Here is a 144,179-nt window from a genome sequence, read left to right on the forward strand (position 1 = left end):
CAATTTTAGCAAGTCTGAAAAGATGTGCACATGAATTACAGCAATGCACTTCTGAGAGACAGCCACCTGAAAAAGCTAATTAAAGGTTCAGTTCCCTGCATCTTCAGCTACATGTGCCTCTAGTAGCAGGGCTTCCCTACCTGAGACTCTGAAGAGCCTCTGCTAATCCTTGTACATAATACTGGGCAAGATTGACCTGTGCTCTGACTTGGTTTAGCATTAGGCCGTTTCATACATTCATGTGATGAGTAAGCATTGCCCCAGATCAATTAGATGAGTTGGCGTGTGGCTATTAGCTTTTTAAGGATAGCATATTGCTGTTTAACTTTCCATTCTTGCAAGGGAGAAAGTAAGAACCCTACACTTTGTTTCCACAATACTTTTAAGCTCAAAGGAAAAAAACAAATTCTAAGGCTTGAATGGTACTGTTCACTTTTCCAGCTTTAGTTCATGAGCTTTCATTCTAGAAGGGGGAATCCTATCTGCAGTCTGATACAGCCAAGTGTAGGGCAATATTAGTGCTGTGCTATCATCTTTAGATTGAGGGCACAAGGAGAAGGGAACTATAGAGGACGAGATGTTTGGACAATGTTCTCGAAGCTACTACTGGTAACATGAGTTTGACCAAACTGCGGGAGGCAGTGGAAGACAGGAGTGTCTGGCGTGCTCTGGTTCATGGGGTCACAAAGAGTTGGACATGACTAAACAACAAATGTTCTCTAGAGGCTGGAGAGGGACCGGGGGCACAGAAAAGGAATTTGGGAAGTTCAGTTATGAATAATAGCAAACTTAAAGGTAAAGGGACCCTTGACCATTAGGTCCAGTCACGGACGACTCTGGGGTTGTGGCGCTCATCTCACTTTACTGGCTGAGGGAGCCGGCGTATAACTTCCGGGTCATGTGGCCAGCATGACTAAGCTGCTTCTGGCGAACCAGAGCAGCGCACGGAAATGCTGTTTACCCTCCCACCGGAGCAGTACCTATTTATCTACTTGCACTTTGACATGCTTTTGAACTGCTAGGTTGGCAGGAGCAGGGACAGAGCAATGGGAGCTCACTCCGTCGCGGGGATTCGAACCACCGACCTTCTGATCGGAAGCCCTAGGCTCTGTGGTTTAGACCACAGCGCCATCCGCAAATAGCAAACTCAGGTGCTAGCTAACCAGTAAAGTTTTATTTGTAGTGCTGCACTTAGACTTTCTGTTTGCTGCTGTTCTACAACTTAGTGTTTGGGGCATAGATTTTACATTTAATGAGAGCAATGGAAGGAATAGATCACCATGCAGATATGTAATTAATGCAATTAGATTGAAATACAATATTATGACTCAAGCTTTAGAGTAGTGAGGTGAGTTTTTTTTAAACTTCATGTCTTTGGTGTCTGAATCATACAATGTGTAATCTTATAAAGTAAAACTAGAACAGGCTTTGTGGTTATAATAAATAATAATGGATTGCATAGCTTGAGGTGGGAAGCAAAAGTGTAAGAGGAACAAGTCAAAGATTTACATCTTAGGGTGGGGATAAGGATATTTCACAGACATTGTCAGTGTCTTGCTCAGTGAGAAGTGTTCCTCCATTTCTGGTGATCTTTCAGTCGTACATTTTCTGGATTTTCCTTTTATGGGAGGTGCCGTAGAAAGAAGAAACATCTCTCTGACACTTTAAGGCACCTTGCATCCCCTGTATTGGGCATTGAAGAAGTCATAGGAGCAATTTTTGTGAGCTTGTTTGCAGCCTTGATAACCAGCGGTTTGGGTGTTTTTTGTGGTTGTTCAGAAGATTGCCTTCACTCTAAACTAGCTTTGTTCACTTTTGGTGAAGTTGGCTTATAGCCAAATCTCATTGGCTGCGAGGCATCACTGTTGCTTGAAAGAGGAGCTATTTTCATACACAAAATCTTGCCAGTGCTGCAGTTCATGAGGCTGTGAATGTTGGTGAACCAGCACAATGAAGTAAGCATTTGGCTGGGGGGGGGGGTTGGAAGCTATTTGGGGGACCTTGGAGGTCTCCTCACATTGAAAACGCTCACTGGGAAACATGCATTCCTACAAATATTTGGAGTGTCAACAGGAAGAATGGAAAAGAACTGTGCACCTAGGAGAGACAAGGATAACAAAGTGTGAAGGTAGGGAATTGCAGGAGGAATAGACCAGATTGTAAGAAAATATTCTATTTTTTAAAAAAAGCATCCAAGTCTATGAAGGCAGACTTTTGCAACCTTTTTACTGGAGTATAATATTTAGGATTCACACGGAATCATTTTTAAATTTCTTCTTCTTCTTTGACGATCACTCGTTGCCGAGTAAGATTGTCTTCCATAAACACGGTTTTAACAATGAGTCCCTAAGTGACTGTGGGGGCCAATTCTGTGGGGGCCAATTTCCAAAATCCATTTGGAAATTGTTTGAAATCTGTTTTATTTTCCTAAGGGTCTCGTATATCTGAAATACTCAATCTAGTGTATAAATACTTAAAAAGCTGTGCTAGGTCAGATGAAAAAGTCCAAATAGTCCTGCATCCTGTATGCCAGAGTTACCAACCAGAAGACTGGGAATCTTGCTTATAGGTCATCAAGGGAATAGCGCTCTCTCACTGCCTCCGCTAGCAACTGGCATTCAGATGCACACTGTGTCTGAACCTGGAGGTTCCATATAGCTAGGAGCAATTGAGATCTCTCTGTGAATTTAATCCCCTTTTAAAGCCATATTAGCTAGTGAACATGACCATATCTTGTGGCAGTTTTGTCTGTTCTGAATCTCCTGCCATTCAGTTATATTGGGTGACACTGAATTTCAGACTTACATGAGAGGGAGAAGAATCTATTACCGGTATGTTCTCTTCCCTTCCCTAGTCATCTTTTTTTTGTAAACGAAAAGCCCTCAAATGTGTTTGCCATTTCCTTGTAAGTCTTCTCTTTGTAGGGAAGTTGCTCCAGTTTCCTGCTAATTTTGGTTGCTTTTCCTTCAACTTTCCCAGTGCTACAAAGTCCTTCAGACAAGGGAACCAAAAACCCACAGTTACATGTCTGTGTCTAGGATGTGGAACACCTTGCCTATTCCTACTAAGCATCATTGGTACTTTCCCCCCCAGACACCTGCTGTTTACACCACTTAGAGTAGCTCAGCCATTGATTATTGTGCACTGCCTGATGTTAATGGTGCTCCAGTTGTGGAAAGGGATAAGAATATTGTCATACTGGCCTATTTATTTTAATTCCCAAGCACGGGATTTGCCTTCTCATAGATACCATATCCTGGGTCATTGTTTTGATTAAACTATCCATAACTTCAAGATCTGATTAGTTATACCCCAGCAGTTTCCTACTCAAATGTGCAACATTTTATACTTAATTTAGAATAAGCTCATTTGCCATTTTATTGCCCATTCTTTTTACCAATTTGGAGAGTTCCTCTTGGATCTCCTTGCTGTCTGCTTGAGTTTTCACCTTCCTGAATAAATTTGTCTTCTACAGACTTGACTATTTCACTGTCTACCTCAGCTCTAGATGATTTATGAACCAATTAAATAACACCTGTCCAAATACAGATCCTTAGGGACACCCCAGTACTTGCTTGCTTTCATTTGCAGAAGTTTCCATTTATTCCTACACACAGTACCAGAAAACCGTGCCAGAATGAGGTATTAAAACTTCATCAGGTGTTTAAAGCCCAAGATAATAGGAATCTATTCACCTGTGTCTATAGTCATCTGTAGCAGTGTTGCTGGTTGTCCACCGCGTTGGTGGGCTTCATTTGACAGCAGCACAAAACTAAGGCTCTTGTTTACTTTTTAAAAATCACACTTTTGTCTTGCCCTTCCTCTAAGGGTCACCCCCCTTTTACATTTTTACAACCTTAGGTTGTAGGTTTGGTTGGAAAAAACCAAGTAGGCCAAGATGGCACAGTGAGGTTCTTGGGTGAGTGGGAATTCGAACTCTCTGTTTGTACATGCCACTAAATCAAACCATGGCTTAGTGCAAATAAGGAAATGTGTGAATTCTTGTTGTGATGCTCATGACCTCTGTGCTCCTCTCCCAGTCCTGTTGCTGTTATGCCACCAAGGGCTAAATCATAATTTGGCACTGCTCTGGGAACCCAGTTGTTTGTGCTAAGCCATAGTTTGTCTTCATGTTACATACAAACCAGGTCACAGGCTCTTAACCATCTCAAGGTGGAAAGCATGATTTTTCTTCAAGGGTTGTCACTCATTCATGCAGTTGCAGCTGTGTTTCTGTAAAGAAGTATTGGGAATGGTGTTAAGTCTGCCCTGTCCTATTTATTGCATGCATTGCTACTACTGATGGTAGCATAGAACATTCAATCTTTCATAAATTTAAACAATTCTGCAAGTCTTTTGCCATTGAGTCTTCTCTACTTGTGAATTCATAACTGTGTTGCCAATGTGATGGTTGGTAGGGCTAGTTGACTAGGATGCTGATGTATTGGTCAAGTTTATTAATAGAAACTTAATTTTGTATCAAATTGCATATGGATTCCATAAGTGATGAAAACTAGTACAAGGTGCCAGATAGCCAGGACAGTTAAGTGACCAAGACTGCTTTTGAAATAGACAATGTAGGGATTGATGTAGGAAATGTCCCTTTGTTCTGTGCCTCTTGGTGGCCTTTGGCATGGTATCTTGCTATTTTGTAGGGCTGCCTATGGAATTTGATGAGAGTGATCTCCTAGATTGCTCTTTTTTGACACAACATTTCTGAATTATCAAGTTGGGGGATGGTTTATCAGATCCCAAGGAATTAATCTCTGTGTGTCACAAGGTACCGTACATCTTAATCCCCTCTGCTGCTGGAACCGTCGAGGGATATTGTTTGAAGGTTGAAAGTGAGATACCATCAACATGCTGAGGACACATACTGCTTTATTTTTTGTAGCGTTAGTCTAGGTGGAATACTTTCTTGTTTTGTCCAGTCTAGCTACAGAAGATTTATTTTTGCTTATTGGGAATACGTGGTACCTTGGGTTACAAACTTAATTCGTTCTGAGGGTCCGTTCTTAACCCAAAACCGTTCTTAACCTGAGGCACGCTTTCGGTAATGTGGCCTCCTGCTGCCGCGCAATTTCCGTTCTCATCCTGGGGCAAAGTTTGCAACCCGGAGCAACTACTTCCGGGTTAGCAGAGATTGTAACCCGAAGCATTGTAACCCGAAGCGTTTGTGACCCAAGGTACCACTGTAGTAATACGCTTCATATACTGTAACATGAGGACCTGAATTAATTTTGTTCTTCTGAAGAATCTGTTATATAGCTACTATATCAAGTGGATTCATAAACATTTCCCCAATTGCTTTTAATTATATAAATAATATTTCAAATAACAAACATCCTAAGATGTAGCTGATGTCAAAGCTTTTCTCAGGAGATTAATTTGACTCCTCACTAGTATTTGAAATGGAATCTCATTCATATGTTTGGCAAGCTTAGTGTGGTCCTAACTGATGGTTTATCACGTTCTTATGAAAAGAGTATATACCGGTATATGTGAATTTTGAACAAAAAGCCCTTTAGAGCTAGGGCAGTCTATATCAGCAGGTAACCGCGATATATCCTCTCATAGATTGTCATTAGTTAACATATTCATTTATTTTCAAACATTTGTCAGTTCCTGAAATCTGTGAGTTCAGTTCTGTGAGTATTGTATAGTAGTCATAGAACTGTAGAAGACTTAACCTTGGGAGGTGGGTAGTTTCTTCATGTTATGAAGAAACATACTTTGGGGAATCTACAGTCTTCGTGGTTGTGACACATCATCTTTGAACAGGAACAGAAAAAGCATTATGGTTATCTCCTGTTTTGACCAATACATCATAGGTTTTTAAATTTTCACAAGATGAAGATGAGAGGGGAAAGGTAAGACATAATTCCTGTAATCCAGCCAAGGAAAGTTGTGTGCAGAAGCAAGCTTACATGTGAACAACATGGATGCAGGTATCCATTTGTATTCATATAGGCAGTGCTCTTGTTCCAGTTGAAGTGGCTACTTGTATATTTTTATGATTGTGGGAATGTGCATCACAATCCAGAACAACTGCCCATTGGGCAAGACTTGTATGCAACAAGAGCTAGATTGTGACCATAGTTCTGTTAAATTCCTTTAGGTCAAGAAGTATGTATAGCCAGAATGATAGACAAACACCATTCTTTGTTAGTTTTTAAGGTTCTGGTTCATTCTTAATTTTTCTGTCCCTACAGGTGTATGTGTATTCTTAGGGTTCTGTCCATACCCATATCCCCCTCCGCCTCTGCTCCCCCAATTCTTAACCAGAAGTGGTTCCCATCAAATCCCCACACCATTCTTAAAAGTATATTGAGTTCCAAAAACAGTTCTGGTATTTGGACAGTTGCTGCCACATGCATGGTATTTTTCTCTGGATGTCTTTGACCAGCTGTTCATTCCCAGATACTCAAACTGCATTTTGAGCAGAGTTTTACAAGCAGTTTGAATGGTATCTCAGGCAGCAGATGAAATTTTACAAAAACAAAAAGTGTGTTTGTGTGTGAGTTTAACATACACAGGTTATCTCAATGTCTTATTGGATTGCCTATGCCTCCACCTTTCCTTTCCTCTAAGCTATCAGGTTTGCCCAATCAAAAGCAATAACTGGGTATTTTCTTGGATCCATTTCTTTTGCACATATTTTCCAGATAGGCAAATTGAGCTTTATAGCTATGGTATTAAGGAACACATCACATCTTCTTGGATGGGTTTGTTGCTTCTCTCATGGCAGAAATAATTATAATAAAAGAAAATTGTCATTTTAATCATAAAGCTTGTGTCTTAAATCCTTTTTCTGTCCCTTCCATGCTTTTTTGTATCCCAAACCAGGTCACTATCAGGAAAGAGATGCTCCCCACTGTTTAAGCATGGTGTACTAAATTCTATCATTCTGTTAATTGGCAGAAGATATCTCAGACTAGAATTGATTTGAGCAGTTGAAGAAGCTGCATTAATTAGTTCCACTTTAGTACAGAAGAGCACAAGCCATTTTGTTCAAATATATACTCAAATGGTTGCTGTTGAGAGAGAGGCAGGAAATGGAATTGAAAATGGGAAGAGAAAAGTAGGTCCCAATATGGGTGGGGAAGCATTGAAGAAGTGAAAGAACTGTGAACATTGTGAATAGGCGATTAATGCTTGATTGTCTGTTCAGGGTGTTGCCTTGATGAACTGTGTCATCTAAAGAAGGTTGGGTGTGATCAGTCAGTACCTGAAATAGGAAAGGGAAATAAATTGCTAACATTGCCTTTTGTATGCAAACTATGAAAATTATTCTGTAATAGAAATTGAATGGCAGAGTTTATTCTGTTAGTAAGGTAGAGTGATACATTTAGAAAGGTGTACACTACTATGTGCAATCTGTTGTAAATAGGCAAAATAATTATAAGATTATTAAGTGCTGCTTTTTTTTTAATTGCATGTGGTTAAATACCCTGACACCTATTTTTTCTGAGTGATTAGATGGTTCAGTATTTATGTATCATTTAGTATCAAAAGAGAAAATTTATGACATTCCTCTGTAGATTTTCTCCTATCTTTTTCAAACTTCAAACTGAAAGCCGGACCAAGTGCTCCGGTGTGCTTCGGTAGGTTTGCAAATTGTCACCTGCGTAGTTGCCATTGGTGAGTAAGAACCTCCTTCAAACAAACAGGCAACAAAGCTTTTGTAAACTGGAAAAGTTGTTTTTCCTTCTCTCTTTTAGGTCATTAGTATCACATTGCAAATGATTACCATAGATATATGAAGGAGTTCCATGGGCTTATTTGTAAGGCTGCCCTTATGGGCAGTGATCCAAAGGGAGGGAAATGTGTCTTCAGCCACAGTGTTCTTTGTAGTTTCACAGCTGCAATTTCTATAACTCAAGCCGCTTAAAAAACTGGTCAGCAGCTCCACTCATCACTTGTGGAAGTTACAGTGGTACCTTGATTCTCGAAAAGCTTACCGGTAGTTGTCAAACAAATCAGCTCCCGAACGCCACAAACCCGGAAGTAAGTGTTTCAGTTTGCGAACGTTTTTTGGAAGCCGAACGTCTGATGCGGCTTCCACTTGAGTGCAGGAAACTCCTGCAGACAATCGGAAGCTGCGCCTTGGTTTTCGAACGGTTTCGGGAGTCGAACACACGCCTGGAACGGATTGCGTTTGAGAACCAAGGTACCACTGTACAACAACATGCAATTGTGCGTCTTCCCTGAGATGCACATAAAACAGTTCTTTTATACCTGTTGACTTATCCATTGACTTTAGCATTTAGGGAGTCGTGCTTTTGTATACTCCTGATCTTTCCAGTATGGATTTAGGTCTGGTTTTGACATGAAAACTCATTTCTGGCGACATCCAACTCAGTCTCTCATTTTCATCTGCTGAACTGTTGTTTGATAGCTGTGAAGAACTGGATGGAGTGCAACAAGCTGAAATTTAATCCAGATAAAACAGAAGTAAAATGGGTATATGGACCACTTGACTTAGGGCTGAGTTTATATCCTGTTCCAGTTGGGATTGCACTCATCCTGAAAGATGTTCAGCTTTTGCAGGTGCGCTCTTGCCACAACCATTCATGCCCAAGTGACTTCTACATTAGACTGCTGTACCACATACTATATGGGACTGTCATTGAAAACCATTCAGAAATTCAATTAGCGTAGAACACTTTATCCAGAATGCTCATGGGAATAGGGTGATTCAGTTCTGTCATGTCTGTTCTGTTTGATCTGCACTGGTTGCCTATTAGTTTCTGGTCAGAATTCAGTATTTTGGTGTTAAAACTTTAAATACATTAATGCAGAGGTGGCTAACCTGTGGTCCTCCAGAGGTTGCTGGACTACGACTCCCAACATTGTTTATTTGCTTTTGGCTGTCTGGGGATGGAATTGGAGTCCAACACCATCTGGAGGATCACAGCATAACCACTGCTCCCTTAATGGCTTGCAACCTGAATACTTTCGGAACCAGTTTCTTCCACATGCTTAGATTGTCATCAGACACCTTACAGATCCCTCAACCTCAGGAGGTAAAGCTGATGTCAGCTAGGGTTTGGCTCTTTCTGTTGTGGTGCCTGTCCCATGAAATGCCCTGACAAATGAAACCTGCTAGGTCCCATCACTGGTCTGCCTCAACCAGTTGATGAAGACCTGGCTTTTTAACAAGACCTTCAATTAATTGAGTTATTTTGCACTGGCTTCGTTTTATGCTTATTTTGTCCTGCTGGAATTGTTAAATCTGTTGGGTATTGTTATGGTACTATTTTAACTGTGTGTGGGGAGATTAGTTGCCTTGAGTCTCTTCAGAGAATAAGTTGGGATATAACTTTTAAAAATTAATATTCACATAATTGTCTCTGGCATTGCTATGAAAACTCATTAATTGTGCATTTCTGTGCATATAGTGGAGTATATGGGTGTTGTTCTAGAGTAGCCAATGTGGTACCCCCAGTATGTTATTGGACTTCAGTTCCCATCAGCCCCAACCAACATGGTCGGTGGTCCAGGATGATGAAAGTCCAGCAACATCTCAAGGGCACCATGTTGCATACTCCTTCTGCAGCTTCTGATGTAAGTTCTGAGTGTCATTTGACATTCTGGGATTGATTGATAGCAGTGTTTGAGGAAAAATAAAGGGGAAAATAAGCCATATTGAATTTTTTTAAGAAAGTATTTTATTAGAAATTCAGTTCAGGCTGAAGGCCTGCATGCACTGACCAGGTAGTAAGTGTCACTGAAAACAATGGAATTACAGAGTAGACATGTGATTGCATATCAGTTTGCATATCATAGTGTGATGCATTTTTAAAAAATGAATTCCTTTGCAAATAAAATAATAGAGATAGAATAAAGCCATTTTGATGGAAATTCTATAAATTGTTGAAGGAGTACTTATACTTCCATTCCAGGCCGAATACATGAAGCTATGGTGACATCTTTAAATGAAGATAACGAAAGTGTTACTGTTGAGTGGATTGAAAATGGTGATACTAAAGGAAAAGAGGTACAATATAATTATATTGACTATCTAAAAAAAGTTATGTTTGTTCTCAGTTGATCTTGGTTCAAAATTGGCCTAACGTATAATATACCATAGACATTCAGAATGAAATATAAAGCTCTGTGACTGAGTGTTTTGAAGATGTACTGGTGAAATGAAGGCCAACAGAATAGGCTATATGATGACATATGAAAATAACTATTAAATGCTTGTTTCATATAGATCTGGTTCACACGTCACATTAAACCATAGTTAAAAGAAATGTGAAAGTGCAGTGTGCTAGTGCATGCTGCTGAAATCACAAGCACTTGTTCTTCCCTTGCTCATCCTGGCATCAAACAAACTATGAGTCTGGGTTCAGATGTAATGACAAGCAAGACTATAGCTTGTTCTCCACCAGGGTGGAGGCAGCAGGAGTGAGGGAGGAAAAAAGTGCCTATTATATAGTAGCTTCTCCCCCATTCAGCTGTGCTTTTTTCATGCAACACAAAGGAGGAATAGAGTTAAAATGCTGCCATCAGCATAAAACAGAAGTAGTATTTTTGGTATATAAACTAAACCAGTTGTTGCCATGGTTGCTTAAGATATGTGTCTACACAAATCTGAAACCTACTTTTCTATGTTCAGGGACTGACCCCTCTGGAACATGAAAAACTAATGTTTGGGGGGACCTCATCCCTCTGTGGCCCTGTGTTTTTCTGGAGAACAGGCTGCTGTCTAATAGAGCTAGCTCAGAAATTAGCACATTTCTTGGATAACTGGCAGAAGGAAAAGGCTGGAGTGGGGGGGGGAGAAAAAATTATACCCTTTCCTCTTTAAAATACAGGAAGGAGGAGGCTTCACCAGGCAAGGATTGGTGCGTAAGGTGGGATGCAAAGATGGCTACCCAAAACTGAAAGTTCTAGGTATAAGGCTGAGCTTACCCTAGCAAGGGCCTCTCTGGGAATTGCACTGCTTTTAGAGGTCTCAGTCACATCGTCTTTTTTTTTTTTAAACCTAATAAGAGTGGAGTGGAAGGTACACAAATAAGGGATGAATTAACTTTTCTTTTTGGCATAGGAGTTTGTGTGCTGAATTCTAGAGTGTGTTGCAGTACTCAGAAAATTCAGGACTGTTATCAGTCACTTGATAAATGGTTGTCTTGATTGAATAAAAATGTTCCCAGGCCAGAGTATAGAAGTGTGGGATACTCCCTTTTCCATTTCAAAGGGTGCTAGTGGGAACTGCAGGTTCATTTTGTGCTAAGTAATTGGACATTGCCACTAATCTTTCCAGGCAAAATAGAGACTTTTTACCCCATATAATGATGTGTGGACTTCAAATGGAAGTGAGCTGCTACTCTGTGGCAATGAAACCATGTGGCCTGTCTTGTGTTGTTGTTTTTAAAAAATTAAAATGCAGGATTTATTTGTTTGCTTTGAACAATCTATCTTTCTCATATGCAGATTGACTTGGAGAGTATTTTTTCGCTTAACCCAGACCTTGCTCCTGAAGAAGATGATCCCAGCCCAGAGACCCCACCACCTCCAACACCTTCCGCTAAAGTGAACAAATTGTGAAGGTTGGTAATATATAATGCAATGCCATTTGACTAAAATTACTCTTGTTCAGTTTGCCTGTTGCTACATGATGTTCTTTATTTCAGAATTCCAGGTTTAGCTATTAAATGGTTTTTATAGGCAGTGCACAGAGATGAATTCTTTATTGACCTTTGCCTTTCTCCATGCCAACAACACATTTTATATAGCACTGGTCTTCTCCATGGCCCAAGTTTTACCAGTGAGTGGGGCTGCTCACATGACATCAAGTGACCTATTTTACCCATGCAGTTTGAATCAAATTGTGCAGGCAAAGGCACAGCGCTCTGTAAGCCCTGACAATCAGCTGACCCCTTTTAGACCCAACCATATCTTTACCTGCCCCACACCTGATTACCAATAGCTTAACATAATTTGCTATTTTACAGCTCATTTACCCAGTTTGAAAAGATTCATTTGCAGGCAAGCTATATATCAATTGGAAATGTAGAGTAAGCTTGCTGATTTTCTTGGGGAAGGGTGTAAAGGATTTCTGAGAATTTTGTTGACTTGCTGTTCCTCCCTAATTGCTGAAAGGATATGAATCAGCCAACTACTTAGTTTAAAAAAAGAAAAAAACCTGCAGATTGGCTAACAAATTAATAATGTCTGTCTTTCTAGAATCGAAGGACAGTGGTACCTGCTAAAGTTGAAGCTCCTACTAGAGACAACAGAGGTAAGTTAGCAAATTATTTATATCCCATTTGAAAATGCAAAAAGTAAGGTGATAAATTCCAGTTTAATTGTCCAGATCTAATAGCAAAACATTTTGTCTGTGCCTTACTTCGCTGTAAGCTCACTGCCTGGTAATTTTGTTTTACATTTTACCTGCACTCAACCAGCTAGGATGTCCAGAAGTACAAAAGAAGTTACTTCTTTTGTTCTTGAGTTTATGCTGTAGTTGGCCCTGCTGTGAGAGTAAGGACCTTTCTTCTTTGTGTCTGAGTAATCTTGCAGTTGTATAGAAAATTTCCGGACCACTCAGAACACATCAGCTACTGATAAGCAACCTGTCCTTTCATATCTGAGTTATTTTTGCTTCTTATTTGCAGACTTGCTTTCTAGTTGGCTGATAGAGGGAGCTGCAGAAGAGAACTTAAGCATTTGTTATATTCAAGCCATTTGAGCATGACAGCAGAGGGGGCTTGAGGGAGAGAGGGAGAAAACTGCCTGGGATGAAAATCTCTGTGTGGTTCATTCCTGCCCTGTTCTCTTTCACTTCACTCCCACACCAACCAGAGGATTTGGTAAATACTCCTCTGCTCCACTTCCTTGATTTATCAGTTCCAGTAGCAGTATGAATATTTATACCTAAATAGGGTGTGGGACTCCTCCTACAATCTGCATGCATGTGTAATATCTGGGCTGATATACAGATAATAAGACCCAACTAGTTCCTCACAAATGTTCATGAAACATGTTATTAACTTACCACCAAGCCCTCTATTTTTTCCTCCCTGATGCAACTTGTTTTGAAAGATTGAACTGTCATAAAGAGAGACTTGCTTCAGTAGTTCTGCTGGCCTGGAAACAACATCTACCTAAACTGATGTGTCATATTGAGGGATAAATTTCACCCCCCCCAACAGCAATTGATAATAGTTCATGTATATTTGAGTCTAATACTGTATTGGTTTGTCTCATAGCATAGTCGCATAAAGTACCGGTTTATGTCCCAAAAATAGTTTTATAAAGTTTTTTCTTAATTATAAATTGTTTTGGTTTTACACATTATTCTGTTACTTAACTAATCGTTCTGTTTAGAAATTGGTGCAGTTCCTTCTTTTGTGTTTATGCACAGTCTCTTAGTAATATTTTTGTTTTTTTGTTTTTTGCAGTGGTTGGTTCTGCACGTGCGCGGCCTACTCAGCTTCCTGAACAGTCTTCCTCTACACAACAGAATGGTAGTGTTTCAGATATATCTCCAGTTCAAGCTGCAAAAAAGGAATTTGGACCCCCTTGTATGTAAATCATGTATCAAGGATTCATTCATTTTAGGCATTACATGTACATTCTCTTGGGCAATTATATAAATTCATAAGTGAGTTGTCTGCACAATGTTATGCCTACTTAGAGAAATCACAATGTGATTGTTCTTCCATCGTCCTGTTGGTAACAGTGCATCTGCAGAATGTTAGTTCTTCTAAAATAATGGCCCATTATTAAAAATTGACCAGACCTTTTATTAGGTCAAACCAAGAGAATAACATGTATGTAAGTTGGTGCCTGCTGTGTGTTGTTACATTTCCCTGTCCATATCCCTTAAACTGTGCCTGCAGAGTTGAGAGAACTACACTGAGGTAGTAGGGAGGTTAACATTGACCACAACTTCATTGGCTTACACAGAGTTTGACTTGGTATAGGGCAAAAATGTGACTTTTTGCAGCTCTGCTGCTGTCAGCTTTATTACTCAGCCCACATCCTGGAGAAAACATGAGGGGGTAGAAAACAGGCTCAAACCAGCTATGGTACAACTGCAGTGACCATTCCTGTCAACCTTGGGTGAGGCAGGCAGGACAGCCCCTCAGCAGGGATGGACCTTAAAGTGACCCTCCTTGCCCCCCCCCCCAGTTCCAGCCCTGTTAACCCTCATCCAAGGATCCTATAATATGCCTCCAATGCTAGTCATAAAGTTGTGGCAAAAACAGAAAACATAGAAACATAATAAGCAGCTAAAATATTGCTATGGTGAAGGCAGCCCCCCTGCTTTGCTAAGCCAATCATTATTGAGGGTAAAATTCCTTCCCAATCTTGTCAGACTAATGTATGTCCATAGCAAGGTAATTGATCAGCACTGTAAATGAGAGAGAATGGATGCAATGATGAAGTCATTGTGATTAAACTGGACCTCTTAACCTGTAACCTGGGATTGGACAAGAAGGATGAACTTCTGTCTCTGGTTCACAGCAAAGTACAGCCCAAGCAATCTGTCATCACAGCTAGGCATTGGGGGACCAGCCAGGTGGAACAGGAGCCACAGCATGGCTGAAAGGTAACCATACTGTGTTCCACTTAGCAATGCTAGCAAGACATCAGCAATGTCTTCAGCAGCCCCCACATCATCTTGTATCAGCACAAAATGAGCTGTGTAAGTGAAGACCCAGGACTGTTCTGAAAGTAATCAAATTGCCGAAATTAAGCCCTGTTTATGCTGAACAGCTTAGGAAGTTCATGAATGTAAGCACTTCTCAGTTCAGTGGTAAAATGATTTAAAATTTGAAGTAGTATGCATATAAAAGAAACTTGCTTTTCTTCCCCTTTAAGCACGCAGAAAATCAAATTGTGTGAAAGAAGTTGAAAAATTGCAGGAAAAACGTGAGAAACGAAGATTACAACAGCAGGAACTTAGAGAGAAACGCGCTCAGGTTTGTTTTTATATATTTCTTCACTTGCTAGTATTTATAATCTGTATTTAAGCAAGTTACTTCAACTAAAGTTGAATTTCCTGGCTCATTAGCTACTGCTTCCTAAGATGGAGTAGGCAAATCATTGCTGCATATTTGTTACAAGGATGCCATATTTGAGAAAGTGAGGTTTAGGAAGTGTTACTTAATAGCTCTGTAAGCATCTCAGTGAGTAGAAAGTGAACATGATGCTACAATCTTTATTTCAAAAAGTTGCTAATCTTAAGAAAATCCGTTAACATTAATGAGTCTTGTCACAAAGCAGGAGCTTTAGAAGAACCACTTGCATAATCCTGTTGGCAGCTTGCATGTTATGTCCCCATGTATTTTCAGTCTCTTATTGACGTAATAAGAAATATTGGTACTCAAGCAGCTTGATGTTGTACTGATGGTCCTAAGCTGCTGAAGATTTTTCTGTCGCTAGTCTGAAATTAGCAAGAAACAAACTTTTTTGTTCCTTTTCATGAAAAAGAACTTAATACGCAGATTGTAATTTTAAAGCCTGCATGTGTGCTCTGATGCTGATGAAGGATGGGAGTGGGCTTTCATGTCGGGAGCAGCTGTGCACCCGGAAATACCTTACCTTTGAAGTCAGTTGGACTGCCTTTACTTATTCAGGAAATCAGAAAAAGCCAGCTTATGTTAAAATGTGACATCCAGTTTGAGTCCTTTAAGGCGTCTGTGAATATTTTGCATCTAAATAAATCAAGCATAACATGAAAGGGTCTGGAGAACCCCTAGTGTGGTGCCTAGTTGGTGTGGGGAGAGGAGGGATTGTTCCTTTCTGGACAAGAAATGCTTGTGCTGATGGAATAATCAGAAGAGTGTAATGTTGAATCTCTCCCTTATATTTTTTGAAGGAGAAGAAAATGTAGTTGATATATTTTGGGTGTTGTTGAGCAACAGAAGTGCTCAACTTAATTAGCTAACTACAAATCCATATTAATGAGGAGCGGTTTTCAGTATATTTGTCCAAATGATTCAGGTATACACGGAATCAAATATATTTTACATAGGAAGGTCTGGAAAAGAGAGATGGAAGCTCATGCTTTGTTGCAAGATGAAATATTAGCAAGCATGATTTTTGCAATTCTTTTAAAAAAGTTTGGAAAAATGTCACGAAACTGGCAAAAATGTTGTTAAATTGCAAACAAAGGTATCGTATCAGAAGATAATGTCTGAGAAAGAACTACTCTATGTTATAAAGTTGACAGCCATTTCCCCCCCCCCCCCCTTTTAGGAAGTTGATGCTACAAATCCAAATTATGAAATTATGTGTATGATCAGAGATTTCAGGGGGAGTCTGGATTATAGACCACTGACAACTGCAGACGCAGTAAGTTTTGCTACAACTCTCACAGTGTGAGAATTTGGGAAAGTTTAAAATAAATTGTAAATGACATTGTGGTGGTGTGGCCAAATAATAAATACCACATTTATTTGAGTCTAATGCGCATCTTTTTTTTTTTTTTTGCCAAATTAAGCTGCAAAAAATTGGGTATGCATTAGATTCTATTGTGCATTAGACTTGAGTAAATACGCAGCTCACTGCCAGCGAGGTGTGTGTGCGGCTGTGCACTCCTCAATGGAGAGGTGGGACGGAGCCTGTACCCACCGCTGGCTAGCGGGACCGCCTTGCCCGGCTCCTCTCCCTGCCAAACCTGCAGCCACCTCAAAACTTTCAGCCTGTCTGTTGTAAAGAGTACACTTTTTGCCTATGCACATTACATTTCCCAGCAAGTGCTTTTTTGGTTTCAAGGTTCTGAAAATTGAGGTGCGCATTACATTTGATGGCACATTAGACTTGAGTAAATACAGTATGTGGTGAGGCTTATATTGCAACTGTTGTACTTCCGCAAGCTTTCTGGTTTTAATGTGCTTTGAACTGACAAAGATATGTGTGGGTGTCATATATTTTGCTGAGCTGGGAACTGGTAGATCTCAGTCATGGCAACCTGTAATCTCAGAGGCTCCTAAATGCACCTTTGAGATTATAGCAGTTATGGCTGGAGACTGTAAGATCTTAGCTCTTTTTCTAAACCTGTTCCTGTTTGTGATAAAAGTGGCCCAGCATAATATCTGATCAAACCTTAACATGAATAATTATGCAGTTATGGCTTTAACAAGTAATTCAAATAGCAACATGCAAACGTTTCCATCACTTTTCAGGTGTTTTCCAAATGGCCAGGAGAATCTGCCTAGACCACAATGATATTGAGCATAGTCCTGAAAAGCTGTAAGGAGTATGTCCTGCAGTTTGAGCTTTTTGCTCTGTGGAGGGCTGAACCACATGTGTCTACAGTATTTTAATTCAAGGTCACATGTGAGGCTTTATCTCGGTATAGATACTTTTGTAACAGAGTAAACTCATTGAAATTAATGAAGCTGTTAGCCATCTATTAATTTCAGTAGAACTAAGGTTGGGTATAACCTGCTGCTGAATCCTTTTGTTTTTGATCACGTACATCACTTTAATTATTGAAATAAACTGTCTTTTAAGTTTCTGTTTCAGAATTGGTTCAGAATTACTAATTTCATTGACTCTTTTTTTTTTTAAGATTGATGAGCACAGGATATGTGTGTGTGTAAGAAAACGACCACTAAATAAAAAAGGTAGGCCTCTTTTTAATATGCAGGCTTTTATCTAGTTTCTGGGAGGTGGGTAATAACTTTATTTTATATTTGTCTTGAGGCCACATGCTGAGTTGATTTTTTTTTTCCAGGCTGCCCCGAAAGGTTTCTATAAGGGAGGGTGAATAAGTTTTATCAAGTGGGTACTAGGATAACTCCAAGCATTTGGATTTCTCCTAGAGCACATTTGGAGCCGTTTCTGGTTTATTCACACACACACACACACACACACACACACACTCACTCACTATAATTTTGGTTTTCTGGAACCTCCTTATTGGTCATATCTAGAAGTGATGTCTCCTTTTAGCATTGTTCTGTACATATGGACATCACAATTTGTAAAGAGGGCCTGTCTTTTCAAAGATCAAGGCAACTTACACGAAAAGTACAATAAGCAATGAAAAAATGAACTCTCCCTTCCCTTCCTCCATCCCTTCCTCCCTCCCTTCCTTCCTTCCTCTCTGTAAGACCAAGTAGCAATACAGACTTTGGTAACTAGTCTTCACATTCCCTCTGAAATGCCAAGAGGAAGGCAGCCTAGACTATCTGAATTCTCTTAAGTTCAATATAGAACCCCCTCCAAAGATGAAGTGTTGTGGCATTATCTTACCAAAGTGAAGGTTATTTTATTCATCCAAATCTCAAATGCCTGGTTCTATGTAAGTAACACTTCTGTTCAAAAAAACACCTAGTTTATTTGGAAGCTTCTAATGTTCCCATAACTAAATTAGGTATTAGTGTAAATGTTGAAATTGTGATGGAATTTCTCTGGGGAGGGGATTACTTGGGAATTATGTAATGAGATGGTTACATAATGTTCCATTTGAGTGTCTTGTGAAGAGCAATGATGCATTAAATATTATGATGATGCTAGCAGCTCTGTAGAGCGTATTTAGCTGTAACTTAAGTTCTAGGCATATTTGGCTTTCTTCATGCAGGTCCTTAAGCATCAATTTGAATATCATGGTATTATGGTGTGGAGTGATGGTTCTCATGTTATCTCATATAATGATGAAAAAAATTACCACTGCAATAGCAATCAATTTAAAATTTGGGGGCTGGTTAATATTAGTCCATGATTAATCAGACACTCACTCCTCTCCCATCAGTCTGTCCAGGTCCTAACCTGCAGTCATTGCCAACATGCAGTTCTAGGGCCCAGAAGATGTCTGGAGTATCAAGAAAATAAGGATACTGTCCCACATAATTTTATAACCTGTTAATCATAGCAGTGCCAATGCCAAAGCCAACCAAATAATGTGGGAGAGGAATGCATCTTCCTGATTTCTCATAGGAGCCAGCAAGAGTAGGAGAAGAGTTTATGTATCTTCCCCCAACTGTAATGGGTGACTCATAAGGGCTTATCTATAGTTGCCTTTCCTCTGCGCTTTCTGAGTTACCCTTTTTTTCTTTTTGCTCCGGAGATTTACCTACAAGAAACTTGCTCTTTAAAGCTCAATCGGAGCAAATGGCAATATGTTGAAAACCCAAATTGCTGTTTTCTCAAATTCAGTTTTTAAGGGCGGGTTTTCGTGGGGAAAGCTCTGGAGCACAAAAAAGAAAGGGGGGCACTCTGACATGGAGCTTTAAAGCATTAACCTGTGTCTGAAAGAGCAGGGAAAACAGCAGGGCGAAAGGATAATAAGCCCATAAGAGATATGGGGGGGGGGGAGCACTTGCACAGGTTGCTGAACACTTCCAAGGCTAGGAAGGCAGGGCTGAACAGGAAACATTCTGTAGCTCAGCTTACTTACTATACTTACTTACTTACTTACTTACGTACTGCCCTACTGTCCTTCACTGTAAGGTCCTAGGGCAGGATACAACATTACAAACAATTTAAAACAACCTACAAGTATAAAAACAAGGTGGGTCAAAAAAACACACACCTCAGGTGTCAAAAGCTAAGGCCTTCAGATTTGCAGCTGGTCCCCAGATTAGATTCAATAGGATTTCATTTTCTCTATCCTCACCAGGTTTGATTGGGCGAACTATTGCAAGACAATATATTGAGGAGGTTTGGTGCTGTAATAAAAGTTTATTTAATCAACTTTTCCAGAATTTTCACCTGGGCATTCTAGTTTTTAAAGTGAAACATGAAATGTGAGAGTCTTTAACTCTCTGAACTTAAAAATATAATTCACTCAGTGTTTTAAAACCTGAAGTTCCAACTTTATCCTGAAGGTGTGAGTGACTAAGAATACCCTTAATGTTTTCATTTATAATATCATGAGATTCATTGTAATCTTCCTAGGAGACAGATCACAATCAGTTTATCCTGCTTGTATAACCAATACTAGCTAAATTAAACTACAGGGAGATGTGTGTCTCTGTTGAGTTTTGGCATGCTACTTAAGATGTTTAAAAGTTGTGAATACTGTATGTGTATTCAGATAATTTTTTTTTTTAAAAAAAGAACAAAATTGGGGTCTAATGGGCCTTGAAGTATAGTCAGGTCTGTAGTATAGTGTGCCCTATGAACCATCTATTGAACTTTTTCTTTCCAGTTATATTTTTCTGTTTCACTTGCAAATATAGGGCAGAAATTTCCATTTTATTTTCCTGCCACATGGTTACAACACTTCTCTCAAAGCTAAACTTTGGTTGCTTCCCAGTAACTGGGTGGTTAGGTGAAAGGTCAGAATCAAAACACTTACTTCAATGTAGAGCTCTTTGTATGAGAAACCTCAATGTATTCTGATTTCTATCCAGAGGGGTTTTTCCCCCCTCACAGAAATAGGACACATTAATGCATTTGACTGTACATACAAAGCACCTTTTGTTTGCATGTCTCTTGGAACATTGGGCTTTGTGTATGTTGTTGCTGACTCAGGCATTTCATACAATTAACAATAGCTAATATTAATGAATGTACAAACTGATGAAATCAAGTTGGCTATCTCATTTTCCCTTGAAGTTGGGTAATGATTTCTTTATGTACTGTTCTTGCAACAAGCTATTTATGCATGCAGATTAAAAAAACCAAATAGACTGAATATGATTCTAGTTTAAACTGAACGGCCTGAAAATACATGTACATATGTATTTTTTTGCTTCCAAAGATGCACTTTATAGTAATACCAGATTTACATAAATTGCTTTGAAAAGATTTAACTATTTTTGGATGTATGACTAATGTCTCAATTAATTGTGAAGTTTGTATATCCAAAAAATAATAATTCACATTTAATTGCTGTTTTAGAAACTGTAATGAAAGATCTTGATGTAATAACAATCCCTAGCAAAGATGTTGTGATGGTACATGAGCCCAAACAAAAGGTGGATTTAACACGGTACTTAGAAAACCAAACTTTCCGCTTTGACTATGCCTTTGATGACAGCGCTCCTAATGAAATGGTGTACAGGTATGTGTCCCCATTTTGAAGTTTGTTGCTGTTGTCTCTTGTCAGTAAGTTCGTGTTCTGTTTACCTTGTATTCCTGTGTGTTGTTACTGCTATTCCTATGTGTTTGTCTCTTTTTCTACTCCCCCTCCCAAAAGAACATATTTTCCTAGACACAGTTATATTTAAACTGTAATAGCTTTATCCAGTGTGAGTATTTTTGTGTCACTGTTCTGGCCTCCCCCCCCCCTTTTGGAGGCAGAAGATCATTACACAAAGGGGTTAAGACCTCATTTAGAACCGGAGAGGCAGGTTCTAAAGATCTGGGCAGAAGAAAAACAGACTCTGCTAGGGTTTCTTGAGAAGCTGCTAGTATTTTTCCAAAGTCATCTTAGAGAGGCAAGAATAAGTCTGGAAATATGCTCCTTTAATGTCACTTATCTTAAGCTAGTTTGGATGGAAGGAAAGGCCTGAAAAATGTGCGAATGGGAGGGAGTAGGTGGCAGAAAGAAAGAAAAGGTTAGTCCCGCCCACTTATGACTGCCGTCCTGCCTGCTGTTTGGTATGCAGCCCCTGACAGATTAGCCCCAAGTGAATGCAGCCCTTGGTGGAAAAGGTCGCCCATCTCTGCTCTTCATGGTACAGTTTGAATCTGAGTCTCCTCCTAGGTGGATCAGGAGGATCCACAATTCCATCAATCGTTACCACTTTCGCACTCCTGCAATTAGTACAAATAGAGAATACAGAAATGTTCAGAAGTTCCAGGCCAGCATTGCAAAGCAAAAGGGCTCTGTGTGCATCATTTTAGGTCAATAGGGAGTGCTTTTTTCTTTAGAACGGAGGTGGTGAAACTTTAGCCCAGGGGTCAGCAAACTTTTTCAGCAGGGGGCTGGTTCACTGTCCCTCAGACATTGTGGGGGGCCGGACTATATTGGGTGGGGTGGGGGAATGAACCAATTCCTATGCCCCACAAATAACCCAGAGATGCATTTTAAATAAAAGGACACATTCTACTCATGTAAAAACACGCTGATTCCCAGACCATCCGCGGGCCAGATTTAGAAGGTGATTGGGCCAGATCCGGCGCCCGGGCCTTAGTTTGCCTATCCATGCTTTAGCCTATAAGCCAGTCTTTGGCCCCCAACGGGGGAGGTCTGATTTGGCCCATGAGGCCATTTGGCCCACAAGGTCATACCTACCTATCAGTTATCTTCACTTGGGATGTCAGCTGATTGAAGGCAGGATTCAATACCTCATTGGCTGTGAGTGTCTGTTGCCAGGAGGGGACAGGTGTCTGCAGTCAACACAACAAGATTTATCTGTCTGTTCGCTGGCTGATAAGTGGGGGTTTAATTCTGCCAAAGAAAACCTGTAAAATGCAAGCAGCTTCTTTACAGTTTCTGTAGCAGTGGTGACTGGCGCGGGCAGCAAAGGGGGAAAAGACGAGTCTTTTTTGCTTTGGCCCACCCACCACTGTTGTAGGAAGTGTGAGAAAGAATCCTGCAGAAAACAACTTATGGGAATGGAGGAGGACTTGAAGACTTCCTTTGGACTTCTGAAAGCATTATTTAGAAGGCAGAAAATAAGATCTGACTGCTGCTGAATCCAAAGTTGAATGTAATTTGTGTCAAATTACTCTGCTACTCTCTTTTTTGGTCTAAATTGCAACAGACATTTTCAAAGATTGCTTTTGATATTTTTGCTTAGATGGGGTTATACAAGCTTTATTTCTTACGTAAAGTTTTAAAAAGTTATTATACTAGGCACTCTTGGAGGAAACTGATTTTCTAGATCCATTTCAGTCAAGGGTTTAGGCCTGGTTTTGGCACAGAAACTGTTTTGGCTAGTTAGCTTTTGTTCTTGTTTTTATTATGTATTTTGTGTTTTTATCATGTATTTTATGCTCTGAAACACCCTGAGATCTAAGGATGATGGGTGGTATGCATATTTTAAAAATAATATAATAGCTATGTTTTTATTTCTGTGCTAAAGGTTTACTGCAAGACCACTAGTAGAAACAATATTTGAAAGAGGAATGGCTACATGTTTTGCTTATGGACAAACAGGCAGTGGAAAGACCCATGTAAGTATTTCTGGTGAGCGATACATGCTATTGAAGTGCTTTTATTATAACCTGATAACTAGAAAAGCTTCTAATGTGTTAACAACATAATTGACTCTCTTAAGGGCAAATGCCTCTCAGGGACTGGTGATACACTGTAAAATTTTGTCCCAGGTCCCACTTGTGAACATACTTTATGGAACTTTAAAGGCTGCTTGCAGATAAACTTCATTAGAGTTAGAAACACACACATATATTCTTAGAGTGTCCACCGTTCCCATCACTACAAAATGCTAAAGTAATCTGTGTCTTAAGGGAGCAAATCCAGTTGTTGTTTTTACACAAAGCAGTGGGTCTTCTCAATGAAAATAGTTATTCATGCATGACCCTTGATAACGAGTATGTGGCGTTTGATAGTGCCATGTTCCCAAGATTTATGGCTTGTGGGCGCGGGGGTCTTCGCCTAACGGCCCCTCCACGAGATAAAAGATAGTTGCTGTTTTCATGCTGTTTATTTTATTGTATTATATTTGTCTTTAGACAATGGGTGGTGATTTTTCGGGAAAGAACCAAGACTGTTCAAAAGGAATTTATGCACTAGCAGGTATGTCCTTTGCCTTTGGGCTTGATACAAAAGAGTCTGTATCCTGAACGTATAGCTATACACTTTATGGTATTTGGGTACCACTTAACATCTGAGATTGAGAGATGTAATACTATTCACTAAATGCATAGTTAAGTTGGAATTTGGACATGTGTGAAACTGCAGGCAGAAGGAATCTGTCAGCAGGGGACTTGCCTGCTTCTTCACCCCACTGCAGCTTCCTGCATTCCCAAAAAAGTTGTTTCTGGGGGTCAGGGCAGCCTGTGGATTGGGGTGTGAAGGGATGTTGGGTAAAAGGAAGTCACTGAAAATGGGGCCAAAACACCTTGCAAGAGCAGTATCCCTCACGCAAGGTGCTTCTGTTCTATTTTGACAGTTCCTCTTGCTCCCTATCCCACTTTGTTTTGGAGGCTCCTCTAACCATCAGAAGTAGCTTTTCTGGAGTTACTATAGTAACAGAGGGTTACTATGGGAGAGGGGTTGTGGGGAAGCCTCCTTTCATGTACTTTCTTGGAAAGCTTATAGTCTAACATTCTAGCTTCCATCCTGTGAATCTCTGCATTTTGTCAGCTTCTCTCCAAAACAAATGCTGTGAATTTTACCTGTAAAATTATGGCCTATTGTACAGGGTACTTGCCTGCATTACAGAAAGCTAATGTATGTGAAGCATGTTAAACACATGAAAACGCTATACAAATGCTCCTTTTTTATTGACTGACTAACCACATGGAACAGTCCATGCTACTTTGTGAATGGATGCTTTAGTTGAAATTCTTGCATTATAGGGGGTTGAATAGATGACCCTCAAGGCCCCTTCCAACTCTACAGTTCTGTGATTTGAACATCTGTACATTTAACATTTTTTTCTGTCACTCAGTCAATATCTTTTTAATCTATTCACAGCTAGAGATGTCTTTTTAATGTTGAAGAAACCAAACTATAAGAAACTAGAACTTCAAGTATATGCAACATTTTTTGAAATTTATAGTGGAAAGGTATGTGATACATACACATATATCTATTTTAGAATAAAAGTCTTATCTAGCAAAGCTTATTTTGTTGGGAGTTCTGAGTTTTCGTCCCTGTATTTAGATCTCTTTGTTTTGCTTGGCTGAATTGTTTTGTCAGACAGGACTAAAGTAATGTTCTAAAGACCCCTAAATAAAACAACATCTCTTCTCCCTCTCTTTCCCCTGCTCCCTGCATAAGGTTTTTGACTTATTGAACAGGAAGACGAAATTGAGAGTTTTAGAAGATGGTAAACAGCAAGTCCAGGTGGTGGGATTACAGGAACGAGAGGTTAAATGTGTTGAAGATGTACTCAAGCTTATTGAAATAGGCAACAGTTGCAGGTAGGATTTTTTATTTTTTTATTTTTTTAAAAAAGCAACCTGGGAATTTACTTGCCAGAGGAAATTCTGTAATACCTACTGAGAGAAATAGAACATTTGTGTGTGTGTGTTTTAGGAGCAGTGTTGATTTGTGTTATCAGCTTACTGTCTTAATGTTTTGCTAATTTATTGACATATTGTTACATTATTACATCTGGGTTTCCAACTAAGACTGTAACAGGTTTAAAAGAAGTTATAACAAGCACTTGCATAGTTATAACTACACTCGCCCCTTCAGTCTGTGTTTAACATTAGAGTGAATTCTTTGAAGGCGGTCCAATGCTGATTTTTAACCCTGGTCTGACTAGCTCATATTGTAAGGTCCAATTTTCCCTTGTGCTGGTGTGGTTGTAAGGTTCAAGGAACATATTGACGCATGTAACTAAGTACACATGTTCTAGAAGGAGGTTGTAACAGAGATTCGTATTATTGTTGCCAAACAGGGGTCCCTGGATGCTAAGTTATGTCTCATACCTATTTTTGATTACACCAATATTAATCTTACTCATCAATACTTTTTTCTGTATCTGTTGGTTGCTGCTTGTCTAGTGATCTCTCAAGGATGGAAGGGCACATCTTGTTATTCAATGGATCTATGGTTTTAAAAAAGTAGTGTTCATTGCCTTTTTTTTTTTTTTTTAAAGTGACTCATAAAATATGTGCCACCATGAGTGATTTGGACTTCTACGACTTTGCTTCAGCTTGGGGGCTGTTTTTGACTAACATGTCCAAAAAAATCTCATGGTTGACACATTCCCACTAAATTTAAGTATTTGGCAATAATCATGATTATTTAATACTTTGGTATTAGTATGAACCCTGTATTCCACTATGGAATTTATTTCATGCCACTCATTCCTTTTCAAACTTTCCGTGATTATTATAATTATTATTTTATTATCTTGCAATTTTATTTTTTATGACTGTTTTTATTCTTTCTTTTATCTTGATGCTTCATTTTTGTTTACTGTAAAATAAAAATAACTAGTGCTTGCTTCTAAAATTTAAAAATATTATTAAGTGAATTGAAACAAACGTGGTTCAGTGAGTGGCATAAGAGGAAAATACAGATGCTCTTCTACCTCAGTTCATGTTATAGTTGAAGATAGAGGGTAATTGGCATATGTGAACTACAAATGAACCCCTTGTTTGTTTCGTATTAGAATAGAACCTAAAGTGTGCTTTAAACTATCAACAGATAGTGTAAGCCTGACAAGCCTTGTGGTGATTTGTAATTCAATTGCATTACATCCTGTTTCTCTCCTCCCTTTGCTACAGAACATCTGGTCAGACATCTGCAAATGCACACTCATCTCGAAGCCATGCAGTGTTTCAGATCATCCTCAGGAGGAAAGGGAAGCTGCATGGTAAATTTTCATTGATTGACTTGGCTGGAAACGAAAGAGGAGCTGACACTTCCAGTGCCGATAGGCAAACACGACTGGAAGGTGCTGAAATTAACAAGAGCCTTTTAGCACTTAAGGTAAAAAAATAAAATAAAAAATGCCTCTCATTGTATTTGTATCGAAGCCCCTCCAGTTTTCCATATTGCAGCAAATGCAGAAACGTCTGAAGGTGATATTTGCCTTCCATGTTTAATATGTGTGTTGTTACATTTGTACATTCAAAGAGCTCTGAGCACTTTAGATTTGTGGTTGATTTGTGAGCTAGGTTAAGCTGCAGGAGACTGCTTTACCCAAAGCCAAACACCCAGTTTGCTTCCTAGCTTAGCAGTGATTTACTCCTGGCCCTCCCACATTCAAGCTGCTGAAATGCACGGATGCTGAAATTTTTCATAACATCAGGTAGCTTTGTAGACCTCTGCCTATACTCATACATGGTTTGTGATTTATGATAAGAATCTTTGACTGTTCAAGAAATGCAATAGGTAGGAGTCAAGTCCTCTAGCAGCTGGTGGTCAGGCACAGAGTGAGACTGTGGAGTCGGACCACAATGCGGAGGGCTTGCTCAGCAATAGTAGGAAGCCAGAACTGTTAAGCAGATATAGGCCAGGGTCTGAACATAAAGCTTGGTACCACTCAAATGTTGTTGGACTACACTTTCCATTAGCTCCAGCCAGCATGGGCTATGGTCAGGAATGATGGAGGCTGTAGTTCACAACATTTGGAGGGTATCAGGTTTTGGAAGGGCTGTGCTTGGGTGCTAGCTGTAGGACTTTAGCTTGGGGCTTTTGATGCCATCTGTCCATTGTTTCTGGTAAAAGACTATGGTCTCTTTGGGTAGTTGACTCTACATGTGTATACACATGTCCACGTGTGTGTGTATGGAAGTGGTATGGGAATGCTCCCATACATACTACATCTCTTTCCTTCCCTTTAGTCTGCAAGTATTTATTGATAATATTTATTTCTGAAAAAAATTTATCCTGCCATTTCAGTGTTATACAAACTTACCTTTTTTTGTCAATGTACGTAGATTTTCTGTGTGCGGAAACCAACTGTTGCTTTCTCTCTCAAAGAACACCCTGTATTGGTCCTGTAGTTTTGGACACTAGATATGTATCAACCCTAGGGAAATGTCAAAATGTAGGATGAGCCGTCACTATAGCATGGAAGGAGGCAGGTAGAGCAAATAGGTGCAGCTCTGCTGTAAGTTTCCTAGGGAGTAATATATTCATAAAAATGTGGTTCTAAGTTTATGGTTGTGTAATTAACACAATTGTGCATGGGAGAGAGACAGACAAACAGTGTGGACTTTGCCTCCATTTTGGTTTATTGTGCATATTTGGTATGGTTACAGAACACACCGATACATACTGCATAACTAATATTTAACAATACAATGAAGACCCTTGTGACACCTTTAAAGACTAACAAATTTGTTGCAATCTAAGCTTTTATAGACCAGACTGGCCTTTTTTGGGGAATACTCTGGTAGCAGGAAATATTATACCACATTTGTCAGTCATCACAAGTTTTTGTTTTTATTGCAACAAGCTAACAGTCTTCTAGAAATAGTTACAGTACTTGATAATACAGCTGCCCTCAGACATGCCTAATTTGACTAACCAAATAATAAAACAGAGCTTACACTGATTTGTGCAAACAAAATACCTTCCAATGCATGGCTTCACTGTGAGAGCAGGTTGTTTTTTAGACAGGGCAACTTGCAATTAGCACAAAATATATACCTAAAGGAGACACACCAAAATGTCTTATCCTGCTTTATAATCCTATTGCTTGTTTTGGCCTTTTTTCTTTTAACATTTTGCAGCTAGATTCAGTGAATAAATTGGATCTGAACACAAACAGCAGCTTCCTCCAAGAAAGGCCAAATTTTAAAGCTTTTGAAATTTAGTCTCACACATTTCCTCCTTATCTATAATGTAGCTATTTTGCCAGTAATGTATGCACTTCTGCAGTTTGCATATTTTGCATTTGTATTTATGTGCATTTCAAATTCATTGCATGGAAAGAATCCAGATTTCGTGTTTATTTCAACTTAACTGCAGTGAACTATTGTGCTGTTGCTCTGCTTTGTTTGTCATCTTCTAAATGTCATTAATTATATAGGGGAGCAAGAATAAGCAAGCAGCTACAGATGTTCCAAATTACTGTTGTCAGGAATAAATGGAATATTTCTAACCGAACTACTTAATCTTCATTTTCTGACGGTCTTTGTATCATGAGAAAACTGAAGGAGTTGAAAATCCTCCAGTTCATTTGTCAAAACATTTCAATGCTTTTGAAATGTGGGCTTTACCCCATAGGTTGTCTGCGATGAGTTTACCATTGTTGAAATATTTCACAATCTGTTTACTGTAATCAAATAAGGGTTGCATAGTCAAATACTTAAGTATTACTAGTGAAGAAAGAATTATTTTTTAAAAGTCATATTGTATTGCTGTTTCATAAGCCATGTCCTCTTCTGGGATTTGATCTTTAGTCCTAAATGGAATGTACAGACATACCTCTAGTTGCGTTAGGTTCATGTTGCAGATTTTCGGGTTGTGAATGTGGCAAACTCGGAAGTGTATACTTCCGCGTTTTGCTGCACATGCAGAAGCGTTCTGCGCGTTTCACGCATGCGCAGAAGCACTCTATTGTGTTGAAATAGCCCAGGCATAGGCAAACGCGGCCCACCGGATGTCTTGGGACTACAACTCCCATCATCCCTAGCTAACAGGACTAGTGGTCAGGGATGATGGGAATTGTAGTCCCAAAACATCTGGAGGGCTGCGTTTGCCTATGCCTCAAATAGCCCTTTGTAAAAAGTTTTGAGAACTATGGCACAAAACTATTCTGGTGTTCAAGCAATTTTATTCTTATTTAACTTTAGAAAATGTTCATACTTTTTCCTTTAAAAGTATTTTACTTTAGAGTGAAATAGTCAAAAATAAAAATTATTAGGTGAGGATAAAATTAGTATTCGCTTTCAAGCACTGTCTGCTGGATCAGGCTATCAGTCCTTTTAGTCCAGCATTCTGTTCCCACAGTGGCTAACCAGATGCTTAAGGAATCCCACAAACAGGATCCAAGAGCAAGAGCATTCTCTCCTTCTATGGTTTCTATCCTTTGGTATTAAACCGTGCAGAATTAGAGAAGTGTTGGTAAGAACCTAACTAGCATAGAAAACCTTGTGAGACACAGTGCACTCCCATTTCCCTTGGTTTACATTTTATACACAAAGAAACTATTAGCCTGGAGGATCATTTTTTTAAATCTTTCTGAGTACTGACCTAAAAATGTTTTTTTAACAGAATGCTGAACAGCACCTACAATAACAAACTAAGTGCTTTCTTCCTTAATCTCTGATACAAGTGACTTGTCTAGTGCTGCAAGGCTCCAGAAGTAGTGAAGAACAGTAGCAATTATAAGCATTTGCCTATAGCTCAATTTGTCCATGAGAGTCTAGAGTTAATATTGTGCTTGGACTTAAAACACAAACTCTAGCAATGCCTAATTACTGTGCTGCAGTAGCCTTGGGGTTTATTTGCATTTTTCTTAATTAGAAATACTGAAAACTGACGTAATATTTTAAGACTGGCTTAAACGAGAGCAACATGGCACCCAGTGTTTATTTATCTGGTTTTGTTGGTTGCGCTTGTATTAATATTTTTGCATGTGTCCTGTGGAGCAAGAAAACATAAACATGTTTACTCTTACAGGAGTGCATCAGAGCCTTAGGCCGAAATAAGCCTCATACTCCATTCAGAGCGAGTAAACTTACTCAGGTCCTAAGAGATTCATTCATAGGAGAAAACTCTCGCACCTGTATGGTAAGTTTAGTGTGTTGCATTGCTGTAGAAAACAACAACAATCTATTAGTAGTAGATCAACTTAAATACACCATAGGCCACATACAAAAGGGATGGAAAACCCTGTATTCTCAGGTGGCACTCTAGTCTTTAGATAGCATTCCTTAGCTGGAAGTCAGTACTGCTTCACAACCAGACCCATTGGTTCTCTCCTGATTATTTCCTTGGTCTTAAGCTGTGCTTTTTTTCTTAAAAAAACATTCCGCCTGGCCTTCAATTTGAATTAGCCTGATCCTCTATTCCCTTTTCCCTTTCCTCTTCCATGAAGAAACCCTTTCTGGGACCCCACATTTAAATTCTTATTCGCACACCTCCTTGCTGGCCCTAGTAGGACCAACTTGGCCAGTTAGCCCTGGTGATCATTCGATGTCTGCTGACTGGGTTCCCTCCCCAAAAAAAGACCCCATAATTTTTGGATTTTATTGATATTGATGCTGCATTTTATGTTGTATTCTATGCTGTTTTATGTTGTTTTTAAGTCACATTTTAATAAATGTTTTATATTTGCTGTTAGCCGCCCTGAGCCCGGTTTTTAAACCGGGAAGGGCGGGGTATAAAATAATAATAATAATAATAATAATAATAATAATAATAATAATAATAATAATAATTTTATTAAAAATGTTTAGGGGTACTCCCATTTTGACTAAAAAAATCACCATTTTATAGTTCAAATCAGGAAAAATTAATACAGTAAATGGACAAAAGTACAAAGATTCACAAAATGTTTAGGTGTGTGCGTACCCCTGAGTACCGCCAGAAAAAAGCACTGGTTTTAAGACTTGGATTTAAAAATACCATAAGAAATGTTTATAGCCAGTGTGATCTTTCCCTTTGGGGCAATTTGAAGATGGCTCCTTGATATGCTCTAGTTTCATAATATGATTCCAAAAGCTACTTAAGATTCCAACAGATTCCATACGTTGTTTTTGGTAGGTTCTGTCGGAATAACCTATTAGTCAATGTCATTTTATTTGTGGAAAAGGAACTTGTGGTGGTTATTCTGCCTTGCAAATGCTAGTATCCTATTTCCAAATATGCCTTGTGCAAATTAACGTCCTGGTTACTTGTACATAGAGTAATACTGTTCCATCCAGCCCAAAATTGCATATGTATTTGTGACTGAGACAGTGGGGTTAGAGAGACTGTGGTTGCCCCTTAAGTTTTACAGCAGTGAGACTACCAAGTATGATGTGAAATTCATATGGAAGACGCTAACTTGGGCAGCTGAACTTTAATTTTTCAATATTCTATATCCAAAGTTAATTTATTATTTTGTGTATAGTACTGACTGCCGTGTTGAAACTCAGCTATACATTTTATTTAAATTGTAAAAGTTTGTGATTGTATTTATTTTGTTCCTGTTTTTGATAGTATTGTTATGGAAACTTGAATAACTAGGCCCTGTTTGTTTAAAACAAAATAAAGATGGCTGCCCATGCTATCTTACCTTCATCGTTTTGATTATTCTGATTTAGAATTAATGCTATCTTCTTTCTCAAGGGTCACCAAATATTAATAATGGTAAGAGGTGAAGAAGTAAGTCAAGAAATAATAATTAAAGTGGAGACAAGTATTTATGTTTATTGCATGTATCAATTCCTGCTGGAAAGCAGCACTCTTCCATAATGAAATTGGGTGGTGATGGAGAGATTGGAAATATAATGTATTAGAAAGATACCATATTGTATGGGTAGCTGCTCTAAAATGTGGATTCATTTAAAACTGAATATAGGGTAAACACATAATATGAATCACTTCGCTATCAAGTGCTTACTTGAACACAATACTTAATATTTTCAGTGTGCATAAATTTAATAAATATTTCCTTCTTTTAAGTAATAATACAGATTTGTGCATATGCTCTTGACTTTTGTTGTCCTTGAAAAATAACTTTTGATATCCTTTCCTCCCAGATTGCTACCATTTCTCCAGGGATGGCATCTTGTGAAAATACTCTAAACACACTAAGATATGCGAACAGGTATGAGAATTTATATTTATATTTTTGCATTCCCTAGCAGCGTTCGAAACCTAGAAGTCTTTTTTCAGGCTTCAACTTCGTCATACTTTCTGAATTGCTATGAGGAACTACAGTACATTTATACCAGTACAGTTCACAGTTGATGGCTGAAGTGGAGTTGAAAACAGGTTCTCCCACCTCAAATTTCCAGATCACAGCTGAGCATAATCTCAGTTTGATTAATCTATCCTTTCAGCCTGGAAACAGGAGTATAGGTCTTGAGCTTATGACAATAATAGTGTAGAGCGCATTAGTGAGTAAATATCTGTAGGTGTCCTATAAATATAGCAACAAGTAGACTAAAATAAAAACCTATTTTTTAGTTAGGCTGGCATTTTAACTGAATTTTGATGTTATTTAAAACCAATTATTATTTTCATTGTATTGCATTTCTTGTACACCGCTTACAGACATTTATAACCAAGCATTATATAAATTGTTCAAATAAATAGCAATTTAAAAGGCAGCAATAATTATTTATAAATAATGCCATTGATATATGTTTAGCATGTCTTTCTCTAAGGCAGCAGTGAATATTTGACCCTTAAATGCTGGTTGTTGTTGTTGTTGTTGTTGTTTTAAATCACTTCTTCCAAAAGAAGAGCAGTTTACCTCTGGATCAGCCCTTGGATGAAATAACAGCAAATGTCAGCTGTTTTGTAGCAGGGTAGACAGATGTTAAGGACGCGGGTGGCGCTGTGGGTTAAACCACAGAGCCTAGTGCTTGCTGATCAGAAGGTTGGCGGTTCGAATCCCTGCGACGGGGTGAGCTCCAGTTGCTCGTTCACAGCTCCTGCCGACCTAGCAGTGCGAAAGCACGTCAAAGTGCAAGTAGATAAATAGGTACCACTCCAGCAGGAAGGTAAACAGCGTTTCCGTGCGCTGCTCGGGTTCGACAGAAGTGGCTTAGTCATGCTGGCCACATGACCTGGAAGCTGTACGCCAGCTCCCTCGGCCAGTAACGCGAGATGAGCACTGCAACCCCAGTTGGACACGACTTGACCTATTGGTCAGGGGTCCCTTTACCTTTACCTAGACAGATGTTATGCTAGACATGTTTTGATGTTCACCAAGACACTGGGTTTATATAGAAATGCTGGCTTCTTTGACATGTCTTATAAATGTTCATGGAATTTGCTAATGTATTACACAATTTAGCTAGTAAGTACTATACAGATCTTTGTTTTTAATATACCACATTCTGAGCATTTACATTAATATAATAGTGGGAGACTTCTATGAATGACCTGCCTGACCACATAGTTTGTATTGTGTATGATTAGAATAATACTAAGACCTGGGTCATAATAGTTTGCTAATGCCACAGTGATTTGTTTTTGTTCCTGAAGTTGTACAAAGTAAGCTTAGTTTCGAGGCAACCCATATGGTGCATCAGTGGGAATGTTGAACCTGTAACAATCTCCTTGCATTCCACCCAGCTCCATTCCACTCAGCTGTTGAAGGATGACCTTGCTTAAGCCAACATCCTTTGACTTCAGTTTCCCATCTTGTAGTAATGACTATTTTCTCTTGGAGGATTTGCCAAGGTTTATTTGTGTCCTAGCAAGTGTGTTGTTGCATAAATGACTGATTAAATATTAGAGGCTGTGATTTCATTGTCCTTACAAGAACACTTTCTTTTAATTTGCTGCTGTATCTTGCTGCTGCAGAGTAAAGGAATTTGGAATTAGTCCTTCGGACATTCCCTTCTCACAGGGTAGTGGCAGTCGCTCTGATCTCTCTCCTTCCTATGAGTATGACGACTTTTCTCCTTCAATCACCAGGTCTACTTCATTCTTTACATGGACTCTCTATTTTCTTTTAGTGTTTTTTTTCCCCCCCTCTTCAGCTGTGTAATTTTACAGACAAACCTTCATCTGCTCTCCCTGTCTTGAGTCATCACCGCCTTTTTGTTTCCATTTTGTTTGACAGGTGGTGACACTGCATGGCCTGCAACTCATTTTCCCAATTATTATTCATCTTTTCTTCTTTTCAAACATTTCATGCCCAAGCTTGTTATTTCCCCTCATGTGTAAGATAGTGGTGATGTCAACTTTCGTAGTAGTAATTCTAATCTGAATAATTGAAGTGCAACATTGATTCACTTTTAAATGCATGTGAAATAATTAGAGTATAAAATAATAAATGATTCAAACTATTGCATGAGCACAATGTTTAATATTGCAATCAAGTATATTGTGTTTGACTCCTCATGTATTAAAGTTACACTCCTATTAAGGATACACTCATTCATGATGTTGACATCACCATTATTTATGTGAATTGCCTGTGAATTGATGAAGGGTTTTTTCTGTACTAAATGATTGGTACTCATTTTAAAATGAACACCTTCTTTGCAACTGTAGAGTAAAGGAACTGACAGTTGATCCCACTGGTGCTGGTGATATCCGTCCAATCGTTCATCATGCTCCAAATCAGATTGATGACTTGGAGGCACAGTGGGGTGTTGGTAGTTCACCTCAGAGAGATGATCTCAAACTACTTTGTGAACAAAATGTAAGTATCTGGCAAACCTCAGTGGCTCTATTGCAGTAGAAATGCAATGCAAACATTTAGTCAATTAGTATATGTATATAAAGTTGCTTGGTGTGTTGTAAGGATAGTCTAGACTCTTTCTCTATTAAATAAAAACTGAAACTAATCATATGTTGCATACATTATTCTCCTGTATTATAGTGTGTTGACAGAAATGTCTTTCTAGATTTTGTTTCAGGTTTTGGAGGGGGCAGATATGACCAGCCAAACATGACTCTAAAGAGCATTCAGGATAGTATATATATGTATATGTATATGTATATGTATATGCATATATGACACAGGTGGCGCTGTGTTCTAAACCACAGAGCCTAGGGCTTGCCGATCAGAAGGTCAGCAGTTCGAATCCCCACGATGGGGTGAGCTCCCGTTGCTCGGTCCCAGCTCCTGCCCACCTAGCAGTTCAAAAGCATGTCAAGTGCAAGTAGATAAATAGGTAATACTCCTTCAGGAAGGTAAATGGCGTTTCCGTGCGCTGCTCTGTTTTGCCAGAAGTGGCTTAGTCATGCTGGCCACATGACCCGGAAGCTGTCTGTGGACAAACGCCAGCTCCCTTGGCCTATAGAGCGAGATGAGCGCTGCAACCCCAGAGTTGTCCGCAACTGGACCTAATGTCACGGGTATATAGCAATAACATGCATATAAACAAGTATGAAACAACCATTTATACTCTCAATTTTGTTCATGCTCTCAACTTTAATAAACCGCTACCATGTTATCCTCAGGCATTACCTTCTAAACTTAGAAAACCCCAACTTCTCATGCTTTGCCCTCCTAAGTAAGGTGATCACAGCCTTCTTATATACTTCCATGTTTCTATATTTGAAACGAGAAACTAATATATCCTTAGTGAGATGGGACAACCAGAACTGCTCCCTGTCTTGGGATGCTTTTTTCTTTTGTAAGGCCCCTCAAGGCTTTGGAACCTGAATAATCATGTCTCAATACGCACCTCCCAGTCCTTAAAAACTTCTGAGGATCTTTTCCGTGTGAGGCATGGTCACTAGTAAGTGGAGAACTGCCTTTTCAGTGGGTTAACCTGGCTATGAAATGCCTGTCCCCAAATGGCTCACTGGTGCCTGTCTTGATGTACATTTGGATCCTTCGGTTATCTTGTTGTAAGCCACCCTAAGAAAATAGTAATACAGTGGCATACACATACTTCTTTCTTACATATAGATCCTACCTTCTGTCATGGAGCTCAAGGTGGCCTACATGTGGCGGTCACTCATCCAGGCACTGTCCAAACCTGCCTAGCTTCAACAAGGTGGTGTCCTCACAGGCCTCCAGACCATACAAATAATTTGCTAGACAGCTCTTTGGAGTTTCTTTCTCACTGTTTATATTTCATGAGCAGATAATGCTGTTGCTTCCGTATGGAAGAATATTTTAGTGGCCCTTTGGAGTAACAATATACTGTTACTGAACTTGGCATTTTAATCAGTAAACAAAGGGCATTTGGGGCAACTGTCAGTTCTTGCTGTTGTGTGGGATTCCCTAAAGATTATATTTTTGTTAGGCTCTCCTGGGGATGCCTTGCCTATACAAGCCCAACCCCTTTCTCTGTATTGATTCATGTTACCAAGGTTTGTTACCTTCTTTTTTCTCTTGTTTTGCTTCCCTGTGTATTCTTGCAGTTGCTCCCCCCCCCTCAACTGAAGTATATCCCAAAACTGGTCTGCACTCCTTACATTGTAACAAACTTATGCATTAGCCTTGTTCAAGAGAACATAAGCATTTGTCTTGCTGAGTCATTGATCAGTGTTTTATCTCAAAGCAGTGATGATTCTGGGAACTTTACAAGTAGGGTAAAATAGACATGGTCATCCCTAGATAGTTGCCTTCAGCTTTGGTAATTGGTGCTACCCATAAAAAGTTGCATTGACTCTGAGCTTGCATTATTATGGCTAGTTACTAGATAGGAGAGTAACCAATTTCTGTCATTTGCTCTTCAACATGCTGCTTTCTGTTAGCTTGTTTTCAAAATGTTTTTTGAAAAGTAGAATTATATTGAGCTTCATTGTTTTTAAAAGGAGGAAGAAGTATCGCCACAGTTGTTTACTTTCCATGAAGCTGTGTCACAGATGGTGGAAATGGAAGAGCAAGTTGTAGAAGACCACAGAGCTGTCTTCCAGGTAAATGTGGAGCGCTGATTAATACAGAGGCTGGGATCCGAAGAACTGTTGAGCACGGAGCAACCATGGGGCCTTTGGGCTTGTTTTTCTGAAGCTACAACTTCTCCCATCCCATAGGGCAAGGTTCCATTGACACGGAAGAGATTTTCAGAAACAGTTAATGATTGGGCATTGGCATTGGCACTGGGCATGTTCAAGCCCTTAGAAGTGCTTAAGTAGTATTTTTTATGTTGGTCAACCTTCCCAGTTGGGGCAATAAAAATGTTTTGAAAAGAGGTACAAACCACTTGCAGTTTTTGTGCAGTTTTCTTAATGCTTATTTTTTTCCACAGTGTCTTTGTAGCTTGATAGTTGTGTAAATTGCTTCACCCCCATTTCCCAGTCCTTATTGGAACCACACTGAAGCTTCTTGGAAATCATTGAAACAGGAAACTGTTTGTATTTGATATGTATAAAAAGGTTCCATCGTAGGAATGTTTGTTGAACTTAACACAATTGTTTGTTAATTTTGGTAAGTTCGGCATTGCACCCCAGTTTGTTGCCTGCAAATTGATTGTTGTATGTTCTATCTTGGGTTTTTATTAGGAATCTATTAGGTGGCTAGAAGATGAAAAAGCTCTCTTGGAAATGACAGAAGAAGTAGACTATGATGTGGATTCATATGCTACACAACTTGAAGCAATCCTAGAACAAAAAATTTACATTTTGACTGAGCTTCGGGGTAGGTGTTTATACCTGCTTAGATATACTTCTTAGATATTGAAGATATTTGTTGAAAGTGACAAGTGGCTTGTGTTAGCATTTAATGAGTTTCAAGATTTATATATTTTTTCACAAGCCATAGTTTTAGTAGGGGGAGAAAATCAACTGTATCAATATTGACAGCCATATAGTGGTTTATAAAGCAAATCTGAGGAGCTAAAAGTTCTAAGCATTTCGATATGTAAAGTATAGTAATGTACCATGTGATCTCATTTTGATTACTGCTGCAGAATTAAAGGATAGCAATGCATCATCTATTTCTATCTGCTGTGGTCTACTATTGCAGCCTTTCTTTTGACTTGCTTTTAAAAGAAACACCTGGTTTCTTAAATCTCTAGTGAGGAAATTTCAATTTGCATCTATTGCTGCTTCTAATTTCATTACTGGTCCTGATGAACACATGTTCTTCAGACTTCAAATCTTGATCCAGACACTGGAAGAACTGCTGAAAGAGCATACCAAGCTCTTTTCCATTTGGTGCAGTTGTCCTGCTTTGATTGTATCTGTCTTAAAACAAAGTTGTCAGACTGGGAAGCTCAGTTTCCCCTTGATCCAAAGTGGAATTGGTACTACGTGTTGCATGATTACACCTCTGTGTGTTCTATGTTTTTATTTATACAGTACATTGTTTAAATTGCATGTATTTATTTACGTGTAGGGGACCCAGGTGGCGCTGTGGGTTAAACCACAGAGCCTAGGGCTTGCTGATCAGAAGGTCGGCGGTTCGAATCCCTGCGACGGGGTGAGCTCCCGTTGCTCGGTCCCAGCTCCTGCCCACCTAGCAGTTCGAAAGCACGTCAAAGTGCAAGTAGATAAATAGGGACCGCTCCGGCGGGAAGGTAAACGGCGTTTCCGTGTGCTGCTCTGGTTCGCCAGAAGTGGCTTTGTCATGCTGGCCACATGACCCGGAAGCTGTCTGCAGACAAACGCCGGCTCCCTCCGCCTATAGAGCGAGATGAGCGCCGCAACCCCAGAGTCGGACACGACTGGACTTGATGGTCAGGGGTCCCTTTACTTTTACCTTTTTTATTTACGTGTAATTTTATATATTGCCTTCAAGGCAATTTCCAATAATAAAAGACACTCAAGGTCTGGGTACAGGAACCGTGCTAAAATTATTCAGCTGATAATTGACTTTCCTTTCTTGTTTTAAGATAAAGTGAAATCCTTCCGCACAGCATTACAGGAGGAGGAGCACGCCAGTAAACAGATCAATCCGAAGAGACCACGTGCCCTTTGAGGCAATCTTCTGCTGCTAAAGGATGCCTGAGCCTTCATTGCTGTACCACAGTTGGTTGGAAATGAAGCTCTAAGAAGTCAACTACTTGAAAGAGCGGAAACTTTTGAAGTGTCTGTGGAGATGCCCCGTTTCTTCTTCCCCTGGCTGACATTTCAGTTGTGTGGAACACTCCTAAGATGTCTGCAGAATGCTTCTAGACCAGATAGCACAACCAGGCAGGTTTTGGAGATGGGAAGCACTTTTTGTTTCAAATGTTTTAACTTACTCAAAATTGTGAATTTTGTTTTGGAAATATTTGCCAATTTTTAAAAAATAATGAAGTAAAATGGTGGACTTGTAAAAAAGAAAATTCACAGTATTTTGTTTCACTTATGTCAAGTTTTGTTGCAAAGAACAGCTGTGCAGTTTTGTATTTGCATGCATGCCCACCTCATCCGTGATTGTATATACCTCCTCTTCTAGACAGCTGTGCTCACCTCTTCCCATTTGTGCCTTGACCAAGGCGACTTGACCCTATACGTCCTCTCTAAAGCACAGCCTTAATAAATGACATTCCTTATTTGTCAATGTAAATTACTTTTATTGTGTGTACATTTTAATGTGTGTTTGGGTTTTCATTTTTCGTGACTAGTTCTTCATTTCACAGTATGTGCCATATCATTGACCTGGAATTAAAAACATGTTGGTGTGGATTGACGGCAAGCCATTCCATTTCCCCCTGTAAAAATCTGGAATCATGATTTATTTCAGTTCCCATAAAGAGTCTCTAACATTTTCTTTGTAAAGAACAAATCTATAAATTACTGGATGTATAATAAAAGGTAATTGATTATGAAGGAGAGTTGTATCTTAGGATAATACAGATATACGGTATGTGTGCTAGTGTGATATCAGAATAAGGTGCAATCGAATCTCTGCATATGGGTTGGAAAGGTATCCAATGACTAGGATACCAAAGTAACCCTGTCACGTACTACTAAAATTGGCTTCTGATGCATGGGAGTTTACATGTGCATTAACTGTAGTCCGCAGGTAGTTAGTACTGTTGCTTTAAAAGAAAGTAGCTAATGCATATTTTCCATTTGTACAGTGCCATCAGCTGAAAAGTGAGGTGAATTTGTACCATTTGAGGATTTGCACAATAAACTCCACAAAACTTTTCTGATGCTGAAGAAATTCCACAATGATGCCTGAAAACTTCACAAATGGCACTGTGTGTCCAGCACTTTTTAAGATGGTGGCACTTCAATTATTTTTGCAAATTGATATAAAAAATTACCCTTTATATGTATTTTTTTTGTGTCAGATGAACTGTAGACCTCTCTAGGAGTTCTCCCTGTTCCCAAGATAGATTCCAGGTACTCATATCAACAACAGACATTCCTTGGAACTGTTTCATAGTTTGTTTCTGGAACATAAGCCCATCTGTGCTGTGGCTGAGGGAAATAAAGGGAAAGCAATGAGAAGAGAGCTTAAATGAGCCAGAGTTTCTCAGTATTCAACATAATCCCCATAGAAAGGTAGCCCCTTGCCATATCATGGTGACAAAGCGCCTGTCTGTAAACATGAAAACTGAAACAGCAATGTAGATTTTACACAATGTGTTTAATAAATTTAACTGAAATATAAATTAGAGATGAGAATTTTACTTCTATACAACTTTTTGTAAAATGTCTTCCTTCGTAGCTGCATCCTACCATTAGGATATTTTAGAAAAGATTCATGGAAGATCCTTGGATCAGGAAATTGGGATTCTGTTCAGCTTTGCCTTACACCAAGCTATATCACTAGTGACACACTAGTGTATTGTAAAGATGCAAGCTAGGAAATGCAGGTCTATGTGGGAAAGGATGTGTCCCAAAAAGAGATGCAATTCCGCAGCTGCCGTCAGGTGGCACCATACTGGTAATTAGAAGAGGTACAAGCTTTTATCTTACCTCTTATCCCATCTCTGCTTAAAAAAACAGATCTGCCTGGAGCAATTGACTTCACCCTATCTGTGATATATAAGAAGGAAGTCTTCTGTGCTCTGAAAGGACACTTATTAGTTCCTCTGAAAAGAAAATTAATGATGAAGTAAATGTGCTTTCCAAAGGGAGAGTTCTCTCTTGTCATGTGAATATTCTGCTATGAAATCACTTATTGGAATGGAATGAGGTATTTTACTAGTCAAATGTAAGACCAGCCATGAGGACTATCATGCTAGTGGTGCCATGATAATCTTATATGCAGTTTCTACACAAACCAGCTGACTGGTTGTTCATTTATAATTCTTTAACCGTGGAAGGAAAATCAAGTTGCACTGTGTTATTGGTTTCCACAAGCCTTCTGCATTTGACTGGGTCCAGGTATACAAAGCCTCAAGGAGTTGTATATCTTTTACTAATCTGCATATTCTGGGGTCAAATTAGGAATCTGAAAGAGCATGGATACCTCTTGACGTGACTCATACACACATCTGCTAAACTTTAAGTTTGTTACTTCAGGTAAGAAACTAGCAAAATGGAAATGAGTCTTCAAGCCAAATGTGCACAACCCACCACATCACACAGATCAATGGCTCAGAGTTGAGGTGCCTGTAAATGTTGAATGTTTGTGGAAAACACTGATACAAAAGCATTTTTATTGCAATGCACAATCTAAGAATGCCTACAGAACTTGACACACACACAAAAATATAAGGAGTGGGTTTGGCAATTAAGAGAACCTAGTTTCCATCTTGGATCATGAATTCTTTAATAAAGTAACAGTATCTGGGTTGTAATATCAAACATAAGAGTTATTCTTGGTTGGGGTGGTTTTTCTTGGGAGCAGGTGGTCACTGTGGCTTAGACAATGCAATAAGGAAAATTACACACTGCATCACATACGTTCTCTTAAAAAAACAAAAGGAGCAGAGCAGAACAAAGGCATGGTGGCAATTGGCTTTGTCCTTGAGAACCCATTTTGCACCGATGGGGTAATTAAACAGCTGGATGTGCATGCGCAGCATGGCACACTCATCTTGGGTGAAATTCTGATACCACCTTTAGATAGTTCAGTTCATCCTTGCAAAAGCATTGCTGCTCAGTGTCTCTTCCATCTTATTCTTCCCTTTAGGAGAAGTGGATGCCTTTTGCATTGAAGCCATGCAGAACACTGGAAAAATGAAAATATTCATATCTCACTGACATTTTATATGACATTAAGAGTGCCACTTGTAGGTGATCCTGGGTCCTTCTGGGTCCAATTTCTAATGCAAGAGAAACTGTTTTCTCTCTCTCTTTTTTTTTTTAAAGAAAAGGATTCTCAGCTCCTGCTTCTGAAGTCTTGGAACCAATAACTCTAAAACTCCCAGTTCCACCACTGTACCTACTTCCTGCTACCCTCGGTACAAGATCTGTGGCAATTTTGTTTATTTAGTCAATTCAGTTCCTGCTCTGCCCCTCCTCCAGAAGGAGTCAGTTGGCAGTGGAAAAGCAGGTAGGGGTATGATTTGAGAGCACTTGGGAAGATTTAGGATATGGGCTTTAAGTCTTCAGAAACAGTGAAGAACCACCCAGGATTTCTGGCTTCCATTTGGAACCTGGGAGAAAACACCTAGTCCTTTCCTCCACTGAAATAAGTACAGCCCAGTTCTGTGATTGGGCCAAGATGGCAACCGTTCCTACAGCCATCAGTCCAAAGGACCAGATGACAAGACCCCTCCTTTCAGCCTTGCTGATGTGGTCCTACGGAAAGCAGAAAAATAAATTTGGCACCAGCTTGGCTGCAGGACCTGCAGGAAGGTGTACAAGACAACATCCAACCATCTTAGGGTCACCACCCAGGATCTGTGTAGGGTGTACTCCTTAGCCTTTTATTCTCTCAAAGATGTCCTGCAAGGCAGCAGAGGTTTATGGTCAGTTTTCCTTCTCCCAGATGGTGCTTGTCAACCTCCGAAGGTACCCCATCTGCCCCTCAATACTCTCTACAGCACATGCAGAAACCACCTTTCTGACCGTTGGAACCACTATTGGTCTCATCCACTCAATCCTGCCAGAGCCTGTCCTTGCATGAAGGGTAAGTCCCTAACTCCCCAAGGGTTTGAGACCTGCTGGCTACCCTCATCTGGGCTTGGAAAATAACAGCCTGCCTTGTTTGCAGCTAGTGTGGCAGAGCAGTAGGCACAATTGTAAAAGCTCCTTTCCCAACCCCCAGGATGTAAAATTTACACATTGGGGTCATTCGTGTGTGCAGACTGGTCTCAAGAGCACTTCCTCTGACATTGCATATGTGGTAGGAAGAGTAGCCTGCCAAACTGATAACACACTGCAAGGAAGGCAAACTGTAGAAGCATCTAAGGTATCAAGGGGAATCTCTCCCACCCCTGCCCTCCACACTTATTTTTGTTTTCATTTTGGAAATAGGAGGCCTCTGTTTAAAGGAGAGCATGCAATGCATCAAAGCTTGAAAGAAATGCCCCTGTCTTCACCTGATGAAGTCATCAATATCCATGACTCGTGCACGTTTTTCTGCATAACCAGTGTCTTTTAGGATTCCCTGTATGAAACTTCCAATACTGAAATCTTCTGGAATTTCCTGTCAATACAAAACAGAAAGCAGAGAATTTTGCTTATGCAGCAAGACACTGATGCTTACACGAAGCTTGTTTGGGGGAGAATGCTTGAAATGCTTACCAAGTTATTTTGTGAACAGTGAATCCGATAATTCTTTTCCAGCAGCTTTTTCACAGCATTTGAACTGAGAAGAAGAAGAAGAAGAAGAAGAAGAAGAAGAAGAAGAAGAAGAAGAAGAAGAAGAAAGTTACACATATAGATCTTTCGGGATGAGGGTGGGCAAATACAAAATTCCCTTTTCAAATCCATTTTCCTCCAAAGAAAGCTATTGCTGGCTGGAGCTGGAGCCCAAAACATCTGGAAAGCACCAGATAGTCTCCAGCTGTTTTGGACTACAATTCCCATCATCTCTGACCACTGGTCCTGCTAGCTAGAGATGATGGGTGTTGTAGTCCAAAAACAGCTGGATACCCATGTTTGGGAAACCCTGCTCTAGTCTGTATATCCATGAGGAGCCCTGAGTGCATTCTAATTTGTCTTTGTGACTTTTGGCTCTCAGCTCCCTTCTTCCACAATGATTGAGGTGGAAGAAAATACTGAGAAGCTAGGCCCACCACCTTCTCCCTCCATTCCCTGCTCTTGGTTAATGAAAGATGGAGGGACAGGACAATTCTTAGCCATCAAGTCATCTGGCCTAGTGCTTCCTATTATCCATGAAACACACACACTTCTTCCAAGGTCCAGAAGAATAACACCCCACCCAGTCTCAGTCCACAATGGTCAGCATGATTAGCAATTCAGCCAAGGAGAAACGGTTGACTCTTGCAGGAGGAAAGAGACTGCCTAGCAGCAAACCAAACATTTCCTCCAATATGAGTTAACTTACTTAAAAACTGCAGCGAGTGTCTTGTTTTTCCTGACGAAGACTATCCTTAGTAGACCATCCCACTCCTGAATAAAAATTAAAAATACACTTTGTTTAAGCAACCTTTTCAGAGGAGTTTACAGAGCTCCTGCTACCCACCACGCCTCCCATTGCCCATTTCATTATGTTTGGGTTCCCGTACATCTCACATGTACCCCAATCTCACCTCTTCCTTTTTCCTTCTTCAATCTGCACATTAGCTTTGTGTCTGCCTCTTTTCAAAATTATGCATCAAGGACAGGGAACCTGTGGCCTATCAGAAAGAAGTTGTTGGACTTCAACCCCCCTCAGCACCAGCCAACATGGCCGACCATCAGGGATGAGGAGCGGTGTAGTCCAAGAAACAGGTTGCCCACCCATTTACCTGCTAGTAGGATATGGCGGTACTCAAAATGTGTTTTAACCCCCTGTGAGAGAAGCCACTATGAAAAGCCCCATTCAGGTTTTACAAATTTCTCCCAAGTCACAAGGAATGTGCTTTCAAATGCAGTATAATCAAGACATACGACAGGTCTCTACGTGGATACTCAATATTTAAAACTTACATATCACAACAGGTAGAGCAGAGGCTGACGAGGACTCTGGTTTTCAATGTACCACCCTGGTTTAGCCTCAATGGAAACTATGAAGCCTTGGCATCAAAGCTTAGCACCGTTAGGGCTTTTCATTCAGCTAATGAAACCTGCCTTTTTTTTTCCACAAGGAAGAGATTAGCCCTCCTCTTTCCTCTCTAAAGGCTAAGCTTTGTTTTGCCAACACCATTCCAAATCACAAAATAATGCTCTGAAGAAGGCTCAGATGGACTCAAAGTTTCCATCCCATCACCTTACTTTCTTATTAGTCACTGATGATAACAAGGTGCGAAGCAGGGATGGGGAACCTACGACCCTCTGGTTGCTATTGCACTCCCATGATCCTTGACCACTGGCCAACTTGGCCAGGGCTGCAGGGAGATGGAGTCCAAAAACATCTGGAGCGTTACAGATGCCCCATCCCTGGTGTAAAACGCTAGACAACCTTCACAACTATGGTTGCTTAACTGTTGTTTAGATACCATCTTGGGGAGAATATTCAAAACAATACATTGAGGACATTTACACATTAACTACGAAAGTTGTTTTCATGCATATTAATATTAATATCGATGAGTCTCACCTGAAAATTGATTGGCGGTGGAGGGTTCTTTGGCTCTATTCTCACAACACTGGATTCAACTTTGGGTGGCGGTTTAAAATTATTTTTCCCTACCTGTTAATCATTATAAAAGTTAGCTCTCAGGGGAAAAAAGAAAAGAATTTTCAGCCTCTTGAAAGCTTGCTTGCCCACCCCAGCCTTTGAACTGAAATTCCACAAACCCAGTTTTGCTATTGCTATTATTACCTTCATCAGATGATCGACGCGGGCTAGTAGCTGAGTATTAACAGAGAGTCTGCAATATAGGGGAGAGCCTGGCTTTGCGACCAAGCGAAGAGCAAATTCTCTTTGAAACATGAGGACTGCGCACCTGGAAGTTAAAAATGAGTTGCAAGCATTGAGCCACACAGCCTTTAAGCAAGGCCAACAACTTAGCAACACTTATTCATCAGTAGCCTACGTACACACAATTATGAATATTAAGAGGATACAGAGAACAGTGAATGTAACAGAAGCTCTGATTAAACCCTGATTTCAAACCATTTACTTTATTCATTTACTGCCTCCTCGCTATGTTGAAGGCAGCTGATGACAATATTATGGCAACAAATACCTGGCATGTCAACGACAATGGAGATTCATTGGACTGGCATGTCAGGTATTTATTAATTGCTTCCATCAGATTTATATCTGTTAATTACTGATAAAACTAGAAACTTTGTGTCAATATCTATACCCCCACCCTGTATTGGAAAAACATGTCCCTTTTTCTGTCGATCATTGTTTTCAGTCCCCACCCCCAAATAGTATTGTTTGAGAGAACTGCAATGCATATAAAGATATGCAGATGAAATCTAATGAAAACTCAACTTGGGAAATGGGATGGGAGGGCAAAAATAGGACGTTTGGACAACCACCTTCAGTCTCCAAATGTCAGACTCCTTGTGGAGATGTAAAGTGACAATGCTTAGCTGTTTTGATTTCAAGAACAAACAGCTATTTGTGCACAATCCACATAAAGACACCTTCCTTGCATCTTAGACATACTAATCATAACTCTGAATGTGAAAGATGAAAGTGTTTTTAGCATTCTAGCTTGACAAATTGCTCATCATTTGTTTTCTAGATCAGTTGGTTGCTAATACCAACACACTGGGTTGAAACCAACAACGTATGAGTAGATTCCTTCTTGCTTAACAGGACTTTCCCTTCCTCTTCATTTCCTGCACTCCCCCCCCCCCACCTTTTGAGCAGACTGGGGTTGGGGAGAGCATGTAGGGTCTGCAGAGAGGAAGGTGAAGTCCTGTTGTGTTAGTCAAAGTTTGCTCTGCCCAGTGCAGACACACCACTGGATACAACTCATTCTCCATAGTTACCGTATTGGCCTGAATATAAGCCTCACTTTCCCCCCCAAATTCTCACCGTGAAAAGTTAAAGTGCAGCTTAAATTTGTGACCTTACAGAAACTGGCTTTTATTATATTGCTGCTGAAACAGACATACGGTAAAACAGAAAAAAGCTTTTTATTGCCGATTTGCGAGCCTGAGACTGTTCATTTGCCATTTACGGGTGTGAGTGCCTGTGGAATTGTAGCAATTGAATAGTGATTTGCGATTTTAGCGATTGTACAGTAACTTTTGCGGGCTTGCAAGATCAAAGCCTTAAATTAGCTTGGAGTTACAATTCTACCAACCACAGAGATTTTCAGCCTGTAACCCAATTTTAAGGGAGCAGCTTATATTCGGGTATTGTCTTTTCCCCCTTTTCCCCTCTTGAATTTTAAAGGTGCGGTTTATTTGCGGGTGTGGCTTATATTCAAGCCAATATGGTAATTATGTGTAAAAGCACCTAAAATCTATTAGATACAATATAGTTGTACCTGAAGAAAGGCCGGTGCAGCAGTAGCTTAAAAACAAAGGGAGAGGAAATCTGAAAACAAAGGAAGAAGTGTTAATTTCTCAGTAGGTTTATTACTGCAAGCCATAAATTATATTGGCCCTTTCCCAAAATCGGTTAGTTTTGCCCTTACTTGATAAGGCAAGTTGGCCACACAAGCATCAAAGAAGGGCAGGTCACTTTTCAACACATCTCCGATCTTTATTTCAAGTTTGTTAGCCAGAGGCCTGTGACAAAAGCAAAATTATTCCATTCATACATTTCCAAGACAGGTTCTAGGCGAAAAACAGAGTGTCATTCCACCCTTGCACCCACTTTTCGCACTTACGTGCCCTGGACTCTCTTCTGAAGTTCACCAGCAAGCTTTACGTCCAATTCACAAGCGATTACCTGAAAAAGAATCATATACAAATGACTGTGTATGTGATCCATACACATTGTAGAAGGATTTTGTACTTATGTAGAATCATGATGGAACGTGAGCTGCATAAGAACTAAGTATTTTACAGAAGCATTTTCATTTCATTTATTTTACCTCTGAAATGAAGGCCAAAGTGGCTAACAGAATCATACAAAAAACAAATCACCGATTTCAGCAGATAACAAAACTCTATAAATCTGCCAATGAAAATGTCATAATAAGCCTGTAAAGAAAATTTAAAACCAATACAATTTCAGTGAACAATCCAAACAAAATTCAGTAACCTATCTGTAAAGAGGGGGATAAAGAAATACAATACACAGTTTGGCCAAAAAGATACACATTTTTCTCACCAATTTAGCAATTAGACCACTAGTTTGGTAGAATGAAGCAGAATGGTAGAAGATTCAGAACAGACAAGAGGAAGTTCTTCACACATTGCACAGTTACAACATTTATACTCTGTGCTTCAGCCAAAAGGTTCTCTAAGTGGCTTACAAAAATAAATTCTAAAACCATCGTCACCATCAGGCTCACAAAAATACATGACACATGAGGAAAAAGCAAACTCAAGCGTAGGATCTAAGAGTTCTCTCTATAGTGCAGTTCTGTTCCCAACTCCCCCAGTAGCCAAGTGTGAATAAAAAGAGAAGAACATCTTTATTACTAGGAAGTTCTTTTACCTTTTTCACTTTTTCTAACATTTTTACTGTCATGTTTCCAGTTCCAGGACCAACTTCTAGAACAACATCAGTAGGGTACAAGGAAGCCTGAAAGTAAATAACATTGGAAATTACATGAAAAACTGGTTTTAGAAAAGCAGCAAGTACTTGACAGAATCTAGCTGGGCCAATATTGGATGGCATATTAAAGTAGCTCTGATCCAGTTGTCTGTAGGAGGATCAGGACAATGGGAAGGGAAGTCATAATCTTGGCTCCCACCTGGCCTTGAAGAGCCTGGTGCGCAGACCTAGTTGTCATGTCAGCCACAGATCTTCATGCTGATCTGGACTGGCTACAACTACATGCCTGGCTTGTGAGAGGCGACACCAGAAGAATATTGAGGTTCAATGGCAACCTCAACCATTCTGGCTTCCCATCCACAGGTTTTTGTGTGATAGGCATGGAGGAAAGAAGTTGAAGGTGTCAGTTGTCTTGGCCTTTTTGTAGGAAGGCCTAGAACGGGGTCTTCAACCAAACATGTTGAGAAGACAAGTAGCCACCCTTAGAGCAATCCCATCTAAGCCACTCTCCCACCATTATTAGGTTCTCATCATCTAACAAGGTGCTTTTTGAAGCGGATGGTGCTTTTGAGGACACCACCTGTTCATAGATACCCAACTCAAGACCTACACAGAGTTCTCAGGATCTGACCAAGCCTTCCCCTGAGCCTCTGAAGAGTAAGGCTGAAAGCTGTTTCACTTATTATTTGCAGCACGGACACACAAATCATTTAAAGCCAAATCATTTAAAGCCAGCTAAGCAGCCAAATGATTTCATTGAGGCTTACTCAAAGGTAAGTGGGCATAGGACTGCAGCCTTAGCCAGATTTGTACTCATTCACCTTTAAACACTTCTCGTTGTATCTAAAGTGCTTATCACCTACCTTTTCTATAATGCTGTTAACAATGAGGGGATTTTTCAAAATATGTTGACCAAGTCCAGTGTTGAACCTGATACCTATTAGTAAAGACAAAATAGTAGACAAACAAAAAGAAAAGTTAATCACAGTGCTGTTTACATTTGTTAATGAATTGCAGCATTTAATAGTCTTCAACTTTATTATAAAGCATAAGTCAAACATCCACCACCTCTTCCCATCTGTAATTTAAGAGTGCATGAAGGACCAGCTGTTGAATCTGATACCGGTAACTGGTATCAGAGTTGCAAGGGAGACGCAAGGGTCACCTAGTATGAACCGCTACAATGCAGGAATATACAGGTGGCTAATAAAGCCTGGAACCTTCGTGTTATAAAGCTAACTGGTGTTTTGCTCCTGCCTAAGCAACCAATGGGACGTGGGTTAAACCACAGAGCCTTGGGCTTGCCGATCACAAGATCAGCGGTTCGAATCCCCTGATGGGTGAGCTCCCGTTGTTTGGTCCCTGCTCTTGCCAACCTAGCAGTTTGTAAGCACATCAAAGTGCAAGTAGATAAATAGGTACCGCTCCGGCAGGAAGGTAAACGGCGTTTCCGTGCGCTGCTCTGGTTCGCCAGAAGCGGCTTTGTCATGCTGGCCACATGACCTGGAAGATGTACACCGGCTCCCTCGGTCAGTAAAGTGAGATCAAAGTGAGAGTCATCAACTGGACCTAATGGTCAGGGGTCCCTTTACCTTTACCTATAGGCAGCCAACAACACAGCTACCCTACCTGGTACAGGTGGCAATCCAATTTACTTGCATTTATATGCCACCTTTACTCCAGGACATCATACAAAGTTCTCCTTCTACCCTTTACCTTCAAAACAATCCAGCGAGGTAGGTGAGGCTGAGCGGTCATGACTGGCCCAGTGACACTCGGAGCACTTTGTAGCTGAGCGAGGATTCAAAACAGGGTCCCTTCCTACCCCATGTCCAACTTTCTAAGCGATACCTCACAACTCTATCTTTTATCTAGTACACGTTTTATGCCACCCTTTGATCTAATACAACAAACTCGCGAGGCCGGGCTAGACTGGGAGACGGCAGACCCTGGGCCAGCGTCACCCCGGTGAGTTTGATGCCTCAGCAGGCAACCGAACCCCGGTCCGGCGGCACTCTAACCACTACACCGCACCGCCTGCTCCCTTTGGCAAGATCAGGAGCCAGGAACCTGGGAAAAGTCACCTCCCGTCTCCGTCCGCTGGAGTCTTTCCTCCTCTCACCTGGTGCTTTTCCTTCTGGGCGCTGCTGCCTCGAGCGCGGCTGCTTCTTTACCTTCGGCATGATCAGTAACGCGGCCAGACCCACCACCAGCCCACGTTGCTTTCCTCACTGTCGCGGAGAGGAAGCCGTCACGCGCACTCCCTGCTGGGACAAGTAGTTTTATCTACTCAGTCGCTGAACGCGGCGAAGCCTTTCTGGCGACTACATTTCCCGAAAAGCACCGCGATCAAGACTCTCCCATAGAGATAAGGCAAATGATAGACCGTGGGAAGTGGGTCGAGAAGTTGGTCCTACGCGCCTTCTTGAGACGCCACCTAGTGCTGGAGAATCAGCCGCAGAGATTTGTGGCACCTCAAAAAACTCAGCACGTTTATTGTGGCTGAAAGCTCGGCCCACCTCCTCACTACACGTGGCTGGGGAGGGGACTGTGACGCGCACATTAGGATCACACTTGGTGCAGGAAGTGGACAGCAGTAAATAGAAAGTAGTTGATCTTTAAGGTGCCGCAAGACTTCGGGCTGATTTTGCTGCAGCAGGCGAACAGGTTGCCCCTCTGAAATTCGGGGTGCTGGCCAAAGCCGTTAAGGGATGAATGCGAGGGTGGCGGTGGGATGATGATGACACACAGCCTGAAGAACGCCCCGTAAAATGCGAGCGCCGTATAGTTCTCTCCCAAAGATATAAAGGGTCAAGAGAGACGCATTCACATGTCTTAAATTACCGCTTCGAATAGAACTTGTTTGTTTAATAAATTTGTACACCACCCTTCACCCGAAGATCGCAAGGTGGCTTACCAGATAAAAAAAAACATACTGTAATAAGAAACAATAATAATAATCACCCCACCCGGAGTTCAAGAGGCCATAAAGATATGTAACGAAGGCGGCAGGCAAGTCTCCCTGGGGAGGGCATTCAGCACAGGGGGAGTCACTGCAGAAAAGGTCCTCTCGTGGAGGAGGCACACGAAGAAAAGCCTCAGGTGACGATCGTAGAATCCAGGTAGGTAGGAGGCGAGTTTCTATTTTTTATCTTTTTTATTTCCCCACTTAACGCCCCAGCAGCTGCAGGCCTTGGTAACCACGGCGACCAGAGGGAGGGGAGGGAACAGGGAAGTCGAGGGGCGGCGAGCCGCGATGACGCCAGTGGGCCGCGCCGCCTCGTCCTGGCACGGTGTGAGAGCCCCGGCTAGTGGCGCGAGCTTCGGAATAAGTGGGATCCGCGTGCGCGAGACCGAGATCGCGGGTAAGGAGCTCAGCCCAGGGTAGGAGGAAGCGGGGCCGCGCGCGCGCGCGACACACGCACACAGAGTGAGCCGCCCCCGGCCCACCACTCTGGGCAGGGCAGGTCCACTTGCGTGGGGGGGGGGGAGGCGATGGCGATGGCCGGCAGCCTGCCCTGCCATCCTTCAAGCAGGCGAGGAGCCCGGAGGCTCCCAGATACGAATCTTCTTCCCACCCTGCTCGGGAGTCCAGGATCTGGAGTGGGAAAGGGGGCTTGTGTCTTGTGTCAGGGCTGGACACATTGGGCTGCCTGTACCGGTCGACCTGTGGGGAGAAATTGGGGTGGGAGTCACGACCGTGAGGCAGGGCTGCCAAGTGTGGCAGAAGAGGACACGGCCGTCGCACCTGTCCTCAGGTAGGAGCTTCTTCCATGTCGACCTGCCCTAAAGTCGTCTGGTGAATGCTGAGAGCTGCCTTGCACTGTTGGTCCGTAAAAAGGTTCGGAAGAGCCTGTTGGATCTGGCCATCGGCCCATCCAGTCCAGCATCCTGTTCTCACAGTGGCGGGCCAGGTGCCTGTGGGAAACCCGCAAGGAGGACCGGAGCACAAAAGCAGCTTCCACCCCCCTCCTGCAATTTCCGGCAACTGCTATTCTGGAATCGATGGTGGAGGCACTGCTAGCCTTATCCTCCTTGCATTTGTCAAATTTCTTTAAGCCATCCAAGTTGTTGGCTGTCACGGCCTCCTGTGGCAGAGAGTTCTGCAGTTTAACTATGCACTGCATGAAGAAGTACTTTCTGTAATCTGTCCAATGTTCAGCTTTAATGGATGTCCACAAGTTCCCGTGTTATGAGAGATAGAGAAAAATCTTTTCTCTATCCACTTCCTCCATGCCATGCATAATTTTATAAACTTCTGTGGTGTCACTTCTCATCTTTTCTCTAAAGAGGCCCAAGCATTGCAGCCTTTCCTCATAGGGGAGTTCCTCCTTCTAGCTCAGCATTGTCTACTTTGACTGGCAGAGGTTCTCCACGGTTTCATCCAGGACCTTTTGGGGGCAAGGGGGAAGCCATAGTTCAATAGCAGAACATCTGCTTTGCATGCAGAAAGTCCCAGGTTCAATCTCCAGTATCTCTCGCCCTGGAGAGCTGTTGCCATTCAATGTAGGCAGTGCTGAGCCAGATGGACCAGTGGCCTGACTGTATAAACCAGCTTTTTATGTACCTGGAGTCAGAGATTGAACCTGGTACCTTCTGTGTGCAAGACTTACCTATGCTCTACCACTGAGTTACGGTCCTTCTCCCAAGAACCTACAGAGTTCAGTTTTGTGGCAACCAAGGGGAGGGACTGATTTTTTTTGTAGTAGCACCTTCTCTTTGAAATCATCTCCTTTCTGAATTAAGGGGACACGTCCAGTGCCAATACTGTTCACTGGGTCACACAGGCTTATGTGCATGGGATTGTTTCTGGAATAGACTGGGCAGCAGAAGAATAAATGTCACTGAGGAAGCAGAGCCTATTGCATTTTCAGCGGGTAGAATTTGTTAAACGTTTTTCGATAGACTTTATATAAATGATGCTTTTGTGTAGTATTTTTATTACTAGCAATTTGCCTTTTATTCATGTGCTCTTTCCTTAAATACTAAAATACGCATCTCAATGAATTGTTCATTAAACATTAACCAACAAGCAAACACATGTCTTCAAACACTTTATAGGGTCAGTTATGCTTCAGGAGAGTTGTATCTGAGTGTAAAGCATTAATGGCATTATAGATGCAATTCAGAATTATTTACAGAACTAGGAATTTGGTCTTTTTAAAAACCTTTTTCTTCTTTGCAATTTAAAAAATGACTAGGTTTTTTTTGTTTTGTTTTTTACAACGAAGTATACTTCACGGGCTCCTTGTCCTGTAAGTTCTCTGTTTTCCCATTCAGATGCTCATTTCTGAATATTTGCATTGCCTGAGCACTGAATTGTTATTGTTTTCTGTTATGGTTATATTTCAACTTTATATTGAGGACACACTATGATAGTAAATTTTGTCAGTGCTGCATTTTTATTTCTCTATGAGCAAGTCCTTATTCACAGTGCAATCCTAATCATGTCTACTCAGAAGTAAGTCCTATTGAAATTAGTTTAACTCTCTTCCAAGTAGCTAGGTGTTAAGACTATACCCTAAATCACATAAACTGCAATCCTATCCCCACTTAACTGGGAGTGAGCCTCTGGAACTTACTTTAAGAAAACATAATGACTCTTAACACTAGAGACATGTTGTGCAGAATTGCAATATAATAGCACGATTGAGAACTCAGATATGTATGTGGAAAAGAGTTCTGTTTGAAATTAGCCAGGTTCTAGGCCCATTTTGTGGGGACGCGGGTGGCGCTGTGGATTAAAACACACAGCCTAGGGCTTGCTGATCGGAAAGCCGGCAGTTCGAATCCCCATGACGGGGTGAGCTTCCATTGCTCGGTCCCAGCTTCTGCCCATCTAGCAGTTCGAAAGCACGCAGTGCAAGTCGATAAATAGGTACCGCTCCGGCAGGAAGGTAAACGGCGTTTCTGTGTGCTGCTGTGGTTTGCCAGAAGCGGCTTTGTCATGCTGGCCACATGACCCGGAAGCTGTACACCAGCTCCCTCAGCCTGTAGAGCGAGATGAGCGCCGCAATCCCAGAGTCGTCCGCGACTGGACCTAATGTTCCTTTAGGTGCATTTTGCACCTGGCTATCAACCACTTGCAATCAAGTGAAGATGCCTGCATGCCAGGATGATGCCTGACATCTCCACCGCCTGGGGATGCATGCATTTGATCATGACTGCTTTCACACAATATTTCCATATCCTGTAGAATTTTATCTATTATATTTTATCTGCACATTCAGAATGAATTTCAGGAACCCAAATGCTTTTTCTGTGTAGCCTGAGCAGGGGTGAGGCCAAGCGGGGGATCATGTCATCTGGGCAGCCCAGGATCTCCATATACACTGCCCAGGCTTGCACCCCGGGGAGGTTACTTGGTGCTGCTAATGCAAAGATTTCACTTCACTCCCTGCCCCCAGCTCCATTGCTTTGTTTATAAAAGGGGTAGGCAACCTAAGGCCCATGGGCTGGATGTCGCCCAATCGACTTCTCAATCCGGCCTGCGGACGGTCTGGGAATCAGCGTGTTTTTGCTTGAGTAGAATGTGTCCTTTTATTTAAAATGCATTTCTGGGTTATTTGTGGGGCATAGGAATTCGTTCATTTTTTTCCAAAATATAGTCTGGCCCACCACATGGTCTGAGGGACGGTGGACCAGCCCAAGGCTGAAAAAGGTTGCTGACCCCTAGTTTATAAGCTTAGCACCTCAAGGACAAAGCTTGCTACTTCTGCCTCAGCCCTGAGTCTGTAAGGACAGCAGGGCTCTGCAGGCTGTGTTGTGTAAGTTTACACCTTTCTTTAATAAAGCACTAGAACTGGCTGTTATGTATTGAAGTTTTCACTCAGGTCCATGTCAGTTAATTTAGGCGGGAAACCCTGGGCTGTTGTTACAATGTTGTCAGCCGGCTGCCTATAAAAGCAGGCCAGCTGAGCTGTTTGTGTTCCGTTCAGTTCCAGCTTACTATAAAGAACTTCTTGGAGAAATATCTGTGTCGTCTGCTATGTCCGCCCACTACTTAATACTGGCCATTCTGGCAATTTTGACATCCTTTTGTATTCCTGCGCAAACTGCTCATACACAACTGCAGATGTGTGCAGTGTCACCTGAGAATACACCTCATTGAACTCAGTAGTGCTTCCTTCAACAGTATAGAGGTATAAATAAGAAAGCTTGCATAACTTTTTTGAATACTGTAGTTTTCTGTAAATGTTTGCCTTTTGTATACATTGTGAGCCTAGTAGGACAGTTTTGTTTGCTTCCCAGCTTACTTTTAATTATGCTAAAATTGTTTCCCCTTCTAAATTTGACAAAGTTGTATTTTTGCAATCTTGCCAATGAAACATTGAGGTTCTATTATTTCTGTTTATTTTTAATCAGATAGTTGGGTCACTGTAATTCACATTTTAAAAGGGGAAGACTTTTGAGAACAAATTTATGTTCTGTGAAAAATAACTAATTACAGTTCTCTGTTCAGCAGAATTGCTTTTTTGTCCCCACTGAAACAGATGCCTAAAGAATGCAAATATGCCTGGAAAATTCCTCCTTTTGTGTGTTTAATGCTGAAGTTCTACAGTCCAGGATTTCATTGAAACATAGAACATTTTGAGAGCAGATTGGGAGCTGAGAAATGATAAATGGAACTAGTTTCCTTAAGAAAATGGAACAGGGAAAGCATTTGATATTGTGATAGTATAAATGGGTAAGATTTCTGTTAGTTGTTTTTGGAGTTGAGACAGCTGCTCCTGATTCAGATTTTGCTCTGTGTATTGTGCTTTGGAGGAGAGCAATTTTTTTTTGTTTTAATTATTGGTATTTGTAATTGCTTTTCATATTTGTCAGCCACCTTGGGCATTTCATGGAATGACAGAGAAGTGTTAAGTGGTGCAGGATGTTTCAATGTTTCAGAGGCATCTTGCTACAAGGGAAACTTGAATACCGGTACTGTAGTTTGCTTATTTTCTCTTTAATATGTGTGACTCCAGTTCTAAAAAAAAAAATGCACATATTATTTGTCTTTGTGGAATTAGACCAATGCCCCATCTGTACCTTACATTTAAAGCAGTATCATACATGTATCCATGGATTTCAACAAGTCTACAGTAAGCATGTCTAATGTTGGATTTCAACAAGTCTAAAGTAAGCATGTCTAATGTTGGCTTTCACTCTATATTCTCAGTCTTCAGATTATACGTAGTAGTTCAATTAAATATTGATTTAAAGTCTTAGATTTGGTGAATACTTAAATTTCCAAATAACAGGTGAAGTTGCCATATAGAAACTCAGATATATAAGCTAGGCACCAAATGGCTCATTAAACTAGGGTTAGTCACCAAACAGGAATGCCTAGTTGCCATTTTTGGGTCAGAAAACCCAAAAATTGTATTTTTTAGTATGACTTTTGGGTTCCTGAAATTTATTCTGATTGTGCAGGTAAGGTATCATGGATAGAATGCTACAGGATTTGTTGCTTGTGTGAAAACAGTCAAGATCCAAGGATCCCCAGGCACGCATCTCCAGATGGTGGAGACATCAGGTGCTATCCTGGCGCCAAGGCAGCTTCACTTGGTCGCAAGTAGCCAATAGTCAGGTGCAAATTGTGCCTGGCAAATTTCGAATGCTGCAATATAGAATAGTTAAATAGTGTATATACTTATGCCAATGGGTTTCTCTTAAAATATCTTTGGCAGATTTTCATGGATCTCAATAGCGCCAGTAGCGTTGTTCTTCAGGTCTTGACCCAAGCCACCAGTCAAGATACCGTTGTGCTGAAACCAGCCGAGGAACAACTGAAACAGTGGGAGACACAACCAGGGTTCTATTCGGTATTGTTGGTAAGTCTTAAAGTCATTATGGCTTCCTTTCCCCCCTTCCTTTTCCCCTGACGTCTTTCTTGGTCAAGATATATATTGCTCACCCCAATGTATTTATTTTGTAAAAAGGCAAAGGTGCTGTTTCTTGTAGCAGTTAATCCATTTCCAGCAGAGTTTTAGCATTGGGGAAAGTTGACATTAGGGCTTATGGAAGCTATTTTGTGTTTTTACTAGAACCTCAACGTCCACCAACTGAGATGCAGAATTTAGTTATTTGTTTTTGCAGATTTACAGGATACCTGTAGTCCACTCCTGCTGATTTGGAGCAATTATAACTAACTGTTAAATGCCTGCCATTTGTGGACTGGATAGGAAGTGGGCAAAGTGGTGGTGATGGGAAGCTCCCTAACTTATTGTAAGGTTTGAGGCTGACACAGTCACAGGCAAGGGGACTCGGTACTTCTCTTTCCTCCACCTCTCCACTCAATATGACACCATCTCTTCTTCCTCGTCTTCAAGGCTGGGTATGTTTAGCCTGGAAAAGAGGAGACCGAGAGGAGATATGATAGCCATCTCCAAATATCTTAAGGGCTGTCACATGGAAAAGGGAACATGCTTTTTTTCTCCTACTCTGGATGGGAGGACCTGAACCAGTGGATTCAATTTACAAGAAAGGAGATTCCGACTAAACATATGAAAAAACTTTCTGACAGTAAGAGCTGTTTGGCAGTGAAACAGAATCCCCTGAGAGGTTGTGGACTCTCCTTCCTTGGAGGTTTTTCAGCAGAGGTTGGATGGCCATCTGTCATGGATGCTTTAGCTGAGATCCCTGCAATTCAGAGGGTTGAACTGGATGACCCTTGGATGCCTTCCAACTCTTACGATGCTATGATTCCTTGATAACTTACATGGGCCTTGAAGCTAAGGAATAAGAGAGTGGATAGCAGTGCAATCCTGAACATGTTTACACATAACCAAGTCCCCAGTGTCTTCAGTGGGGCTTACTGCCGGGCAAATGTGCATAGGATTGTGGCTCAGAACATGTTGGCATTATTTATACATTATATCTATATACGATGCTTGGGCCTCTCATTCACTGACAGAGATATCAAAGGGGGGATAATTTTAAATCTGGAAACAGTATCTTTCTTTTACGCCTCTTGAAATTCAGAATACACCTGCCTCATCTAGGGATCAGCAGTCAGCATGTCCAGCCAGACCTGAAATAGAACGTTGGGCTTCAGAAGTTCAGTCTTTAGCAGATGCAATGTTGATTGAAATCGGCATTAATAGCAAGTGGCACAGTGCCTCCACTTGCATGTAAAACTAAACCATAACTTATGGTTTATTAGACAATGCTGTGTGGGCTTTGGGCTAGTGCTTCACTCCTCTGTTCTGCAAGTGGGTCCACAGACCATGCAGAAGGTACCTTAGTGTTGCATCAAAACAGAGGCTCCTGGCTTGCTTTGCCCTGACACATCATTATTGCTAAGCCAGTGTCAAAGGCATGGCTTCAAGTTGGCTTGCGGTTGCAGTTTGTTTGCCAAAGCAAACTGTGGTCTCTGGTTCAGACATAATGCTGAGTTCAGCTCTTTTGGAAAGGAGGAGGAAAGCAGAAGTATTTGGCTGCTTGCACAGCCTTCACCTACCTGGTGCCCTCCAGCTGTTTTGGACTACAACTTCCATCAGCCTCAGCTAACACGGGTGTCCTGGCTGGGGCTGATGGGAGCTGTAGTCCAAAACTGCTAGAAGGCACTAGGTTGGCAGATCCTGTCTTAGCATTATGTGCAAACATGACCAGTCTTCCCTGCATATTTAGATACTCCTTGCGTGAAACAAAAACCTACAGTTGCAAAAACCGAAGGTGAGGAAGGAAGCACACTTGCTTTTCTAGTTTACTCTGACCTAAGTCCTTTCCAGCAAATAAGGAAATTTATTTGTTTCCAATTAACAAAGCTGAATTTGCCCTCAGACCTTAAAATTTGAATGTCTTTCTACCTCTTTTAATTAAGAGCAGCCCCAAGGCTTCTTATGTTAATTCATTTAATTGAATAAGAATTTAACGTGGCTCACATTTTATAAGATGGAAACAGAGTTTGGACAGATGATTTATTGATGTGATAGCTGATGGCATGGAATATTATTTTTTAGCAATGTTATATAAAAGACAAAATTTAGAATCATACACCTCACTGCGTGCAGACATAATGATAAACTGCTGGTGCATGCTGCTCTCTTGCTCCTTGCAAGTTGGATATAAATAAACAAGTCTTGACTTTACATTGTATACAAACCAGGGATTGTGGCTTGTTTCTGCCTAACAATCCCCCATTCACTAGTCATCTTTAAGCCATGTTGCTTTAATGGACTCTGACTTGTTAGTATACAATACTATGATCTTTATTCAGGTGCAATAGGTAGCCAAGTCTTCATGGTTTGTTATTCCCACTCATACCAGGGGAAGAGTGAAGTGAGAGCAATTGGGCAGCATATACTAGTGTGTTGCTTGGTTATAGTTAACCATCAGAAGTCAGAAGCCCTAGCATATTTTAAGTGTTAACTTGGTCTCTGTGTGCAAGAATCCTAATTTTAGCAATGCTCTCCTTAATTCTGTTAAAATTTCATTAGGCAAATCAATGAAATGGATGGTGGCGATCTCAGCCCTACTCAGTTACTAATTACTGAGTGCTGTGAGCTTCCTTACAAGCCAGGATCTTAACTTCAAACCATGGTTTAAGATCCTGGCTTGTTCAGGAGCAAGTAACCATAGTTTCCCGGTTTGAATGAAACATGAAACTGTGGTTAATAAGAGACTTCCCAGTTTAATGACAACTGTGCTGAAGGGGCTGTGTGAGAAAGAGAGCTTAATATGCCAAGGTACTGTAGCCTGAAGCAGGCCTCTGAATTTGTTTAACAAAGCTTGCTCATTTTGCTGAATAATGTCGATTTTCTCTACTTTTGTTGTGCAGATTAATGTTCTTTTGATAATTCTGCCTTCTGATTTTGAAAGTGCTGGATATTGGGCCTATTTTTGCCACATGTGATAGAAATTTATTTGTGGTTGCTTGTATGAGAACTGTGGGATGTTTCCAGCCTTCTCATGTGTGTTTATATAGTGGATGGATGCATAGGCTGCATCTACACTGCTGTGTCTTCAAAAGCCAACAGGCAGCTAGTGCTTCACTGCAGAGCTTACAGCCTGGGAAAATTCCACTTCACACTGAGATGCTTGTAGTTGATCTAGTTTTTGGAATTAGTCCAGTGTTGTGTGCATTAAAACATGATGGCCGGGAGAGAACATAAACCAGCTTGTTGATGATGTTGAATGAGGAAGGGAATGAAAGTGTTGGCCTTATTGCTTTGGCAACATGCAGTATGAACTGGTGTCCATTATAGAGTTCCCCCAGCCCTTTTAAACACCACTGCAGTAGATTGGATATTAATTACAGTAGGCATCTGTAATATGAGTGAGGAATGAGGCAGAGACTGGGGGCTCTCCATTGTTTCTCCCTTGTTCTCAGACATTCTCTTCCCAGAGGTATTGACTGGCATATAACAACTTAATTTTTTTAAAAAAATACAATGCTTAAACTCTGCATATTCTTCTGTTGGGGGTCAGGCTAAAAAGTAAAAGCAGATTATGTATTTCCTGGTCAAAGATTATGACTAAATTCATATTACACCCAATATTGCTTTTGTTAAAACCTTATTTTCTATCAACACAGTTTAGTATAATATGGAGGCTTCTAACCATTATGCCATTCTCCAGTGCTAAAATGATGTGTACTATAGAGAGAGAGCTATGTTTAACTCTATGCTTTTCTTCCAGAATATCGTCACAAATCACACCTTGGATGTAAATGTGAGGTGGTTAGCTGTGCTTTACTTCAAAAATGGAATCGACCGCTATTGGAGACGTGTGGCACCACAGTAAGGAACACATTCTCTGTGCTCTTATTTTGCTATATATATTCTTTTAAAAGTTGCAGTCATGAGAAGGACTTTATATCAGGGGTCGACAACCTAAGGCCCATGGGCTGGTAGCAGCCCACAGAGCTTGTCTATCTGGCCCGTGGTGACCCCTACCGCCCCCCCCCCCACTGCTTATTTTGTTTTTTAAAGTTTCATTGATTTTCATCTGAGTTTTTAATGATTATGCATCTTTGCTTTAAATTGCTTTGTGGATTTTAGCCGTGTTTTTCCTACAATTGTATTTGTATGCTGTTTGGAGAAGTAGTTTTTACATTTTATTAATAAATGAAAATTAACTTCTCCTGTTTGCTTTTTACATCCTTGTTTTCATCAGTTCCTATAAATTTAGGTTGGTATCTTTCATAGGACTAAATATTTAATGCAACTTCATGCACTTTTAACTTAATTTGTGACATGTATATGGGGAAGTATGTTGGTGGAAGAATTCTGAGATTTTCTGAAGGTAGTTCTAGAACTTGGTGCAAATATATTTTATTACTACATAGAATTTATTTATCTTATTTCATCGGTTTAGATAGCTTCACATATGTTATCTAAGTAATCAGATTTTTTTTAGTGGTGGAGGAAAATGGCTAAATTATAAACCTGATTGTGTGACACTCCTGTGTGGGGAATAAAGATCACTTCTGCATTCCTGCAGATGTCAGTATTGCATCACATGAGCAGCTTCCAAAAGGCTTTTTTCTTTTTCTTTCTTCTTTTTCAATATCCACATAAACCCTTATGCTTAAAGTGCTTTAGAAAATATTGCACCTGGTTATACCTGTAAGGTGAATTCATCCTTTTCCATTTTCCGCTTGCCTAAAAAGTGTCAAATCTCATAATTCCCCATGGACTTCCACAAATGTATTCCACAAATGTATTTAGACATGGCACAGAAACATTTCTTAATGCTAACATTTAAATATGACCCCTAATGCTAGTTGAACTCCTAAAATACTTCGATCGTTTTTGAAAGCATGGTTTCTTAGCTATGATCCTGATAAAAATAAGGGGAGAGCCACATAGAGTGGAAGTTTCTTTCTCAATAGCACCTACGCTTTATTCCACGTTGCCATCTGATTTTAAAATTCATCTGAGTCTTTTGTGTGAAAGTTTGCGGACATAGCCCAGGAAAGAAAGAGAGACTGGCCTCTTGAATAATTAAGCTTTTTATCAACTTTGTTATGTTACAGATTACTGATAAAACATAAAACTTTTCAACTGTCTCTTCAATTAATCAAACAATCATATTATTTGTATGTGGCCTTTCCAAAGTTAAAAGCAGGCTCAAGGTGGCTTACAACATATAAACAATAACAGTGGTACCTCAGTTTTCGAATGTAAAGTGGTACCTCTGGTTAAGAACTTAATTCGTTCCGGAAGTCTGTTCTTAACCTGAAAACGTTCTTAAACTGAGGTACCACTTTAGCTAATGGGGCCTCAATTTCTGTTCTCATCCTGAATCAAAGTTCTTAACCCGAGGTACTATTTCTTGGTTAGCGGAGTCTGTCACCTGAAGTGTCTGTAACCTGAAGTGTCTGTAACCCGAGGTACCACTGTAATCCGTTCCAGAAGACTGTTCAATTTCTGAAACGTTCAAAAACTGAAACTCAGTAGCTGACAGCTAGGCTTCAGGATCTCGCACTCAGCAGAAGCCGCATTTCCTGTTCGACTTCTGAGACATGTTCGAAAACTGAAGCATTTACTTCCGGGTTTACAGCATTAGAGTTCCGAAACGTTTGACAACGGAGACGTTCAAAAACTGAGGTACTACTGTAAAGGTAAAGGTAAAGGGACCCCTGACCATTAGGTCCAATCGTGTCCGACTCTTGGGTTGCGGCGCTCATCTCGCATTACTGGCCAAGGGAGCCGGCATACAGCTTCCGGGTCATGTGGCCAGCATGACGACGCTGCTTCTGGTGAACTAGAGCAGCGCACGGAAACACCGTTTACCTTCCCGCTGAAGCGGTACCTATTTATCTACTTGCACTTTGACGTGCTTTCGAACTTCTAGGTGGGCAGGAGCTGGGACCGAGCAATGGGAGCTCACCCCGTCAGAGGGATTCAAACCGCCGACCTTCTGATCAGCAAGCCCTAGGCTCTGTGGTTTAACCCACAGCGCCACCCACTGTACATAACTACAAACATAACATAGTCATAACCGAAACTTCAAAAACACACAACCAAAGTGAACAATTTCTACATCAATAATAAGATCCAAAATAAAGATACAGCTTTTATTCTCACTTGCCAACCTATATGAGCAAAGCAAGCGAAACCTGTCCACTCCTCCTTGGGTATCATACAGTTGGATCCGAAGGTATCTTCCACTTCCGGAAGGACTGTTTTACTCTTGCTGCTATTGCAGGAGGAAAGTGGAACTAAACCCAACTTACATTCTTCAGCTTGAGTGGGAAAAATATAAGAACTGCAGTTCTCTCTTGTGTCAACACTTATGCAAGCTCTTGTACAAGTTTTCAGAATAGTGCTAATAGCTTTTTTCTTTCAGCACATGGTTCTTTGGATCCAGTCTGTAGACCTTAGGCTTGCCTCAAACATTACTGGAAAATGTGTCATTCTTCCTGTATTCTTGCTAAGTAGAAGAAACTCAAACGTTTAGATAGTAAGAAATGAGAAGTTGCATCTATTATGTGTATTTATTTCTTTAAAAACAGTGCTCTTTCAGAAGAGGAGAAATCTACATTACGTGCAGGGCTTATTGCCAATTTCAATGAGCCAATAAATCAGGTTAGTGATTATTATTTAAAAAAATCATATTAACACTCTAAGGCTGTATCTTGTGATTTTAAAGTTTAACATTAGAATCAAGTGGTTTTGGGATTATTATTTTTTATGAAAGAAGCCTATTAAATGAAGAAATAATTCCTGGTAAATCTCAGAGAGATGATATTATTAATGGTGGCAGATTAGCATAGCCAGCAAGTGTATCCATTGTGCATGTAGAAGACAAGTCAGAGATTTGTAAGGTTAATCATTTTCACTCTTCGTTTTCTTTTCCTAATTTTCAGTAGAATTGTTGGCAGAACAAAACCTTAGCATCTAAGTGGGTTTTTTTTGCAGGATGACTGCCTACTTTTATCAGATTTATCATCTGATCTGAGAAAGTGGCAGTTGTCAGGTGTTATGTGCATTTCTGGACAATTGAATGTGGGGCAACATAGCCTTATCTGTGGGGTAAGATGGGCAGGATGATAAAGTGTTCAAGTTGGAGACAGTAGTGTGAAGTTTGTTGGAGCAAAGATAGGCAAGAGTCTTGCGGACCTTTAAAGACTCTTACAGAAAAGGCAACCAAAATTATTAAGGGGGTGGAGCAGTTCCCTTATGAGGAAAGGTTACAAAATTTGGGGCTTTTCAGTTTAGAGAAAAGTCACGTAAGAAGCAACGTAACAAAAGTGTATACAAATATTCATGGTATAGAGAAAGTGGGTAGAGATAAGTTCTTATAATGCTACAACTCATGGACATCCCCTGAAGCTGAGTGTTTGTCTATGTTTGCCAGCAATTTAGATGGCTTTCAAAGATTAGACAAATTTATGGAGGATAAGATTATCGGTGGTTACCAGCCCTGATGGCTATGTTCTACCTCCACAGTCAGAGGCAATATGCCTCTGAATATCATTTTTTGGGGGGAATCACAGGTCAGGAGAGTGCTGTTGCGCTCAGGTGCTTCTGGCAGGCTTCCCATAGGCTCTTGGTTGACCACTGTGAAAACAGGATGTTGGACTCAATAGACTTTCCAGATGAGGAAGGAAAAAATCCTATGAGCTGGGGAGACCCAAAAGACTCCATGAGGACTGAGCATGATCAGTGGCCATAGAATACTGACTGACTTCTGGCGCAGTGGAAATAGGAGACTGGATCAGAGTGGGAAAGGAATGACTGATTGGAAAAGTGAACAGGAACATTCCTTGTTCTTAAATCTTAAATTTTGAATTGAGTTAATTTATCAATCAATCAATTTATTTATTGCATTAGCCCTATGACCATAGCACATAGTAAAAGACCAGACAGTAGCCTGACTCGATTATACAACAGATACAGTTAAAACAATTGGAAGTAAAATCGTACTGGATAAAACAAATAAAATAAAAAGCACTAGCGGGCGTGATGACAGTGTCCATGTTGGGAATATACATAAGACTAAGGCTAAGGGAAGTTGGCCAAAAAGGTGGTCCTGAGTTTCAAGGCCTGTAATATGTAGATGGCCACTCCACGTGAAACCAAGGGGTTGGCGTCCACCAGTAGATATTTCATGCGGTCATCGTCCCTGGCGATAGTGGGTGGGATTAGAGGGAGAAACCTAGATCTTAATTTATCAGCTTTGCCAAACTCAGCAAAATGTTGGCTGAAATTTCATCAGATGTGTGAGGCTATTTAAAATGGAAACCAGTCACTTTAACCAGGACTGACTCCCTTTTGGATTGTGGCCATATGCGCCTGCTGTCTTAACTGTGTTTCTTTTGGTTGCCTTTGCAGATTGCTACTCAGATTTCTGTGCTGATTGCCAAAGTTGCGAGGCTGGATTGCCCTAGGCAGTGGCCGGAACTTATTCCCACTCTTGTCGAATCTGTTAAAATTCAAGATGATCTTCGACAGCACAGAGCTCTACTTACCTTCTACCATGTCACAAAGACTTTGGCATCTAAACGGCTTGCTGCAGATAGAAAACTTTTCTATGATGTAAGTATCACTTCCAATAATGCAGTCTTTGAGTCAGATGGGTTTCTCCTATCAGGCATGCTATTTCATTTCTTCTGATCCCCACATTTTAGAAGAGAGTAATATGACAGCAGCATGCAACTGGGAACACAGGAAGCTGCTGCCCAAGGGAACTCCAGTTTGAAAGTATTTCTTTTTAACCTTTGTTGTAGTTGATGACAGCCTGCTGGCAAAATGTGTCATTTTGATCAAGCGCTCCTTTACAGCACAATATCGGAAAACTCAGTCAATTTAATGTAACGTTTCCCAGTCTCCTGACCATGATGAAAAGATCCAGAGTGCCCTCTGAGCTTGAATGCTCCAACCTCCTCCTCTACTGTTGAATCCCCCTACTTCCACTGTCATTATCTAGTGGTTAAAGCACCGGTCTAGACCCTCGTAGACCAGGGTTCAAATCTCCACTCAGCCATGAAGCTCTCTGGGTGACCTTGGGCCAGTCATTGTCTCTCAACTTTACCTACCACACAGGATTGTGAGGATAAAATGGGTTGAAGGAGATAGAAATGCAACAAATAAATAAAATTATGTCTTCACCTTATTTAACATAAATCAGCAGCTAGCTATAAACCATCATTTGAAACCAGCTTCAAACTATCGTTTTCTATTCCACTGTAAGTTTTTCCCCTCACTGCAGACGTAATGCCATGGTTGCTGTTGAAATAGAATTGGGAGGAGACAGTGCACAAAACCCTCAGGGCACTTTATAATTGCTGCTAAGAGAAATGGGAAGGCATGTATTATTTTCAGGGTCCGGGTGAATGTAGTTGGATTTTATTTGTTTTGTATGTAAGGATGCACCCTTTTCTTTCTAATACACCTGGTGTTTCTTAACTAGAAAAGCAGCCTAAAATATTAATAGCTAAATAAGTCATCTTCAGATCCTGAACTACATACACACCATACATTTAAAGAACATTCTCCTGCCTCAAGAATCCTGGGAACTAGTTTGTTAAGAGTGTTGGAAATTCGTAGCACTGTAAGGGATATACTACAGTTTCCAGGATTTCTGGCAGGGTGTGTGTATTCAGCCAAAGTACACATCTTACTTTGCAGGCAGTCCTCAGTCATGGTTTAGATTCAGATGCAGCATAACTAAGGAAAACAAGCCAAGTTTAGGTATTATGCTTACACGCATTGAACTAGTAAAGGTGATCTTTTCTATTTAATAGAAACTGCACTGTGCATCTGAATTAAGCATTAATAGTTATGATATGTGTACTTATGATCCTGTTCTGTTATTTGGTGACTAAAACAAGCCTTTTCTCTGGCTTTATATTTCTTTAACTGTACTTTTTCGAAATGATAAACCCCATGCAAGAAGCTTAATTTTGATGAGCCCAACACAAAGGTTTACAGTGGGAATACATAAACAGTTTTTAAAGACAGTGATATTGAACAGTCTGGAGCATGATGTACAGGACAGCAGATGGGGTTTCCTCCCATGAGAGGGTGTGTGTAGAATCTTTGATAAGTACAAAGCATGCTTATATTCCTGCAGAAAAAAAAGCTATTTTCTGGAAAAGCAATTGCATTTTAAGACAAATTGGGTTATGTCTGAAACAAAAGTACTTGCACAACATTTTTTAATTTACAGCCATCTGTCTCCATCTTGCAGTGTTCTGAGATAATTTAAATAACTTCAGGTGGAGGAAGTTTAATTAATTTGAAATTTGCCTAGCTGTGTTTCTGTCATAGTTTTAACACAATGTTTATACCCGGAATATTTTTTCAGCTTGTCTAAGGACAGTCTTGTACTTTGTCATGTACATTTTGCTAATCACTACAGCAGTTTTCATAGAACAGCATATAAGCTCACCTTCAGAAATGTATATGTTAACGTGTGAGTTCTGTGTGTGTCATTGTGTACATTACGGAAATCTTGATGACAAAGGCCCAATTCAGATAATCATTTCCTAAACCATAGCTTAGATCAGTGTTTCCCAACCTTGGGCCTCCAGCTGTTTTCAGACTACAATTCCCATCATCCCTGACCACTGGTCTTGCTAGCTAGGGATGATGGGAGTTGTAGTCCAAAAACATCTGGAGGCACAAGGTTGGGAAACACTGGCTTAGATGATTGAGAACCATGTGTTCACCTCTCCTCCTTCATATGTGACAGGAGAGAGCAAGCCACAACTTTGTGTCACAAACCGTGGTTAGCCTTGCACTTCCATACTCCTCATCCCCACCCCTTCACAGGTTAGAGAGCTGAGCTTTCACTTTTAGAACAAGCCACGGTTTTGTTCCACATGTGAACTCAAGGAACTGTGGATTGTTCTGACCAAGTACAGTTAAAACAAAACAGGATATCAAGTTTGATCCTGATACTGTTTTAACTGATTATGTTTAGAACAAACCTCAACTCCCTGAATTCATATGTGATGCAAAATTGTGGTTTGCTTTAAAACTGGAAGTGGAACCTTTCACTCTCCTCTTACCTGCAGAGAAGTGGGGAAGGGGGAGTGTGAAAGGCCAAGGCTCACCATGGTTCATTGATGATGGTTTATGATGATCTGAACTGGGACCAAGTCTGCCAGTGAGTTTAGTAAAATGTCAAACTGAGTAGAAGTATTCACATACACTGATGTTTGTTTCAATTCTGTTGAAAAGGAAACATTTTCCCTCTCAATGTGAGACTGGATGTGGCTAGATTTTATTTGTTTTGTACATAGGAATATGCACCATTTTCTTTGGCTTGTTTCAGATTAAGAACAAACTGAGTGCTCCATATTTATGTAAAAGCTCCAAATGTTCAACCATTGTTAAGTGATTGGAATTGATTCTCGTCACAACCATGTTTTGCATTCCACTTTTGGGATCTGGTTAGTTTCAACAGTGGTTAAGATAGGTAGATCCCTTAAAGGCATAGAGGAGACTTCAGTGAGAAGAAAGGAGCACATGGTCTACAGATCCTTAATTATATTTCAAGACCAAAACTGTTGTATTTAAAAAAATATTTATTTCCAATATTTATAAACTGCTTTTTCACCATAGATGATTCTCCATCACCGTAAAAAAAAATACAATATAAAAAAGTTTCAGTTAAAACAGTCATGAGTGAAGCTGTATTCCAAAATACACTTACTAAAAAGTAAGCCCTTTTGAGTTCACGGAGACTTATTGTACTTTGCATTGTGCTGCTGTGTCCCAATAAATCCATTGAAACAAGTTAGTCATGAGTACGTTAAACCTCATTACTTTCTGTGGGATTTAGGCATGATTAATATACTTGGATTGGTTCACTGAGTTCCGTTAACAAGAACCATTTTGACTAGTAATTTATTTATTTTTTATATTGCAGTTAGCTTCTGGAATTTACAGCTTTACCTGTTCCCTGTGGAATCACCATACAGATACATTCCTTCAACAGATTTGTACTAAAGATGAAACTGCTATGAGCAACTCGCTAGAAAGAACTCTTTTATCACTGAAAGGTAATTAACAAAATGTGTCAGATCAGTATGAATGTGCACAGTAAGGTGGGCTTTCAAATTTTCTACTAATGGGGTAAGACATTCTGTCTCTTCAGAGAGTTGTATTTGCATAGGGATCGTAAGAGATTTTATTTTATTTGTGTCATTCACTGGTTGCCGAGGGGTATGCAAAATTCTTTCCAGCTCTTGGTTCTTTTCTTCACTGGTCTCGGAATACAGAATTATGTTAATTTTGAAAGCCCATGATTTCTAAGAGCATTTTGTATGTCTTTCCTACAGTGCCAGGTAAAATTGAGCCATTCATATTTTATACTGGTAGGATGTTCCATCCAAACACTCTTTGTTCCAAACTGCACATTCATTATATTCTTGGCACTCTTTGTTTCAACTTGCATACACGTTTTGTCTTGAGCCGCAGCTTATTGTAAAAATATTGAAAGAGCATATTGGATTCCTGCTTTAAGACATGGAAGTGTGGGTGAAAAGATCGCATTTGCTCTTGAAACAGCAACCAAAATATTCTGTGACCCTTTGGAACTGGTTTTGTTTCTTTCTTTATCTGCTGCTGGTTTTACTCATTAGTGGGCTTCTAACAATGTCCTGATAGAGTGAGAAGACAAATGTTTAAAACTTCCAGTTTGATTATTATTATTATTATTTTAAAAGAAATGTTTGATATTTTAAGAAATGGAAACGTTTTGCCACAGCGGTTGTTCACTGTGTTGGCTATTAGACCATGAGTGGCTTTCATGAGAGTAGTAATATTTTATGAGGGAGTAACAATACTTCATTTTTCAGTGCTTCGTAAATTGACTGTTCATGGGTTTGTGGAACCTCATCGGAACGTAGAGGTGATGGTAAGCAAGGCACATCCTTTATTTTTAAAAGTATATTGGGCCTCGCCCCTTCATTCCCATTATGATTAAAATTTCATCTTCCAACTGCAACAGTGCTAAGTCTAATACTAGAATGGATGTCTAGAAAAGATTTGTCTGGCAAGAAGTTAGGAGCTGATGCTTGTCTGGGTGCCCTTTGGACGCCTGGCCATGCAGGTTTAGAATCAGAGTAGCATATTGTAGCGTCCCGTCCCCCCAAATCGTTCAACCCGGACACTGAGGTCCAGCTCCAAGGGCCTTCTGGCGGTTCCCTCCCTGCAAGAAGTGAGGCTACAGGGAACCAGGCAGGGGGCCTTCTTGGTAGTGGCGCCCACTCTGTGAAACGCCCTCCCAACAGATGTCAAGGAAATAAAGAACTATCTGACTTTTAGAAGATATCTGAAGGCAGCTCTGTTTAGGAAAGCGGAAGCTTTTGATGTTTGGTCGTGATTTTAATAAAGTGACCGGGGAAACCCAGCCAGATGGGTGGGGTATAAATTTTATTTATTTATTTATTTATTTATTTATTGAATTTGACTTGATTTGATTTGATTTTCCTGAAAGCTTTTAAGGTAGTGACAACAGGTACAAAAGGAGTGTGAAGTATGCTGCCGAATAATAGGCTTGTTAAAAATGTATATATGTTGGGGAGAGGCCCCCCCCCCAGTACCTATTATGTTGATTAAATACTTTTTAGTGCAAATAATAATGTTGTGCAAAGAAGCATGATTGCTTATAGGTTGACAGGTGGAATTCTGTACCTTTTTATACTTTAAAATGTTGCTTTTACATCCTCTAGGGATTTCTCCATGCAGTATTTGAGCGGCTGAAACAATTTTTGGAGTGTAGTAAGTATTTGAAGACTCCTGCCAACCTAGCAGTTCGAAAGCACGAAGTGCAAGTAGATAAATAGGTCCCGCTCCGGCAGGAAGGTAAACAGCGTTTCCGTGCTCTGCTCTGGATCACCAGAAGTGGCTTAGTCATGCTGGCCACATGACCCGGAAACTGTACCCTGGCTCCCTCGGCCAGTAAAGCGAGATGAGCCCCACAACCCCAGAGTCGTCTGCGACTGGTCAGGGGTCCCTTTACCCTTTAAGTATTTGAAGTATTGTTCTGCCTTATGCATTATATTTTACACCTTGAGATAAATAGTGCCATCTGGGTTAGTAGAGAAATTGTGTCATGTACTGCAGTACTTTGCATGGTGGAAGTGTGTTCTGCTGTATCCAAAGAGACTTGTTCCCTAGTCAGTTTAGGGTTGCAGTATTAGGCTGCAGTCCTATGCATGCTTACTTGGAAGTAAATCCCATTGAATTCAGAGGATCTTGTTTCTGAGAAGATCCGTTTAGTTTCTGTTGCTAAATGACAAATGCTTCTTAACAAAAGGAATTAATATTAGCAAAAAAACAAGCCAAGATGTTCACAAGAATGCATGTATGGGTTTTGAAATTCAAACTGGAAACTTCCTGGCTCAGTCTCTTCACCTCAACTACAGCAACTATGTGGACTATACGAATTCCTATCCATTATTTATGTTATGTTTCTCTTGAGTGTGTTTTGATCATCACATCACAGCTTATGTATACCTAAAATGTGCATTTCGCTCAATTGGAATATTGTTATTTCTGAGGCACCAACTTTACTTTACAAAATATGGCAGCTTTCAGTTGCACTTAAAAGGAAGCTTATGCTGCAATAAATCTGTTAGTCTTTAAGGTGTCACAAGGCTTTTTTTTTGCATGTTTACTACAACAGACAAGCATGGCTTCTCCTTTGGCTGTCAATAATAAAATAATTGAATTTTTTCGTGTTCTTTACCAGGTAAAAGTATAGAAGCAGATCATGTCTGCAGAGATCGCCTAGAAAAGACTATAATTCTTTTTACTAAAGTGGTAAGTTTCACTAAAGTGGTAAATTTCATTGGATTATTTTCAGCTAAATGATCTTAGTGAATTAGCTTCATGGACTAGTCAGTTTTAATACTGTCTTTTTTTTTTTTAAATGATCAGTTCAGCAGAATAAATTAGCCACAATGAAGGGGAAGGGCCTGGGGTAGAGGCAGACACAGAACATCCAACTCATCATTTTAAAGAACTGACTATATCAACAAGCTGTTTCCAATTGCTTTTCTTTTTACAGTATTTGGTTTCTGTAATACACTTTCTTATTCATTTATCTCTTATTATTAACCAATTGTGTTTTGGGTTTGTATTTCTCTTATGATAATCTTTTTACTGTCCCCCTTGCTTTTTAGCTTTTAGACTTCTTGGACCAGCATCCTTTTTCATTCACCCCTCTTATTCAGAGATCATTGGAATTTGCTGTCAGCTATGTTTTCACAGAGGCTGGCAAAGGAGTTGTGTTTGAGCGATTTATTGTCCAGTGCATGAATCTGATTAAGATGATAGTCAAAAATTATGCTTACAAGCCATCCAAAAATGTGGAAGGTAATTTGACTCTTTTTCATTTTTGAAATGTTATATAAGTCTTGATAGTGATTTATTCCTTTTTGGACATAGATGAACGAATTATGAATTTATTTCATGTGAACTATTTTACTGCAGATAGCAGCCCTGAAACTCTTGAAGCTCATAAGATAAAGGTGTCATTCTTCACATACCCAACATTAACAGAGATATGCAGGCGGTTGGTCACTCAGTATTTCCTGTTAACTGAGGAAGAGCTAACAATGTGGGAAGAGGACCCAGAAGGCTTTAGTAAGAAGCTGTTATTTATTTCAGCCTAATTTTAGTTTAAGGTACAATGCGTACTTTCCATTATTATCTAGGAATAATGTTGATGTTATTTTATTTAATGAACATACCGGTATGTAATTTTAAAATTTAAAAAAAGTTTGGCCAAACTGCGAGAGGCAGTGAAGGATAGGCGTGCCTGGCGTACTCTGGTCCATGGGGTCACGAAGAGTCGGACACGACTGAACGACTGAACAACTGAACGACTGAACGACTGAACGACTGAACAACAACAACAACAATTTTAAAATAATAGGTACTTTTATGTTGCAGCTGTGGAAGAGACAGGTGGAGATTCTTGGAAATACAGTATCAGGGTAAGCATACTGCTTAAAATTCACGCAGAGATCTTACTACTTTGAATATGGACATTAAACTTGACATTTTAGGATGCAATCCATATTTTAGAAGTTACTGTATGTACATAGTCCTGACAGGACCCTCTGGCACACTACCAAAGACCTCTTAAATCCAGGCAGACTTCAGGCTATGCTACTGTTTCCTACATTGTTTTCTTCCTGGCTGGAAGGTTTCACACTTGCTCTGACCATTTGCTCCGGTGCAAAACCTCCCACCCAGGAAGAGAGCAGATTGGCGATAATTGTGCAGTCTTTGAACTCTGCAGTTTTCAAGTCCCAAGTATTCCTGGAGTTTGCTATGGAGGAAAGGATAGAAAGGGTTGTGATCAGCACAGCGGAGCTCTTCTGTGAGTTCATGCTCTCTGTGAAATTGGTATGTCATGCTGATATAGATGTAAGTAATATCACCCTTGTTTATTACCGGATAGAAACCCTTGCTGAAATCTTTCATCAGACTCGCCCGTGGCATAAAGCAAAGCAGGTATTTTGTGGCTAGATGCAGATCCACATGGTGGCCTTGGTCAGGGGCTTTGGCGTGCGCACACACACACACACACAGGTTTCCCCAAATTTCTCTCCTAATAGCAGAGATGCTGCATGTTTTCAAGTATTTTCACACTTGTTATGAGTCCTGTGGATACGTCATGGAGGGGATGGTTAAATCCAGAGGAGAAATGGGAGGAGCTCGTGGAGTTGGAGCTGGAAGGGTCCTAGCAGGATGCGGGAAGTGAAATCAGGATCCCAAGAAGTATCTGAGCCCAGGGAGGAGACCAGTAGTCTAGGGTGTGGAGATTTGGATCCCGGGGAGGGGACCGGGCAGGTTGGCAGAAGAGTGTGACATTGGACACCCCAGTTTAATACCTCCTGCTGTAGAGCTGCCTTCTGTCAGAGAGGAGTCTTCTTCTGGGGGAGGCCACTGAGTAAATTGGATGCTTAGCCGGCGCCAGCATTGCCTCCATTTGCAAGGGCATGCAGGTGCCAGCGCCAGTGCGAACAAACCTCGCAGACCCAAACCCTTGAAGGGACTGTCCACTTGCTTGCCAAATCCTAGGATGGTGGCTGCTTGCTACTTTAAGAGCTGTGCCTGCATTGCTTGTCAAAAAGAAGGTGCAGGGAGCATGTTGCTTGTTGGATCAACATCATGCAAGTTCACTTCATCAAATCTGGCCCTCTTTGAAAAAAGTTGGGGCACCCCTGAAATAGTCTATACCTCTTAAGTAACTGCTGCACCTAGTGCTAGTGGTGAGTGAAATATTGCCACATAATGATTGAAAGCTTAAGTCCTATTCAGTTATGATCATGGTTTCACGCTATTTCAAGCAAATTCTGTACTCATTATTTTTGGTCAGTTGTGTCTATTTGGGGCTCAGTTGTATTAATTTACTTTGTAAATGCTCAGTTCATCATACCTTTAAGAACAATTTCCCAAGGTTTATAATTACAAGATATCTTTCACATTTGGTGTCATGTCATATTTAGCAGTTTCCTCCACAGTTCCTTTTTAAAAATGCATTTGCTTAGCATATTTTTGCCCTATATAATGAACAGTTCTTTCCCCCCCAGCCATGCACAGAAGTGCTCTTCATTGATATTTTTCACGAATACAATCAGACTCTCATTCCAGTTCTGCTAGAAATGGTTCATACTCTACAAGGTACCTTTATTTATTTATTTTTAAAAGGTTTTGTTTAAAATTATATATTGTGTGGAACGTTGAGCAGCACTTAACATTTTCATTGTAAAATAATAGTCCTTCTAGTTCAGGGGTTGGCAAACTTTTTCAGCAGCAGACCTTGTGGGGCCGGAGTACCTGCTGCCGGTACTCAAATTCCTTCATGGTGAGGGCGGCCGCAGCAATGGCTCTGGCTGGCCTCTCACTGAGTGGCAATGGCAGCCTCTGGCGCAGCCAGGACCGCCCAACAGGCAGGAAGGGAGAGCAGCCGGGGTGACCGGCAGGATCTGCCACTGCGTGTCAGCGGCAGCTCAGAGAATGAGGGGCCGCATCGGAGCTTGCCTCAGCATGGCGCAGAAACTGATTGGTCAGTTCCTGCGCCATGCTGAGGTGGGCTCCGGCATGGCTTTTCATTTGTTGAGCCGCTACATGTCATTGTTGGCTCAGTGAATGAGGGAGGGAGGGAGGAGGCGCCACCACGGTGCATGAGAGGGAGGGTAGAAATGGCGGTGCAGGAAAAAAATGGCCAAAAAGAATTGTGGGAAAAAAGAACAGAACCACACGGCCCACACTGATCCACAGACCGTTTGCGGGCTGGATCCTGAAGGCAATTGGGCCGGATACGGCCCACAGACCGTAGTTTGGCGACCCCTGTTCTAGTTCTTTTTGTATTGTTTGTAGTCAAGCATGCGTGCACAAGGATGAAACACGAGAATACTTAGTGAACTCAATTTCTCTTGACACTACCCAGGCAAGCCCCACCCTGGCTGTGCTCCCCCCTTGCCTGTACATTCAAATTGTGTCAGACACAGTACTGCAGGTGTGTGCCTGCAAAGCTTCTCCATTGAGGAGAGGCCAGGATTTGGCCTGGGTCCTTCTTCATGTGGAGGAGCTTCACACATGGACACTGGTGTGCAAAAAGAACTCTCTATTGGATGTAGTTTGAGCACGCAGATATCGGGGTGTGTAGAAAGGGAGACTTTGCTATTGTGGTCCTGCGACCTTCTCTACACAGTCTTTCAATACACAGAAGTAGGGTTTTAATTTCACTGCATACTGCATATTATAGTTACTCTATACCTTCGCCTTATCTCACAATGAAAAAAGTTAACCCCCAATGCTGTTCTTACTCAAATCCTACCGTGTTTCTCCTAAAATAAGACACCGTCTTATATTTTTTTTCGCTCAACAAAACACAGTATGGCTTATTTTCAGGGGATGTCTTATTTTAACCGTGTCGCATCGGTACGCTGCAAGCCACGCCTCTCCAGGCTGTTTTAATGGGAGGTACCACGTCACTATGGCTTATTTTCGGGGTATGGCTTATTTTTGGGGAACGGCTTATATTTCGCAAATGCATAGAAATCCTGCTATGGCTTATTTTATGGCTATGTCTTATTTTATGAGAAACAGGGTATTTGCGTTCTAACATTTTTACCCTGTGTTTTAAAGTATTCTACATCAATGAAATGTAAATAAATTATATTGTTATGCGAATCTCCCAAATACTTGCCCCTCAGATTCTCTCTTCCCACTTTAAGGGGAAGAAAAAAAATATCAACGTTCATTGCTTTTGCAATGAACACAATATATTATTTATTTAAATACATTTTGCTGCATTATGGATTTACTTGCCTTTTAATTATTTATTTTTTACATGCACACGTTTGCTTTATTTCAGGTCCCACTAACATGGATGATACCCAAACTCTGCTGATTAAAGATGCTGGTAAATTCCGTTTCCCCCCACATTTTAAATGGAGAGACTGACAGTTGCTTGTTTTTTTTTTATCTGTTCTAATAACTGACAATATTAGAATGTTCCAAGATTTTGAAAGCCAGTATTGGAATAATCAACTGAAGTTGGGAGGGCTGCAAACAGCTTTGGAATACAGCTTTTGAGGTTTAGTTTTTGTGGAACTACTATTCTTTTAAGTTGCTTTTAATAAAGCTACACTCCTATACCATCTTAACTGGGGAAGCTTCATTGCATGTGGGAAGTGGGCTACGGCAGGAAGGAGAGAAAGGTGAAGACCCATTGCAGAAGTCCGTTCTGATTGCGCACATATATTGTTGCATGTTGCATACATCCCATACACACACACACACACATATATATATATGAATGTATGCAACCAATATATATACCCTTGCTCCTGAGTTACATTTCTTGTTGAATTGATGTATTTAAAAGACTTCATTCAATTAAGTAGATTCGTTTTGCAAAAGATGCTACAGTATTTTGTTTCATCCCCCCCCCCCCTTTCAGTGTACAATGCAGTTGGACTGGCAGCATATGAGCTATTTGACAGTGTGGATTTTGATCAGTGGTTCAGAAACCAGCTGCTAGCGGAATTGCAAATCACTCATAACAGGTACAAGCCCCTTTCTGTTGGCTGTCAATATAAATTCAGCAAGCTTTGGTACGAAGTCTTAACTCTTCTGTTACGCTTTGCAGTTCTTAACTTTCACATTGGTATTTGCAGTAGATTTCTCTGCTTTCAAAAAAGCAATAAATATGCAGTATCTTTTATTGATGCATCAGCTTTTGATCTGGTAGCATGCCTGTTCCTGAGTTGCATGGAATTCTCCAATAGCTTGCCTTCTTGTTCTAGATCTGGGTCCTGACACAGCTGTTGGCCCAGCCAGCTGCCTTGACTGCTTTGACTTCTCTCAGTTCTTTGTCCACGTTATGCAGTTTGCTACATGCAGGTCTTATGGGGCTTGAAATCAAGTAAATTGCCCTGCAGCACCATGTACCTTGGCAGCACTCCATAAGTAACAACTTCACTTGGGTTGCAGTAATGCAAAGCATTTTAAGATTTACTGTATCATAATCCCTGTATTGTCAAGGAGTAGTGTTGAATATTCTTTGAATAGCTAACGGTGTGTTAGATTAAAAAGTTAATATCTAAAAACTTGATGACCAGTCTTTATGAAACTAAGGTGTTAGTTCAAGGGCTTTTAATTCCCCCCTCCCCAATAAAAGTTATTTCCTTGACACTAATGAATATTAAGAATTGTGAGGATTATAGTGTCAAAATATATTCCTAGAAACAGCAGAATCTGTTCCTCCAACAGATCTCACTAGTGGAATGTTTTCAACATTAATATTCTATGATTTAAATAAGCAAATTTACCTGTTTGAAATTATTGTGGAGAGATTGTGTATTTTCTCCCATAGAAATAGACCTTTGGAATGTTTATTCTGAAGGGGCTGAGGTGGAGACCTGAACAGTCTGATGTTGATTATAAAAACAAACACATGTGTTCACACTTTGTTGGTAGAAATTATTCAAAAGCATTTTTGATATTGACCCTTAAACAATCAAGTCCAATACAATCTGAAAAGCCCTTTCTTCACATAATAATTTTTGTTATGTTTAAAGGTATAAACCAATCCGTCGGCGAGTGATCTGGCTAATTGGACAATGGATTTCTGTGAAATTCAAGTCTGACTTGAGACCAATGCTGTATGAAGCAATTTGTAATTTGCTTCAAGACCAAGACTTGGTGGTACGTATGGATCAATCTCTTTGACAAATACTCTGTACTGTATTTATTTTTCATGTACTGTATATTCTGGCATATAAGACTACTTTTTAATCCAGGAAAATCTTCTCAAAAGTTGGGGGTCGTCTTATACGCCGTGTGGAGAATCTGCGGTTGAGTATATCTCAAACTCTATATTTTAACTGGAAAAGTTGGGGGTCGTCTTATACGCCCAGTTGTCTTATACGCCGGAAAATATGGTAACTGGCCTTTCTCTTCTACCTTGCAAATAGTATGTGCTCTCATGTGTTCATGCTCTCATGTTAGAAAGGTCTCTCAAGCTTTAGTTCTGTATAGGCTTACCTGACAGTATGTCCCATTAGTCTCACTTCTGAGTACATGCATAGACCGAGCTGTTTGTGAAGTTTTATTATCTTTGATCATCTCTATACACCTGAAAGATGTAGAAAAGTTAACTATAGTTTTGGATGGAAACTTTTCTAGACCACTCAAGTCCTTACAGAGGAGTAGTTGAATTTGTGAGAACAATCCGCTGTTGTATATATTTGCAGAACGTGCATGCATTAGATCATGGCTCATGCTGCATATTGGAGAAATTTTCCTACTTTGCCAGCAGGCCAATATCTACCATCTGAGGGATCAGTCCGTTGAGTCACATTTGTAGAGCTGTTTTAAATGTCCAGACCAGATTCAGTAGGCAGGGCTTGAGTTGCAATGATCAGTCATTTTCAATGCCCATCAAGTGAGAGTCTTGGATGGGCAAGAGCAACCTGGATGAAAGCCAGATTGCTGTCTAGTACAATATATCTGCTTGTTTGATGGGTGGCCGTTGGTTTTGATATCTTGTACAGTTCTGTCAGTTGATTTCATTTGTCTTTGGTGTTTTCGCAGTGCACATTTAGTAGAATGGATGCAATGATTGCTGATCGTCTTTGGGTGATTGATAGGGAGATATTGGAATGATTGGATGGATGGTAGGATAGTGTGTAATGGTGGATGTCTATGAGGTGTGGGAGAAAAATAGGATGAGTAGTGGTACTGAATGATTTGTGTTTCTGTAGTAGTCAGATTGGTTCAAAGTCTATCTACACCAGATCTGGGTGTTAGTAAGTGGTGCTGCATATTGCGAGTCAGGATGTGCCTTAGCAAGAGGGAGGGTGAAGTGGGAAGGGATACCTGACTCTTTAGATGTTTTCAAGAAGTACTGCTATGTTTTCCTTTAGGGGGATTTTATTGTTTTAATTGTTACTGCAGTTTTTCAGTTCAGTCATTTGTTATATCTATTGTGTATGTTATTTTTGTAAACTGCTTAAAGATTGTATTGGTATTAAATGGTGTATCAATATATGAAACATAAATAAATATGGGACAAAGAGTTGCCTTCTGATTCTGCAGCTCGGTAAAGAAAAAAATTTTGTTCTTCTCATAGTTGAATTGCATAGGGTGAGAAATAGTGGACCATCAATAGACCTGCCAGTACCCAATGTCCATTTCTCATACAATAAGCACTTAAATGTCAAACTATAAATAAAAAATACAATATAATAAATTTCCAGTACTTGAAAACACAGATACATCACATTTGATATATGGATTGGACTCTCGAATTACCGGACTGAGCTGATAAGTTTTACAAGAATAACTACACTGTTCACATTCATGCAAGCAAAGCTGATTAATGAGCCTTTGATAGTTGACTACATCTGCATAGTTTTGCTGTGATCATAAACTTCAGTTTCTTTATATTTTGATTGTGTAATATTTGACCCACCCTTCTGTCTTTGAATATATATTTGCTCTGTATATCTTTAACTTGAACAAAGTATATCCATCTCAAAATCAGTTCAGATTGTGTTCCATTATGAAATTAAAGATATAAAGTTTAGCTATAATGCCGTTTACAGCAGCTGAATTGGTAGTTCTGACTGGCAGCTTGTTCAAATAGCAGGAAGTATAGCCTTGTACAAGGATAAAATTTTAATAAGAAAGATAAAGGCATACAACTGCAAGGCATATCAGTCTGAAGCAAAGCCATATTGCACTGAAAAATTTCCTCCACAGACTTGTTACACAATATTAATTTTCTCTTTCTTAGCCAGAATATCTTCAGTACCAAACAAAAACAACAACCTTCAATTACACTTCCCCTGTGTCCTCAAGTTTGACAATTGAGTACCATTTTGAATTGTCAAATCTGAAACAAAGGTTGTGTGCTCATCACATCAATACACTCATTTTGGATACATTAAAAGGAATTTGGGAATAGAGTGAAAATAAGGTGAAAAACACTTAGTGAAATGTTTAAGGAGAAAATGGTCTCTCAAGTTCTTAAATGTAAAACTTGAATTAAAAGCTCTCAAATAGTTGAATTTGTTACTTTGTGTCTATGTCTTGGCGAAGGAGGGGGAATCAACCAATAGAAATAAAAGATATAGTTTGTTGGACTGTGTATCAACTTTGTGAATACTTTGTGAAAATGTTTTATAAACAAATCTAACTGACCAACATGAGTTGTTCTTGTTTAATTATTTTCTTTCAGGTCCGTATTGAGACAGCAACAACTCTGAAACTAAATATCCTTTTCCTTATTTAAAGTATTCTGTTGTTAACTGAATCGCTGAAATTGCTTTGGTTTAATGTTGCTCATTTCCAAATATTAACTGCACAAATATTTTGGTTTTCCTTAACTGCATTTTACCTGTGGATGACTTCGAATTTAGGACTGATCAGTTTCTACCAGTAAGTGCATGTGACCCCCCCTCCCTGTGCCCCAGTCATGTACTAAATTCAAAAGCAAGTAAAAGCACTTAATTGAAATGCAGTCACTTACTTTGGTGTAGTTAGGATTCAGTAGTGTTTCTTAAGAAGTGAAAACTGAAATTCCATTAGAACATTGCATGAAGAAGTAGGGGTAGAAATTGAGAGTTGTTTCAAATGTTGTATGTGCAAAATTTTACTTGCATAGAACAGCCTTCATCTCTTTCTGAACCCCCCCCCCCTCAAATCTGCTTCAGAGAGTCTTCCCATCCTCTGGAGCAGATTTTGAAGGGGTGCTGGGGAAAGGAGGAGCAAAGTTATGTTGCACAAGCAGAAGTCTCTTGTGCAAGTAGAATGGCACCATTGGACACATCCCTGGATAATGGAAGTCATTTGTAGGATCTCTAAAATATGCTCCTGCTCTGTATATGATTAGCATCTTGTGGACCACACTGACATTGCATGGTGGGATTACTATAGTGTATTCTTAGCAATGTAGTTATTTGGGCTGTTTTTAAGTCTCTGCCTCACCTTCTTAAGCCCTTTCCTGAAGTGCTGGACCTACATTTTGCTGCTTGACAACAGGAAGTCATTTTGTAGTGGGGCATAGCTGCTGGTATTGTGCCGTTAGTAAAGTTTAGAGTAATTAACTGGGCAAATTGAATAGACTGAGAAGAAGGGGCCCATGGAATGGGATGAATAGAGAATGTACAATGTGAGGGAAGAAATGGCAGAGAGAAAGTAAGATGTTGAGGAAAGGAAAGACTGAGAAGAAAGGTGAGGCCTGGGGGCAATATGGTGTAAGTAGTGGTGGATAAGTCAGGATTTGTAGCTTTGGATGTTCTGGGACTTTGGTTCATGGGAACAGAGAAGAGGGATTTAATGTGGCACAGGCCAGTATTTCCCATGTTAAACCGACACTACCCAGATATTTTGTGGCTGGTCCCTAGAGTAATTGAATTAACAGTTAAGAACTGTATCAGTGTCCTTACTAACTCAGACCCATTGTTGTCTTTCCTTTGCAGTATCTGGAGTCTGTGTTTACCCTGCTCTTTCAGCTTCTTCAAGAAGTCAGAGAATGTGACACAAAGATGCAAGTTCTTCATGTTCTGTCTTGTGTAATTGAAAGAGTCAACATGCAAGTAAGTTGGTACCTCAGAGTGTGGAAAAACTGTTGCACTTCTAAATTCATAGGAACGCAAGACTTTGAAACCATTAAATATTGGACTATTTCTGCATTTGCAATTCCAACACTATCCCAATCCCCCTTTAAGCATTTGAACTGTTTGAACCAAATCCCTTAAGACATGTTGAGTAGGTGGGGGAACTTTGATAGTGTGCAGCCACTCAAAGTTCTGTAACAAACACGTCAGACTTTGGAATGTTTTCTCAGGCATTCTCTGTGTGTCCCGATCCTGAACAAGCAAGTCGAAGTTGCTATCTTTAGTAATTTATCACTCACTATACATGGGTTGTGAACGCATTGGTGTTGATTTCCATACAGTTGTAGCACTCCTTATTGTGGGGTGGGGTGGGGGTGGCAACGACCCAAAGCAACTAACAGTAACTGGGGGAAAAGACAGTAAAATTCTAATTTATTCTTCCCTATGAAACCCCCCCCCCAGGTTGTTCCTACAAAATCTTACGTGGAGGGTTGTAATCTATGAGAACTTAAGAGCTAAATACTAAAATTGTACCACTTTGTTTTAATCACAGATAAGACCTTACGTAGGATGCTTGGTTCAGTATTTACCTCTCCTTTGGAAACAAAGTGAAGAGCACAATATGTTGAGGTGTGCTATCCTTACTACCCTAATACATCTTGTCCAGGTAAAATATCTGATGTTTTTTCTTCTTTCCCCTCTCTGATCATTAGCTTGTGCTGTATCTTGTTTAAACTTTAGATAGAGCAAGTGGGAACCCACATCAAAACATTACAACGTACCTTGAACCCCTAAGAAAAGTGCATTCCTCCAATGCTAATCCACCTTCCAAAATATTTATTATAAGTTGTTAGGGCCTTGAGCAGGCTGGCTTTGTCTCTCTCTATGTCTCTCCCCCACTGCCCCTGCTTTCAGTAGCCTAATGTTTCACAGCTCAACTGCCTTCATCCATAAGTTTATACAAGATATTAGTCTGGAATAGCTGCTACTCCTCTGCATACTAATTATTTTCTTGGGTTAGTATTGGCAGTCAGCACAAAATCAACATAGAATGAGTTGAAAGACCTGTTCTTTAAACACGCTGGCAACACTTGCACAAGGTTGTGTCCTTTTACTGTCAATTAATTTATCTGGAATTTAGTTTGGACACAGCTTGCATAGAGTCAATAATATATTTAAACCATTAAGGTTATTACTGGGATTTGATGTGGGTCATTCCTTTAAGGACTTAACCCTGGAATCTGTTTTCTGCACCAGTTAGGAGTCCCTGGGATGTGTAACGCATCATAAGCAGAAGTGTGTCTGTAGAATTTTTACCTGAGTAGCAGTAGCCTGCCCACAAACGCAGGATTAAAATTTAGGTCTGTTTAGTGTAGATTGGCAGGAACAGCCCCCCCCCCTGCTCTTGTCATATAAATCAAGCTCTTTGTGACTTCTAAGTGAAAGCCTGTCCTGTTTTAGCTTAATTCTTTCTAATCTTCATTGGTGAGTGTTATGAGGAAAAAAACATGCCAGCCAGCCACATTGTGATAATTTTTTGTTCTTTAAGAGTCCATTTTCCTAGCAATGAGCCCTTCTGCCCAATCATTCTCTCTTCTGAACTGGAACAAGAGGGCATTGGAGCGTTTACTGGTACATGTTTTGCTCCCATTGCTTCCTGGGAGTTTAATGTAAAACCATAGTGTGTAGTCAGGAGAGGCCATTTCATCAAAAGAAAGTTGTCCAAGCTGAGAAAGCTGCCCTTTTTCATATCTAGTCTGTGAACCAGAGAATACAGTATTGTATCTAATCCTGTTTCTCTGAGGTTCGTATCCCACTCAGCCAAGCCGTATCCAAAAAAACTGACTGTTCCAATTACCTCCAAGTAGAGTCACTTGGCAGCTTTTTATAGCGGCTGGTTACTTATATCGTTCTGTCCTGAAAGCCTTTCCAAAAATTATAATAATCTGTTATCGCTCCCGTTTGTAGCAGCAAGTACTCAGGTGTTCTGATCAATGTGTTATTATTTCTCCAGGGCTTAGGAGCAGATAGCAAGAATCTTTATCCTTTCCTGCTCCCAGTTATTCAGCTAAGCACTGATGTTTCCCAGCCCCCTCATGTGTACCTTCTAGAAGACGGACTAGAATTGTGGTAAGCACTTAGTGCCACTCCCTTCAGAAAACCAGAGCAATTTTATATTTGAATTTGGGTAAGGAATATGACTGGGTTATGTTAAAGGATCAGAATGTGTGGGGAAGGGGTGGTGAGCCTCTGGCCCAGGGGCCTCCTTATCTGGCCCTCAGGATTCCTTTCAGGTCACACCATTGCTCCACAGACCCTGCCCACCACTGGCTCCGCCCTGTGTCCTTCAGTGCTTCAGCCTAGCTGGAATAGGTCCTCGAACTGTGATAATCCTTGTGAGGGGTGTGTATGTGGCTTTTGTCTGGTTTTATATTCTGATTTTATCCTGTGAACTACCTTGAGGCCTGTAAGTATATAAATTCTAACAACAACAACAACAACAACAACAACAACAACAACAACAACAACAACAACAACAACAGTAATGATGTAGCCTGCCCTATGAAAAGAAGAGTCACATTCATTGTGCCACCCATTTATTGTTTTGGCCAGGCCCACCATGGACACGTGCCCCCAGACAGAAATGTGGCCCTCAGGCTAGAAAAGATTCCCCACTCCTGATGAAGGGTATTATATTAGTAAGTCACTGGGGCAGCTACATTTTTTTAATGGGGGGAAAAAACTCCAGCATCTTTTAACCCCCCTTTCCTCCATTCTGATCCAACTGTTCCTTTCTGGTTTTACTGCTGAATTTAATGTACTATTATTGTTTTATTATTATGTTTTGTACACCACCATTATACTTTTGAATGTGGAGCATTTTATACATGGTTTTAAATAAATAAATTTATTTGTAGTCTAGATATCCAAGCATGCTTTTAAATATTAATTTTAAATAATATGTGTAAGTGACAGATTCGGAAACAGCTGACCTTGAGAGTTGACCAGAGTGGAAAGCTTCACTTTTAATAGTTACCATTGACTCTAGGAGCTACAGTATCATCACATGATGATGACCTTCCTATGTAGTTTGACTGATAAAGGAGTTTAAAAACATAATAATGGTCATTGAGTTCTAGGGTATACAGACATAGAAAAGCTACAATACCTGTTGCAGGTCTTTCTTACTTCAGAATACAAACCATAAAATAAGATCTGAAGAAACATATTAATGGAAACAATGATAATTGAGTTTTTTAAATTTTTTCTCCCTTCCTTAGGCTAGTAACATTAGAGAATAGCCCTTGCCTTACCCCAGAGTTGCTGCGAATTTTTCAGAACATGTCTGCTCTTCTTGGTGAGTTATCAGTATTTAAATCTAATATGAACTGCATGGATACCATTTACATTCATAACTTATCTAGCAGTATTTCATGTGCCATGTTATTTACTATTTGTACTTGTTCATATAAGCAGATGAACAAGTACATCTCTTCTAAGGAGGTGCCTAGTGATAAGATCCAACAATTTAAAAACAAACAAACCCTGAATCATATTTTGTACACAATTTGCCATCTTGATTTTACTCTCCTTTCACTCTAATCATTTTCTGGATTCACTCAATATCTCAATATCTGTCAGAAATTCTACTTTTCCCACATAAATTTTGATGTATTCCTTAAAGATAGCTCACTCCTTATTCACTTTTTGTACCATATCTCTTCTTATCCTCCCTGTTAGTTCGGCAATATGGAAGTATTCCATCATTTTAGATAGCCAGTCTTCTTTTAGTTGGGACGCTGCTGCTTTTCCAATTTTTGGCAATCAGTAGCCTTCCCGCCGTAGTTGCATACATAAATACAGGCATACCTTGGGTTACGGCCGCTTCAGGTTGCGTGATTTCGGGTTGCGCACTGCGCCAAACCCAGAAGTAACGGAATGGGTTACTTCCGGGTTTTGGCACTCGCACATGTGCAGAAGCACTAAATTGTGCTTTGTGCATGTGCAGAAGCACAGAATTGCATCACGCGTGTGTGCAGATGCAGCAGCGCAGGTTGCAAACGCGCCTCCCGCATGGATAGCATTTGCAACCCAAGCATCCACTGTATTGGTCTGACCATTCTTTTTATTTCCTCTGACATGATACCTAGGAAATGTCAGAAGTTCTCTAAAGGTCTTAATCCAACCCTGGGTGTATTTTATTTTTTGATCAGTTTTGAATTTGGCTCTCAAATTTCCACTACTGTATTAAACAATTGCCAGAATAATGATGACATGTATTTTTTTTAATCTCTAACATTGTTAGCACTTGTTTTCATAGAGTAACTATGGCTGCATTTAGACCAACTTCTGATGTGAAGATTTCTCCCTTTTCTTGCTGTTTTTTGCACTTGGACAGACACTGATCTCAGGGGTTCTTCCTCTGGGCAAGAGGGCAAAAGCAGGTGCGAATTACCTTTAGAGGTGATTGATTTACAGCTTCATCTGCTGCATTTCCTCCAGGCCAGCACATTTCACAGCAGCATGTGATGCAGTGTAATGTGGGTCGAGGGAGGACAGGAGTTGTGAGATTTTATCAGACATTTCCCCAATACTTTAAAGCCAGTCTTTACATACACAAGTGCTTGAAACATTTTTTTATTTAAACTTGGGGAAGAGTTTTCAGGATGTTGAAAAGTGCCCATTAAACATTCACTGTTCCCCTTCATCTCTGATGCACAGAGATAATATGTGCTGGTGCTTCGGTAGCTAAAGCAGCAACATTCTCGTACAAGAGGGAGGCACCAGCAGGCTCCAGAAATCCCCAGGTTTTACAGAAGTACCCTAGGTAGGAAAGTCCAAAATGAGGATCGAGCATGCTCGGTTATCCAGCAGTGCTTCCTGGCTGTTGGGAAGGGGGGCGGGAACTGATGGCTGGAATGGAACGGAGTGTCGTGGAGGAGGACGTGGCTGGCTGAATAGAAAAGGGAATAGGATCGCTCCACACTGCAGCATTTTGCACCAGGTCCCCACTTCGGAAAATAGATGGACACACACAGTCATGACAATAACGGATGGAAATGTACTCATCATAATCTATCATAGTGACAGTTTGAGTTGACAGTACAACCTTAAATAGGTCCATGTAGGTAATGTAGCCTCCAGCCTGAAAATAGATGGGAACCATAGTTCAGTAGTAGAGCATATACAGGTTCGGTCCTTGGCATCTCCAGGCCAGGCAGCAGGTAATAGGAGAGACCTCTGCTCTGCTGACCAGAGGAGATGGTCCTGGGATAGATGGGCAAATCGTCCGATCTGGCATAAAATAATTTGCTAGTCCTCTCAATTATTTCTAGAATTCTCTTTGGCTGCATTGCAAAGCATAACTTTTTAGAAAGCTTTTAATGACATCCAGTTGAGTTGATCTAGGAAAAGAGCTCTGATTTCAGCAAGCGTTCTGTTTTCCAGAGATCCAAATGAGATGTTCACAATTAGGTCTGCGAATTAACTCAGTTATCCAGACCTACTTGGCCTGCTTTGTATAAGCAAGTTAATTGGGTCACTTGGATCAGTAGTTTGGAAAACCACCAGCGAGTAGCTGAGTTCAGCAGTTGAGTCTGGCACAATGTGGTTCTTTCACAAGAATTAATAGTTTGCTGCTGCTCCTCACCAGCAAACTCTCCCTCGTGAGCAGTTGTACAGTTTTATGTGTGCTTTCCAGCGGTAGCTGATGAAAGGAGGAGAATGCTCTTTGCACATTGCAGTTACAAACTAGACTTGAGAAAGTAGCAGTTATCATGAGATAGTTTTCACATGGACATTAACAAGAAAGTTTTTTTTTTATTCATCCTGCTGAACTGTGGCTGTAATTGTAATGTAACAGCCTTTCTGTTACATTAGTCCAAGGTACCAATTAAATTGTAAGTGAGATTTATGCACTTATTTCTAGGGCACCAATACCTCATTTTTAACAGTATATATATATGTTTAGGTTTCTGATTAATTGACTTCAGAGCTTGTCACTTGGATGCTCGGAGTATGAGTGGAGAACCTTAGGTCTATATTTTCATGTGAACATAAATATGCATGGGTGATGGTAGAATACATTATAAGAAAAAAATACAGATAAATACAGTGTGATAATATTTGTTATGGTGGTTTAGACTGTGGCAAAGATCCTAACATGATGTGATGTTTATTTTTTGTAGAACTAAGTTCGGAAAACCTCAGAACCTGCTTTAAGATTATCAATGGCTATATCTTTCTATCTCCATCTGAATTTCTTCAGGTATGTGTAAAGTCGGATTCATTGTAACATATTCTCTGAAACTCTCTAAGCACAGTTTTGCTTTATTTATGGTAGCTCACTGTGCCGGCCAACTTTGCTTTTAGGCAAAGTGAACACCTCAATACTGTCTAGGACTATATTCAGAAATAACATAAAGTCAAACCATAGTTTGGAATTATATCTAAACCATGGTTTGCAGGAAGCTGCCAAAGAAGGATTTCAAAACATGGTTTGAAGCTGGGGTGCTTTGTATGGTTTGTTGTTTAGAGTGAGTGAATTTATGAAGTGCTCAGCCGATGGAAAATTATACAAGTAGCACTACACCATGGTTTGCCTGCTCTACACCTGGAAGCTCAACATCAGTTTTAATACATTGCCCACTGCAATTGCTTTATTTTTAGCTCTGCCAAATTGTTTCCAGTGAATTGGCGGTGATCAGAGTCAGACCAAAAGAAAAATAATTCGGAATAGTTTAATTAAATCACATCAGACAAATGATGAAAATGTGTGGATGCAGCAATAACTGAAATATAATAATAAAATTAACGTACAGATGGAGCATATGTGAGTTAGTCATGGATAACTTAAGTCCATATACTCTGAGTATGATTTAGTATTTTTAACTTTCTGCTGTTTCACAAAATTTATATACTGCCAGATTGTAACAAAACACCTAAGCAGCTTACAAGAAATATTAAAATTATCACTAAACCAGGTAAACAGTTAAAACAAATTAAAACCAGCAGTAAGCTAAAAAGATTAAGGCACATCAACATTTATGCGTCTAGAAAGACCTGCCTAAGCAGAAATGTTTTAAGCAGGCGCTGAAAAGAATATAGCTTAGTAGGATACCCACCTGTATGATAAAGCACCTGTGTACTATTTGCACAGCCAATTAAATAGTTTATTATTTTGTTGATTACAATGGATGATTTGCTTGAAAACAGAATCTTTGTTCCTGAGTGCCTCTGTTCCTTCTGTTGATTACTGCTGCTATTAATTCCTCATATTTATAGTTATGGTGCTAACTTTATCAACAATAGGCTGCCCCAGAATCCTTTCGTTTTAAATTGGGGGAAGCATATAAAGTACTGTACTTTATCATAATATCACCAGGATTTCTGACTGCATACTCCTCCAGTTTCAAAATCCCACTGCACATGTGTAAGGTTTTCAGTGGCTGCTCATGAGTAACCAGGCTGACGCAGAAACTTCTGAAACTAAGTTTCTTTATTGTGCAGATATATACAGTGCAGCTAAGAAAAAGACGTCCAGCTCATCCTTCGGCAGAGTCCGGGAATGACCCCTTCCGGTTCTTTGCCCAGCACAAAAGGCGCGGGATGTGGAACCCCCGCCTCCCCCCTCTGCGCCTTTCCCCCCTGCGCAAGTGGGGAGATGGAAGAGGTCCTCCCCTCCAGGCTCTGCGCGGTGTGAGGGCTCTCCTTGCCTGCCAGAACCCTCACTCCTACTTCCCATTCCCATCTCTCCCTCCCCATTAGAGGGATCACTGCCTTCCTCACTGGAGGAAGAGGAATTGCTCAGCAATTGAGGCGGGGGCTCGCGATACTGACAAAGCCCTGGCAACTCCCTGCCTGCTTGCGAGGGCAGCCCCCTGACAACATGGGAAACTTAGAGGTGGCAATTGAAGCTTGTAGCTCCGCTTGCTATGAGCATGTGCTAATGATGATCATAGGTGCTAGTGTTTCTCAAATGTTAAAGTATTTTCAGAAGATGACTATTTTCCACTACCTCCTATCAGCCCTGCCCCCCACAAAAAATTATCTTCCTGGCTGAATTAGGATCCTGGAGATGCACAAATTTCCCAGGCAGGTACTGGGACTTCTTTCTGCAGCCCCTTCTCCCATTCAGAAATCTGTTCTAGGGTGTGTGTGTGTTGTTGCTCACTCTGGAGCAGTGTGCAATGCAATATGAAGGAATGACCAATATAACTTTTGTGTTCATCATGCAAGAGTATTCTCTGTTTAGGTATGGGTCTCTTTGAGTCTGAGCTGTAGTAAGTCAAAGCGAATAGTTTTCAGTTCTTGAAAAAATTCTAAGCCTAAGATTATATTAAAATCAAATGGAGAAGGAGCATCTACAGTTGGTGACAAATGGTTATTATGATTACCTTTTCTCCAATGAGTTCAAGATGGCATACATGGTTCTCCTCCTCATTTTCATCCTCACAACAACCCCGTGAGGTCAGTTAGACTGAGAGATAACAACAGCCCCAAGGTCATTTGTTCATGTAAACGTCAGACTTTTTGAAGTATAAGATTGGTTACAGAATTGTGCATGGTGTGTGTATTGATTTGTGTTATTTTCATTTTAGGTCTACGCAGTGGAACTTTGCAAATCGTTTTGTGAGGTCTTAAAAGATATAAACATGGATGGTCAAGTTCAGGTTCTGAAGGTAAAGGATTAATTTTCCAGTTTATTCTTAAAATATGTTTGGGTTCAAGAACAGCCAAAATTACTGTATGCGCACATTTGTTTCATCCTATTTTCATGTCTGATTTTGTAGAATTTTTAAATAGTACAATAATACATTGTTTATATTGCAGTAATTACACTACACAATGGAATCTGCTTACGAGATTTGGAATTTAAATTTTGCTGTTGTTGGAAGTTTTAAAACTTTAAATTTTCGTCTAGTAACTTCATTGAATATTAATGAACAACCCTGGTGAAGACTTTACTCTCCTCACCATGTCAAATGAAGTTTATTTGTTTTAGGGGAGGGGTGGGAAACGTTTGACCCTCCAAATGTTCTGCTTTACAACTCCCATCAGCCCAAGCAAGCATGGCCAATGGCCAGGAATGATGGGAGTTGTGGTTCAGTGACAGCTGAAGAGCCAGAAGTCCCTCACATCTGTTCCAAGGCATAGGTAGGCACTTCATCTACAATTACAATCATATACTTTGTGTACCCATCTTTCCAAATCACAGAAGGCATCTATTTAGGGAAGGGAGTATTCAAAGAATTTAGTTCGAAAGGCCAAGAGCAAGGGAGGAAAAAACCTCTTGCTTCTAAAATTATTTAAAATAATTTATAAGCTGCTGAATCAAAGACTCCCTAAGTGGAGTATATAGAATAGGTACACACCATTTGATTAGGCTTGCCAAAACAAATACGTTTTCCCCCCACAAGGATGCCTGTGTAATGTTAACTATAATATTAAGAATAATATTAAAAATTCTCTTTTTATGAAACCTGTAAATATTTTAATGGCAACTTAGAAACAATTCAAGCCTCAAGCTGTTGAGGACACAGCAGCAATTGCTAAAAGCTTTTTTGTTGTTGTTGGATGTAAATGGTAATACGTTGAGCATGTGTGTATTTTCTCGGAAACAAGAGGGAGACAATTGGAGGATGTTAATTAAGATGTTGGAATAGTGCTATTATAGCTTTGCAAATTGGATACTTTCATTAGGATATCTTACTGCAATACTTATTCAATCTTTGTTGTGACTAATAATAATGGAATTTACATAATCACTCAAGTAAAAGTCGGCAAGCAATTAATTTTTCACAAAGCGGTGACAGCAGTCATGATGTTTGTGACATTTATTGTCTGTGAAAATAAAAGTTTTTGAATCATTTAACATGAAGAAAGGCATAAATTCTCACCCCATTATACTCTATTTTTGTACTTTCCCCTGGTTTTAGTGCTTTATATTAATGGTTTTGTTGTACAGTTTTGTAATACTTATGTTGCTACAATATATATGAATACAGCACTTAGGGTTTTTTTTTAACATTAAACGGTATAGAAATGTTATGTATTTTGAGTGTGTATGTGTAAATATATAGTCACACATATATTACTAAATAAAAATATGTGACTGCTATAGATGATGGTCTGCTATCTTTCACACCACTCTGATAACATCTGTTTTCTCACATTCTCATTTCAGGGCAATGACCATTTCTGTTGCTTAAACTGAAACAGCTCATTCTGAGTAGTATGCAAGTTTTAAAATAGCCTAATCATCATTGATCACTAAGTGTAAACCACTGCCGCTTAGAGTGATCGCTCTCAGGCATTGTGAATGTGCTTGTGTATGTGTGTGTTCTCTCCTTGCACTCAACTTAATTCAATATTTCCTGCTTTAATCAAACTAGACCTTTCTGCTAGTAACATAGCAGCAAGCTTTGGTTTCATTAAAATCAGAAGTAATTAATTCAGCCGTGCATGTGAGAGGAGGAGGAGGAAGGAGAGAGCACAAATCCCCTTGTCAACACAGACATGGAGAAATGTGGGTATGGATAAGAAAATGCATCCTATTGGTCATTCCACCTTTTTCTTCCTGTTGATTGAACCAGGAATGATATATGAGCATTTACTTGAACTGCCTTATAACCAAAATCTGCATCATGTTTTTCAGGTGGTAGAAAATGTCCTCAAAGTCAATCCGGTGTTGGGCCCTGAAATGTTTCAACCTCTTTTGCCATCTGTGTTTCAGGGAATTATAAATGGGGAGGTAAGAATTTATTATTCGTGGCAAATATAGCTATCTTTTTTGAAAGCGACATATATCTATAATGGCTTTAAGAAAGAAAAAAGTATACTGTATGTGTAATCGTAAGTGGAATGTTTCTTTGAAACATCCACCAACAAATTGCCAACAAAACAGGGGCTGAGGTGATCCTCTTTTTATGTTCAGGTTTGAAGGTGCCTGGCACAAAATGCCCCACACTTATCTTTCTGAAATTCAGCAAGATTCATAAAGGGGCTACCATTCTTGCTAATTTCATCCAATTAGGCCAATGCTTCAGATTTTTCAAAACTCCAAAACAGGATCCAATCTGAATATTTTCTTTTGTGCACATTCCTGCTGGAAAGTTCACCATGCTGCTGTTAGCCCTCTCTTAGCCCTTTAAGCCCAAGGAAAACTACCACAGTAGCATCCTTGGTACCCCTCCTGGCAGTGTTGCTTATTTCTGGCAGTATGTGGCTTTCGGAGCTCGGCAGAAAACAGCAATGCAACAATACTCTTGCTAAATTGCTTCTGAGGATATGGCTACTGCCTTAAACCCAAAATAATATTAGCAGGTAGTATCATAGAAGGGACCTCGAGGGTCATCTTGTCCAACCCTCTGCAATGCAGGAATCCTGCTCACAGCCACCCCTGGGTCAGCTTGAACCACCAACCTTCTGGTTAACAGCCAGATGCGCTGACCAGTTGTGGTACTATTATTATATATAAATAAAATGCTTCCTGCAATCCTAACATTTTTCTGGGCATATGTTCCATTGAACTGGTCCCAAGTAGGCATGGGTAGGATTGCACTGCTACCGTGGATTATTTCTTACAGTATCCACTTTAAAACTAATTATGGTTTTATTTTTAATCTAATTTTTACAGAAACCCCACTTAACATTCACCGGCAGCATAAGAGAAATTGCAGTTTACAGTAGATTGTGTGTTAAAATGTAGCTCCAGATAAAGTGTTGAAGAGATAATTTTTTGTCTTCATTTGAAGTTCTTCGTGAAAGAGGATGGGTTTTTTTTTAATATACATGCTATACTAAAAATTATACATTCTCATGCTATTTGGAAAGTATTCCTGCTTCTCCAGGAAGCACATACCCTAGTGTCGCCTTGGACTGAGCATTTGGCTTTTCCTAAAATTCTATAATGAAATACTTCCTGAAGGATAGAAACTATCCTTTCCTGTGATGAAAAACAGGAAATTGCAGCAATTCCTATTGTTTTAAAGAAAAAGAAATTGAGCCAAAAGGATGCCTTTAAACAAGATTATTTTGATTTCTTATTTGAAATTTCACATCCCATAATTGAAACCATATACTTGTCATTTTGGTTCATTTTTTGGTTGGGATTAGTCTTTCAAATGCAGCAGAACTACTCTTTCTTGTTTAAAAGGTTTTCAATCACTTCTCTGCTAAGCTGTTTCATCGCCTATTTTTCACACTCCAAATGCAGCGTTCTCAAATAGCCCATAGTTGATAATAGGACGTGTTAAAATAACATAATTTAACACATCTATCTAGTGATTGTTTTTTCAGCCATTTGCGTCACTTCACTACACTGTTCCATACAATCTTGGCAATGAAAAGTGTTACCACTGAGAATAGCAACAATGAGCTACTTGTTGGATTAATAGCACTTTTTTAAAGTAGAGGGGGAAAGCCCTGGTTTATTAGATGGTGAAAACCTAACCGTTATCCATCTTCTTCAACTCCAAAATGGAGAAGGAGGCAGAATAATATACACTCCAGCTATAACTTACACTCATGTACAGTTATCAATGATGGAAAAAAATGATTATGCAAAATGGTTCTAAGTTTCTTTTGCTTATAATTCTCTCTTCCTCCAGCCAGGGGTGCTGTTGTATAAATCTCATACTCACTGATGAAATTCAGCACTTGCTTCTGTCTCATATCTGAAGTTTTGGAACAAACTTTTCCTAATGATGTGTACAATGTCAGAAGCAAACTTTATAACTATTCTGCTTGGCCTTTAAATGCAATAATATTTCCTTGGAAGTTTATATGTAACCTATACTTTCAGTGATTGTTGCTGTCAAGTAGTATATTGCAATCCAGAGTGTGCACAGTGCCATTAGCAATAGTGTTATGGGAAGAGAATTATTATTATTATTATTATTATTATTATTATTATTATTATTATTTATTAAATTTGTATACTACCCTTCATCCAAATATGACAGGGCGGTTCACAGCATGAAAATACGAAATGAATACACAAAATATCTAATTTAAACAAAAACAAACCCATAACCTCCTCTCCCACAAACACATTTAAAAGGCCATAGAATGTTAATCATCCAGAGGCCTGGTTAAAGAGAAACGTTTTTGCCTGGCGTCTGAAGATATGTAATGAAGGTGCCAGGCGAGCCTTCCTGGGGAGAGCATTCCACAAATGGGGAGCAACCACAGAAAAGGCCTGTTCTCATGTTGCCACCCTTTGGACCTCTCACAGACACTCACAAAGAAGGGCCTCAGAAGATGACTAGAAAAGAGGTACAGAAATCTGTAGTTACCAGTGAATTTCTGTGATGGACTAAAGCTAGCAGGACTGTGCTTAGATATGATGGAAGAGGAGGAGGAGGACCCTCTTCCCATGAGCCCTAGGCACTGCAATCCAAAGTAGCATGGCAAAGGATAAACTGGATGGAATGCCGCAGTGCTTTGGTTGTACTATAGTATTTTCCATCTCCAATTTTCAGCATCGTATATGCCTTTCATATCCAATAGTTGGGATTGTCTGCCAAATAGGGAGGATGTGGCTGCCTATTTTATCTTATTGTTTGAACATCAGTGACAGTACTTCAAGTTACTGTTTACACTGCTAAATTGCCCAGGTCAGTATTTGCTTAAAATAGGAAGTGATTTGATTACAATTGATGCCCATGCATGTTTATTGGTGGTGTGCTATTAGATTTCTAACTTGTTTTATTGTTCTCTTATTCATTTTCTGCAGTACACTTTTATCATGTTTATATTTTTCTGCCTGATAGGAAAGCTAAGATTAACTGTTTTCATTTCAGAGGTACCCAGTTGTAATGTCTACTTACTTGGGAGTCATTGGTAGAGTCTTGTTGCAAAATAAAAGTTTTTTCTCGTTGCTTCTGAACCAGATGGCATGTGAGTCTGGCCAGGAGGTAAGCCCTTACATTTTACTATGTTGAATTAGTTTTATATGCAGGACATAAGTTGATTGTACAGATCATCATATTTCCTTGCATCACACAACCTCTCTGGATCCTTCTATTTTGTACTGCATTTGTTCATAGCCATAGCTTTCTGAGCCTTCTGGTTTGAGGAGGATGGAGAAATACCCTGAGTGCATGCCATGGGCTTTTTAAGACTTTGAAGCTAAAAGCAAAACATCACACTGCTTCAAGACATCCAAGTCTACAGTTTTAGTGCTTAAGGAGCAAATAATCAGGCCACTTCTGATTACTCATCCTTGTCTTGGATGTGGGATCCTGGTCCATATACATTAGCAAAGCTCTTTCCTTCTGATGGTAGACCCTTGTGCCTCATTGGAGGCTGTTCCAGAGGGTTTTCAGTGTTCAAGGGGAGGGGGTTTCAGAGATGTGGGGAGCTGCCACTGAAAGAGAGAAGTTGCAGAAAAGCCACATTTATGCAGAATACCACCCACAATTATTTTGATTCCAGCTAGAGCTCAATATAGGTAGCTATTTATTCAACAAAAATGGCAGTAATAGCACCTGGAGTTTTTAATACGATAATTGGAAGTATCATTCAGCTGCAGATAAAAAGACATATGTGTTCACTTTCCCTTTTTAAAAGATCACCATGACTTTTTTTTTAAGCTTATGGCACTCTTGCATTTCCCAGCTAAGTTAAATTAATTTGAATAGCAAACAATATTCTGTTAAAGCAAGTGTTTTCTGTGTGATGCCAACTAATAGCTGGCTTGTTAATTTTCTACTATTTCTATCCAAGGAAATCAAGTTTCACGCAGCAAGGGATGCCCTTAAAGATAAATGTTTTGCGCTGCTTAGCAATCCCATTATAGTCAAATAGATGACAAATTTGAATTGGTTTTTAAAATTGATTTCATAATGGATAAATATACAATCATATGAAGCTGCCGAAAATAAAGGATTTTACAAAGTCCACGTTGGCAGAGTTTTGTTTGAATTTATCCTTCTGAAGTGGAACACTAATATTTAATACAATTGTGTGTATATATATACATGCACACACATACCAGTTATCATTCTATATTTACATAATAATAATAATAATAATAATAATAATAATAATAATAATAATAAAAAATTATTTATACCCCGCCCTTCCCAGCCAAAAACCGGGCTCTGGGTGGCTATCACTAATTAAAATCACAGCAAAAACATAAAAACAATCAATTTAAAATACAGATTAAAATACAAATTTAAAAATTCAAAATTAAAACTGCAGTCTCATTTCCAAATAGCTCACCAATAAAAGAATGAAGCATAACTACACACACACACACACACACACACACACGTGTGTGTGTGTGTGTGTGTGTGTGTATGATCATCCCAGTTATAGAGTTAGAATATTATGCAAAAAAACTTTAGATCGAAGTTAATCACTTAGGCTTGTCATAATAACAAGAACTTCTGTATAAGAAATCTGACTTTTTCATTTCTACCCACCAGCTGTAAAATAGCTAAGTAGTTTGATTACCATATTGCTTATAAATAAGATTTTCAGCAATCTTTTGTTTTTTCTAGCCTCACCAGCTCCTTGGTCACATGATTGAAATGTGGGTTGACCGCATGGACAATATAACTCAGCCAGAGAGGAGAAAACTTTCAGCTTTGGCATTACTTTCCCTTCTGCCGTCGGATAATAGGTAAGCAAAATTTTATATTGCCTGCAGTTCCAAACAGCAACGCTCCGTGTCATATCGTATACTACTTTTGGAATCAGGTTCAAATGCACAGGAGGTTACTGTACCAGAAATACATAAAAGGCCTCTTGGTGTGGAATCATGGAATTGTAGAGTTGGAAGGGACCACGAGGGTCATCTAATCCAACTCACTGCAATGCAGGAATCTTTTGCCCAATGTGGGACTCGAACCCATGACCCTAAAATCAAGAGTCTCATGCTCTACCAACTGAACTGTCCTACCGGCTGGTTGCATGGTGCTTAGCATCTTGGCTTCTTATTTATCTAAATGGGCCTATGTGAATGTCTTCTCTTTCTCTAAACTTTTGACACAGTTCTTTAATTGCCCAAAGAAATAAAAGGTTCTGTCAGTGCAATAAAATAGGAAAGAATCCAGGCTGCATTATAAATTCTGCTGAAATCAGTTTAGATTTAAGTAGCTATGCAAGCTCTTTTGATATAGAAAGATGAAATCATACCTGTTTTCCTCTGGATTATACCAATAATAAAAATGTATATGGTTGATTGGTTATTTGATAAAAAATAATAATCAAAAATAGAATGTTATAAAATGTTCTTACCTATTACTCACTTACACAAGTTGAGTTATATCTACCTAAACTCCCCCTAGCACGTTACCATTGGTCATTGTTCTTATTAGAGACATTTGTGTTATATGGTTGCGCCAACCATGTGGTTTTCTATGCAGTGATGCCAAGAAATAAATGTAAAGCATGTTTCAATGTACTGTGTAAAATGTCATTCATTCATTCATTACATTTATATACCACCTTTATCTTCCAAGGAGCTTCAAGTGGTGTGCCCAGTTTCATCCTCACAACAACCATGTGAGGTAGGTCAGGCTAAGAGATGGTGACTGGCCCAAGATCACTCAGTGAGCTTCATGGCTGAGTGGGGATTCGAATCCTGCTCCCCCTGGTCCTAGTCCAATGCTCTATCCATGATAGGTCATAACAAGTATGTTTCCAAATGAAACTTTGATATGCATATTGTTTGTCTTCGCCTTACTGAGTAGTATCTGTTAGGAGAACAGGAAGCTACCTTGCACTGAGCCAGACTGTTGTTGTCAGCAGTGACTGACAGCGGTTTGTCAGAGTTTCAGGCAGCAGTCTTTGCCAGCCCTCCTTCGAGACACTAAGGACTGAACCTGGGACCTTTTGCAAGCAAAGCATAGGCTGTACAGTTCAGCCATGGCCCTTCCTTCTGGTGATGCTCAGTTTCAGGTTCTAGGCTTTGCCTCAGTTAACTCATCAATCCTGGGTGCCATGGCATGAGTGGGCATTGCAAGGCTGCCTCCTCACCATGCAGCCAGTCTGTGGAGTGAATGTTGCATTAACATCTGACTGTGCAGCAAGCTTGCTCACATACTTCTTGAAACATTTGTGCAGCATACCCCCTGAAGCAGGGGTCAGCAAACATTTTCAGCAGGGGGCCGCTCCACTGTCCCTCAGACCTTGTGGGGGGTGATGCATTTTTGGGGGGTGGCTGCTTACCTGTGTCTTGTGAGCAGCAGGGGCCGACGGTGGCAGCGGTGGAGGGATGGTGAGTGGCGCGTGAAAGGGCTCCGGAGAGGGGCCGCTTAAAATGACGGCCGCTCGAGCGCTGCTGCTGCTGGCACCAACAAAGCCCAGCCCCCTTCCTCCTCTAGGCAGGGTGGGGAGAAGCCAGGAGGAGGGAGAGGAAAGAACGTGCACGGGCTGGCGATCCACGCAGTGATTCCCGGACCGTCCATGGGCCGGATCCAGAAGGCCATTGGGCCTGATCCAGCCTGCGGGCCTTAGTTTGCCGACCCATGCCCTGAACTCTATTTGTCTGCTTCTCCATCATACTGCTGCAGTGCTTCTCTCAGCTAAATGCATTAACTGGAGTGATGGTACAACTTTATTACCCCCACCTTCCTATGTGCCTACAGATTTAGGATATTGGTGGCGATTTGTTTTGTTTTGAAGTCATTTCATCTTATAAAACCTACAGATATTGCATTAGATCTTCTGCTGATTTGCCAGGTTCTTTTCTAATCCCTAACTCCTATTGGAAAGAGGGATTCACACAGATCTATTTGCTATTATAGCTCAAAAGCCTCTGCTCACTCCCCAAGGACTACTTACAGTAAATTTTATGTAATAGCACCGAGAGCTTATGGTACATTTTAGCTAGTAGCACTTTGATATCTTGCCTTTTCTATAAATTAGAAATTGTTTCTTTTACAACAGTGTGCCCCATAAAGCAATTTATTAAGTCTCTTCTGCTGCACATTTCCACATTGGTCACCTGAGGCTCTTCCCTGTATCAAAAATGTTTGTGCTCCAATAAAATACAGATGAAAAAATGTTTTACTCAGTATAAAACAAGTACTGTTTGAACTACAGTATTTGATTTGGTGGAATAATACTCTCTAAGTGCTGGAGACAACTTAATAGCATTGTCTTTTTCCTTCCTGTGAACAGTTGCTTTTACTGGTTATAAACTAGTTATAAACACATCACACATTACATTGTTACTATACTTAAATTAGCTTAAGGACATGCAGTCTTTATTATACACAGTCATATAAAGCAAATATGGACTGTACCAGCACTGTGGGAAGACAGATACATAAATCCAACTGATTTTTAGAGGAAAGAATTGCAGAGACCCCCCCCCCACCGCCCCAACAGTCCTTCAGAACTGCAGATAAAATAACTTCCTGTCTCTCAGTTTCCTGTATCCATGGTAACTTTATTTTAACCAGTCATTGTGGAGGAGCCAGTGGGGAAGAGTAGATGTTTCCTGTAGGAACAGTTGCAGAACCTGCAACAAAACATAAGAAACTAGCCCGTTGTCTAGAAAGTTCTTAAACTCCAGCATATACGTGTACTAATAATTTTACTGTGCTACAGAAGAAGAAATTTTAGCTGATAAAATGAGCATCACATTCTAGGTGAGAACCATTTTAATATACTTTAAACTTGGAATAGTAAAAGTTTAAGAAGTTACCAGTGGGATGAATTTAAGTGGGATGGCTGATTAAAAAGTTGTTAAGTAGCTTCTATCTCTGAAAGCTGTTAGTTTTACATTATTTTTAAATTTTTAACTGGTGAGATTTTTAAACCATCTTGTTTATAAACCATCTTATAAACTAATAAATTGTAGACATAGTTACAAGCCAGAGAACAAAAGTATAAGAGACAACATTCACAAAATAGTAGAAATAACATTATAATATTGCATGCTTTTATCATAATGAAATTGGAGAGTTTTGAATAAGCATTTTAAAACTTTTCTCCCCCCGATAGCACAATCAAAGATGACGGGGAAACTCAAAGTCTGGGATATGTGTCAACTTCAGCCCTTTGAGTTGTTTTGGAATTTTCTTCCTTGTTTACTTCTGTTGCTGATCCAGGATATACTTTGCTGTCCATCTGTTTGCCAGCAGTGTAGAGGCAGACAAGCTGACTGCCGTGATTCAGGTCTTTCCATTGTTCCAAAGAATTTCCCACAACATACCATCTTTGTATATTTAAGTGGGAATAACATATCACACCTAAATCCAAATGAACTGAAAGGCCTCCGGCAACTCGCTGTGCTACACTTGGATAATTCTAGTATTTTATATGTGTACCCAAAAGCATTTTCTGAATTTAAGAAATTGTGGTACCTACATCTGAATAATAATCAAATAAAACACTTGGATCCTGGAACATTTGAAGGACTTTCAAATCTTCGCTCTTTATACCTGCAGAATAATGAAATAGCCTTTGTTCGCAAGGGATTATTTAGTGATCTTGCTTCAGTTCAATACCTGATGCTGCAAAGTAATCGCCTCAGCATTGTTGGCAGTGGCATTTTTGTCGGCATGATTAGTCTTCGGATTCTTAACCTAGCGAACAATAAGATTTCGTGGATATCACACTCGGCATTTCGTCACCTTGACAACCTTACATGCTTGTACCTTGGCGGTAACAATTTAACACAGGTGCCATCAAACGCATTTGCTGCACTGAGCAATCTTGAAAGACTTTCATTGTCACATAACCCGATTGGCTCAGTACCTCCCTTTGCATTCAGAGGACTTGACAAGCTTCAACATCTATCTCTAAAATGTGCCAAAATAAAAGCTATCCATGTGAATGGCTTTACAGGCCTAAATAATCTTAAAAAGCTACTTTTGAGCAATAATGATTTGCAAAACATCAATTCCAGTACCTTTGCATTGTTGGAGGAGTTAATGTTTCTGCAACTCGATAGAAACAACATAATCAATATTGCAGATAATACATTTGAAAAAATGGGATCCTCTTTGAAGATACTGAATCTAGCATTTAATAATCTTACAGACTTGCATTCTAAAGTGCTTAAGCCTTTGGTCTCTTTAACTCACTTACAGGCAAATCACAACCCTTGGAATTGTAGCTGCAGATTACTTCGGCTAATTAACTGGCTAACATCTTCTTCCATCTCTATTAAAATTCATTGCCAAAATCCTTCCTATTTGCACGGAAGGCACTTGAATTATGCCAACTGGGGTTTGGTTGCAAACTGTTTCAACACTACCACAGGACCTGGAATATTCTGGAACGTAAAGCCAGCAGGTATCCATCAAAGTACCACTACTTTATTGATGAGATCGGATAACCCCCCTTCAAGCAGTGCTGTTTATGAATATTCAAAGGATGTGGAAGCAAATACAGTTACATTATGGGCAGAAGTACCGACCTCATCAGCTGCTCAAAATCTGGATGGAACCTATTCCAGTAGGAAGCTGAGACAGGAAGCTATAGTGTTCTCAGTGCTAACGGTGCAAATACCAGCGCAGAATATACCTGTTAATTTGACCATGGAAGAAAGCAGAGCATCTCCTCCAGAATCTACTTCTATCTCCTTGAAAACATCTCTAATCTGCACACAGCAGGTAGAGAAACTACATCAGGCATTTGACATTTTATTAACCTTTTTTATTTTGGCCTGTGCTGTGATCTTCTTTTTGATCTACAAAATCATTCAGTTCAGACAGAAGCTCAAAGAGCAAAATGACTCTGACAACGGAATAGAATACTATGGCTTTTATCAAGCTGGAAGCTACAGCATAACGGATCCAACTCAGCCTGTACCTCAGCACTCACTGGGAAGTTCAGAACTGGACCACGGTCAGCCTCCTAAACCAGCAGCACTTCAAAGCCAAGCACAGGTCATCTTATTTGAACATTCTGCATTGTAATAGACTTGGCAGGGATTTTTGTGGCTGCATGTATGAAGTCTATAAACAACAGCAGTGTGAGATATTTTGTAGATAAAAGTTCAACAACTGATACGCGGTGGGGGGGGGAGGAATCTAGACTGTCTTTTTCAAATATTGTCATATTTGCTGTCATTCTAATAGCTGCTTTTTTGTATGAAACTTAAGTTTTGTGTGTGTGTGTGTACACATACAGACATGAGGGCCACTGCTTGTATCACCAACCTCTCTCCCCACCCCTTGTCAAACCCACCCACCCTCTAGACTTCACCAGCCCTTCTTCACCCAGTACTAACCCATTAGACCGAGGGTGGGAAGCCTTTTAGGCTCCAACAGCATGCGCCGTCTTTAACAGGCAGTCAGGGCAAGTCATTGTCAATCACCATAGCACAGACATAGGCACACTTGGCCCTCCAGATGTTTGGGACTACAATTCCCATCATCCCTGACCACTGGTCCTGTTAGCTAGGGATGGTGGGAGTTGTAGTCCCAAACATCTGGAGGGCCAAGTTTGCCGATGCCTGACATAGCATACAGGTACTTGGTGCATGATGGACTTTTGTGATCCTTGCCAGCTTTTCTCTCCCCCACCCCCACCCCGCAATGTTGGAGGTGCAAAGGAGTGTCAGCCCCACCTACTGCCCTTGCGAATCCTCCCATGCCCTGAGACCTCACCAAGCCTTCCTTGCCCCCTCCCCCCAGTTAGATCTTTTTTTGTGAAGAGGAGGGGACAGCGGCAAGTGACCCAGGCGAGTTATAGAGGAATAGTTATGACAGGCTGGGGCAACTCCATCCTGCTTTCCTGCTGCCCATTGAAACAGCTCCCATGAGTTGGGCAGCAGTGGTGGCAATAGAGCATGAGGAGCTGTCCCAGCCTATCATGACTGTAACCTCTACTGCATGCCTGGGCTGGCCACTGCTGGTGTGAAGGCCTGGCAGCTCTCAGAAGGCTGTTGTCACACTGTAGCTTGCAGCGCCATCTGTCTGCCACCAAGCTAACTGCTGCATGACAACAGCCTTAGGCAAAAATATCATGGGAGATATACGTTTCCATTTTGTTCTATCTGCCTGTGGAAAATCATTCCTCGAGAACTAATTTTGCACCCCTATGTGTTCAGCCACCGATATCAGATGTTAAGTCCTTGTCTATCAGGATCTTAGAGTTTTCAAATATTTATTTGTATTAAATGATTCATAGGAGCACTATAAGGCAACTTACAAATGAGTAAGTAAAACTGAACTGTAGCTGGCAGCATCATGAAACTCAGTTACTTGTAGAACTAAATAGCTTTTATCGGGGAGAGACTGTGAGATAACAACAACATTGTAATGCACAATGCTACTCAACAGAGCACAACATTCTAACGGGACAGGTATGCTTGTTCTAATGAGCTGTTTTATGTGTACAATATTTAAAGTCTGTCGCCAATGTATCAACTGCCTGCATTTTCCCAGTGACGGATCTTTGTCCTGGATACATAGACAGAACTAACTAAAGTTAGAAATTTATAAGAAAATCTGTTTATATTGTAAGAAATACTACATTTTGCAGTTTCTTGTATCACAAACTGATATTTTTTGAGAGATGCATTTTATCTGTGGAACGTCTTAATGTGCAGTAGCTGGAAAAATGGAATGGAAGAGCAACATCCTAGCACTTACTTATCTGTGTAGATAGCTGAAAGATCCAGTGCCAGCATGGTTGTTTGTGATAATGGGATTCCATTCCAAATAGATGGCATGAATCTTTGTAATGAATTATGCTTTAGTGGAGTAACTTAATTACCATTGACTCTGTAACTGTTGTTTGTTAATCAGGTGGGTAAAGTGGATTAGGTAATTATAGCATCCAAAAATTATACTCAGATTGCCTTGACAACATGAAAAACTTGTGTGGCTACCCACACAATCTGTTTTCAGTAGGGGCATCCAGGCCCATGTACATGTCTGTCGTTGCATAAATTGAGTCTTGTGTTGTGATTCCTGCATTGCAGGGAGTTGAGCTAAATGACCCTTGGGGCTGCCTCCCAACTCTACAATTCTGTGATCATTATCTGTGCCTGCTGGACAGTTAAGTGTGCATGCCTGTTTTCTGTGATCTTTCCAACTCCCTTTGAGGTGGAAGAATCACAGGAATGAAATACATTCAAGAAGATATCAATATACACATACCGTAACACCAGAAGAGCAGTGGTGGGCCTATGTCTGTTAACACAAAATGCATTACTACATTCGAGGCAAGCCAGCACATATTTTCAAGCAGATCTGACAGTTCCTTTCCAAAAATGAAAGAGATCTATCTGTACTACTGTAGCGAGGGTATCTCAATCATACCTGAGTGTGCAAACTTAACTACATAAAACCAGATTTGTCCAAGGTTGCCAGCAGCATTCCCCAAAATCATAGAAACCCAAATTCAAAGACTTGTATAGAAGAGGATCAAGCTTAATTGGTTAGAGTGTGGTGCTGATAACGCCAAGGTTGCAGGTTCTATCCCTGTTAAGGGACAGCTGCATATTTCTTTCTTGCAGGGGGTTGGACTAGATGATCCTCAGGATCCCCTCCAACTCTGCAATTCTATGATTCTACTGCTGCTCCACCCAGAATCCTCTACACATCACTGACCCTAGCCTTCTGATCAACTTATATAATGCTACAGTGTGCCTTGTTCAAGGTATATTCAGAACCAAAATATTGGGTTGTTTAGCACCAGGATCCGAGTGATACTTTTAAACATTGTTTGGCTGAACACAAGCCTCCTCGTGATCAGGAACCCTTCTAAAGGAAGCTTCTAGGTGCATCGAGCTGAATGTACTTAGAAACTCTCTTCAAACCTTCCTACTGAACATATGAAGGCCTGAAATTCAGCTATCATGTGGGAACACAGGGGTTTCTTGTGCATGCCACTGCTCCCTATTCAAGCCCTCACGTGTTTGCTCAAATGCCCAAATAGGGCTACCTTTGCAGCAGCCATAATAGATAGAGAGACACACCCTGCAGGCTGACAGATTAGGTCCTTTACATTCATTAATCCTGCGCTTTAACCACAAGTTGTGGACACTGAGCAACAATTTCAGAGATGAGTGTCTGCATCTTGAATTTAATTGTACGCAAGACATACCAGTGCTATTACTAATTCAAGTTGCCACGGAGCAAGCTATGCATTTAAAGATTTTCCTCTGATCCACAGGGAAATCAGCACTTCACATGAGGATTCCCTGTAAATTGATATTCAAGATCAGATCCTCAGTTATCGTTCCCGTTGATCGACCCCCTCCATATAGCACTTGGGGCGGTGTACACATTTCATTTCTTCTGTTTTTAATTGGGTTCACATGCAGACATGACAGATGTTCGGTGCTGTCAGTTTTAATAGTGACTGCTTGGGGCAAGAGGATTGATTCCAGCCCACCCCTTTCCCTCCAATATGTGATTGGCACTGTCAGAGCTAACCACGCCAAACCTGTTTGGCAGGTAAATGCTTGGAGCCAGTTATTGGGGGGGGGGGCTGTGCCAGTGTGTTTTCCTGATGTGTGTTCTTTCATTTTCCCTGTGGCCAGTTTTGCAGTTGCCTACGAGACAGAAACTACAGAAGTTTCTGTAGTTTTGAGTTGCTGCTTGTGAGTGTACTCGGCTAAGCTGTAAATTAAAGGAAGTCAATCTCCAGAGGTGTTCCCTTTAAAAAGTGCCGAGGAAATTTCCTGTTTAGTTAGTTGAGCTAAACCGTTTCCCTGTTCTTTTCCAGTATTATCCAAGATAAATTTTGCGGCATCATAAACATTTCCGTAGAAGGGCTTCACGATGTCATGACTGAAGACCCGGAAACAAGAACTTTCAAAGAGTTAAGTGAAATGCTTAATTTGTTTGCGCCTGCTGCATTTGAAAAGCTGCCAAAATCATCTTGGCGCAACCTTGTTTACGAATGTTAAGATGAAATTTGTATGCTTTGATTCTTAAAAGTGTGAACTAGTGTGGCAGTTCCAGATTGCTAATGCCTTAATAGAGGTTGGCTCATAAATGTAAGTAATCATTTTGCATTCAAGTTTTATATACATCCACTGACAAATGTCCATATTTATTTATGTATGCACACTTTTTTGTACAGATGATCAAGACTTGTTTAGTTTAGATCAACTTGCCTCGATATCATTGCTTATAAAGCCTGCTTAAATATGCCTCTCGTTTGGATTTACGGAACTTAACTTGTTCTGTATGCAATTATTGAAGGATTTTAAAGTAGCCAATTAGGAGCATAGATTTTTAGCTAATGTAGTGCTAACAAACCATTCTGTCAGCACAAAGATTTATGTTTGTGCAACTGGACCTACCCCCCCCCCCAGCCCTTCAGAGAGCTTTTGGAGAAATCCAGAGCAGTTGTAGGGAAAGGAGAGGTGGGGGTCCTGCTGCACAAGCTTAAATTCCTGTGCAGATGAGACAATTACTACACTGAATACAGGCAAAAAAACAAAACACCTGCCTTAGACTGAGTCAGGCCATTGGCCCATCTAGCTCAGTACTGTCTCCACTGATTGGCTGTGGCGCTCCAGGCTCCAAGCTGGGGTTGTTGGCTTGTTTGGTTGCATGATATCTGCAAATGGGTTCAGAAACAACAACAAATGTTCTCTTATGTGTGATAGCGTATAACCAGTGTGGCGTAGTGGTTGGAGTGTCAAGACTGGGACCTGGGAGACCAGGATTCAAATCCCCACTCAGCCACGAAGCTCACTGGGTGGCCTTGGGCCAGTCACTGCCTCTCAGCCTAAACTACCTCACAGGGAAGGGCGGAGAGCTATGTATGCCACCTTGGAGAAAATGGTGGGATATAAATGCAATAAATAAATAAAAATGCCTACAGAGGAAAGCAGCAATTACAGAAGACATTGGCATGTTACAAGCGTACTTGAGTCCACTCTTTACTTCCACCTGAAAGTATTTTTCTGTTGTGTTTCTCCTTATATGTTTTCACTCATCCTCATTGAGAGATTTCTGTTATTGCTGGCATAGCAATCTGTGATGATTGCTCTGGGTGCCTGACTCATGAACTCTGCTTGTACAATTTATCATGAGCTTACAATTCCAGAGACAGGGAAGTAGAGCACTGATCAATGGGGCTTTTGCATTCATTGCCTTCTGCCTAAGTTTCCTTAGCTTGGTGTGTGGGGTAACAATCTTGTTGCCTGTATCCAAAAGAATTTGGAGTGATGCTATCAACAAGAGTTAAAGAGGCAGTGCAGGTTCCCTCTCGTGTTTATCTATTTGTGAACAACAGGTAAATGTTGTTCTTTGTTTTATACCCTTGCTTTGAAGCCCTCACACTCCACGGAGCTTTAAAAGTTACAGAACAAATCTTTAAGGATCCAATTGCAGACCCAAAGATAACATAACGTTGCATTTGTGACCTTGCGTTGCAAGCACAATTCCCTTTGTACAGTGATCCTGTACGAGGATGCAACAAACAGTTTGAATGAGAAGACAAAAAAGTATATTAGACTTTTAACTTCTCTTGGCATGCCTAAGTTGAAAGCCCTAATTTATTTGTATCCTGTTTTTTAGTTGCATGCTGATGTCTCTTTCTGAAGAGCCCAAAGTGACGGAAGAAGAAGAGCCTCCCACAGAGCAGGACAAAAGGAAAAAGATGGTACGTGCCCAGCACTTCAAGTGTCGAAAGATGTAATTTAGCCATGCATAGATCAACTATTTTGTTCCTTGGTTTAATTGTTATCATGTCCATAGTTCCTGAAACACTCAACCCCATCCTGCACTATGCAGTTAGGCTGTGATGTTCATGCTTCTACAGTTCATGTTTGTAGAAACAATGCAGCACAGACAGGATTGTGATAGCTGGACTTGTGAGCAGCATCTTTGGGTTCTAAAGAAAACTTTTACCCAGAGGATTCTCTAGAATTCCTTGGATTGTTTGACTTTTGAAGAGCAGACCAATGCATACCACACCACATACTGCTTTTGAAAATCCCCTCAGTTTCAAAAGCAGTTCGCTGCCTGGCACGGAGAGCCCCTATTTGAACAACACAAGCCCAGTGCCCCTTTGGATATGCTGAACTGGTTGCGCATGTCGTTGGATCCTAGAATTCTGCCATTTGGCCCACCAGCTCAATATTCATTCACTTGTTTATTTCATGAAATTTATACATTTCTTGGTTGTAAAAAAATAATAATCTCAAAGCAGTTTACAAAAAGATAAGACAATAAAATCAACGACAATTTACAACCTTACTTTAAAACTTACAAAAGTTAAAATACTAAAACAGATTAAAGTTACCTCAGATATTCTGTTGTAGACTTCAGTTTCCATGTAAAACTGTGGGGGCCCTTCCTCCTCTGCTTTCTACATACCAAATTGCCAGTATATTTTGCTCTAAAAAATTGATAATTAACACTGCCATTCTTAAAAGTTACTAAAGACTTGGCTTCCCCCATCTTGTTCAAATCTTAATTTAGCACTCCAGTGCCTGTAACCTGGAGCGGGGAACTTAATAATCTAACTTTTTGCTTTTTAAAAACATAGCTCAGGGCAGTTTATGACAGACTGAGGAGTTATTCCTCACAAACTGAGAATAATTTACTCCTGCTTAGAATAACTGCTTAGAGTTAATAGCTTTAAAAAAAAAATACAAAAAATAGAGTGTTGAAAAAAATGTGAAATAATAGCTTGGAAATGATCAAAAGTAAGGAAGCATTTTAGGCACAGAGGATATTTTTTAATTCATGTGTGTGTTTAGAATAGTATAAACCTACATCAATAAATAACAAAAAAGCAAGATAATTGATCCCCTTTTATATAACATTAAAAATATTGGGCACATGGATAATTTAGTATGCAGTTGATTAAAAAAACTACACACACACAACATGCATACTTATATATGGTCTGCAAAACTTGCAAGAACAAGATTATAATTGGGGGGGGGGATACTAGATAACTGGTGATAATTTTATTGACCAATGGTTCCACATAGTAGGGACTGGCATTTGGTTCATTCTCCCTCCTCTGAGTGAGCAGCTGGTGTGAATTTGGTGCTCCATGCTAGCAGAGACCCAGAAAACATGATTCTGTCCTCTGACTAAAGGGGGTAGGAAGATCACATGAAGAAGTCCTTGTATGTGACTCGGCAAGAGAGCTTGCTATCCTAGCAACTGAGTGCTAGTCCCAGCTCATTGGGCAAGGAATAGGAATGTTCATATTCCCGTTTGAAACAGATTGGGAAGTTCATCCTGATGCTAGTTTGCTTTCATGCCCAGTTTTTAAATTAGGTTTATTTCAAATCATTTGCCTTTCCTGATTATGAAGTTTGTGGGAACCACGAGCTATAATGATAGGCTAACAGAATGAGGAAGGAGTCAGTGATTGTCATGCATGTGGGCACCAGTGTCAATGAGATTTGACCACTGGCCCCCAAACCATGGGTATCCGTATGCTCTTGCTTCACTCGTCAGTAATACTTCACAATATATCCAGTTCCTTTAAAGAATGTGTTCTGCAAAAGAAGGGGTGGGAAGTGTTCGTTTGTCATTTACCGTAATATTATCTCAAATACCGATGGTGTTCTTCACTGCTGAAAAATCCAGTTGTGTTCTCTCAACACAACTCTGTCATCCACAAATTGAAACTCTGCAGCTCTAATTGGCCCTGCACATGACAGGAATAACATTCCTGAAAATGCTTCGTTGGAGACCCTGGATTTTAAAAGTTCTACTTGACAATCTAAATTGAGTTTCAGGGCGCTCATGCCTATATTTATAATGGCTTCACACTACAAAATGTTACTGCACATAGACAATGATCAGAAATATGATGGAACTATTTTAGGATTCCATATTGAGAGACAGCCATGCTTCCGTGAAGTGCATGTAGTTGCTCTAGATTCTGTAACCACCCAATGAGCCACAGATTTCCATATTATAATTAAGTAAGATACAGTGATTAAAACTATAAATTAAATCCAGGGAGGTTTATGGTTTTGTTTCTATGGGAAAAGATGACTCACATGAGAGAAATAAATACTGTCTCTGCTGGGTTGTTCAGAGGGATTCACAGCTGAATCCTAGGCATGTTAGCACATAAGTATGTCCTGCTAAGTTAAATGGAACTTAACCTCCAAGTGGGTGTGCATAAGATTGCAGCTTCAGAGTTAGATATGTTTTACTTAGAAGCCTATAGCTTAAAAATGTTACAGCAGTATGAAGCACTAATCATCATTAATGAAGAATAGAAGCGGAAGAAGGACATAGTCTAACATGCAGGAATAAAAGACATATTTTGTATAAGACAGAAGTAAGGCAAAGGGAGAATATTCCCCTATATGAACGACAAGAAAAAGAAAATTACTATCCAGGCTCATTAACGGAATTCTTTTTTCTACTTATCAAAGGTTCTAAGGAAGTTTGTGGTGTTTGCTGAAAACTTGGCTGGGTTGCCTAGGCCTTTCCTGGCAACTAATACTAGGTATATTACACCTGAACTGCTGACACCAACACTGACAACCAGTTTGAAATGTTGAAAAGGAACAGAGAAACAGAAACAACTGAGTTGTGAAATGTCTCAACCTGTGAAGTTAGACTGTAGTACAGTACTTTAAAGTTTGGTGAAGAATGCCTCCTGTTGGCTAAGTGAAGAACTATCACAAACCATAGGAATTAGAATGACAATAATTCCATTTTTTGTTTTGTTTTTTGGTCATAAAGTTAAAATCATTTTTCTTTCTACGTAAGTAGATTTAGTGACTGCTGAGCCAGTTAAAGTCACAATGCTTCTTTGGTTTTTGAGAGCTTCTTCTGCTTTCTCGTTGAATCTGATTAGTTTGAATGGCCTTGTTTGTGATTGGAATTAAGATTTGATCTGACTTGTGGTCCTCACCAAAATTTCTGGGAGCCATTTTAGCACTGAAATCCTAAATCATCACAAATTGTATTCATACAGACAAAAAGACATTTATGTGTTGTAAATGTTTATTATGCATTGTTAGCTATTTGATTTCTATTCCGCCCGCTTTCATTCCAAATGAATATATCATAATTTCAAATTTTAAATACCGGTACTTATATATTGCAGTCCATGTGCGCACACAAAAATGCCCTTAGCTACTAACGTGATTTCCAAGTGGATGGATCTAGATGCCAAAAACCACACAGTAGCCTCTTCAGAATTTTACTCTGGCAGGTACAACCATATGAGTAAGCAGTCATTCACAATCTCTGACTCATACAGCAAAACCTTATCATAGCTGTTCCAAAACACACACACAAAATGTGTTTTATCACTTGATCCAGCCATGTTGTGGGATACTATTAGAACCTCTCCTTATGATAAGCACTTAAGGGGCTATTGCATAACTCCCAGTTGGCTGAATACACTCTTCCATCATGTGTTTGCAGTTGATTTGTAGTTAGAATTTTTCAACTGGTTCAGAGTACATGGATTTTTATGCTGAGATTCCGAGGTCAAAACTGGACACTGGGTACAATTGCACACTACCATGGCTTGCTGTGAATGCACATGGCTTAGTAGTGCATGCTGCTGAATCATTCCTGTTTTGTTTCTCCCTTTCTTGGCCTGGGAGCCATGGCTTGAAGCACAAATCTTGGCTTGCCATGGTGTGTGAACCTGTGTTCATGGTTTGTTTCTCTGCAAACAAACCAGAGTGCCAGGCCAAGATTAGTCTTTTGGAGAAACAAACCACGAGCATTGGTCCACATGTCCTTATAGACAAGAGCCAAGGTTTGTTCCTTCCAGTTCAGTGAAGGGAGGAGAGAGATGGGAGCAATTCAGCAATGTACTCACTGCTTGTTAATGATAAGCCATGGTATGTCTCTGATTTTGTAATGGTAGGCAGTGGCATAGGAAAGACGAGGAGACTCAGGGCTACTGCTTTTTGTAAGCTCTAGTTCCAGCCTTACAATTCCTTATATTGTAGTAGAAAAAATATAATCTTGCTTATTAGAACCAGCAACATATATTAAAAACCCTATTGTGTGACTTAATCTTTGTTTAGCGTAATATGTTTTGAAAATCTTTAAGAACATGCTGATTAATCATGAGCAATTTTAATTTGAAGGATTTAATAGCATTACATTATGAATTGTGGTTTGTTCAGTTTTTTTTTCCATTCTACACTGTAATACACTCTAATTGAAAAATACATTAATGACTGAAATAATTTGTCTCTTTGTAGTGATTGATTTCAAAGAGTATAATTAGGTTACCTCTCAGTTATTGACATGAGATCACCTAGAATAAGTTTTTGATTCATTAAGCATGAAATCAAATCTCATTAGCATCATACTGCACTAGAATTTTGACGTTTTCGATACATTCTTCATTGAGTGTAAATGAAATAAAATTATTGTTCTAGCACTTTTTAATGGGGGCCAGTATGAACCATATATATTAATGAAAGGATGGAGACTTTGGCGTAAGGGTATTGTTGATCTCACCTGGAGGGAGGAAGCATTTTATAACTCTTACATGGATTAGATGATCAAATCCTGGCTTAATAAGCCAGACATACACAGAGCCAACTTTAAAGTTGTGAAACAAGGAGCAAAGCAGTTGTGTGTGGGGTCCATAAAGCTTGTACATGCCAAGATTTAATCATCCAAACAAGTATACTAATTTTATTTCTTACATTTTCGTCAAGATGCTCTAAAATTAAGGAGCTTTACAAATATATATTGCCTCTTTGAAGGCGCACTCCCCAAAGCAAGTCCTAAAAGGAGGTTGCTGTATGTGTAAACAAATACAGATTTTTTCATAGAAGGTACATTATTTAAAAAAAATGGGACGGGTGGCGCTGTGGTCTAAACCACTTAGCCTAGGGCTTGCCGATCAGAAGGTCGGCGGTTCAAATCCCTGCAGCGGGGTGAGCTCCCGTTGTTTGGTCCCTGCTCCTGCCAACCTAGGTACCGCTCCGGCGGGAAGGTAAACGGCGTTTCCGTGCGCTGCTCTGGTTTGCCAGAAGTGGCTTAGTCATGCTGGCCACCATGACGCGGAAGCTGTCTGCGGACAAACGCCGGCTCCCTTGGTCAGTAAAGTGAGGGGAGTGCCGCAACCCCAGAGTCGTCCGCGACTGGACTTAACTGTCAGGGGTCCCTTTACCTTTACCTTTACATTATAAAATATTGACTGTGTTTCCACCTGATAGTGTATGTAAATCATGCTAGTACATAAATTTATTAATTCAGTTCTCCAGCAAAATTGTTAGTTTATGGGTTTTTCTCAATTCCCTAGCAGCTTTACTGCTTAGCTGCAATAAAGCTGCCAAAATACAAAACTATGGAGCATTTAAGTCAGCAGTGTAGAATTACAGGTGTTGTTTTTATTAGCATGCTATATTTGTATGCCATCTTTCAGCAGGAATATTCTCAAAATTGTTCATGTAAATATGTTGAATACTAAAGTATAATATACAATAAATTAGAATCAAGGTTAGAAACAACAATACAGATTTCAGAACAAAAGCCAAATTATCAGTTTCCAAAAAAAAGCTCAATTTACCAATAGCCAAAGTTTGCCAGTTTTCAATAAGATGCAAGAGAAATTGAGGTCACATCCATACCACACATTTAAAATTCCCAGCATCCTTATAAACGGACAGTTCCCAGAATTCTTTGGGGAAAACTGTGTGCTTTAAATGCATGGTGTGGAAATACTGTAGTTCAGGGGCCACCACAGAAAAAGCTCTCCTTTCACTTCACAGCCAAGTAAGACTTGCTGACGGTAAAGCCTGGGCACAAACCCAAGTTTGTGATATCTGTGTTGTGTTGTTTCACTAAAGACAGTCTTTAGTGCTAATGTTTTACTTTAAACATTTGAATATTCTTTGATTAAACCATAATTATAAGATATGAGCAAAAATAGGCATTAAGTGGCTGTGTAGCCAGACAAACTTTATAATGGAGTAAAAAATAAAAACGCAACAATACACCGACTAATTGTACAAAATATTAATTATTAATGTGATTTTCAAATTGCTTTTCTCTGGGATACTTAAACACTTGGGACTATTTAGTCTTATTGCCTCAGAGGCATTTGCAGATCTGCCTAAATTTATAAAACCCAGTTAAATATTAGTCTCTTGGCACTGATGTTAATTCTGCGGTGCAGCTTTTTGTGTTCTTACCAAAACAAAACAGAAGCAGCAGCCATTGCCACAAAGCTAGTTTTTGATTTCCAAAAAAATGCCTCAAATAACATTGTCAGGCATCACATATTGCAGGTGGTTCCCTCCTAAAAGCACATGCAGGGGTAGGTGTGGGGAGTGTAGTCATTACTTACTTATTTCTATCCTATTTATATGCCAAAACGGTCACCTCACAGCAATTCACCACACCATGAAGCCAGTGCTTTTAACTAACTGCTAGATACACTGGGTTGTATCCAACTGTGAATAACTGGGCATGCGGACTTGACTTCTATGAACACAGTGGAGCTTGCAGAAGTTGTTCCAAACACACAATGAGTTTTTTGGACATGACCCTTAATCTGGGAAATTGTACATGGCTATAACATCTACCTTTGTAATGTCAACGTTAGCTTTGTACATTTCCACGTTGATCACTTTTATTCTGCAGGATTCTGGAAATACGATAGCTTTAGTAAACTTCCATTTTAAATTTTTTGTTGTGATGCGACACAGCTAACTAAGCTGTTCTATCAAGAAAGCTGCTGCCTGCTAAAAATATTTTGGAGAGGCTCTCATAATTAGAAAACTGCTAAGGTTGGTTAAACTAGACTGACAGAATAATTGATTTCTTATTGTTGCCTAGGGAGATGAGATACTATTAATAAGTTGACAGTTAAACTGCACAGGAGGAAGCAGGGCTACAGCACTATCCCTATTTAGGTCTTTGTTCAGGCAACAATACTGTGACAGGCAAATAATTGTTAATTTGATAAAGTAGTACATAACAATTTGCAGAACAAAATTGCAGAATTTAGCAAACTACATTTTAAAGTTGTTGTTACATGATTAAAAAGAAATATATATCAAGACAGCTCTTTTTCTTACATCTGGTCCCACTACTCTAGGGCCAATGGCATCATAAGGTACACTTCACAGGGGAAATTCACTCTTTGGCATTACAGAAGACAAGAGTAACGTTGGATGGAGGGAAAGAGACGAGCAGGTCTAGAATAGAAACTTCTAGTTCTGCAAACTGACACTCTAAAACCACACAACCACAGGAACAAACAGGAGAAAGGATTAAAGAGTGTGCAAACTCAGAAAAGAAAAGGATTTGAGGATGGGAAAGATTTGGAAACCTTCTTCCAACAGCTGTTCCTTATTTCAAGAGAGTAAAAGAAAACAGAGTTTCTTGACCAGTAATGGACAGGTTTCAGGCTTTCCAAGCAAAGAGCATCCATATTTGTTTTTGTTCCTAATATTGCAACTTTCCATACTATAATTCCTAGTAACCCTCCATTTATATCTTAATGACGTTTGTGGTGGTAAACTGAGTTTTAATTTTAAACCCAGTTCCCAAACTTTGGACACAGACACTACTATTAATTCATTGTAAATCACCATGTAAGCTTCTGTTTGAAGGTATAGTTTGCTATTTTAGAGTTTTCTTCAAGTTTCTTTCCCCTTCCTTGAATGATTTGGGGGAGGGTATTTCTAAAATCAGTCAATCTGTTGGAAATGCAGTTTAAAACTAGCTAATGCTACACGGCATTTCCGTGCGCTGCTCTGGTTCGCCAGAAGTGGCTTAGTCATGCTGGCCACATGACCCGGAAGCTGTACACCGGCTCCCTCGGCCACTAAAGCGAGATGAGCGCCGCAACCCCAGAGTCATCTGCAACTGGAGCTAATGGTCAGGGGTCCCTTTACCTTTTACCTTTAATGTTACATGACATAAGGTGCTTTTCTCAAATAGAATTTTGCAATTTATGTTCTCAGTTTCCCTTTAGATTTCCCCAAAGATTTCTCCGAACAATATCTTGCACAGTTAGAGGACACGGTTGTTTTTATGGCTGAAGGAGATTCTTCAGCAATTACTTGGGAAGGAGATAGAAAAAGGGCTTTCTTTAGTCTCATTTTCCATAGCATCTGAAGGCAGCCCTGTTTAGGGAAGTTTTAATGTGTGACATTTTAATGTGTTTTTAATCTTTGTTGGAAGCTGGCCAGAGTGGCTGGAGTACAAATAAATTATTATTATTATTATTATTATTATTATTATTATTATTATTATTATTATTATTTTATTTATTTATTTTGTAGTTGGGGTCTTGAAACTTGGTATTTTCTAAACCTTCACTTTTGAAATGTTGCCAGAAGGCACTGTGTGTATCTTGAGCACTGGACATTGAAAGAGATTCCACAGCCTTCAAATAATAAATATATATGTTTATAATCAGAGGGAGAAAGATCAATCAGACCAATCCGAAAGTAAAACTGCTTGACATTTGGGCTAAGGCTGTAGCTCTGTTGATGTGCAGATCTTAGCACCTATTTGCTTTGCCTCACACTTTTTTAGCCTGGGTATTCTGAGCTATTTCTTGGTGTAGCATCTGTCTGAGTTGGCTAATGAGAAATTTAACAGTGGTACTTAGGCTTTTAAAATTTCCTGAGAGAGGTAAAACTGCAAAAATGAAGATATCTGTCATTTGGGGATGTGAGCAATGTTACATTAATGAGCACTGCAGCTAAAGATTAATTTCAATGGATGAAATAGCAGAGTTCCTCTTTGGAAGAATTTGGAACGGGCAAATGTAAGAATTGCAGAAAACAAAAGCTTTTTTTTCTTTACTCCAACTTAGATTATAAAATAGATGAATGAGTCATCATTGCGCTGGGTTTGCCTGCTGTTTTCATTATTATATATTGTTCTTATCTGTATCCCACAGCTTGCACTGAAGGATCCAGTACACTCTGTGTCGCTGCAGCAATTTGTATATGAGAAGCTAAAAGCACAACAGGAATTGCTGGGAGAACAAGGCTTTCAGGCGCTCATGGAAACTGTGGATACAGAAATAGTCACACAACTCCAAGACTTCTTACAAGGCTTCTGAAAAAGCAGAGACGAAAATTTTCTACTTCTCTTTTCTTCACTTCAACATTATAAGGGCAAACTAGGCAGCCTTACATCTAACTGCAAAACCCAGCTTTTAAAAGAGAATTTCTTTTGGCAGCTACAGAAAAAGAGGCTATGGCGCTGGATTTCTTCTTTTTTCCAAATAAGACAAGATTGAGATAATAAATATAAACTCTCTTCTAATTAATTTTACATGCTTGTTTCACGAAAATGCAATTTGCATATCGAGTAAAGGTTTCCGCACGTGAGAGGCTATAAAAGCAGGTGTTTAATTTACTGTTTGTAGAACAGCCGTGACTTTGATCTTTCAATCATGTGCTCCTAACACTTAAGAAATAGTGGCTACAGATATATTTTTTTCTGCAAGGATATCAGCTCTCTTAGACTGCCTTACAATTTTGTTTACGATTCAACTTGTAATAAAATGTAAGGTTTGAAGAGTGGAGGGAAGGAATGTGAGGTGAGCAAGTCCTCAAATGAGCCTTCAATTTAAATAGTATAAATAGTGGCAAGTATTCTAAGGGTTTCCTCTATGGGGAGTTGGACGTCTTTTGCAAAAAAAGAAAACCAATAAGGTCATCCAAATGTTTTGAATTTACTATGGTGATAACCTGTAGAATGTAAAGGTTTAATAAATTTGCTTTTGTCTTAGCTCCTCAAAAATGATTTTTATTTAAAATGTAGCACGTGGACCCAGTGGTGGATTTCTCTGTGTGTGAGTTCAAAATTGATAACCTGGTCTCGGGATGATGGGAAGTGAATATATTATACACCCTAAATGAACATGGTGCTTGGGTATATATATCCTGTGGCAGAAAAGCGCCCCCTTTAAAGTGGTTAAGAGTTGTGACATAGCGCTTACTATTGCTGTGAACTTCTGGCTGATTCTGGGGGAATGGGAATGACAGACTTCAAGTCTGTCTGGGAAAATGAAGAAGACTACACATCAAGGATAGGGAGTTGAGAAAGCTTGTAGGTTCCCAGAACCTTCATTCCATTCCCTCCTATCTCACTTCCTAATCTCCTGTTTTAAGAAGGGGCTTGTTTTTTGTTTTTTTTGTTTTTAGGCAAGGCTTCTTAAGTTCACCTGTTCTCTGATGTCAGAAATCAGTTTTAAAGGAAACAAATCAGAAATATGCAATCAAAACGTTAGTATAATGCTTGCTGCAGGAAGCTGGCAACTCTATGCAACTGTGGGGAGCCAAGTTTGCCATGTAAACTGTAGGTTACAAAGTGTACTAGAAAATAAAACCTGATGTTTCCAGAATTCAAAAGAGTAGAATTTCAATTACCCGGTACATTTTCCAACGATACCCCACTTCTTTCTTATTCTCTAAGACTGTATAGAACTCTTATCAGTAATTCAGAGGCAGTGCCTCTTTTAACACACTTCTTGTAGCTATAAAGAATAGAAGTGCAGTGAATTTTAAGTAGCAATATTGCCATATTGCATTCCATTGTGCGTCTCCCATGACCTTAGGTTTAGTCAGAGATTTATATTGCAATCCCTTCTCAGGAATTATTCTCATTGAGCTCAGTGGGACTTACAGGTAAGCATGTATATTAAGATTGTAGCCTAAGGACAAAAAATTGTTGCTGAAGCTGAAATAACATTAACATTAAGCTACAATTAAATGCATTGTAAAATATTTTAATGGTAATGCAACCATTAGGATTAGGGAATTTCACAAAATGTACAGCTTTAAACCTGACTGAGTTTGGCTACTAAAATAGCTGCAACTAAATTTTGGAACATTCATTCTCCCTCCCCCTCCTCCCTCTCTCTGTGTGTGCTCATGATGAGAAATCTCATCCCTAGACTCACAGCTCCCATCAGCATGGTCAATGGTAAAGGATGATGGGAGTTGTAGTCTATCAACATCTTTAAAGGGCTTCTTATAACTGATAATTCCTTCTGTGAAAGAGAAAGAACCTTTAAATAATAAACCACAGAGTCAAGTGATGTGCTGAATCCTGAATCTCAGAAAGTCAGAATTTAAAATGATGGTTTCATAACCAACAGTAGCCTCCTTCCATTTACATCTGCCAAATATTCTTGGCCTACCTACGGAGTTTAAAATTGTCAATATTCATGTGTTTATTCAATCAATAGGCCTATAGCCTGCTTTTCCTTTTGAGGAGCTCAGAACTTTGTTGGGCCTCCATCAAGTATGACTTTTTGATTTGTAGGGATTAGTGGCTGATCAGTGGAAATCTCTCCTTTTCATAGACATCCCTAATAAATCGCACCTTAATTAAGAAGCCATATTGCTGCAAAATAGGAATGGTGATAATTTCTCCCTATTATTCTGAGTGAATGCTGCAGTGATCTTCTCCTGCAGAGTTCCTTGCATGTAACTCCTTCATATTAATAAGCAGGCTTTCTGCAAAACAATTAGATGACTTAAAAGTTCTCCATATTTCATGTTTTTTATATGATCTGGCATCTGTAAATGGTCCTACAGTCCATGGAATAAAGTGGAGAGAGTGCCTGTTTGAGCAACAGCCAACTCAGCTGCTACTGAGGGGGATGCTTGGGGGGTTGGGGCTACAACTGTGTGATGCATTGCCTCTCATGCATTTTTATTTCAATACTCTAAAGAACTGGTCTCCTTGGAGCCCTAACTTCAAAAACAGTCAGAACTGTGCCCTACCTTCCCTTGAAGGAAATCTGCTCTTTTGCAATCCTGTGATCTATCGCCTGAGTTTGAACAGCAAGTAGGGAGGAGGAGGCTGTATCAACATCTCTCAGAAAACAGTTTCACAGCATTGGGAGTTCTACAGAAAAGATCCTGGTCCAGGTGAAAGCCAATTTAGCTCCCCAATAAGATGGAGAGCTTGGTCTCATCGAAAGATGGGTGTGAGGTGGTCAGTGCTCACAGGGGAAGAGGCATTGCCTGAGATAGGGACCAAGCTGTTCAGTTTTACCCCGAACAACCTATCAAACAGTATCTTGCCCTGTAGAACTTCTTCCTGTCTGGATGGATCTGACTATCTGGAACCCAAAATCATTTCCCCGGACTCTGCTGAGTGGTGCTCTTCTGATATCTCAATTTAGAATTGATCAATCACTTGCAAACTGTTGGCATAGCTGGTACAAAGCATAAGACAATATTGTGGGATTCTCTCTCTCTCTCTTACTCTCTCTCTCTCTCTCTCTTGTTCCTCTCCCCCCACCCTCCAACAGCTAGGAAGAAAGGTTGCTTGCTTGCAAGGTGAATCTTTAGAATTCTAGAACTGTAACATCTGAACCGGACTTTTTTTTTTTTAAGTATAGCCCATAATAAGTACCAAACATTTTAGGTTTCTCATTCCAGTTCCATTGCTGCTGGATAGCACCAGTTTCCATTTTCACTATCCTCAAAAAATAATTGTATAGTTCTAGTTTAACCCCTAGAGAGGTCACAGACTTGAAGTCCCTTATAATTTGGCTTCAAGAGATCTTCAGCGATTGTTTACCAGAACTTTCAGCAGTGCAACTGAATCAAGTGTGGTTTGCACCACAACGGTGTGTGTCCTGGATATGGGAGGTGGGGCAACTATGATTCATTTCCCACCAACTACTACTGGGGAGGATGAAGAAGTAGAGCAATTGCAGAATCCATGAAGGTTTTGTTTCTCGGGCTGCTCAGTTGCAGCGGCATGGAGTTGTTTCCAGTACTTTATACGGCATAGGTGTTTGTTTCATGTCCTAAAACCTAGGAGACCGGGGTTCATAACCATTTGGCCACGAGGCTCACTGGATAGCCTTAGGCAGTCACTGCCTCTTAGGCTAGTGTTGTTGGGGGGATTAAACGTGGGTGGATGGGACCGTGTGTACCACCCTGAGCTGCTTGGACCAAAAAAAGTAGAATATAAATTTAATAAATAAAACATAAGCCTTTCAAAGTAGGGGCAATTGTAGTTATGGGCAAGCTACTGTGGCCAGGTCAAGATAATAGGATCCTGCTTTCTGTTTCAGTTCTTCCTAGCACCACAAATTTCCATTGGTCATCACTATTCATCCAGTTTAGTTGTCTGCATGATAATTGCCAGCAATGCCTTTCTGCATTCTGGTGAGCCAGCCTTTGCAATGGAATAAATGGGCATATGCCTGTCTGACTTCAGACGTAGAAATATTCAAAAACCAGACATTTCAATCTCCTAGGAAACTGTAACTTACATTAGTGGCCATCGTTGAACAAAGGAGTCTCAAAGGGAAACTTCAATGTGAAATCACTGAATTACAATTCCATAACAAGTTTGGTGCTATCACTTGTGGTCTCGATCAGGACAAAGGTTTTTTTAATTACACTATGTGTGTTAATTGCCTTACCAATGCCAGGATGTCTACCGGTATTATCAACCGGTATTTCGTAGAAGAAGGAGGAGGAGGAGGAGGAGTTTGGATTTAATATCCCACTTTATCACTACCCGAAGGAGTCTCAAAGTGTGACTAGCCCAAGGTCACCCAGCAGCTGCATGTGGAGGAGCGGAGACGTGAACCCGGTTCACCAGATTACGAGTCTATCGCTCTTAACCACTACACCATGTTAACTGCATAATTGTCACTGGGTTTTTCCTGGGTTTTTTCTGCAAACCCCCCCCCCCCCAATTCACTGAACCCCACCTCAAAAAAATAAAATGTTACCTGAAAGTTTTTGAACAGATTGTAAATATACATTTGGAAACCTTCCCATAAATGTGCACATTTTGAAACTTTAATTACAGGGAGAAAGCATCGTGTACCAACCTCTCTCTTTGTCTTTAAATACAGAAGGGGCGAGTCCTACCCCTAGTGTAAACAGAAGAATGTTACTATTACTTTTAAAGGTTATTTATACATGGTCTTTATCTCTAAGAAACATATTCTTCCAAACTATTTTCTATTGCCATTAGTGATGTTTGCATTGCAAAATGTCAATAGAAATCTCAGTAATAAAAAGTTACAGCCCTCTAATAGTTCAAACAGTTCAGGAGCTTATGCATGGCTCTTTGTTCTTTTAACTTTTCTTTGTTAAACTGAAGTGCTAATTCATCCTGGCTTTTTCCAATAAAGCTGAAGGTTATAATTGTTAACATTGGTAACAGGAGTCCATAAAAATAATGTTAGCATACTGTGAAGGGGAATCTGGTTTATTTCATGCACCCACTGATATAAAAATTCACCGGCAAAATATATCTGTATCCTGACTACAAAATCATCAGTCATAGAGAACTTTAACAACCATCATCAAAGTTTAAAACCCAATGCACTTAGTATACCTGTATCAGAATGTTCTTATTTCAGCCTAGCAGGTGATTAATGATGGGCAGGCTTCTCTTCTTCAAATTCCTATGTGGTGCATCTGGAGAAGTTGATTCTTTCTTTTTTAATATGGCAAAGAAAAGAGAGAGAGAAAGAAAAAAAGTGAGAGAAAAGGGGAGAACAAAAACATCTGTTCCTATTAAAACTACAACCATCTATACACCTGACTTAATTGAAAAATGTAAATGAATATATGCCATCCAGATGTTCAAAACTGCTTTTTGGGGTGAGTCCTTATAGTTGTCAACAGGCTTAGACTTTGAACCCTGAGGAGGTGGATAGCTCAAATGGTTAGAGAAGTGGTTCTCAACCTTTTTCTGGCTGCGCCTCACCTAAGCATTTCTAAAATCCTGATGCCCCCGGGACATATAATTCTTATTATTCAAAAAGTGAACTATTCAGGTGCAGGAAGCCTAAATGCTATTCACTGTTAATAACTCATTCTTGAATTGCGCCCCTTGAAAATCAAATTGCCCCCCTGTGGGGTGTGTGCCTCACGCTGGCAACCACGGGGTTAGAGCGTGGTGCAGGCAATGCCAGGGTTGCAGGTTCGATCCCCATAAGGGACTGCTGCATATTCCTGCATTGCAGGGGGTTGGACTAGATCAGGGGTAGGCAACCTAAGGCCCGTGGGCCAGATGCGGCCCATGGGCCTTCTCAATCCGGCCCGCGGATGGTCCAGGAATTGGCATGTTTTTACATTAGTAGAATGTGTGTTTTTATTTAAAATGCATCTCTGGGTTATTTGTGGCGCATAGGAATTCGTTCATACTTTTTTTCAAAATATAGTCCAGCCCACCACATGGCCTGAGGAACGGTGGACCAGCCCACAGCTGAAAAAGGTTGCTAACCCCTGGACTAGATGATGCTCAGGGTCCCTTCCTCCCCCCCCCCACCCCCTGATATTAATCGTTTATTTATCTTTTGTACACTGTTTAACAAAAATGTACAATATGCATTCCATATACCAATAAAAGAATGTAAATAAACGTTCCATATACATATACAAATAAAAGTAAAAACTTTGGGGAAAAAACATCGCTTGGTTTGGTTATTGTTCTTAACTGATATCCAATTCTTAACTAATATCCAATTCTATTCCCCTATAAATTATTACAGGTTCCCTTCCAACTCTATGATTCTATGAGATCTGTGAGACCCACATCTATTAAACAATGGCCTGAGGACCTTACTGTCGTGGCTACATTTGAACATGTGTCAGCTTTGTGTGGATAGCTATCTCAATAAGTTTATTCTTCCTTCATTTTGTGCATAGATCCAGTAATATATCCAAACACCAACCCTCTGGAACAGTACGAAATTCTATACTACTATGAAAGGTAGCAGGAACAGAGAGCCGCAGCAAAGATGAGTCTAGCAGAGGTCCCCCTCACCTTGGTCCTGGATCTCTCAAGGGAAGAGAGATGCTAAGCAGCTTGGAAGGCTGGTCAGAACTTTAAAGTCTGCAATGAGAGCTGTACATTGGATCCAGCCAAATTCTGGCTTCTGAACCGAATCGGGCTGATTATGGTCAACCCAGGATGTCACTGGATCGGGTTGAAACAGCCCTGGATCAGATTTGGAGCTGTCAATATTGTTGGGAGGGGATCTGGCTGTGATGGGAGAAGGAAGCAGGCAGCTTGCCAAGCTTGCATGAGAGTGCAAGGCCCCTGAATTGGCTGAGCCCAGATTGGATTGGGACCACTATGAAGCACTGGATTGGGCCCCAAATCTGATTGGCATGGAGGGGCATGCACAGATCTAGATCCCTGCAGTTCCCCCAGAGGCTGCATTCCAACATAGAATTGTAGAGTTGTAGAGTTGGAAGTGAACTCAAGGGTCATCTAGTCCAAGCCCCTGCGATGCAGGAATCTCAGCTAAACCATCTGTGGCAGATGGCCCTCCAACCAACCTCTGCTTTAAAAAAAAAAATTTCCCATAAAGGAGAGCCCACCACTTTGCAAGGGAATCTTATGCTGAATAATGAGCTTGGCTCAGAAACCTTTTATTACAGGAGATTGCAACTGTCTTCCCTCTAGATTGTAACCTGGTGACTTCTGGCAAGGGAAAGAGCCATGTCTGTCACCCTTCAGTGCAGGATCTATTCCTTCAGACCATGGAAGTCTAGAAACATTTGGAGCTGCTGATTGTAAGGGAGTCCTTCATTGTAAAATAAATAAAATAGCAGTACAGGAGCTGAAGCAACCTCATCGGTTTTCAGGCCCACTCTCTACAAATATTTACCAAAAAAGAGCCTAGCTTTACTGAGTAGTTAGCAGCTACCAATACCCACTTGAGCACTCGTCGATTTTTCATATTTGAGGATCTGTAAGTACCGGTAAATCCACTGCACTTGATAATTCCATTTTACGGAAGTGTTTTAAATGTGCTTTAAATGTATGGTGTGGATGCAGCCCCAGTTGCTGGGAGGCAACAATAAAAGAGGCCTATATCCTTTTGTGGATTTCCTGGAGGCATCTAGTTGACACCTTGGGGCACAAGATGCTGGAATAACTGGACTTTAATCTGATTTCACAGGGCTTTTCTTAGGTTTTTATTATTCCCCAAGCGACCTGCTTCAAAAATATTGGTTACATGTTTTCAGAAAACAATGCAAGGCTTTCCTGTTCAAGCTTCTAACCATGTTTAGTGATCCATTGGACTCTCTCCCTTTTCTCTCCTTTTTTACAGTCTTTATTTTTGAGATTTTATTTATTTATTTTTTGAGATTTTCAACAGATACAATAGAATAGTAGTGATGCCTATAACTCTCCCCCATGCCCAGTAAATTCAATGTGTGGTTTTCAGTAGTCAAAGTTAAGTCCTAATATATTTCATGTCCTTGATACTTATTTCGTAATACAGTGGTAGCTCAGGTTACATACGCTTCAGGTTACAGACTCCACTAAGCATAGAATCATAGAATCATTGAGTTGGAAGAGACCACAAGGGCCATCCAGTCCAACCCCCTGCCAAGCAGGAAACACCATCAAAGCATTCCTGACAGATGGCTGTCAAGCCTCTGCTTAAAGACCTCCAAAGAAGGAGACTCCACCACACTCCTTGGCAGCAAATTCCACTGTCGAACAGCTCTTACTGTCAGGAAATTCTTCCTAATGTTTAGGTGGAATCTTCTTTCTTGTAGTTTGAATCCATTGCCCCGTGTCCGCTTCTCTGGAGCAGCAGAAAACAACCTTTCTCCCTCCTCTATATGACATCCTTTTATATATTTGAACATGGCTATCATATCACCCCTTAACCTTCTCTTCTCCAGGCTAAACATACCCAGCTCCCTAAGCCGTTCCTCATAAGGCATTGTTTCCAGGCCTTTGACCATTTTGGTTGCCCTCCTCTGGACACATTCCAGCTTGTCAGTATCCTTCTTGAACTGTGGTGCCCAGAACTGGACACAGTATTCCAGGTGAGGTCTGACCAGAGCGGAATACAGTGGTACTGTTACTTCCCTTGATCTAGATGCTATACTCCTATTGATGCAGCCCAGAATTGCATTGGCTTTTTTAGTTGCTGCATCACACTGTTGACTCATGTCAAGTTTATGGTCTACCAAGACTCCTTTTCACATGTACTGCTCTCAACTCAGAAATAACACTTCAGGTTAAGAACTTTGCTTCAGGATAAGAACAGAAATTGGGCGGCGGCAGCACAGCGGCAGTGGGAGGTCCTATTAGCTAAAGTGGTGCTTCAGGTTAAGAACAGTTTCAGGTTAAGAACGGACCTCCAGAATGAATTAAGTTCTTAACCCGAGGTACCACTGTAATGCTTCGCTACCTCATTTCTGTTTTAACTTGACAGTTTCCACCAAAGGATTCCATGGGTGATTGGCGAAGTCCTTGCTGCATTGCTCTTCCTTATTATTTCTGTTTGCCACTTTTTAAGGTGGGTAGGTGAAGCGATGTTGTTTTTCAACGTTGGCTGGGATTCAAAGAACTGGCCTCTAAAATAATGCAGCAGAAGTCAGATGCCTCAATGAGGAAGTGCAAAGAAGAGGGAAAGAGTCTCATCTCCCCACTCTCAATCAAGCCCAGCTGAGCAACAGCTTCTTCCAGGCCATGACTTTAAGAATAGCAGAAGCAGCTGGGAAGGGAGAAGAGTTTAGGGATTTTTTTAAAAAAAATACTTTAATAAATTGTGTGCCTTCGTTTCTCAATTTTACCCTTTTACATGGTTTTGTAGGTATGGTGGTATTTTATGCATTGTGACTAACAGTTATTTCTAGTGATCATAGTTGAGTAATTATTTATTGTAATCGTTAAGAGTTAATTTCTCTTTAATTATAATTTGCTGATGTTCTGAGAGTCAATTTTATTGAGCACTATTATATTCTAATAGACTACTGAATATTACTTTATTTGATAAAAGTTATTCCATTTTAAAATATGTTTTATTTTGCCTTCTTGTATTCAATCTGATTATTATAAGGTGTCTGTTCTTTGTTGTAGACTTTGTTGCTGTAAACAGCCTTGTTATAGTAATATAGAAAGGCACTATAAAATTAAAAGCGAAGTGAAAATAGGGGCTTTGTAGCTGTGTTTCCTCAGGCAGCGACAGCTCACTTTTGAAACCTAGGGGACTTCCAACACTAATTTGTGATATGACTTTGGGCCTGCTATTAAAACAAAGCACACTACTCCCTTGCCATAGCTTTTGGATTTCTCGTGTGTGTATATCTGTGTGAAATATTGGTGTTTTGAACTTCTTGATGATATAAGCTGTCAAGGTGCCATTTGCTAACATGTGCCAGTTGGCTGTTGATTAAACCACTTGTTGTGGGAGAGGTGACAAAACCTCTGATAATCCTAATAAAACGTTTTCGGCTAAATATCTGGGACCTCATGAAGAGCACTGAGCTTGTCTGATGTCATTCCAGGAAGGGCTTCCTGAAAGGTAATTTATCACAATCAATTAGAAGCAGGCTTAACTTCATCACGTTGCTCATCCTTTCAAGATATTTGCTGAAAAGCAACAAGGGCCAAATGCAGCTCAGCTCATGCACACTACAATGTAAAGAGTCTGTGTGCTTTGGAGGAAGGGAGATCTGTTAGATTAGATAGCCGTCTAGAAGATTCTCACAGATTAGAGAAAGACAGATTTGTTTGCAGAAAGAAAAGCCACTAGCAACAACAACAAAATATTTTCCCAAACTGCATACAAATGCCACAAGGTACCTTTTTTCTTCTCCCAATGTGAAAGAAGAGCATTGCATTATTTTGTGAAGCTGGGGAATGAGCCCAAATAATTTACAGTAGGAACCCAAGGCTATACAGAGCACAGCAAAATAGCAGCGCAGCTGGGTTTGGATTACTGGAAAGAGGCCAGTGGCATGGAACTAAAGCTTTATTATCTTGCAAGAGAAAAGAAGAAGATTCTGCAGAGGGTGTAACTGCTGCAGATCAATTGTATTCCTCTGTAATGCTAGCCACGTTTTTGCCCCAAATTGTCTTTGCTCATCTTCAGCCACTATTGATGGCCCACCATTGTCCTGAACAATTGTCTCTTACTGCCGGGAGATGTACAGTACTCCTTTAGTTTAATAGGATTTATATCTATTCTCAAAAAAATGCCCAAGGTTGTTTCACACAGGAGTTACATAGGGTTGTTTTCAGATCAACTGGTCTTGTTTAAAGCGGATGGGTAACTGCTAACAGAAGCTGGTCCTTGTGTGCTTGCAGAGCTCCAGCCACATCTGATTTTGTAGCAGTAACCGTGGCCAGGATCTAGAGGAGACTTTCAGCACTTCTGCAGCGCAGTCATGAGCAAGGAGGATTCCTGATTGCTCTTTCTAGGGAAAGGAGATCACTTTTAATGGAAAACTGCTCTGGAAGATCCCTGAGCCTACAGGATGGCTATCTGGAAGGCTGCATCTTCTCAGGTATCTCCCCTTACTTATTCTGAGACAAGAAGGATGTGTGCCAAGATTAATCATAGGATCCAGTGATGGCTGCTGACCATTGGGGAAGGCAGGGTAGAAGGTAAGGAGACCAACAGTAGGTGGAGCTAAGCCAATGATAGGCGGAGCTACCTCCTGGCCTGGTTGTATGTAAGAAGGCTGGCAGGTGGGGATTGGCTGAGGTTGGTGGAGCAGCACCCCACTGGCCCTAATGGACCAACCTCCACTGAGAGACTCCACTCCTTACTCTCAGTTGACTCCCGCATCTGATTATATAAAAGTAGTCCCAGCAATACATTAAGCTGTCAACATTACTTCATTGAATCATTTGACTATTGCTGGAATGATTTTTTAAAAATCCTGCTTGATGGCTCTTTTACTGGACTGTGTTTCAAGAGTTGAGAGCTGGTGTTGTATGATTGCTAGAGTGTTGGCCCATGACTGGGTCACTGAGATTTGAATTTCCACTCAGGCATGAATCGCGCTGGGTGACCTTGGGCCAGTCATCACTGCCTCTTGGCCTGACCTAGCTCACAGGATTGTAGCGAGCATTAAAATGGGAAGGAGGACCATGCACCTCACTGTTAACTCATTGGAGGAAAGGCGGGATATGCAGTTAATTCAGAAGTATTAAGTGTTGTATTTTAATTGCTTCAGGTGCTTGCAAAAGGAAAGGACTGCAATTGACAAATACAGTGGTACCTCGGGTTGTGGACACGATCCGTTCCGGGGTGCCGTTCGCACCCCAAAAAGTCCACAACCCGAGATGTGATATCGCGCATACATGGAAGTGCGACATTGCGCTTCTGCGCATGCAGAACCTGTGCAGACCGCACAGAACACTTCTGTGCGTGCATGGCAAAACCCGGAAGTAAACACTTCTGGGTTTGCCACGTTCGTAAGCCACGCTGTTCGCAACCCGCAGCGAATGCAACACGAGGTACGACTGTACAATCAATCAATCAATCAATCAATCAAGCTGCAAGGTTGTGATCAGAGTCTAATTCTGCAGCAGATTTGGAACCGAAAGTATTTTGAAATTAATACATTTTAAAATGAAGCTGAAATACATATAGAGAAAGCTGTCTTTTCACACATGGCTATTCGTAACAGAGCTTTCAACAGGAAATCTCTCAAGAGACCTACTTCTGATAAGACTCATTTGATAGCCTTAAGCAGTTTAGATCAATTTAGATCAGCTGTCTGACTTCTGGATATTTAGCTGAGTCCAACCTCTGAACTTTCTGAAGTTCACAAGATAGGACTTAATACTTTATTGAGATATGAAAGAAAGTGTCAAAAAAAAAAAGCTTCTCCTTTTCTGTTTTACATTCCTTTGAGAGTTGGCACATTTTAGATCTGTCATGCTGAAGATTTCAAATCCTTCAGGCAATACATAGTAGGGAAACAAAATACAATCTGGCTCTCTGAGTGTGTTTGTGTGTGTTAAAGCAAAGACTACTTCTGAAGAGTTAGGAAGTTAAGTGGAGGTAAAACATATGATGATTGTGAATTTGATAATACAATTCTGATGAACAGCCTAAGCTGTGAATTGTAATGAGTATTGTTGCATGTCACCCAAGCAGTGTGAGATTCCAGAAGCTCCAGACCACTTACCCAGTGTTTCTGTGTCCTTTTGGTAAGAGGCACAGCAGAGACTGCAGTGTCTTTATGATATATGGTTTATTTACACATATATAAGTATAACCTGTGCCTATGATGGAGGAGTGAACAGCATTGACATCCCAAAAGAGTCTTGTTTCTCTCATAGCCATAGCCTTGGATTCAAGCCGAAATCAAACTTTGTTCTCAAATGCTGCTCTGACTCTCTTTCCAGTTTGCTGCTTTACTCCTAGGTCACATCAGTGCTCTTTCAACCCTAAACTCTGGCTCTGATTGTTGAGGGAGGGGGCCCAACCCATTGGCCATCTTGCACTGACCCCTTAATCCCCCTTAATGGCTCATCACTCAGGCTATCACCCTCACTAGGGGGCAAGTTTGGCTATTCCAAGAATCAGGAGCCCCGATTAAATTCTAACACCTGCTGGATCCAGGGATTAAAGGGGTCTGGCACCCAGTTTAGCATCCCAGACTCATAACACTATCTACTCACAGCTTGAAATATCATTGCCTCTACATATTCCCTAACTACACTTAGGAATATGGTCAGTGTTACATTTATCCACCAGATCCTATGTTTCACTATTGACAGCCAGGTGTGGTGTGTCACCCAGTAGCCCCACCCTCAGTGTCACATGTTATTTGGCTGGAGAACTGCATCATGAAATTCAGAGAAGTGCAAATTTGTAGGGATAGCTGCATTTTGGTTCACACATGGTTTCAGGAAGCTTTTGTTCTGCTTCCTGGTTTCCCACCAGCATCTGATTGACCGCTGTGAGAACAGGACACTGAACTAGATGGGCCACTGGCCTAATTCTGCAGGCTATTCTTATGAATTAGGGTAGGTTTGCATTAAATTGTGAAGTGAATTTCTCTTCCATCCCTAGTTAGAAAACTTAAGAATGAGGCATAATAGAGTTTTGAAAGCAATTAATAATGCTACCTAAAACCACCAGGCCTGGATGTGGGGTTTAGGATAAGGCTATTGGACTTTCCCCACTCAGAATCCAGCAGTTATTCCTAGAGCATCTTGCATGCGGTCAAAATCTGTAGCATCTTCATTGCAGGCATTCCAGAGTTATCTCAATTGATAAAGAAGTGGTATGTATGTGTTTCAATCCGATTAATTAGGTTTGTAATTACTTCACTCTGTAGTATTAAGAAAAGGGTGCGCTATCATTAAATACATTTTTCATTGTAGATTGGAAGGCACTGGCTTAATAGGCAATTAAACTGGATAACCTGGAAAATAGTCAAGTGGCAAAAAAAAGTTTGAAAAAGAGTGATTAAGGATTTTCGTCTGGGGTAATTTGGTGGATTGTTTCCTCTGTTACTGAAATATTTTGATCTTACAAATGCATACAAATGCAAGGCCAAAGTTCATTTCCAATTACACACTTTCCATAAACTACATACCCAAAAGGGGGAGGGGGAAAGACCAGCTGCAGAGCTGCCCTCATAGCTGAAACATACAGTCAAATAATCACAAAGAATCAAACTCTCCTTGGATGATAACATTCAGACATCAATGAGTGATTGCATGTATGTATTTATGTTGATTCATTTGCTGTCTAATAAACTCCAAGCCCCTCCAGACGTCCTCCTTATTGCACATTCAAGAAGATCAGTTCATACCCTCTAACTTCCTGCTGAAATCTCATAACGTTTCATACTATAGCGCCTCTGGACAGCAATAATGTGCTCGTGTTGGGGAAGCATCGTAGAACAACTAATAAAGCAAGATAAATCTACCACTAATGTACTAATAGTGTGCCAAGAAGTCTACTGCTGAATAGACCCACAATAAAACACCAATCTGAGGAGGTTCGTCATTTCTAGGCTGCTTACATACTAATTCATACCTGTATGAAAGCTCATACATACAGCTGGGTATACATATGCTGACAAGATGGTCTAGGCAGTATTTCATGCTCTCATCCCTGGTCTTCCCTGGTGTCATCCTTCACCCACAATCTTCTAGGCCACAGAGCTCACTGAAAACAATCGGAGGATGTGAATGGGTGGGTCCAAGCAGCTAGAAATTGATCCCCTCATGGTGGAAGCAAGTCTTCCTCCAGAAGTTCCCATGACCATGGAAAACAGACTGTAGTGATGCTTTTTCTTTCCAAGATACAAGAGTTTTTAAAAGTGCATTGAGCTCTCTCTCTCTCCCCCCCCCCCAATTTGGGATTTCATTCAAAACATCTGATCTAGCAACTACTCTCTGAAATGGCTTTGCCCGCCAAGTGGAGCACAACATGATTCCCCCGATGGTATGCTTCAGCTATCAAGTCCTTATTATCAAGACAAAAAGTAACATAACCACCAATAAGACAAAAACAATAAAGCAAACAGCGGAAATACCTAAAAACTGCACCCACGGTGCAGAACACAGCAAAAGTGGTGCAAACAGTCCAGAAAGGTGTTCTGCCACGCATTGCTTATAGGTTTCCATAATATTGGGCACCTCAGAGTAGACATTTGACTCAAGCTGTGCCCTTCTTAGCTCCACTGCTGTGATTTCAGTTGCTGTGCTCTGGGAGGATATAAATGGCTCCCTGTAATTTTCCATCTCTCTTCATCTCTGGATCAAGTTAATTGACTAATTAATTTGAGTATGTTTCTTAAAATCTATTGCTGATATGAAAATGATCGATCAGCTGCCACCTGTGGCATCCAGTGCAAGATTGCCAACATTAGTTTAGATAATTGTGTTATTCCTCTTTTATGGGGGCTAAGGGGCAGATACTCTCTGTGTATTTAAATAAAATGGCATTAATCATCTTGCAACAATGGTGTCTTCGTTTCAAACCTGTTAAGGAAAGGACGTGTCATTCCTGTTGGTGGCTTGTCTAATGAGGGACACATCCACATCATATGGCGTCCCCCCCAAAGATTCTTGGGAACTGTGGGAGCCTCTCCTCCTCCTCCTCCTCCTCCTCTCCAGCAGCCACTACAAGCTGCCCAAGGGAGGAGGCTGGCAGCAGCAGCAGCCATAGAGAGGCCATGGAGAGGCAACAAGATGCTTCCTCACTGCTGCTGCTGCTCAGGACAAGTACCAGCTGCTGCTCCTCCCTGAGCTTGGCAGCACCGGCACCGGCGGGGGAAATAGGGACATTCCAGGATCAAATCAGAAGCCAGGATGGCTTTTGTAAATTTGGGACTGTCCCTGGAAAATAGGGACACTTGGAGGGTATGCTGCCCCCAGGATTACTTTCTACCACCTTCTGAATAAGATTTTTGCTTTGCCAGGGCTTTGGCCTATATTTTGTGTGCTTGTTGCTTTCTCTGGAAATTATTTTGTAATTTCTGCCAACTTTGTGGTGTGTTTGTTTATTTTTAAATTGTAATATTTTAATTTGAAGGTGTTTAAGCTACTGTATTAGCTTTTTTGGTTGTGAAGTATGGTGTCTGGATCAGGCTGAAGTGGAAGCAGTGGGGCATAGATTCTAAAACAAACACAGCTGCCATTTTAGACTCCACACAAAAATATGTGCTAAATGTGTTCTTGCAAACAGGAGCCAATGATTCATCAGAAATAGTGGGGCAGAGAATGGGAATGAAGCCCCTCATTCTTCTCTGTCTGCTCTTCACATACCTTTCAAGGGCAGGGGCAGAGGAAGGAAAGACGATTCAGGCCCACAGCACCCAACCACCTGAAACCCAAAAGTACTTCAAGCAAGACAGGCTTCGACTAAGGAAACCCAGAGTCCTTTGCTCTCTTTTATTTTCCTCTGTCAATGTTTTGCAAAGAGATTCTGTATCAGTGGCTATATAAGGATACTTCATCAAAGGAAATGCCATTAACCTGGGTAAAGTTTGCCAAGAGAGACTGGATTCTTACTGAGGATCTGAGCCACTGGATACTAAGTGATGAATTTTCATATTTATAACAAAATGCTTTAGAATCATATAATTTTAGAACCAGAAGGAGTTTTAGCATATTCTGAGCTGCTTAGAAATGGCATAAATCTAAAAAAATTTAAAGCTGCAAACCTAGGCAGACATACTTGGAAGTAAGCCTCACTGAGCCTCTTTTCTCAGTAAACATGCATAGCACCAGGCTATTAGCTTTTGCAGGTCTTCATCTGTTCTCCTCTTTAACACTTCTAGGCGAGGAGGTTCTTTCATGAGTTGTGAGTTTCTAGAGCAGAACTCTAGCACAACAGAACTTCCTCTCTTCCACCTCTGTGCCCCCTGGAACCTCACCCACCGTCTGCTCTAGATTCCCTCCAGTCCTCTGGGGCAGATTTGGAGGCAGTACAGTGTGTTTGCAGGGAGAGGGAAGAATTTGCATTGCATTATCATAAGTTGTTCTGCTTGTGTAATCATTTTGTTGGATGCAACCTGTGGCTTCCCTAGACAACTTGGACTTAATCATGGATGTGGTAAAATCACCATGAAGTGACCCATCTCCATCGTTTTGGAGTGGTGACTTTTTCAATGTAACGTTCCCCTCATACGATGACATACCGCTATACATATGAGGACTTGCCATTTTTTAAATGAGTTGCCAGACAAAAGAGAAGGACATTGTGGTGCAATCTTGACCGGCCATAGCTTGCATTTTCACAAGAAAGTTGTAGCTAATTGTGGAAATATATTCATATGGAAATGCCCTTCATTAGTAGTCCACTCTTTGTTTTGGCACCTCTGCCTTTTTGAATTCTCATGATCTCCATTCAAAATGTATTTTTTTTTACTCTGCATTCCATGCTAAAAATACTTCCTGGATTGTATAAATCCCTCAAAACAGCTGAAACCAGAACAGAACGAGACAGTTCACAGGTACCATTAAAGTGGGCTTTGCTCCAGATGTGGCAGTTTCTTCATCCTCTTGATGCATTACTGACTGGGGGTGCCTGGTCTGGCCTACGGATGGCCACACTGCTTTTATGTACCAGTTACATGTAGGTAGCCATGTTGGTCTGCTGTAGTCAAAACAAAATAAAAAATAAAAAAAATCCTTCCAGTAGCACCTTAGAGACCAACTAAGTTTGTTCTTGGTATGAGCTTTCGTGTGCATGCACACTTCTTCAGAACTTAGTTGGTCTCTAAGGTGGTACTGGAAGGAATTTTATATATATATATATATTGCTTTTATGTAGGCTTCTTTCCTGCTCAAGAACATGCCAAGACTGTAGGTGGGGCCAGACAGCATTCCCCATGTTGGGGGTGAGGCCAGGAATGTGTTCCCATTGATTAGCAATCACATGATGCCCCTTCACATTAGTTAACAGTGATGAAAAGGACTGAGTCTTACCACATGCCGAGATCTATACATGGATCAGAATGGAATAGTAGGCAACCAAGTTTCTAAAATACAGTCGTACCTTGGAAGTCGAATGGAATCCGTTCTGGAAGTCCGTTTGGCTTCCAAAACGTTCGGAAACCAAAGCATGGCTTATGATTTGCTGCAGGAAGCTCCTGCACCTAATCGGAAGCCGTGGAAACCCCATCGGAGGTTCAGGTTCCAAAAATGGTTCACAAACTGGAACAGTCACTTCCAGGTTTGCGGCGTTCGGGAGCCAAAACATTCGAAAAATAAGCTGTTTGAAAACCAAGGTACGACTGTGGATTGTTAGGGCTGGCCCTGCAAGTAGACAGCGTGTGCCACTTGATTTACTAGTCTGCTTCCCACAGGTGAAGTGGGAGGATGCTGCTGTTCTGTCACCAGCATTTAACCAATATTCAACTGCTGGTCCAGTCCGCTGCTGTATGGGGTGGGGAGAGGAAAGGAGCACTTTTGTATTTCATCTCAGACAGCAAAATGTCTTGGGCAATGGCCGCCTAGAGTGGCTGGGGAGACCCACTGCAAATCAGAAAGCAATACCTCAGACAGAGATAGTGGTGCTGCCTTCGTTTTGCTGTTTCTACTCGTAGGATTATTATTGCTGTTGCCTTACGTCAGTTTAACATTCAAAATAAGTCTCCCCACTCACAGTCAGCCTTTCCATCTCATTCTGGTACCTGTGTAGGGTGGTCAGAGAAGGGGTGTCCTAAGTGGAATATTGTGCATTCTTTCCCTCATGACGCTTCCACATAAGATGAATGAAACAGGAACATGTGGAGAAGAGCATATCACATTTAATCACCCATTTAAAGCACACACCTTGCGCTGTTTGTTTGACAAGATTCCCCTGCTTTTCTTTTCCTTTAATGAAGGTGATCCTTTTGGAGAAGGTATAGGCCAGAGTGTGCTGGCGAAAGAAAACAGACCTGACATCTGATAGAGTGATTTCCATTAACTGTTGCCCCAGAGCTATTTTGTATGGGAACATTCGCCACGTCCTCTGCAGAGAACATCAGAGCAACTGCATGAATTATGAATACGTTATAAAAGGGGCTACTCAATAATTCATCTCTGTTTGCCCATTTGATGCCAAACTCCAACACCTCCAGCCCAGCCAACATAGTGCATGTTGTGTACAGGGGGTGGGGGTGGGGGTGGAGACGACGACAGTTGCTACAGATGGCCGCACCATATGTCTAAGGAACCAGTTGAAGGGGGTTTGGTTTTCTTGGCACCAAATTGCTGTTGCACAGCTGTCCAACTCCACGGGTCACTTGTAGCCAAGCTCCCCTAGAGATGCTCTTCAGAAAGAGTGCAAACAAACCTAGAAGCATCCTACGCTCAAGCGGCCAGAGGTGAGCTGCCAGTGAGAGTGGGCCTGAGCACACAAAGACAAAGATTTATTGCTGTTTGTTCAGAGGCATTCCAGAAAAAAGTAAGGCTCCACTTTCTCGCAAAGATGTGCTCTCTTGATAGCTGCTCAATTTGAATGGAAAGATAACATGTGTGTGTCTTGTTGCATGAATACAGAATGGAGACAATAAATGCAACCCCCATACTGTCCTAAAGAACTGAGGTAGAAAATTCCAACCACAGAGCCTTCATGAAATCTCAATGCTGTATGTGACAGCTCATGATTAATGAGTTATGCCTGGTGTTCAGTCAAATTCAAAATGCTTTCATCCTTACCTAATCTCTCACTATGATACAAATCCTTATCCTGCTAGCCCATAATTCATGCCAAGGAGAGTCCACTCGCTCAGTTCTCTTCAGTTACTCATGCCATTCACTTAAGCACCATTTCAATCTTCTTGGTTAGATAAAACTGAGTGCTATATTCTGTATCAAAGCTACTGACATATGCACAAGCTGCTGTTTCTTTAGGATGGGATTTTGCTCCTAAGCATCTTTTTGTTTCAAAGCTTATGGTGTATGGCAGTTGTTTATTATTATTATTATTATTATTATTATTATTATTATTATTAAGCCTGAGCAATGGGCATCCAGATGTTATAGGAGAAAAACAAGAATTTCTTTAATTCAAAGTACTGTATTGCAATGGAGAGATTTTATTTTTTACAATTCTTTATTTTTATTTTTCAGTCGTCATTCATTTCATTTTCTAGTCATTAACTTGTTATTTGGTTCCTCCATTGATTTCAATAGGATATCAACCACTCTTCAGCTGCTTATAACTTAGGTGTGTTCTAACAAAATAGCATGAAATTTCAAATAGATGAGGCAAACGGTCTCCATTGTAAATGAAAATGTCTACACACACAGTTGAACTGCAATAGAAGCTAAATAGACTGTTCCATTCTTTCCGTTTCACTGTCCTCTCTCTGTTCTCTGTAAACTGAACATAGAGTTCTAGCCTATTTCTTCAATGCAAAACAATGCCTGTAATGTATAGCAATTAAAAGCAATCAATCAATTTGCATTTTGTATTCATTCATTCAAATGCCCATTAATTTTCTACTATAAAAATGAATGGGGGTTCATTCATTAAGCTTCTCATTCAGTTTTTTAAATGACTGCATAACCTTAACGCTAGTTTTGCTGCAGGCCTGGAGATATGTAACAACTCTGTCCATAAAGCTTAGCATTTCAATGGTAAGCCTACAAGAAGGCTTTGAAATTTTACTTTTTGCCTCTCTCTCTTTTGTATAGCACTTAGCATTTGGGGCTAGTAAAGCAAACCAGGTGACAGCTAATAAATGTGGGGTCTTCGCAACAAAAATTAGCTGTCTCAGTGAAAAAAGAAAGACAGATTAGAAAGGTACTAACTCCTTGAAAGCAATCTCCATTGAAAGGATATTCAATATACAGTTCCTAGTTTTGTTGGCTGTCTTGAAAAATTTCCATCTGCAAATCATTAAGCTTCCTGATCTATGCCCTTCATATAATGCAAATCTCTTTAAGTGTCTTCATGGTCTACTGATCTTAATGGAGGTCAGGCCTATAGCGCTGCTAACTGTGTTAATAAAGATGATCTTAATAATGGAAAGCAATAAACACCATTAAAGTATTGGGTAGTGTTGTAGCCTTTTTGGCAATGTGAAAAATAACATTATTTTTAATCCTAATGATACACTACTAGAGTGGTTGTATATCTGTGATTTCCATCAACTGGTATGCCTTGTTGTCTTTGATGGCCCTCTCCTCCATGTTGGTTTGGCTGTTTTTAACTGTGAGGTGTCTGATGGGGAATGGAGAATCTGCTATAATAATAATAATAATAATAATAATAATAATAATAATAATAATTTAATACTTATACCCTGCCCATCTGGCCAGGACTCCCTAGCCACTCTGGGCAGCTCCCAACAGAATATTAAAAACACAATAAAAACATCAAACATTAAAAACTTCCCTAAACAGGGCTGCCTTCAGATGTCTTTTTAAAGTCAGATATTTGCTTATTGCCTTGACATCTGATGGGAGGGCTTTCAACAGGGCAGGCGCCACTACTAAGAAGGCCCTCTGCCTGGTTCCCTGCAACCTCACTTCTCGCAGTGAGGGAACTGACAGAAGGCACTTGGAGCTGGACTTCAGTATTCGGACTGGACGATGGGGGTGGGGATGCTCCTTCAGGTATACTGGGCCGAGGCCATTTAGGGCTTTTAAAGTCAGCACCAACACTTTGAAGTGTGCTTGGAAATGTATTGTGTTTAAAAAACACAATGTACTTTTTAAAAAAAAGAATACTAGGAAGCTGACTAATTATTTCATTACTAACATTTGTGATAGATGATAGAGATAGATAGCGAGAGAGAGGGAGAGAGAGAGATTTGTGTTATTAGGTAAAAGTCATTGGCCATTTATTTATGAATCTGAGAACACAACTTTTGCCACTTTTAATTGAATGGTGATGATAACTATGTTGTTATTCTCCTTAAAAAAAATATGTTCAGTATCATAGGCTGCTGAGCATCTTCTGAGCTCCCAGAAATCAATCTAGGTTAAGTGGAAGTTCTGAGCATTGAGTTTGACTTGAGGAATTCCTTGGCAAAGTTGCAGGATTAAACTTTTGAAGCCTAAGGCTGTTTACTTCAGAACCAGAAACCTTTAATCCTCTTTGGGGAGCTCTCCCTCTCTCTCTAATATGGAATCTTAGATTGGCTTCAGGAGACAAATAACCATGTCTCTTTATATATATATATGTACCCAGAAATAATATGTTAAGGGAACTGTCAGCCTACAAACTGATGTTCCCAATTCAGTTATTTTTTATCAAATAAAATACTGTCCCTTCCAATTGTCCTGAAACAATGTGTGTGTGTGGGGGGGGGTTACACTTTTTAAAAGCCAGGAAAAATAAGAGTGAAATGAAGAAGAAATTCTGATGAAATGGAAGAATGAAGTAGCTCCAAGAGGTTTTTGGGGCCACATAAAATGAGGCGCTGTGATTCATGAAATGGAGAAGCAACATATGTTGCATCTCTCATTTTAATACGACACAAGAACCACCTTGCTGGGTCAGTATTGTCTACCCTGACTGACAAGTCTTTTATCAGCCCTACCTTGAGATGCCAAGAATTGAACCTGGAGCTTTTTTCAGGCAAAGCAGGCGACTTTAGTTCATGGGGGCTTCTTTGGATTCCTGTGGGTTTGGGATACAAAGGCAAGGCTTGCAGAAAGCTGTTGGAGGCTGCAGTGAATCTCTCAGATAACCCTTCATTTGTCTGCAGTAGTGCTTTCCACAAACTGCACGCTTTGACTCATTTTCATGATGTGCTATAAATTACAGGATTTGTCCCTGCTTGGTTATCAGTTCTCATCTAGGAAAATGTACTCAGATATGGTTCATAATCCTCCACCCCCCCACAGGCAAACAGCTGCTGCCATTTGCAGCTATGCCCATGCTTACAATCACGTGGCGATATATTACTGCGAACTTTTTACAACCGGTAGCCTGCGATGACAGCCACCCATTCAGCTGTCAGGTGCAGAGTCAGTTTGGTTATGCATGAAACTGCAGTGGCTGTACATAGTTTCTTCACGTTTTCAGCTCAGGAGGGGTGACTAGTGGCCACATCCGCACCATACATTTAAAGCACTCTTATACCACTTTAGCAGGCATGGCTTCCCGCAAAGAATCCTGTACTTTGTCAATAGTGCTCAGAGTTATTAAGATACCCCTATTCCCTTCACGGAGCAGCAATTCCCTGAGTTTCCCCGGAAGAGGGATTGAGTATGAAACTGCTGTGGGAATTGTAGCTCTGCAAGGGAAAATGGGGGAGGGGGGTCTCCTAACAACTCTCAGCGCATTTAACAAAGCACAGCCCCCAGGATTCTTTGCAGGAAGCCATGATGGCTAAAACGGCATTCATTAATTCATTCATAACATTTGTACGCTGCTTGATTGTGGAAAAACAACAACAACAAACTCAAAGCGGTTTATGAAAAACACAACAAAAGTATCAATAAAGAAGAATTAACAAAAATAATATAAGGCTTTTGAAAAGTTGAAATAGTACAGTGGTGCCCCGCTAGACGAATGCCTCGCTAGACGAAAAACTCGCTAGACGAAGGCATTCGTCTAGCGGAAGGCTGCCCCGCAAGACGGAAAAGTTTATGGGGCTGCCTCGCAAGACAATTTTTTTGCCTCGCAAGACGAATCAGGTTTTTTTCCGTCTAGCGAAAACCATGGTTTACAATGCCGCTTCGCTAGACGAAAAACCCGCTAGATGAAAATACTCGCAGAACGAATTATTTTCGTCTAGCGGGGCACCACTGTAACAAACTATTTAAATATCGGAGTATCAGAGTGTTTTAAGTATGTGGTGCAGGTGTGCAGGACTGTCCCAAGATGCTCTGCAGCTGTAGGCAAAATGCCCCAATGACACCCCACCTCCACAATGACACCCTGCCTGCAGATCTGGTACCCCCTGCTCCTCCCTGCCCCCGCTGACACACTGTGCTGCTGCCAACCCCATCACTGCAACTGTAACCCTCACCTGTGGATGTGCCCACACTGCCACCATAAGGGAGAATAGTGTTTCAGTGGGGTGTAAATGCTGTAAATAAACAAATTAAATAGTGGAAACTGATTGTGTGGCCCAATCTCTGATGTGTTTTTATAATGTATAGTACTTGATATGTGTGTCCCTATGAGACTCTGCTATAAGCAGAGTACTTTGATCAATGGGGAGTGGAAATTTCCCCAAACTGTACAGCACATTAAATAGGAAGCAATGTTAAATTGCCCAGCGCTTGCCAAGAGTGTCATCTAACATTTTTTTTTGCTGTCCTTGGCTTATCTTAAATGGCTGTAATTTATATCAAGTCTTGGCTATACAAGGGAGACCAATGTGTGTAGTATGATGGATACTTGAAATATTAGTAATAATGCTGCTTCTGTAGACTAGGCCTTGACTTATTTAATCAAAATCCCATTATTTTATGACATAAAATACATCATCGTGGCCAGACCATAGCCAGTTTTACAGGAGATTCTTAAACAGCGGTAGAGCTTGCTTTCAACACGCCTCTTTTCTTCAAAGCCGAAAATCGAAAGGGGGGACATGTCTCCAAGAAGCTTCGTTTAGAAAACATTGGAGAAAAACGTGTTTGTGAACATTTTATTTGATTGTTGACAAGGAAGGCAGACATTCAGATGAAAGGATGAAGTCTGTAAGAAAGCGATGGGCTTTCCTGCCCTGAAAGGAGCGGTGCTTTTTGTTTTCAGCCCTCGGAAATTATAGAATGACTTCTACACTGCTGCATTATCAGGAAATGAAATGGAACTAGCTGAAGCTATTGTATTTCATTATGATAGCACTAATCTCTCTGTTCTGTTTCCAGAATGTGAAGTGGCAGCTATTTTATTTGCTCAACAATGTCTCATTTATTCGAGGGCGAAGAGTTAGGGCCAAAGGAATTGCTGGTTTGAACTGGTAAAAAGTAAAACTAGGGTTTCTTTTTTCTTTTCTTTCTTTTTATTTAGACCAGTCTACATACATATGTAACAGAGCATGGCAGAAGCTTATGGGCAGGAATGGGGAATTTGTGGACTTTCAGATGCTACTGGACTACAACTCCCATCAACCCCAGCCAGCATGGCCAGTAGTCAATCCTGGAGGGCCAACATGATGCCCTCCAGATGTTGTTTGACTACAACCAACATCATACCTGATGGTTGGCTGTGCAGTCTGGGCCCATGGGAGCTGAAGTACAACAGCATGGAGTGGGCACCACTTACTTATTTTATAAAATTTATACACCCCTTGTTTGTACAAAAACCACAAAGTGGTTTACAGAAAGGATAAAACAAGAAAAGAATCAAGAAAAAAAAACGCCAATAATTTAAGTCCAATGCATACAGAAATCCATCAAGATTACTATGTTTTGGTTCATATTCTCAGCTATGTCAACAATGGTGTAAGAGATTACCTTCTTTTATTTTTAAAA

At 40.3% G+C, this 144,179-nt stretch overlaps 4 protein-coding genes across 8 annotated transcripts; 3 read left to right on the plus strand and 1 right to left on the minus strand.

Moving 5' to 3' along the window:
• Nucleotides 1-9,922: 9,922 nt before the first annotated feature.
• On the plus strand, nucleotides 9,923-39,841 carry KIF2A (kinesin family member 2A). Its single transcript, XM_033164745.1, has 20 exons — nucleotides 9,923-10,038; nucleotides 11,543-11,558; nucleotides 12,196-12,250; nucleotides 13,413-13,535; nucleotides 14,839-14,939; nucleotides 16,219-16,314; nucleotides 17,537-17,591; nucleotides 20,815-20,977; nucleotides 22,947-23,037; nucleotides 23,557-23,620; nucleotides 24,524-24,615; nucleotides 24,830-24,972; nucleotides 26,290-26,494; nucleotides 30,140-30,250; nucleotides 32,206-32,273; nucleotides 33,983-34,096; nucleotides 34,679-34,829; nucleotides 36,902-37,003; nucleotides 37,589-37,724; nucleotides 38,920-39,841. Exons 1-20 carry the CDS (start codon nucleotides 9,923-9,925, stop codon nucleotides 39,003-39,005), a joined length of 2,088 nt encoding a protein of 695 aa, XP_033020636.1. The 3' UTR covers nucleotides 39,006-39,841.
• Nucleotides 39,842-41,716: 1,875 nt separating this feature from the next.
• Nucleotides 41,717-50,913, minus strand: DIMT1 (DIMT1 rRNA methyltransferase and ribosome maturation factor). The gene is made up of 12 exons (XM_033164683.1): nucleotides 50,785-50,913; nucleotides 49,526-49,599; nucleotides 48,603-48,689; nucleotides 47,827-47,888; nucleotides 47,632-47,725; nucleotides 47,482-47,531; nucleotides 45,849-45,972; nucleotides 45,624-45,716; nucleotides 44,430-44,494; nucleotides 43,664-43,727; nucleotides 43,459-43,565; nucleotides 41,717-42,143 (listed from the first exon to the last, which is right to left on the minus strand). Exons 1-12 carry the CDS (start codon nucleotides 50,843-50,845, stop codon nucleotides 42,101-42,103), a joined length of 924 nt encoding a protein of 307 aa, XP_033020574.1. The 5' UTR covers nucleotides 50,846-50,913; the 3' UTR covers nucleotides 41,717-42,100.
• Nucleotides 50,914-51,451: 538 nt separating this feature from the next.
• IPO11 (importin 11) lies at nucleotides 51,452-119,309 on the plus strand. 4 transcript variants are annotated; one of them, XM_033164678.1, is made up of 30 exons: nucleotides 51,452-51,472; nucleotides 57,338-57,481; nucleotides 61,290-61,390; nucleotides 64,111-64,183; nucleotides 65,933-66,136; nucleotides 69,477-69,609; nucleotides 70,408-70,466; nucleotides 71,284-71,332; nucleotides 72,306-72,376; nucleotides 72,739-72,931; nucleotides 73,049-73,201; nucleotides 73,511-73,554; nucleotides 75,160-75,250; nucleotides 76,950-76,997; nucleotides 77,538-77,643; nucleotides 78,658-78,784; nucleotides 81,321-81,354; nucleotides 81,480-81,520; nucleotides 82,564-82,680; nucleotides 83,255-83,368; nucleotides 84,716-84,831; nucleotides 85,983-86,059; nucleotides 88,890-88,969; nucleotides 91,302-91,382; nucleotides 93,359-93,454; nucleotides 96,507-96,620; nucleotides 98,214-98,335; nucleotides 107,353-107,448; nucleotides 109,161-109,245; nucleotides 118,471-119,309. In XM_033164678.1, the coding sequence occupies exons 2-30, from the start codon at nucleotides 57,344-57,346 to the stop codon at nucleotides 118,633-118,635; spliced, it is 2,928 nt and encodes a 975-aa protein (XP_033020569.1). In that variant the 5' UTR covers nucleotides 51,452-51,472; nucleotides 57,338-57,343; the 3' UTR covers nucleotides 118,636-119,309. The 4 variants fall into 4 exon arrangements, with proteins under 4 accessions (XP_033020569.1, XP_033020567.1, XP_033020570.1 ...); XM_033164676.1 differs by lacking the exon at nucleotides 51,452-51,472 and adding an exon at nucleotides 51,860-52,027; XM_033164677.1 differs by lacking the exon at nucleotides 51,452-51,472 and adding an exon at nucleotides 52,301-52,420.
• LRRC70 (leucine rich repeat containing 70) lies at nucleotides 101,038-103,784 on the plus strand. 2 transcript variants are annotated; one of them, XM_033164681.1, is made up of 2 exons: nucleotides 101,038-101,194; nucleotides 101,668-103,784. In XM_033164681.1, exons 1-2 carry the CDS (start codon nucleotides 101,155-101,157, stop codon nucleotides 103,587-103,589), a joined length of 1,962 nt encoding a protein of 653 aa, XP_033020572.1. In that variant the 5' UTR covers nucleotides 101,038-101,154; the 3' UTR covers nucleotides 103,590-103,784. The 2 variants fall into 2 exon arrangements, with proteins under 2 accessions (XP_033020572.1, XP_033020573.1); XM_033164682.1 differs by having other exon boundaries at nucleotides 101,038-101,312; nucleotides 101,668-103,782.
• Nucleotides 119,310-144,179: the final 24,870 nt, after the last annotated feature.

The sequence above is a fragment of the Lacerta agilis genome, chromosome 11 (genome assembly GCF_009819535.1).
Source record: "Lacerta agilis isolate rLacAgi1 chromosome 11, rLacAgi1.pri, whole genome shotgun sequence".
In the NCBI taxonomy this organism is placed as follows: domain Eukaryota; kingdom Metazoa; phylum Chordata; class Lepidosauria; order Squamata; family Lacertidae; genus Lacerta; species Lacerta agilis.

Excerpts from the sequence above, each read along its gene's own strand:
- KIF2A (XM_033164745.1), top strand. The coding sequence starts at position 9,923 with ATGGTGACATCTTTAAATGAAGATAACGAAAGTGTTACTGTTGAGTGG. Across the intron at positions 14,940-16,218 it reads TTAGAGAGAAACGCGCTCAG|GAAGTTGATGCTACAAATCC; the intron begins GTTTGTTTTTAT and ends CCCCCCTTTTAG. Across the intron at positions 34,830-36,901 it reads AACTACTTTGTGAACAAAAT|GAGGAAGAAGTATCGCCACA; the intron begins GTAAGTATCTGG and ends TGTTTTTAAAAG.
- DIMT1 (XM_033164683.1), bottom strand. The coding sequence starts at position 50,845 with ATGCCGAAGGTAAAGAAGCAGCCGCGCTCGAGGCAGCAGCGCCCAGAA. Across the intron at positions 48,690-49,525 it reads TTAACAGCATTATAGAAAAG|GCTTCCTTGTACCCTACTGA; the intron begins GTAGGTGATAAG and ends ATTTACTTTCAG. Across the intron at positions 47,889-48,602 it reads TGTTAGAAAAAGTGAAAAAG|GTAATCGCTTGTGAATTGGA; the intron begins GTAAAAGAACTT and ends ATTCTTTTTCAG.
- IPO11 (XM_033164678.1), top strand. The coding sequence starts at position 57,344 with ATGGATCTCAATAGCGCCAGTAGCGTTGTTCTTCAGGTCTTGACCCAA. Across the intron at positions 86,060-88,889 it reads GAACATGTCTGCTCTTCTTG|AACTAAGTTCGGAAAACCTC; the intron begins GTGAGTTATCAG and ends TATTTTTTGTAG. Across the intron at positions 88,970-91,301 it reads CTCCATCTGAATTTCTTCAG|GTCTACGCAGTGGAACTTTG; the intron begins GTATGTGTAAAG and ends TTTTCATTTTAG.
- LRRC70 (XM_033164681.1), top strand. The coding sequence starts at position 101,155 with ATGTTTCCTGTAGGAACAGTTGCAGAACCTGCAACAAAAC. Across the intron at positions 101,195-101,667 it reads TGCAGAACCTGCAACAAAAC|CACAATCAAAGATGACGGGG; the intron begins ATAAGAAACTAG and ends TCCCCCCGATAG.